Below are 144,179 nucleotides of genomic sequence, written 5' to 3' on the forward strand. Positions count from 1 at the left end.
TTTTGTAGATTTCTTTGGGTAGTTTGGACATCTTGACAATATTAGTTCACCCAATTTGTGAGCACAGTGTATCTTTATATGTGTTTGCATCTTTTTTCAGTTTCTTTCATCAGTGTCTCATGGTTTTTACTGTAAATGTTTTTCATCCCCTTGGTTAAATTTAGTCCCAGACATTCTATTCATTTTGTTGCAGCTGTATGTGAAATTCTTTTTAAATTTTCTATTTTGTTATTAGTGTATGGAAACACCACTGACTTTCCTTCTGTATATTGATTTTGTACCCTGCAAAATTCACTTATTAGTTATAACCACTTTTTGACTGACTCTTTTAAGTTTTAACATACAGTATCATGTCATCTGCAAATAGTGAGTTTTACCACTTCCTTCCTAACTTGGATGCCTCTTTTCTTCATTAATTTGTCTGGATAAGCTTTCCAATACTATATTAAAGTATCAAAAGTGGCATTCTTGCCTTGTTTCTGACCTCAGAGAAAAGGCACTGAGTTTTTCATGGTTGAGTATGAGATATCATTGGTTTTCAGTCTATTTTAGGTTGAAACAACTTAAGTTTGAACACATTCTAAAGCTCGACAGTCTTACTCCCCAATACACATGTTTTCAATGTCACTTTTTACATTTTTAATATTGTGTATCCCTTATTATAATTACATAGATTTTCCCCCATACTCTTCTCTTTTGATCTTTACACTAATGTTATAAATGATAATTTCACTGTCTTTACTATATACTTGTTTGCTAGTGAGATTATATTTTCGTATGTCTTCTTGTTACCACAATTATCACTCTTTTTTCCAGCTTAAAGGAATTCCTTTTTAACACTCCCTGTAAGGCCAGTTTAATAATAATGAATAACTTTAGCTTTTACCTGTCTAGAAACTTTCTCCCTCCTTCAAATTTAAGTACTAATTTTGCTGTGTAGAGTATTCTTCATTGGTTGGCAAAATAGAGTGTTCTTATTTCTTTCAGCATTTTGATGATAGAGTGCCAATTCCTTCTGACCTGCAAAGTTTGTTAGACATTCTGTTGACAGTTATGGGATTCCATTGTATAAAGCATGTTGTCTTTTCCTTGGTGCTTTTAATATCCTCTTCTTGTCTTTAACTTTTAACATTTTATAATTTTTATTAAATAATTTTTTCAAAAATTACCTTTCTCCACTTTATTTATTTAGAGGCGACAGGAGATAATTAGGTTTGTTTGTGTAAGTATGCTTGTATGTATTTTTAATGAAGGTCCCAGTGATTGAGCCCAGGACCTCTTGCATAATAAGCATGCAATCTCCTACTAAGCTATGCCCTCCCCACAGCTTTTGACATTTTAATACCAATGTGTCTTAGTATTGGTCTCTGTGGGCTTCCTTTATTTGGAACTCTCTCTGGATCTTAATGTTTCTTTCCCCTGGCTAGAAAGTTTTTCAGCCAGTATTTCTTTAAACAATTTTTGAGAGTAAGATCAGCAATGTGGCAGGGTGAAAAGCTACTTTTCATAGTATCTTTAAATGTACTACCAGCTAAACATCAATGACTAAACAAATGTCGCTCAGTCTAATGGAATAGGATACTCAAGAATTTGCACATCTATATATCTGAAGATAGATGGACTGATATATATAGAAGTGGTGGTATGAGGGAACAAAAGTCAGTGCTTTCAGTCTTAGCACTCTGATCATGGCTGCAGCAGTCCCATGGCCACAGTACCTGGGCAGAAGCAGGAGTGAGATCTGAGACCCTGTCCAGCGTCTGAGACAGCCACATTCCCTGAACCTGACTCCAACCTGCAGTGGCAGAGCCCACAGACCCTACAATACTAGACATGGAAGAGATGTGTGTGCAACCCTTGCTCCCTGGCCACCATCCTCCTCCCACCATGGTGGTACAGTCTACAACTCAAGATTGCAGACACTAGGGAAAATCCCAGTAACCTGGTAAGAACAGCGTCTCTGGCAGATCCAAAGGAGCAAATGCTCTAGAAGTATGGAAGCAACAATAAAGAAATGGAAACACAGCAGTTAAAGAGACAGTGGAGCCTGGAAAGTGACAACTCTTAAATGGAACTAGAGGCAACCGAGACAAGCACACTAAAAGCTGTTATTGCATGACCTCCCAGAAAAGAACAGAACCGTAACTTCTGATCTGTCATTTAAGTTCAAATACTCCAGCAGAAAAACATTTCATCACACACTGTGAAGCAACACAGTAACACATCACAAAAATAACAGTTCTCTAGCAAACAAACTTAAAATCACAGAAAATTGTGAACTAACTGATATAGAATTCAAAACTCTTTCAAACAGGAGCTCAAGGCACTACAAGAAAAGTCATAAAGGCAGTTCAGGAGGTTCAGAAATAAAATTAATAAATAGGAGAAATACTTTACAACCAAGACTGACACTATAAAAAAAATTTGGGGGGGAGCTGAAGAACTTGACAGAGAAAATGATGACTTAATTAGAAAGCATTAGAAATAGAGCAGATCGTGGAAAAGAAAACAGGTAATTGTAACTCTAGAAACATAGAAATGATTTAAGTAAAAGATGAAAAACAAGTAACATTTTTAAAATGAGAAATTCTACAAGGCTCTCTGTTTTTTAGGAAAGGCAGCATGAAGGTAATTAAAAATACCACATAAGAATACATTTTCCAAAGAAGTTATCCTTCATACAATTCAGTCATGAATGGGAAATACTTGCTGAAACAAAAATAAAGGAGTACATCAAAACTAGATGTGCCTTGAAGGAGATGTTGAAAGATGTTTTTCTACAAGAACAAAATGATAAAAATTCACAAAATTTAAGCATGGAGATAGACAGAACTGGAAATTTGAAATTCTTTATCAGAGTAGGTTTTTAAGCATTTTCATTATAGCATAACAATTAAAGGGAAGAAAAAAGGAGAAAAATAATTATAGAAGTTTCAGTTTGGTAACAAACTATTTACAAAAAAGGGATAATTTTGAGCAACAACAACAAAAAAATAAAAGGACAAATGAATAAAGAAAAAAAAATACCCCACAAAAGGACACAGCCCACACAGGCAAAAGAAGGTAACAGGCTATCAACAGAAAATGGACTATTTTAATCTATGAAATCTTTCATAGAAGATTCAGGGTAACCAAAAAGCATAAACATAGAGCAGAGACAAAAAAAATTAAAAAAGGAAATTGAGAAAACACATCATAGGAAACCACCAAGCCAAAAATGGCAAAGAAAAAAAAAACAAAGAAAAATAAATAATGAAGCTATAGAGGAATCAGAAAACAAAAGAAAAAAAATGGCATACTCATTCCTCATCTGTAAAACAATCACATTAAATGTAAATGTACTGAATTTACCAATCAAAAGACACAGAAGCTGGATGAATTAAAAGGAACAGCAAGTTATATCCTGCCTCCAGGAGACACTCCTCTGCTCCACACACCAATACAAAGGCACAAAGTGAAATGGTGAAGATGGTACTCCAAGCAAATAGCAGCCAAAAGAAAGGAGATGTAGTCATACTTGTAACAGAAAAAACAGACATCAAGCCAAAAAAGGTAGTAAGAGACAAAAATCAAGCAGTATAAAATGATCAAAAGAAAAACTTGATAATGAGGACAAAAAGATGACTTATATGCACCTAACAAAAGACAGCAGTACAATATAACAGTTATTAACAGAATTGAAAGGAGAAATTGACAGCAAAACAGTAAGAGTAGGGGACTTCAATCATCTTTTCTGATGAAATGATATGAATCTAAATATTAATTGTATTTTCTGACCTAATGATAAAACTAAAAATCAACTACAAGAAGAAACCTGGAAAAATCACAAATATGTGGAGACAGAACAATATGCTACTGAACAATTAGTAAGTCAATATAGAAATCAAAGATGTCAAAAATAAACTGAAAATAAATGAAACAGAAAATATAGCACACCAAAATCTGCAGGATATAGTAAAAGTGATTAGAAGAGACTTTTATATAGAGAACTACCTCTAGAAACAAGACAAAACTCAAATAAAAAAGCAAATATACATTACACCTAAATAAAAGTAAAAAAGAAGACAAAAGCTCAAAGTTAGTATAAAAATGGAAATAATGTCAAAGCAGAAATTAACAAGATAGAGACAAAAAAGACAATAGAAGAAAAATCAACAAAGTAAGAGTTGCCTTTGGGATTTTTTAAAACTGACAAACCTTTGGCCAGGCTGACAAAAAAGAGGTTTCAAATAAATAAAATTAGAATAAAAGGAGATGTTACACTAATACTACAGAAATAAAAATACATATAACAGAATATTATAAACAACTTATATGCCAATAAATTGAAAGACATAAAAAGAAATGGACAAATTCTTAAAATCACACAATCTGCCAAGTGAATCATAAAGAAATAACCTGCAGTACAGAGATTAAAACAATAATTAAAAAGTTCCCCCAAAACAAAACTCTGTGTCTAGATAGCTTGATAGGTAAATTCTACCGAACATTCAAATAATCCATATTATCTAAATAAATCTACAGATTCAGTGCAATCCCTATTAAAATCCAGTGACAATTTCCATACAAACAGAACAAAATCTTTATACTGAACCAGAAAAGACCTGGAATAGCTAAAGTAATACTGTGGAAGAAAGAACAAAACTGGAAATACCACACTCCCTAATTTCAAACTCTATCACGAAGCAATATTAGTCAAAACATCAAGGTTTTGGCAGAAAAACAGATACATGGATCAATGAAACAGAAATTGAGAGCCAGAAAGAAACCCACATATATAGGGAGAATGAATTTATGAAGAAAGGAGCTGAAAACATAAAATGGAGGATAATAATAAATGGTGTTGTGAAAATGGGAAGTGCTACAGGAATACATAAGAAAAAAGAACAAAAATCTGAAATAATCTAATGTAGTATCTAAAGGAATTTAAAAAAGAACAAAAAAAGCCCAAGGTACAGAAAGAAACAAATGATGATTAGAGCAGAAATAAGTAACTAGAGACCAAAAAAATAACAGAAAAAGTCAGTATAATGAGGAGTGGACTTCTTGAAAAAATAAAACTTATAAGCAGAGAGAGAAACAGTAGAGAGACAGAACTTAAATAAACAATATAAAATTCAACAGAACAGAAGTTACACTGATACCACAAAATACAAGAGACCTGAGAAGCCAAGATGACTAACAAAAAAGACCCTGAGCACATCTCTTCGCTAGCACACCAGAATCACAACTGTCTGGAAACAACCATTGCTGAAGAAGACTAGGACCCACGAGAAAACATTTCCTGCAACTGAAGACATAAAGAAGTTCAAGGAGATAGGTATGATGGGTGAACTCATGATATAATCAAATCTGATACCTTTTGGTAGGTGACCGACAAACCGGAGACTAATTGTAATGTAGAGATTCTCCTACAGAAGTGAGAGTTCTGTGCCTCATGTTAGGTGCCCCAGCTTGCAGGATCATCACCAGGAAGTTAAGTCTCAGATCATCTGGCTTTGAAAGCCATCGTATCTTAATTTCAGAAGCCCTACAGGACTAGGGGAAATAGAGACTTCACCATTAATGGGGGCACCCAAAATCTCATGACCACTGGGACCAAGGGAAAAGGCACTAATATGGTAAAGGCCTGGGCCAGACCTACCTGCTGGTCTTGGAAAGCCTTCTAAAGATGTTAGGGTAGAGGACGTCTGTGGCTCACCCTAGAGACAAAGACACTGGTGGCATCTTGGCTCATTAGTATCAGGACCTGGCCAAATCCAAGAGCCTATAGGCACCAGTGCTGGTACATTCAGGCTAAACATCTAGCTTGGTGAGAACACAGCCCCATCCATCAGAAGACAGTCTGCTGAAAGATATCCTGAGGCCACAGCTTCCTCCAGAAATGTTCCATGACATGGCCATACCAACAGTGGGTCATACCCAACTCTGCCTACCTGTTGGCAGACCCGGACCCTGCCCTTAAGGAAGCCTGCACTAGGCTCTACAACAGCCTCACCTACCAGAAGGCAGACACCCAGAAGCAATAAAATAATGATCCTGCAGCCTAGGGATCCACTCAAACCATAGCAATCTGGCCACTGAAACCATCTGGACCATGGCCCTGTCCACTAGCATGCAAACACAATCCTCTGCAACATGTTGGAACTCATACCCAATTGTTCCAGAACAAGCCAACTCCTGGTCCCAACAATAATCTCAATTAGCTTCCTGGACCATGCAGCTAGACTTCAGAAACAGGCTCATCCTGCCAGTAGTGTGGTACTAACCATAGGGCCTGGCTCACCCACCAGGAGGTGGCAACAGACATGGAGTCTTCTGGGCTTTGACTCCATTAGTAAGCCTGCAAAAGCCCTGGGACTCCCTAGGGACTCCAAGGGTCCCATGACCAGCAATGCTAAACAGCAGCCAGCAGCATCTACACAAGGCAGGCTTGCTGACAACCAACAAGAACAGGGACCAATCAAGTCTACCACAACATCCACAAAGTCAGCCCACCACAACAGTGGAACCCAAGCAGCTTTCTCAGAAATAAATGAAATAGAGACCAAAACAAAACAACAAAACAAATGAAACTGAAAGCTGGCTCTTTGAAAAAGAAAAAATTGATATACCTTTAGCCAGACTCATCAAGAAAAAAAATGCAGAGAGCCAAAAATCAATAAAATCAGAAATGAAAAAAAGAGAAGTTACAAGCAACACTAACCAAACATAAGTGATCCTAAGAAACTACTCTCAACAACTACACCCAATACAATGGATAACCCTAGAAGAAATGGTTGAATTTTTAGAATTCAATCTCCCAAAAGTGAATTAGGAAGATAAAGAAAGTAGGACGAAACTAATCATCAGAAATGAAATTGAATCAATAATTACAAAATTCCCCACAAAGCAAATTCCAGCATGAGATGGCTTCAGAGGAGAATTCTATCAAACATTTGGAGATGAGTTAACACCTACCCTTCTAAAACTATTCCAAAAGGTTGCAAAGGAGGGAACACTTCAAAACTCATTCTATCAAGCAAGTATCACCTTGATACTAAAACCAGACAAAAATATCACGTGAAAAAAGGAAATTATAGGTAACTATCACTGATGAACACAAATGCAAAAATCCTCAACAGTATCCTAGAAAACTGAGTCCAAAAATGCACTAAAAGGATCATATACCATAATCAAGTGGGACTTATTCCAGGGATATAAGGATTTTCTAACATCCACTAGTCAATCAATGTGATACATCACATTAACAAATTAAAGAATAAAAACCATGTATCATCTCAATAGATGTAGAAAATGCTTTTAATAAAATTCAACATACATTTATGGGGGGAAAAAAACAAAACAAAACACCTCTCCAGAAAGCAGGCACAGAGAGAACATATAAAGGCCATATATGACAAACCCACAGCTAACATCATACGTAACAGGGACAAGTGAAATATTTCTTTAAGATCAGGAACAAGTCAAAGATGACCGCTCTTGTGACTTTTATTCAAAATTGTTTTAGAAGTCCTAGCCAGAGCAGCTAGAGAAGAAAAAGAACTAAAATCCAGATTTAAAGGGAGAAGCATAAATTGTCACTGTTTGCAGGTGACACTATACTGTACATAGAAAATCCTAAAGAAAACTACTAGAGCTCATCAGTGAATTCAGCAAAGTTGCAGGATACAAAATTAATATACAGAAATTGGTTGCATTTTTATACAATAACAGCAAAGTATCAGAAAGAGAAATTAAGAAACAAGTCCATCACATCAAAAAGAATAAACTACATAGAAATAAATCTATCTAAGGAGGCAAAAAGACTTATATTCTGAAAACTAAAGACTTTCATTAAAGGAATTGAAGATGATTGAAACAAGTGAAAATAAACACTGTATCTAGTGTATGGAAAAGTCAGTATTATTAAAATGACTGTATTATTTACAAATTCAATGCAATCCATTTCAAAATACCAATGTCATTTTTTACAAAAATCGAACAAGTAATTTCAAAATTTGCATAGAAACAACAGACTGAATAGCCAAAGCAATCTTGAGAAAGAAGAACAGAGCTGGAGGAATCACACTCCCTGACTTCAGACTATACTCAAAACTACGATAATCAAAACAGTACGGTACTGGCACAAAAACAGACACATATCAATGGAACAGGATAGAAAGTCCAGAAATAAACCCATGCACATTTATGGTCAATTAATCTACAACAAAGAAGGCAAGAATATACAATGGAGAAAATACAGTCTCTTCAGTAAGTGGTGCTGGGAGCATGGGATACCTACTTGAAAAGAATGAAACTAGAAAATTCTCCTAAAATTTACATAAAAATAAACTCAAGATGAATTAAATGCCTAAATACGACTTGATGACACAGTTAAAACTTACTGAGGAAATCAAAGGCAGAACACCCTTTGACATAAATTGCAGCAATATTTTCTTGGCTCTGTCTCCTAAAGTAAAAGAAATAAAAGCAAAGATAACCAAATTGGACCTATCTAAAATTAAAACCTTCTTCATAACTGGGAAATCATCAATAAAATGAAAAGACAATTTGCTGAATGGGAGAATGGAAGATAATATATGCAAATGACATGACAAATGAGAGATTAATATCCAACATATATAAATAGCTCACACAACTGAATATTACATAACTAAAGAAAACCTGATTAAAAATGGGTAGAAAAACTAAATAGACATTTTTGCAATGAGAAAATGCAGATGGCCAACAGACACATGAAAAGATCCTCAGCATCGCCAATTACCAGAGATATGCAAATTAAAATCATAATGAAACATTTCCTCATTTCTGTCAGAGTGGCTATCATTAAAAAGAACACACATAACAAATGCTGGCAAGGATAACAAAGAGAACTCTTGTAAACTGCTGGTGGGAATATAAATTGGTGCTGACACTGTGGAAAACAGTATAGAAATTTGTCAAAAAACTAAAAACATGTCTTCCATACTAGCCAGCAATTGCACTCCTGTGGATATTCCCTCCCCACAAAATTCAAAAATATTCATCGCCCCCAATGTTCATAGTAACACTGTGTACAATAACTGAGATATAGAAATAATCTAAATGTCCATAAACAGATGACTGGATAAACAAAATGTGGTATATTTACACAAGTGGAGTACTACTCACCTCCTCCACCCCGCCTCCTCCACCCCTAAACCAAACTTTTGCCATGTGCAGCAACATGGATGGACTTAAGAGGGCACTAATATGCTAAGTGAGATAAGTCAGAGAAAGACACATACTGTATAGTATCAATTACATGTGTGGAATGTAAAATATACAACAAAGCAGTGAACACAATAAAAAGGCAGACTCAAAGATACAGAGAAAAAACTAGAGGTTATCAGTGAGGAGGTATAAAAGGGGTCTTTAAGTGTGAAAGTGGGAGGTACAAACTACTGGGTGAAAGACAGGCTCAAGGATGTACTGTGCAACACAGGAATACAGTCAATATTTTGTAATTAGTGTAATGGAACATAATCTTTAAAAATTGTACAAATTTTTAAAATGATATATTAAAAAATCATAATAGAATAACTGGAAACCTAAAAGAAATGGATAAATTTCCAGAAAGATACAATTTTCCAAGACTAGATCAGGAAGATATACATAATCTGAAGAGACCAATTACTATGATTGAAATTGAATCAGTAATAAAAAAAAAATTTCAACAAACATCCTGTACTGATGCCTTCACAGAGGAGACCTACAAAATATCAAAGAGTTAATACATATCCTTCCAAACTATTCCAAAAAACTGAAGAGGAAGGAACACACCCAATGAGGCCATCGTTAACTAAAATCAAAACTAGAGAAAGATAGTACAAAAAGAGATGACAGGCCAACATCCTTGATCAATATATATGCAAAAATTCTCAAAAAAAATATTAGCAAATGAAATCTAACAATACAAAAAAAGGATACATGATCACATGGAATTTATTCCAGGAATACAAAGATGTTTCAAAGTTCACAAATCAATCAGTGGGGATCTATCATTTTACTGAAACAATGGATAGAAATCATATGTCATCACAATACATGTAGAAAAAAAGGATTTGACAAAATTCAATACACTTTCATGATTTAAAAACTCTTAAGTTAGTATAGAGGGAAAATATCATACATAATAAAGACCATTTATGACAAATACACAACTAACAGCACACTCAACTGTAAAAAGTTAGAAGCTTTTCCTCTAAAATAAGGAAAAGCAAAGTGATACCCACTGTTGCCATTTCCAATTAACATAGTACTGGAAGTCCTATCTACAGCAGTCAGTCAAGAAAAGAAACAGACAGCATTCTAATTTGAAAAGAATAAATATTACTGTTACTATCTCCAGATGACATGATACCATATACAGGAAACCTTAAAGTCTCCACTACAAAACTATTTGAAATAATAAATGAATCCTGTAATACTGCAGGATCAGAATTAGTATACATAAATTCATTGCTTTTATATACATGAATAATGAACTTTCAGAAAGAGAAAGCAAGGAAACTACTCCATTTATAACTGCAACAAAAAGAATAAAATACCTACGAAGAAACTAAGTCAAGGAGGTAAAAACAATCTATACTCTGAAAACTATAAGACATTGCTAAAGGAAATTTAAGATGATGCAAAGAAACGGAAAGACATCCTGTATTCATGGTTTGCAAGAATTAAAATTGTTAAAAGGTCTAAACTACCCAAAGCAAATTACAAATTGAATGCAATCCCTAACAAATACTGATATAATTTTTCATAGGACTAGAACAAATTTTTTCTCATGTCTGTATAGTAATACAAAACACCTGAAATACCTGAACCAATCTTGAGAACAAAGAACAAAGCTGGAGATATTACACTCTCTAACTTCAGATTAGACTATGAAGCTGCAGTAATCAAACAAGTATGATACTGACACAAAAACAGATATACAGACCAATGGAACAGAATAGAGCCCAAAAGGAAAGTGACATACATATTTTCACTTAATATGTAACACAGTTGGTAAAAAAGAGACAAAGAGGAAAAGACAGTCTCTTCAAAAACTGGTGCTTGGAAACTGGACAGCCATACGTAAGTAGAAATGTGTTGAGTTTACCTTCTCCCACAAGTACACTGAAAACACATCTACCTGTGGAATAATTCTCACAGAATACCCACTGAATACTGTAAGAAGATCTCATACAACAAAAGCTATCAGAAAGACCACCACATATCCAGGTAGGATGAAAAGGAAAAAAAGGACTCACATGGTCCTAACCACTTCATTTCACCTCCCAGCCTGAGATGGACATGTACTGGTGTGCACACCAGCATAATGCTGAAATTTGGGTTTCAGGAAATATACCTGGGGAGAGAAATTGGTTTGGTTGTGTGAACGCAGCTGGAAGGGACTGGAGTGTGTTTAGGGACAACTGGGGTTGTGTGCAGATCTATTCCATGAAGGAGCCCCATCACAAACATGCTCACAAAAAGGGAGGGATGTAGCCCCACCATCATGACCTCATTCTCAGGTCACTTATAATGGGTGTGACTGCCTCTACAAGCTCTGGGAGTTGGTAACCACTGGTAGATTGCCCAAACGAGGGAATGAGGCTGAAATCTGAGCTAATTCCTGGCAGGGTGTAACTTCCACAGATTTACACGGGAGGCAGTTACCTGGAAACATTTCAGCTGACTACTGGTGCTCCTGTGGCTGAGGCAGATCTGGTGCCAGCAGCAACAAGTTTTCAGGGCATGCACACATTGGGGCAGGGCTGAAATCTAAGCCAATTATCAGTGTTCCAACAGCAAAAGTTGGGTGGAGGGCAGTGCCAACAACACTGTACTTTGTCACTAATGGCAGACGTTACAAAAAACATATCCAAGTGGACAGCTCCTGGGAATGAACACACAGTAGCTCCTTTCCTAGTGGGAGTGTTCTAGCCACATGCACCTCAGACCACAGCTTAGAACCAGATCTGGGGGCTTCTACTGAAACCACCTAGGAGAAGACCCTGCAGCTGGCAGTGCTGTGACAATCACAGTGCAAAAAGTAGGCCCTGCTCAACGTTCAGGGTGGGCTCTGGTCACCACGACACCAATTACACCCCCAATTAAGGGTAACAGATAGCACACCTTGAGAACAGACATGGAAGGAATCCATATGAAAAACAGTCCTCACAGCAGAAATATTGTGTTTACATACGCTACACAGGGATGTTTCCACATAAAAACAGCCCTCCAAACCACAGCAGAGAAATACAACTAAAATGAAAAAACAGAGGAACCACTGCCTATTAAAAAAAAAGGAGAGAAATCCCCTGAAAGAACAATGAAACAGACCTCTGCTGTTTACCAGACCCAGAGTTCAAAAAGGAATAAAAATGCTGAAGGAATTAAGAAATTTTATTTATTTTATCTACTTCCTGATAGAAGTGCAACAATAAGGAAGCAGAAAAGATAAAGAGAAGCCAATCAAAATTAGATAACTCAACTGCTGAGATAAAAACGAAACTAAAGCCAAAAGATAGCAACTTAAATACTACAGAACTAAAAAGTACCCTGGAATATTGAATAATGGAAATCACCCAGAGTACCAGACAAAAGACAAAAGACAAAATATATATATATATATGGAAACATATGAGACTTACAGGATAATATAAATGAAACAACATGCAGACATACAGACCATTCTACATATAATAGGGATGGTAGAAAAAGAAGAAAGAGACACATGGTTTGAAAACGTATTGAATGTATTATGGCTAAACACTTCCCAAACCAAAAGAAGGAAACATACCCAGCTATAAGAAGCACACAGAGTCCCAAACAAGATGAGCCCAAAGAGACCAACACGAAGACATGGTATCACAGTGAAAATGGCACAAGTTAAACATAGAGAGAGGATTCTGAAGGCAACAAGAGAAGAACAAAGAGTTATTTATAGGAGAACACCAATAAGCCTATCAACTAATTTCTCTATAGAAACTTTATTGGCCACAAGGGAGTGGCAAAGTACATTCAAAGTCCTAAAAGCTAAAAGTAAAAACCTGTAACCTGTGATCCTCTACTCAGAAATATTATCATTTAGAACAGAAGAGGTAAAGAAATTAACAGAAAAATAAAAACTAAAGGAATACAAGAATATTAAACTTATCTTACAAGAAATAATTGGAAAATATTCTCTAAATAATCAAGAATCTTTAGAGGAGAAAAATCATAATAGGAAAGGCAAATACATAAAAGATGAAAGATCACTTAAATAAACCAGTACATAAATTTAAATATCAAAAAATTTTTAATGAAAGTGATTATAACTATAATGAACAGCAAAAGGATAAACATGAAAGATGTAAAATAGGACATCAAAATCAAATTTGTGGAGGAGAGGAGTAAGAAAATACAGATTTTTTTTAGAATGTGTTTAAGCTTATATGAATACCTGTCTAAAACAAGTAGATATAGTAACTGGTTAACATATTTGAAAACCAGGATAATTACAAATCAAAAACATACAATAGATTAAAAGAGAGAGAGAGAGAGAGAGGGAGAGAACACAAACATACCACAAAAGAAAGCCATCAAACAACAACAGGAAAAACAAAAACAAAAAGAAATGAACAAAGAAGAAATCCAAAGTCAACTGGAAAACAGAGTTTAAAATGGTGATAAATACATAATTCTCAATACTTACCTTAAATGTCAATGGATAAAATGCTCTGATCAAAAGACACAGAGTGGCAAACTGGATAAAAACAAAAAAGAATCTACAAATTGATGCCTATAAGACACTTCAGGCCAAAGACACACATAGACTGAAAGTGACAACATGGAAAGAGACAGTCACACAAGTGGAAATGACAGGAAAATGGGAGTAACAATGCTCATATCAGACAAAATAGGCTTCAAAACAAAGGCCACTAAGAAAAACATGATATAATAATAAAAGGAAAAATACAAGAAGAGGATATTATACTTAATACATATGTACCCTGTATATGAGCACCTAAATATATAAAACAAATACTAACAGACATAATGTAATAGAGAAAAGATCTGACTCTATATTGAATCTGTTCCTTTGGTTTTAGCCACTGTGCCCTTTTTCTGGGTTTATTCATGCTAGCTCTGCACCTTTTGTAAGTGAATGTTGCCTTTAGCCTGTCTGGTAAACAGGAAAGCCTTTCCTCAAGGCTCTGACCTTTAAGGATATTGACACTTCTGCACTTATGTAAAGACAACAAGTTGCAGAATAGAGGGTACCCTTTGTTTTGTTGGAGGATTTGCAGGAGAACCATGACCTGGCCCACTTGGACAGCTGCAGGAACAAAGAATTCCTACACCAAGACATTTGCACCAACCAACCACACCCACTTCCCTATTTTTTTGTATAAAGGGAGCCTGTATTCTGACTGGAGCAGGATGCTTCTCCAAGACATTAGTCTGCCATCCTCTCGATCTACCAGCTTTCCGAATAAAGTCACTATTCCTTGCCCCAACACCTCGTCTCCGATTTACTGGCCTGTTGTGTGGTGAGCTGAATGAGTCTGGACTCGATAACAATAATAGGAGAAACTGATGTGAACACAGTAGCAGTAGGAGATTTTAACACCCCACTGATATCAGTGGACAGATCTTCCAAACAGTAAATCAATAATGCAACAGAGATCCTAAGTGACACAACAAAACAGTTTGAATTAACTGATATCATCAAGACATTACATCCAAAAAACCCACGATACATATACTTTTCAAGTGCACATGGGACACTCTCTAGTATAGACTAAGATAAGGACACAAAACAAATTTCAACAAATTTAAGAAGACAGAAATTATTTCAAGCATCTTTTCTGACCAGAACAGCATGAAAGTAGAAATCAACCACAGGAAGAGATGAGGGGAGAAAAATGGCTGGAAGACTTATCAACATTCTACTGAAAAACCAATGAGTCAATGATGAAATCAAAAACGGAACTTAAAAAAAAAGAAAACCTCAAGGCAAAAGACAATGAAAACAGAACTATACAAAATCCATGGGATGTAGCAAAAGTGGTCTAAGAGGGAAGTTCATAGTGATATAGGTCTTCCTCCCAAAACAAGAGAAATCTCAGATAAAAGACTCAACGTACCTCCCAAGTAATTAAAAAAAAAAAAACGGGAAAAAAGGAAAAAGAAACCAAAAGTAAGCAGAGGTAAGGAAATAATAAAGACTTGAAAAAAATAAATAAAATAGATTAAAAAAATAGATAAATAGATAAATCAATAGTCAATACAATAAAACCCAGAACTGTTTTTTCAGAAAGGATAAATCAAATTGATAAACCTGTGGCCAGGCTCACCAAGAAGAAAAGAGAGAGGACTGAAATAAACAGAATAAGAAGTGAAGGAGGAGAAATAACAACCAATAATGCAAAACCTCAAAATATAAGAGAATATTGTAAATAAGTATATGCCAACAAATTGGACAACTGACAAGAAATGGAAAAGTTTCTAGACACATGCAACCCACCAAAACTGAATCATGAAGAAATAGATTATTTGAACATACCAATTACTGGAAATGAAATGGAATCAGCAATTAAGGAAAACCATCCTACACACAAAAATCCAGGACCAGATGGCTTCCCTGGGGAATTCTACCAATTATACTAATCCTTCTCAAACTCTTCCAAAAGAATGAAAGGAGAGAACACTCCCAAATTATACTAAGAAGCCACGATTACCCTTACACCAAAACCAAAGGCACTAACCCCACCCCCAAAATAAAAAAAAAGGCCAACATTTTTGATGAATATAGATGCTAAATTCTCAACACAATATTTCAAAATGAATCCAACAACAGATACAAAGGATCATACATCATGATCCAGTTGAATTCATCCCTGGTCACAAGGATGGTTCAATATATGCACATCAATAAATATGATACACCATACCAACAAAGGAAAAGATACAAGTCATGTGATCTCAATAGATGCTGAAAAACATTTGATAAAATTCACACCCACTCATTAAAAACTCTTACCAAAGTGGATATAGAGGGACTATATCTGAACATTTTAAAACCTATTTATGAAAAATCCACAGCCAACATAATACTCAAATGTGAAAAGTTGAAAACTTTTCTGCTAAAATCTGTAATAAGACAGGGATGCCCATCCCCACCACTTCTATTCAGTATAATATTGGAATTCCTAGCCGTAGCAGTCACACAAGAAAAAGAAATAAAATGTATGCAACTTGAAAGGAAAGGGGTAAAACTGTAAACATATACAGATGGCACGACACTCTGTATAGAAAAGTGTGAAGTTTTCCTAAACAAAAACTATTAGAACCGAGAAAGAAATTCAGTAAGTTAGTACAAGAGAAGGCTAATGTATAGAAATCTGATTTCTTTGCATTAACAACGAAATATTAGAAACAGAAAGTTAAAAAAATTTAAAATTGTGTTACAAAAAAATACCTAGGAATAAAATTGACAAAATAGTGAATGATTATACAATATAAAATATTGATAGAGGAAATTGAAGATGATTCAACAACCAAAGAAATCTACAGTGCATTCCTTAGCAAATTGCCTATGGCATTTTTCATAGGACTAGAACAAATAATCCTAAAATTAATATGGAATCAGAAAAGACCTAGAATTTCCAAGTCACTCCTGAAGAAAAAGAACAAAGCTGGAGGTAAAACCCTCCCAGACTTCAAAGAATACTACAAAGGTACAGTAATTGAAACAGTGTGGTACTGGCAGAAAAACAGACAAATGGTTCAATGGAACAGAATAGAGCCCAAGGGAAAAACACAAACACACACACCTGCCTATAATCAATCTTTGATAAAGGAGGCAATAATATACAATGTAGTAAAGACAGTCTCTACAGCAAGTGCTGTTAAGGAACCTGGACAGCAGCATGTAAATCAATGAAGTTAGAACATACACTCCATACACAAAAATAAACTCAAAAATGGCTTAAGGACTTAAACATAAGACATGACATTATAAAACTCCTAGAAGAGAACACAGGGTAAATATTCTCTGACATAAATTGTAGCAATGTTTTCTTAGCTTTTGCACAGCAAAGGAAACCATCAACAAAGTAAGAATAGTGATGGAATGGACAAAATATTTGCAAATGATGCAACCAACAAGGGCTTAATTCCCAAAGTATACAAATAGCTCATATAGAACAGTTTAAAGTTTGAAAGCATTTCCTTTAAGATCAGGAATAAGACAAGAATATCCACTCTTGTCACTTTTTTCAACATGGTTCTGAAGTCCTAGTGACAGCAATAAGAGAACATAAAGAAATTTTATGAAATTGAAACTGGAAAGGAAGAAGTAAAACTGTCACTGTTTGCAATTAACATGATCGTATACACAGGAAATTCTGAAGAAGCCACCAGAAAACTACTAGAGCTCATCTATGAATTCAGAAAAGTTTCAGAATTCAAAACTAATATATAGAAACCTGATGCATTTTAATACACTAATAACAAAGTTATCAGAAAGAAATTAAGAAAACAACCCTATTTACTATTGTGTCATAAAGAAAAAAATACCTAGCGATAAACCTACCTAAAGAGGCAAAAAAGACTTGCATTTTGAAAACTATTAGATGCTGATAAAAAAAAAAATTGAAGACAACACAGATAGAAAGGCATACCATGTTTCTGTTTTGGGAGAATCAATATTGTTAAAATGACAATTCTGTCTAAAGCAATCTACCAATTCAATGCAATCCCTGTGTATGGAGTGAGGGAATATTTTAATTTCAATGGCATTTTTCATAAAACTACAACTAGTAATGTTAAAATTTGTACAGAGACACAAATGACCTAGAATAGAAAAAACTGTCTTAAGAAATGAGGGGGAAGAATCACCCTCCTTGACTTCCAACTATACTACAAACCTACAATAATCAAAAAAAATGGCACAAAAAACACAGATGCATACATCAGTGGAACAGGACAGAAAGCCCAGAAGTAAACCCGCACACTTACGATCAATTAACCTATGACAAAAGAGGCAAAAATACACAGTGGAGACAGGACAGTCTCTTCAGTAAGTGGTGCTGGGAAAATAAGACAAATATATGTTAAAGAACAAAATCAGAACATTCTCTAACACCATATACAAAAATAAACTCAAAATGGGTTAAAGATCTAAATATAAAACCTGATACTCTAAAACTCCTAGAGGAAAACACAGGCAGAACAGTCTTTGACATAAATTGCAGTAATATTTTTTTTTGGATTGGTCTCTTAGAGTTAAGGACAATAGAGCAAAAATAAACAAATGGGGTAATTAAAATTAAAAGTTTCTCATCACAAAGGAAGCCATCAAGAAAACAAAAAGATAATCTATGCAATGGGCAAAATATTTGCAAATAATTTGACTGACAAAAGATTAATTTCCAAAATATACAAACAGCTCACAGAATTCACTATCAAAAAGGCAAAAACAGCCCAAGTAAAAGAAAAAAAAAAAACAAATATGCAGAGGACCTATATAAACATGTCTTCCAAGAAGTTGTACAGATAGCCAGAAGACACAAGAGAAGTGGTCAACAATCACTAATTATTAGAGAAACATAAATCAAAATCACAATGAGTTATTACCTCTCATCTGTCAGAATGCCATCCTCCAAAAATCTACAAATAATAAATGCTGGAGAGGGTGTGGAGAAAAGGGACCCTCCTACATTGTTAGAATGTAAATTGGGCAGTTACTATGGAGAAGAGAATGGAAGTTCCTTTAAAAACTACAATAGTGTTTTCATGATCCATATATCCATATATATGATCCAGCAATCCCACCCCTGAGCATGTATCTGGAAAAGACAAAACTCTTAATGGAACAGATGCATGCATCACAATGCTCATAGCAGCACGATTTACAATAGCCAACACATGGAAACAACCTAAGTTGTCCATCAACAGATGACTGGATAAAGAAGTTGTGGGACATTGGTACAATGGAGTAGTATTGAGCCATAAGAAAAATGTAACAATGCAATCTGCAAAAACATGAGTGGACCTAGAGATTATCATATAAGTGAAGACAGAGAAAGATAAATATCATACATACGATATTACTTATACGTGGAATATAAAAAATTGACACAAATGAACTTATTTAGAAAATAGAAATAGACTCTCACAGACATAGAAAACTAAGTTATGGATACCAAAGGGGAACAGTGATAAGGAATAAATTAGGAGTTTTGGGACTAGCAGATAGAAACTACTATATATAAAATAGATACATAACAAGGACCTACTCTACTGTAGAGCACAAGGAACTGTAGTCAATACCTTGTAATGACCTATAACGAAAAAGAATCTGAAAAAGTCTAAATACATATACGTGTATATATACACACACACATATATATGTGTAACTGAGTGAGTTTGCTGTAAACTTGAACTTAACACAACATTGTAAGTCAATTATTCTTCAATTAAAAAGAAAAAAAAGAAACAGTGGCTGAGAACTTTCAAAATCTGAGGAAAGTTACAGACATCCAGTACAGGAAGCTCATTAGTTCCCCAAATGTTTCCATCTAAAAACCATCCTAGACATACTATAACAAAACTGTCTAAAAGTCAAAGACAAAGTGAATTTTTTAAGCAGCAAGAAAAAAAAAACTGTCATATTTAAGGCAGCACCCATGAGACTAGGATAATATATATGAAGTGCTGAAAGAGAAAAATTGCCAAGCAAGAATATTTTTCCCCAGCAAAGTTGTCTCAACTCGTAGAGAGAAGGAACAGATTGGTAGCTGTCAGGGTCTAGTATAAGGAGGAAATTTGATATTGGACAAAGGATAGAAGTGTCCAGTTATAAGATGTAAGAGTAAGTTCGTAGAATCTAATGTACAGCATGATGACTATAATTAACAAAACTATATTGGATACTTGAAAACTGTTAAGAGAGTAAGCCTTAAATGCTCTCACCATAACAACAACTATTATGTGAAGTGATGGATGTATTAATTGATCTTATTCTGCTAATAATTTCAAAATATATATACATTCATGAAATCATCACATTGTACTCTCTACACAATGTTAAATGTCAGTCGTATCTCAATAAAGCTGAAAATTTAAAAAATACTGCCAACTTAGACTACTTTACATGTCAAAGTTGTTCTTCATACATAAAGGAGAAAGATCTTCTCAAATAAAGCCTGAAAGAGTTCTAATCTGCCTTACAAGAAATGCTGAAAAACAGTTCTTCAAGCCAAAACAAAAATTTGCTAATTACTAATGAAAGCATATAAAAATATGAAACACACTGGTAACATAGCCAAATTCAGAATATCTAATACTGCAATATAGTGATATGTCTCTAGTAAGTTGAAAATACAAAAGTATTTCAAATGAACGATAGCTACAATAATTTGTTAGAGGTTATAACACAAAAAATGTAAACTGCGATATCAAAACATAAAATGTTGGAAGGGAAATGAAAATTAGCTAGTATCTTTGTGTGTAATCAAATTAAACTTTATATATTTAAAATACATTACGTAAAACTTACAGTAACCAGAAAGCAATAACCTATAACAGATAGATTTACAAAAACAATGAGAAGGGAATCAAAGTATACCAGTAAAGAAAATCATCAGTTCATAAAGGACAATAGCAAGAGAGGACAAAAGAACAAAACAGCCAGAAGAAAACAAGTTATTACTAGTAAATCCTTACCTATTAATAATTACTTTAAATGTAAATGGATTAAACGCTCATTCTGAAAAGCAAAGAGTGACTAAGGGGGAAAGGAAATAGAAAGAAAGAACACAAACACATTCAAACTACAAATAACTCACTTCATATTTAAGGAAATGCACAGGATCAAAGTGAAGGGATGGGAAAAGACAGAAAAGTGAAAAATGAAAGAAAGCAGAGGTACCTATACTTATATCAGATAAAAAGAATGAAGTCAAAAACCAACATGACACAAACGGTCTTTACATAATTATAAAATTTATCAAGAGGCTACAACTGTAAATATATATCAACACCTAATAATGGAGCACCTAAATATATAAAGCAAATATTAACTGAGAACAATATTCTCTGAAGAGAGTAACAGGCAAGAATTAGAGCAGGGGAACAATACTACGCTTTCAACACTGAATAGACCATCAAGACAAAATTAATGAGGAAATAGTGGACCTTCATAACACTATAAAATACCTGACCTAATGATATATACAGGATATTCTATCCAACAGCCCCAGAATACAAATTTTTCTTAAGTATACAAAGAACATTCTTCAGGAGAGAGTATATGTTGGGTGACAAAGCAAGCCTCAGTAAATTAAAAAAAAAAAAAAAACGGAATCATACCCAATATATTTTCCAACCACAACAATTTAAAACTGGGTATCAATGACAGGAAGAACATTGGCAAAAAAACCCCCACAAATGTATGGAAATTCAACACATACTCTTGAGCAATCAGTGGGTCAAAGAAGAATTCAAAAGGGAAATAATTTCAAATAAGTGTTTTTTCTTTAGATATATACACAAGAGATGAATTTCTGGATCGTACAGTAAGTCTATTTTTAGTTTTTTGGGCAACCTCCATACCGTTTTCCATAGTTGCTGCACAATTTACATTCCCACCAACAGTGCACAATGGTTTCTTTTCTTGAAATTCTTACCGACATTTTTATTTCTAGACTTTTGATGATAGCCGTTGCTAACAGGTGTGAGGTGCTATTTCATTGTGGTTTACATTTGTGCTTCTCTAATATTTAACAACTTGAGTATCTTTTCACGTACTTGTTGGCCTTCTGTAGGTGTCCTTCGGAAAAATATCTATTCAAGTCTTCTGCCCTATTTTAATTGGATAGTTTGTTTTATTAATACTGAGTTATATGAGTTGTTTATATATTTTGAATACTAAGCCCTTGTTGGTCGTATCACTCGCACATGTTCTCTCCCACTCCATGATTTCCTTTGCTGTACAAAAGCCTTGGAGTTTAAACAGGTTTTGCTTTTACATTTTTTTGCCCTGGGAGACTGATCCAGAAAAATACTGTTATGATTTATATCTCAGTGTTCTGCCTACTTTTTATTCTAGGAGCTTTATGGTTTCAGGTCTAACATTTAGGTCCTTCTTGAGTTTGTTTTTCTACATGGTGTAAGAAAATGCTGTAATTCAAAAAGATACATGCACCCCAATGTTCACAGCAGTACTATTTACAATAGCCAATATACAGAAGCAACCAAATTATCCATCAACAGAGGAATGAAAAAAGAAGCTGTAGTAAGATATACAAATATACATACATATACATATATATGTACACAGACATGTGAGTCTTACTGTCATTAAAAATAATGAAAAGATTCTATTTGCAACAACATGGATGGTGTTCAAGGGTATTATGCTAATTGAAGTAAGTCAAATAGAGTAAGTAATATATGATAACAGTTACATGTGGTATCTAAAAAATAAGACAAATGAATACAACAAAATAGATACAGAGTTAGAGAAAAAACCAGTAGTTACCGGCAAGGAGAGGGAAGGGGAGGGGCAATATAGGCATAAGGGATTAAGAGGTACTAACTACTATGTTTAAAGTGTACTAGTCACAACACATATTGTACACCACAGGAATATAGTCAATACTTGATAATAACTTTAAATGATGTATAACCTATTAAAATATAGAATCATGAGTTTAATATTGTAAATCAACTGTATTTAAATTTTAAATAATGCAGAAAAAAGGGAAATCAGAATTTTTTGAGATAACTAAAAATAAAAATACAACACAAACTTATGATGTGAAACAAAAATACTACTTAAGCAGAAAATAGAGATGTGACATTACCAACATGTCAGACAGTAGGTCTCAGACTTCCCTGACAGACATCAACAATTAGACACCTCTCTATAAACAGAAACAGCTCTGGGAGATCTCTGGGTTCCACTTATGATACTTTAGCAAAACAGTGGAACAAAACCTCTGAGAATAATGGCACAAAAAGAGAAGACAGAACAGTCTTATTTTATCTGCACTATCCCATCCCCCAGACAGCACCACATGAGAACCACCCAGCTAGAAAGATATCCCCTTGCCAGGCAAGGGAGACTGGGGTGACCAACCAGTTTCCCAGCTTTTGAGACTACTGCTTGAAGGGCCCACTTTGACTTTACCCAACTCGGGATAGGCAAGGCCGAGGTATATCTGTTCATATAGACACAGCTAGGAACAAGGGAGAAGGGCAGAGGTTAACAGAACCAGCCATGAAGTAGGAGCAACTGAGGATCTCAGTGACCTAATCTGCAGAGGACATCAGCAGCTTCCATCATGAAGAAAAAACAATGCCCAGCACAGCAACTGAACACTTTCTTCAGATTTCATTATTTTTTGTTCAGCATACCTGCACGTGTACAGGTGCTAGTCAACTGAGTTCCTCACAAAGCCGTCCCCACATATTCATTCTAGGATCCGCACCTGGAGCCAACACTGGCCTTGTGGCTGCAGAAGTACAAAACACAAGTCTAGACTCCTGTGTCTGCTCTTCATTATGCTAGCCAGGTGAGCTTCTTCATAATGCTGGTCTCACACATACCACCTGCCTCATGCTAGGTGTGCACTTATGGCAAGACATTGCAACCATGAAAACAAGGCCTACATGGCTGCTTGTGGGCCTGGATATGGCCTGGCATCCTGCCAGTGGGGACATCGCTGTGCTCAGTTGCACCTAGTACCTCCAGCTACGCACCTGCAACCACCAACTCAAGTCCTGACACTGGCCTCCATTCCTGTGGACCCCAGTAGCTTACACAATGAAAAATATACCTTCCAAATCCAGAGATACTAGAAATCTCCACACCAAGCACCCTCATCAGTAGAACTCAGGTCACAGGAAGTTCCAGCACGCTCCCAACCAAAGGTGAAGGTCTTTCCCTAAATAAAAGTTCGTAACATCTGGAAGAAGTTACTGTTTCTTCACATGTGCAGATACCAAAGGAAGGCTACAGGGATCAACAGGAATCAGGAAAATGTAACACCACCAAAATAATATAATAAACTCCCAGTAACCATTTTGAAAAACAGAAATTCACCAATTGCCTGAGAAATAATTCAAAATCCTAAGATACTCAGAGAGCTACAAGTGATTTTAATAAAAATCAGGAAAAACAATGTGCAAAAAAAGTGAGAAGTTCAACAAACACATAAAAAAACATTAAAAATAGAGGTCACATCAGCAAGAAGGACTCCCTGGATGTATCAGTGCTTTTTTCCCCCACAAAAATAAGAAAATAGTAAATCATTACAAACAACAAAAATCTCTATGGGAAAGCTCTGGGCTATAAAGAAGAAATAGTGGATATAATGAGGAGCTCAAAAACAAAGGATGGTCATATAGAGAAGTGTAGAGAACATTTACCCACATTATTTCATTCTCTAGTAGGGAAAGTTCAGTGTCAGTAGGGATCCACTTGGAGGGATTTCACCTCCTAGATAAGAGGAGAGGAAGAAAACCCCAACAAATTTGTGATGAAATGTGTCCACAGGTGCTCCAGTTGCTGCTATGCCTCACACTCCAGGATTCAGGTTCCAGAGCACTTTACCATCTATAGAAACAGAGCTGTTGCTGCACTGCACTGTATCCTCAAGGTCCAGGCCCCAACCCTAAACCTTCATTGCTGGGGCTGTGCTGCCACCTATCTGAGTCTCACCATTCATTCCCAGGTGCATCACTGGCACAGCATTTCTGGGTCTGAACTCCCATTGTTATAAGCCTCCACGCTAGTCCTAGATCATAGCCTGTCTCTATCATTGCCATGGCTGAGCTGCTGCTCTTCTGCCCCCACGTCCTAAGTTACAGCTTTGACCCCCTCATTGCTGCAGCCACACTGCTGCTTCTCTCTAGACTGCACTTCCTAAGCGATGACACAGCTTTAATGGCCTAACCCTCATGACATGCTGCTGCTGTTCTGCAACTGATTCTTGGAGCTAGAGTTGGGGCTTTTACCTCTCATCCCTGGGCCAAGCTGCAATAGCAAGCTTCCCCCCAGGATCTGAGCAACTGTTGCACCCTGTCATCCTAGGGCTTATGTCACTGCTCTGTAACCCCTAATCAGACCCAAATCATTGAAGCTATCCTAAGAAACCCAGAACCCACTTCACAGATTCCTGAACATACCTGTACCACAGTGATTAGTGCCAGAGCAACAGCAGGTGCACATATGCCCCAGTACCTATGCTGTGTGATAGTTCCAAGTGCTTCTGTTCTCAGAACTCCAACTCTGGTGCTTCTCTGAATGCCAGTATGCCAGATCTGTCACCAGAAGAAATCCTCTTGGTTAGAACTTTTCCCCACAGGCAAAAAGTAGGCTGCCATCAATATGTACCTCCATGGGTCTTAAGAGCTAGGACCTCCACAGTTCAGCAGCAAAAGTCCACACAAGTCTTTGTCAATGTTCACCTCAGATGACAGAGATTCATGTAGATTGTACCACCGTGTCCCTCCAGGAATCAGAGATACTGTGCCTTATCCAACAAGTGAGCCTGCAGCCACATTCAGGTGAAAGTTGCCCAGTGAAGCCGAAGAAGATTTTAAAGGTGACTGCTCTCTTAATGTGCAGACATACCACAAAGGGAAAGGCAAGAAGAAGAAAAAAAAAGATTAGAAATCAAAGCAACACAACACCTCTAAAAGAACACAACAGCTTTCCAGTAGCTGGTCTCAAAGAAACAGAGATCTGAAAGTTACCAAACAACAACAAAAAATCAGAATAATTATTTTAAGGAAGCTCAGCAAGCAGCAAGATTCAAAAGACCACAGAGAGAAAATTTAATGAACTTAGGCAATATGTGAATAAAATTAGTGTTCAACACAAAGCCATAAATCATTTTTAAAAATCAAACAAGTTCTGTACCTGAAGAAAATGTCAAATAAAAATAAATTTAAAGGCAACAGAACTTCAACAACAGGGTCAATCAAGTACAAGAAAGAACCTGCAAACTTAAAGACAGATCTCTCGAGATAATTTACCCAGAGGAGAAAAAAGAAATAAAAATGAAAAAGAGTAAAGACAGCCAACATGACTTACATGATATTCCCAAGTAAAACAATATATACACTATAGGAATGTCAGGAGGAGAATAGCAAGAAAAGAAAACAAAAGCTTATTTAAGAAATAATGTTTGTAAAATTCCCCAAACTGGGGAGAGATGTGGCCATCAGGTATATGAAACTCAAAGATGCCCAACCAGAATCAACCCTAATACTTCTTTGCCATGACACAATATAATCAGCTCTCAAAATTAAAGGCAAAGAGAGAATTTTGATACCTTAAAAAGAAGACTCATCAAATACAAGAGAACCCTTACAAAGCTATCAAATTTCTCAGTAGAGGCCTTGCTGGCCAGCACACAGTAGAATTATATATTCTAAGTGCTAGTGTCCTTCAGAAATGGAGAAATAAAGAATTTCCTAGAGAAACAAAATCTGGAGTTTTATCACCATGAAAGTTTCCTGACAAGAATATTAAAGAAAGTTATTAAATCTCAAATAAAAGAATACTAATTATCATGAAAACACACAAAAGTACAGTATTAACTGGTAAAGGTAAATGTAAAGAAATATTTTAAATAATACTAGTGGTGGTGTGTGTAAATCATTTTGAACTCAATCATACTGATTAAAAAACAAAAGAGATTAATACAATTATAGGTACAATATTTTGTTAGTGAAACAATATAAAAGACATAAATTAAGATACCAACAATAAGTAAATGTGGGACAAGAAAATATGCAGAAAAATTTTGTACAATGGAGGTTTAAATACAGTACTTTAACTACAAGATGTATTATGAAAGGGTCAAGGTAATCACAGAGAAAAAACCTAATATTGGAGAGAAAAAGAATCAAAGAAATCTATCACTAAAATAATTCACAAAGAAAGAAACAGCTAGGAAGGAAGAAACAAAGGGACTACAAAAAAATCAGAAATCAATTAACAAAGTAACCATAATAAGTCCTAAAAATCAGTAATTACTCTAAATGTAAATGAATTTATTCAATTAAAAGACATAGACTGCCTGAATGGATTAAAAAAATATATATGCTACCCACAAAATTTTTGTTAGAGCTTCAAGGACAATCATAACTTCAGAGAGAAGGGATATAAGTTATATTCCATGCAAATGGAAAATGAAAATAGACTTGGCTTTATTTTTCTCAGCCAAAGTAGACTTTAAAGCCATAACATGGTACAAAGAAGGTCTATATTTAATGATGAGGGAGATATTAAAATGTAAATATATGTGCACCTGATATTGGAGTAAATATATAGTATATTAAACCATCATTTTTAAATGATCTGTGATAAGACAAGTAAACCTGCCAAGAGTGACAAAAAGAGATGAGGTGAAATGGGACTGAAATCCTACCTGCCTGGCTCCAACTAAAGTAAATACTAACAAACATTTAAGGACAAAGTAGCAATAATACAGTAACTAGTAGGGAACTTTAACACCCACTGACATCAATGAACAGATCGTTTAGAAAGAAATTCAACAGGCAAGGGTGGTCTTAGATGATACATTGCTACATTTGGACTTAACAGATATCCACAGAACATTACATCCAAAAACATCAGAATACACATTCTTTCCAAGTGCACTTGGAAAACTATCCATGAGAAATAATACACTAGCCCACAAAATAAGAGAAAACGTATTTTAAAATATAGTGATTTTTATCAAGCATTTTTTCTGAATAAACAGTAGAAAATTAGACATCAGTTACAGAAAGTGGGAGAAGAACATGTGAATGCTAAGTGATATGCTACTAAGAAGGCTACTGTATCAATAAATAAATCAAAAGACGAAATCAAAACATACCTCAAGACAAATGTCAATGGAAACACCACACTTCAAAATCTATGGGGTATAGTATAAGCGTTCTAAGAGGACAGTTGTTTAGTAATGCAGACCTTCCTCAAGAAAAAAGAAAAACCTCAAATAAACAATCTAATCAACCACCTAAAGGAATTAGAAAAAGAAGAACAGAATGAAGAAATTAATAAAGATCAGAGGGAAGTTAATAAAATAGAAATGAATGAACAATAGACAAGATCAATGAAACCAAGAGCTTGTTTTTGAAAAGATAAACAAAATTGATAAGCCTTTCCCACACTCACCAAGAAGAAAGGAGAGAGGACCCAAATTAACAAGATAAGAAAAGAAAGAGGAGAAGTAACAATCTATACGAGACACTAAAAAAAATTCGTAAGAGAATGCTACAAAAAGCTGTATACCAACCAACTGATCAACCTGGAAGAAATAAACAAATCTCTAGGAACATACAACCTGCCAGTTAAGAACAAACAATTCTAACAGACTGATAATTGCAGTGAAATTGAACTTGTAATTACAAACTTCCAGGAAACCAAAACCCAGCTTCAAGAAGAATTCTACCAAACATATAAAGATGAACAAATACCTGTCATCCCCAAACTATTCAAAAAAGTGAAGAGGAAAGAACATTCCCAAATTTATTCTAGAAGGCCATCATAATCCTGATGTCAAACCAGACAGACACTAAAAAAAAAAAAAAAAAATTCAAACTACATGAATACAGATGCAAAAATCCTTCACAGATGAGAATCCAACAAAGATCACATTATGATTAAGCTGATTATTCTAAGAATTCAAAGACGATTCAGTATTTAGAGATCAATCAATATGGTACACTGCATTAAAAAAAAGGAACGATAAAAACCACATGATGATCTCAATGGATATAGATAAAGCATTTCACAAAATTCAGGATCCATTATGACTGAAGATTCTTAGCCCAGTGGGTACAATGGGAAAATATCTCAACGTAATAAATGCCATTTATGACAAATACACAGCTAGCACTATACTAAATGCTGAAAAACTGAAAGGCTTTTCTATAAATTCAAGAACAAAGACAGATGCCCACTATAGACACTTTTCTTTAAAATATATGAGAAGTCCTAACCATATAAATAACACACACACACACACAAAAAGACATCCAAATTGGAAGGAAAGAACTAAAACTGTCCTTAACTGCAGATGACATATTTTACATAAATAACCCAAAAGTCTCCACCCAGAAAGATTAGAATTAACAAATGAATTTAGCAGGGGTGCAGTAAACAAGATTAATTTACAGAAATATACGGCTTTTGTAAATAACAATTAACTATCAGAAAGAAAAAGTTTTTAAAAATTCCATTCAAAATCACATCAAAAATAATAAAATATCACGGCAAAAACTTAACCAAGGAAGTGAAAAACCCATATTCTGAAATGTATAACATATTGATAAAGAAATTAAAGATAACAAAAAGAAATGAAAATGTATCTTGTGCTCTTGGATTAGAAAAAAAATTGTTAACATGGCCATACTACCCAGATAATCTACAGATTTAGTGCAACCCCTTCAAAATACCCACTGCATTTTTCACAGAACCAGAACAAATAATACTAAAAGCCAAATGGAATTACAAAAGACCCAAAATTTCCATAGAAATCGTTAGAAAAAAGAACAAAGCTTGAGGCATAACCCTCAAAACTTCAGACTATACTACAATGTATGGAATCAAAGTGACATGATGCTTGCACAAAAACAGTCCCATGGTAAGCCCTCCATATTCTCAACCAACCCTAGATCATGGGATACTGAAAATGTTGAGAAAAATCCTCATAAAAGTGGACTCATGTAGTTCAAACATGTGTTGTTCAAGGGTCAACTGTATTTGGAGAATTAGCTAAAATTTCCCAAATTAGAGAAATTAAGATAGAAGTTTTAAAATATCATAGAATTCCAACTAGGGTAAATCTAAGACACCAACAGAGATAGATATTAATCAAACTTTAGATGAAAAGACAGGATCTTAAAGCTGCAAGAGAAAAGCAGCTCTTCACCTACAAGGGAACTACATACATCACATACAAGGAATTACCTGAGGATTTCTCACCAGAAACCTTGCAGTCTAGGGGAAGTGGAATGATAGAAGCGCTGATAGAAAAATGTTGACAACCAAGAACAGTACATCTATCAAAATGTTCTTCAAAATGAAGGAGAAATTAAGATCTTCCCAGATAAACAAAAGCTGGGAGAATCTGTAGTATTTCACATGACTTACAAAATGCTGATGAAAGTCCTTCAAAATGAAATGAGAGAACAATAAAGGGTGAACAAAACTATTCAAATATATATAACTCTCAGGTAAAGATAAACATATGGATAAGTATAGAACCATGTAGTATTTTAATGTATGTGTAACAAATTTTAGTCTCTATAAATTTTAAAAACGAAAGCATGAATTACTAATTGAGATAATAGATCCATAAATAAAAAGAATAATTTGTGTCACCATTAATATAAAGTATAGCAGTCAGAAATATGAAGAGTTCTTATATGCATTTGAAGTTAAATTATTAACAGTTAAAACAGATTATGTTGTAAATTTAAATGTTTCACTTAATTGCTAAAGACTACAGTGAAAAGAAAACGAGAAGCCAAACAAAACATCTCACTCCAAAAGCCAGTGAAACATAAAGCAGAAAGGGAGAATGGAAGGGACAAGAAAGTTTCAAGACAGAAACTAATTAAGAAAATGGCAATAGTAATTCTTCCTATGTGGTATTAGCTTGAATATATATGGATTAATTGCCCTAAGTGAGAGATACACACTGGATAAACAGTTCTTTTTTTAACTATCCAACTATATACTTTTGACAAGAGACACTTTTTTGACCTAAGCAGAAACATAGGCTCCAAGTAAAAGAAAAGATATTCCAAGCACATGGAAGTATAAGGAGAAGGGGAAGCCATATCTTTAGATAAAATATACTATAAGCCAAAATCCATTATTGTGAAAAAACGTTTAAAGTGATAAATTTCATATTATATTTTACCACAATAAATATACAGTGCAGAATGTATTGCTAAAATAAACTGTCCTTAAGATGTCTGAAGTGATTTTTATCCTATTACAGGTAAATCTGATGACTTGTGTACTATGATATTAAATAGTTGGTATAATTACATGATTAATTTCAGACAAAAATTATGAACAAATAAATTCCTTTAATTTGTAAATTAGAATAGTTTAAACCATTCAGATGTATAAATCAGTTTTCCATTTTAACTTTATAAATATGTTTTGAAATATTATTGCCCTTAGTGAAACTTGTTCTTTATGAAAATAATGTGTACTACATGTAATCCACAGGAACCATACTGGAATGAAAACTGATAGAAAAGAGTATAAAATATTCTAGCAGATTTAGAAAATTAAGTATAGTGTAAATAAGTAACATTAAAAGAGATTTCAATCAGTAAATTGTATTCTTTAAAGTGAAAATGTTGATAGAATTTTAATTTTGCATTAATATTTTTAATACATTGTTTCACTCAAACATCAGTAAAATATTTTAATCAATTGAAAGGACCATGAGGCTTCTGCTAAAAGCGGGAAGAGTAGTGCTCAAATTAAGGCCACAGTTTTATGCAATATACTTGTACTGGTTTGGGTTTTCTTTATCTCTTTCCATGTAGTCTCTGTCAATTAAGGATTCTATTCTCTTCTTCAGATCACTAGGCTAAAAAACAAAGTAAATTATTAGGATTAATAAGAATATGTTACAGTATTGATCCACTTATTCTCCCCATAAATACACAAATTATCATATTTTACCTAGATAGTTTTCAGGGAACAATAAATTTCTTCAGTAAAATAATTACTATCATTTAAAACTAGAACTACACAGGACAATAGGTAAATATGAATAAAATTTAATTAACACATAAACAAAAGAAAAACATATCTGAGCTGTATTTTAGGGAAAAAGTCATATTGGTTATTTAGGATAAATCAAACTATAATTTTTTTAATTAATTTTACAGACAATGTGCTGACAAGTCAACTTGAAGTATCTAACAATTATTACGGAAAAAATCTCTTTTTAAAAGATCTATTTTTCTAAAGTACAATTTTGCCAAAAATATGTTAAATAGTGTGTTATATTCTATTTTAGAGTATTTGGAATATTTTAGATTATTTTAAATATGTCTTTTTTTTCTTCTTACCTTTTAAAATTATGTTATATTTATGATTTCTGCTTACAAAATTGATGCAATTTAAAAATTTAAAACACAGCACGGTATATAACACAAAAAAAGTTACAGAAATCATGTATTCAGTCATACTGATATCCACATAAGATATACACATATTTTGATCCATGTAATAGATACTTTATAAACTTACTCTTTGATTTTAAAGTACTCAAAGCTACTGGATTTTTGGTAGGTTTGCTTACCTTTACTGTAAATTTTAGCTGGTTGTATAATTCTGACAGAAGTACACTGTGGCTAAGTGTTTTCCTTATTTTCATAATTCGAACAATTGCGGCATCAATCTGATATTGTCGGTCCTGGAAAACTCTCTCTGTGGTGATGGTTTGTTCCTCTATCTAATGAAAATAATTAAGGTAAAATGAAAATACATAAAATTTCAAAAATACATAAGCTATATGCAATTTGGAGTTTTAAAGGATCAAATTCTTGTAGAAATAAAAAGTAGAGCAAGAAATAAAAAGTAACCCACTTCTGCTGTAAGGAAATCTTTTATATATTATCCATTTTGGTAATCAAAGTTTGTATTACATGTTCCTCCATTTTCAGTCACTCTATTTTCAATTGGAAGAACTAACAGGAAAATACGTAGCCATGATTTGAATTTTCCAGTTCTGTTTAGTTAATTATGTACTTTCTTTGGCCCTGACTAGTTTCATGATAGCATCTTTAAATGTGATATCAAAGGTACAAAATAAATCTTGAACACACTACAAGTATTCCATTGCTAATCTATTCTATTTATTCAAACTAAAGCTGTATGATTTTTACTGTACTTCACACACAAGCATTTATTTTCAGAAACTTCTCTCATTTTAACTCTGGTTGTTATAAGAGAATTTGTAGGATAGCTCATTTAAAATTGCATGCCTACATTTTAAAAACCATTCTAAATTCTAACTTTAAACATTTTTCATCCTTTCTTCTATCCTAAACTGTCAAGAATAAATCTTCCAAGTCACCTGATTTTCCAGTTAGGAAACTATCTTCCTCACTGCCTCCTAGGTTCCAAATTCCAAATAAAGCCCCAACATATTTAGAGTGGCTTAGTTTGGATTTCTCAGTTTATCTGTATTTCTCACTACTTCATGTTTTGTGTGAGCTTTCATCAGTATTATTCCTTAAATGCTCATTACACCCCCTATTTTTCCAGATTATCTCAACCTTTATGTTTCCAGTAAAGCTTTAAATATATTTCTACCCCTAATAATAATAAAAAAAAAAACCCTTCACTTAACCTCATCTTAGTCAGGTAAATGTTTTTAATTGAGATGAAAGTCACAAAACAATTAATGTACAAGGTGATGGCATCTGACATATTTACAGTGTTGTGCAACCACCATTAATCCCCAGTTTCAAAACATATTCACCATCCCAGAAAACATCCTGTACCTGTTAAGTAGTCACTCTCATTCCCCATTCCCCCACACCAGTAACTTGCTTTATCTATGGATTTGCCTACTGCTCGCATATCATATGAAAGAAATCATACAATTTGTGATCTTTTATGTCTGGTTTCTTTCATTTATGTGTAATATTTTCATATGAATAATGTTGTCAAGATTCATTTGCACTGAAACATGTATTAGTACTTTATTACTTTTTATAAATGAATAATATTCCTTTATATGTATGTACTACATTTCTTTATACATGAATTGAATAACCTAGAAGAAACAGATACACTTCAGGATATACACAATCTACAAATTAAATCATGAATAGAAAATACGAACAAAAAATATGTAAGTAGTATGAATCAGTAATCAAAATCCTCAAAGAAAAGCCCAGGACAAATTGATTTTACTGGCAAATTCCACCAAATAAAGAAAAGTTAACACCAGTCCTTTTCAAAGTCTTTTAAAAACTAAAGAAAACGGAACATGCCCAAATTCACTTTCTGAGTCTACATTATATTGACACTGTAGTCTGATAAGAACACTACAAGAAAAGAAAACTAGAGGACAATATTTTTGATGAATACCCATGCAGAAATTCAAAATAAAATACTAGCAAACCCAATTCAGCAACATGTGAAAAAGGATATTCACTATGGTCCAGGGGGACTCAGCCCTGGGATCAAGGACAGTTAGAGAGACAAATCAATAAATGTGATACATTACATTAATATAATGAAAAAAAAACCTATATCATCATTACAGTAAGATGCAGACAAAAGCTTGTGACAAAATTAAATTTCCGTTCATGATAAAAACTCTTAACAAATTAGTTATAAAAGATACTATAACATGACAATGCCACGTATGACAAGCACGCCGCTTACATTATACTCAATAGTGAGTCTAATAGCTTTTCCTTGAGATAAGGAAAATCAAATGCCAGCTCTCACCACCCTTAGTTAACCCAGGAGTGGAAGTTGTAGCTACAGTAATCACACAAGTAAAATAAAATGCATCCAAAGAAAGAAATAAAATTATCTTTACTTGCAGATGATATTATGTAATAGTGACAAAATCCTAAAGACAATCAAAATACTGCTGGAACTAATTAATAAATTAAGCAAAATTTAAGAATATAAAATTAGTGCAGGCATATTTCATTTTATTGGACTTCACTTTACTGCATCTCACAGACATTGCATTTTTTACAATCTCAAGATTCATGTGTGGAGCAAGTCCACTGGTGCCATTTTTTTCCAACAACATTTTCTCACTTCATGTCTGTGTCACATTTTGGTAATTCTCACAATATTTCAAACTTTTTCAGTATAATTTTACTTGTTATGGAGAAAGTGGTCAGTGATTTTTTTAAGAAAATTCCTTATTTTTGCACATTTTAAAGCTTACTTTCCATTTACAACTATTACAAAATATTGGCTATATTCCCTGTGTTATACAGTACATCCTTGAGCCTATTTTACACCCAGTAGTTTTGTACTTCCCTATCCACCTACCCTATAGTGCCCCTTCTGTCTTCCCTCTTCCCACTGGTAATCACTAGTAGTTTGTTCTCTGTGAGTCTTACTTTTGGGTTATATTCATTAGTTTGTTATATTTCTTAGATTCCACATACAAGTGATAAATTTAGTAGTTGTCTTTCCCAGCCTGGTGTATTTCTCTAAGCATAGTGCTTTGCAAATCCAACCATGTCACTGCAAATAGCAAAATTTCATTTTTTATGGGTGGGTAGTACTCTATTGTGTGTGTGTGTGTGTGTGTGCGCGCGCGCGCACGCATGCACGTGCACCTCTGTGTGTCACAACTTCTTTATACAGCCATCTGTTAATGCACACTCAGGTTGACTCCATGTCTTGCATATTGTAAACAGTGCTGCTATGAACACTGGGGTGTATGTATCTTTTTGAATTAGTGTTTTTGTGGTTTTTTAATATATACCCAGAAGTGAAATTGCTAGGTCATATGGTAGTTCTATTTTTAGTTTATTGAAAAACTTCCATACTGTTTTCCACAGTGGCTGCACCAATCCACATTCCCACCAACACTGTACAAGTGTTCCCTTTTCTCCACATTCTCACCAACATTAGTTGTTTGTGTTCTTTTTGATGATAGCTCTTCGGACAGGAATGAGGTGGTATCTTATTGTAGTTCTGATTTGCATTTCTCTGATGATTAGCGATGTTGAACATCTTTTTCATGCGTTTGCTTGACCCTCTGCATTTCCTCTTTGGAAAAATGTCTACTCAGTTCTTACTCCTTTTTCAAACTGGGTTACTTGTATGTTAAGAACGTGAGTTGTTTATATACATTGAATAGTAACACCTTATCGGTCATGTAATTTGCAAATATTTTCTCCCATTCATTAGGCTGTCTTTTCATTTTTTTCAGTGGTTTCCATTGCTCTGCAAAAGTTTTAAAATTTAACAGGTCCCATTTGCTGATTTTTGCTTTTGATACTTTTACTTTAGATGGACCCAAAAACATATTGCCTACTATTGTCTCCAGCTTTATTGTATCCAATCTTACATCTAAGTCATTAATCCATTTTGAGTTCATTTTTGCATACAGTGTTAGAAAATGTTCTAATTTCAGTCTTTTAAAGGTAGCTCTCCGGTTTCTCAAGCACTACTTATTGAAGAGACTGTCTTTCCTGCATTGTATATTGTTGCCTCCTCTGTCGTAGATTAATTGATCATAATTGTCTGGGTTGGCTTCCATGCTTTCTATTCTATTCCATTGCTTTTTGTGTCTGTTTCTGTGCCACTACCACACTGTTTTGGTTACTGTAGCTTTGTAGTATGGTCTGAAGTCTGGGAGCGTGATTCCTCCAGCATTGTTCTTTCTCAGTATTGTTTTGGTTATGGAGGGTCTTTTGTGCATCTATATAAATTTTAGCATTTCTTGTTCTAGTTCTTTGAAAAATTCCATTGGTACTTTGATAGAGATTCATTAAATCTGTAGATTGCTTTGGGCAGTATGGTCATTTTAACACTACAGATTCTCCATAAATCAGATACAGTGTATCTCTTTTGCATCATCTTCAATTTCTTTCGGTCTTTTGCCTCCTTAGGCAGGTTTATTGCTAGGTATTTTACTCTTTTTAATGTGATGGTAAATGGGATTTTTTTCTGTAGTTTTTATTTCTGATACTTCTTTATTAGTGTATAGAAATGCAACTAATTTCTGTATATTAATGTTGTGTCCTCCAACTTCACTGAATTCATTATGATGAATCCTAGCAGTTTTCTAGTAGTGTCTTTAGGATTTCCTATGTACAGTATTATGTCATCTACAGTGACAGTCTGACTTCTTCCTTTCCAATTTAGATTTTTTTTAAATTTTTCTTTCTGATCACTGTGGCCAGGACTTCCAAAAATATGTTGAACAAAAGTGGTGAGAGTGTCCAATTTTGTCTTATTCCTGATCTTAGAGAAAATGTTCTTTACCATTGAGTATGATGTTAGCTGTGGTTTTATCATATGTGGCCTTTATTATTTTGAGATATATTCCCTCTATGCCCATGTTCTTTAGAATTTTTACCATAAATGGATGGTAAATTTTATCAAAAGCATTTTCTGCATCCATTGAGACAATCATATGGTATTTATTTCTCAATATGTTAATGTGGTGTATCACACTGATTGATTTGTGGATACTGAAATATCTTCTCATTCCTTAAATAAATCACACTTGATCCTTTTAATATATTGTTGGATTTGCTATATTTGCTAGTATTTTGCTGAGGGTTTTTTGCATGTGAATTCATCAGTGATGTTAGCCTGCAAATTTCTTTGATTTGTGATAACTCTGCCTAGTTTTGATATGTCTATGATCTTTGATGTTACTATTGCAAAAAGATTACTACTCACTGAAGGGTCAGATGATGGTTAGCATTTTTTAGCAATAAAGTATTTTTGAATTAGGGTACATACATTTGATTTTTTTAGACAATCCTATTCCAAACTAAACTACAGTATAATGTAAATATAGTTTTCACACGCACTGGGAAACCAAAAAACATAGTGTGATTTGCTTTATTCTGATATTCACTTTATGATGATGGTCTGGAATTAAAACGTCAGTGTCTCTGAGGCACGCCTGTATATAAAAAATAATTTTATCGTTCTACACTAACATTTCATACCTAAAATGAAATATAGGAAACAATCTCCTTTAGTGTTGGCATCAAAGATGAACTATTGGGAGGAACACCAAGATGGAGGAGTAGAAGGATGACCTTAGCTCACCCTCTCCCATAAATATACCAAGAGAGACATCCACAGACCCACTCAGAACACTCACTGAAGTTTGACAGAACACTGCCTATTTCAAAAAAACAAAATTCCTCACAAAATCTGGTAGGAGAAAAAAAAAGAAAAAGAAATAGGAAATTAGTGCAGGACATTTCCCATTGGGAGGGAGTGGCAAAGGAGGAATAGCACTGTTACACTGGGATGCAGCCTTCTCCAACAGAGACATCAGTGGGGAAGGAGAGGGAACCTCTGAGGTTCCAAGGAGTGTATAACATCCTCTTAACTGAGAAACTGGCACAAAAGTTCCCTGCGATCCTCAGCCCTAATTAGACGCTAGCTAATTAGACGCTAGCTAATGGGGAGGGGGTCCCCATGAAAAAAAGAGCCACACTGCTGGTGTGCACTGGTGGGATAGGTGCAACATAACTAGGCAATAGCCACTGTCTCCAGAGGCCTGTGACATCACTGGTCCCTTCTCCTGAGAAGAGAAGCATGGCTCAGCCACTAAATTTGGTGGTGCCTGGCTCCCAGGCAGTTGGGGCTGAACCCTGAATCGGTACCCAGGGGCTCTGCAACTTCATAGGTGATACTGAGATTTGTTTACAGCCCCAGGCAGAGGGGAACAATTTGCAACCCAGATGCCTTTGTTGACTCAAGCCTCTAAGACAAATGAGCAAGGAGCAGATTCCTGGAACACAGCAGGGGCCATTGCAGGTGCAGTTTTCAGTGGACCTGCCAACCATATGTAGATATGGTACTGGGGATGGTGCTAATCCAACAGCATGCCACTATCCAGGTGACTAATCCAGATGTCACTGGATCTGTACTGGTAGCTCTTAGGGCAGAGAACCTGGGGGACATGAGAGCAGAGCACTGACAGTCCCACGGCTGAGGTGGGAATGAGGCACTGTCAACAAAGAGTACTTGTACCACTCCCACCCTGTCTACCATGCACCACAGCTCAGAAACCGATCTGGAAGCCTCCATTACAACAAAAGGGAAATAGAACTAGCCCTGGTCAGGGCTGTGACAACCACAGGAAAAAAAAGGAGGCCCTTCTCAACAACCAGCACAGACTCTGATCACAACACTGCAACACTGACAGTCAAAGGGATAACAGCCAACACAGACAGAAGAAAGACATGGCAACCATCCATACTAAAAACAGACCTTGTGACAAAGTTATTAGGGGTGCAGGGTCTACACAGGAACATATTCTCTTAAAAAAAAAAAAAACCCTTTCAAAAACACAAGTTGATAACTGATACTCCTAGATAAATTAACCCAGAGAGATATAAGTAAAATGAAGCAACAGAGGAACAACTCTCACTTAAAAGAACAGGAGAAATCACCTGAAAGAATAATCACTGAAATAGACCTCAAGAGCCTACTAGATCATGATTTCAAAAAGGGGATGATAAAAGCACTGAAGGAAATATGAGACACAATGAACAGACAGAGATTACTTTAAAAAGGAAATTAAAAATATAAAGAGGAGCCTATTAAAAACAGAAGACTCAACGGTTGAGATAAAAGTGGAGCTAAAGACAGTCTAAAGCAGACTACATAATACAGAGGAACAAATAAGTGACTTAAACACAGGATAGCAGAAGTCACCCATTTAGTACAGCAGACATAAAAGCAAGTAAAACACAAATGAAAGCAATATAAGGGAACTATGAGATAATATACAACATGCCAACCTATGCATAATAAGGGTCCCAGAGGAGAAGAAAGAGCAAAGGGGATTGAAAATGTACTTGAAGAAATCATGCCTGAAAACTTCCCAAACCTAAAGAAGGTAACAGATATTCAAGTACAGGGAAGTACAGAGGGTCCCAAGCAAGAAGCCAAACAGAACTACTCCCGAGATACATTATAATCAAGATGGCCAAAATTAAAGTTAAAGAAATGATTCTAAAGGCAGCAGCAAGAGAAAAACAACGAGTTAGTTATAAGGGAACCCCATAAGGCTTTTGGCTGATTTCTCTAGAAGAACACTTCTGCAGGGCAGGAGGGAATGGCAAGATATATGTACAGTCCTGAAAGAAAAAGCTGCAACCTAGGATACTTTATCTGGCAAGATTACCCTTTAGAGTAGAAGGGTAGATAAAGAATTTCACACACAAGCAAAAACTAAAAGAATTCAGCAATTCTAAACCTATGCTAAAAGAAACATTAAAAGGTCTACTTTAAATAAAAAACTAGGAGGATGCTACAGAAATTGCATAACTGGAAATGCAATAACTACAATGAGTTGCAAGAAAATAAACATGATGATGTTAAAAATAAAGGGGGGGCATCAAAATAATAAAAGGTGGGATAGGAAAGAGAAAGAAAATATAGATTTTTTTCTCTATTGCTTTCTTTTTATGATTCTTCTTTTTTCCTCATTCTTTTTAGAATGTGTGTGAGCCTTTATGACTACCAGTCTACAGCAAACATATGTAGCAAGGGGTTAACATACTTGAAAAACAGGGTAACTACAAATCAAAAGCATACGACAGAGTCACAAAAACCAAAAAAAAAAAAAGAAACCAAACTAAAAGAAAAGAAAATTATCAAACCAAAAAGGAAAAACAAAAAGGAAAAGGAACAAAGAAGAAATACCAAATCAACTGGAAAGCAAATTTCAAAATGGCAATAAACATATATCTATCAATAATTTCTATAAATGTCAATGGGCTAAAAGCTCCAATCAAAAGACACAGAGTGGCAGTTTGCTTAATAAAACAAAAGGCTACAATATGCTGCATACAAGAGACCCACCTTAGAGTGAAGGACACACAGAGATTGAAAGTGAGTGGATATAAAAAGATATTTCATGCAAATGGAAATGACAAGAAAGTAGGAGTAGCAATACTCGTATTAGACAAAACAAGATTTTAAAACCAAGGCCATAAAGAAAGATAAAAAAGACAGTACATTAATGATCAAAGAAACAATACAAGATTAGGATATTACACTCGTTAACATATATGCACCCAATATAGGACCACCTAAATATATAAAACAAATACTAACAGACATAAAGGGAGACATTGATGGGATACAAAATTAGGAGACTTTAACATCTAATTAACATCACTGCACAGATCTTCCAGACAGAAAATCAATAAGGCAACAGAGACACTAAATGACACAACAGAACAATTGGACTTGGACATTATATTTTTAGGACATTATATCCCCTCAAAACAGAATACACATGCTTTTCAAGTGCACATGGAACATTCTCTAGGCTAGATCATGTACTCAGGCACAAAAGAAGCCTCAACTAATTTAAGAGGATAGAAATTATCATTTCAAGTACCTTCTCTGATCACAATGGCATAAAACTAGAAATCAACCACTGAAAAACAAATGAGAAAAAAAAAAAGAACAAAACAGCATGGAGATGAACCAACATGCTACTTAAAATCCAATGGGTCAATGATGAAATCAAGTAAGAAATTAAAAAAGAGCTGGAGACAAATGACAATGAAAAGCACAAGCACACAAAATCTATGAGATGCAGCAAAAGCAGTCCTAAGAGGGAAGATCATAGCTGCACAGGCCTTACTAAAAAAAGGGCAACAATCTCAAATAAACAACTGAACCTACCAGCTAAAAGAATTAGAAAAAGAAGAGCAAACAGAACAACGTCAGCAGAAAGGAACGAAATAATAAAGATCACGGAGGAAAGAAAACAGAGATTCAAAAAAAAAAAATGGAAAAAATGAATCAAACCAAGAGCTGGTGTTTTGAAAGTGTAAACAAAATCGACAAATCTTTGGCCAGGCTCACCTAAGAAGAGAGAAAACACAAATAAATAAAATAAGAAAGGAAAATGGGAGAAATTACAACCAGTACCACAGAAATAAAAATTAATTACAAGAGAATATAGGAACAACTATTTGGAAGCAAACTGGGCAACCTAGGAGAAATGGACAAGCTTCTGGAAACAGAGAGTCCAGCAAGACGGAATCAAGAAGAAACAGACCACGTAAACAGATAACCTGAAATGAAACAGAATCAGGAATAAAAAGTCTCCCTGCAGACAAAAGTGCAGGACCAGATGGCTTCACTGGGGAAGAATACACCAAACATACAAAGAACTCACACCATTTCTTCTCAAACTCTTCCAAAACACTGAAAAGGAGGGAGCACTCCCAAACTCATTCTGTGAGGCCACCGTCACCCTGATACCACAACCAGGCAAAGACACTACCAAAAAGACCATTGCAGGCCAATATCACTGATGAATACAGAAGCAGAAATCCTCAACAAAATATCAGCAAACAGAATGCAACAGCACATAAAAAAAGATCATATAATATCATCAAATTGGATTCAACCCAGGGACACAGGGTGGTTCAAAATATGCAAATCAATCAGCGTGATACACCACATCAACAACAGAAAGAGCAAAGAGCACATGATCATCTCAATAGATGCAGAAAAAGCATTTGATAAAATTAAACACCCATTTTTGAGAAAAACTCTCACCAAAGTGAGAGTAGAGCATATGAGGGAGCATATCTCAACATAATAGAAGCTATTTATGAGAAACCTACAGCCAGCATAGTACTCAATGGTGAAAAACTGAAAGCCTTCCCACTAAAATCTGGAATAAGACAAGGCTGCCACTCTCCACTTCTATTCAGCACTGTCTTGGAAGTCCTAGCCACAGAAGTTAGGCAAGAAAAAAGAATAAAATTTATCTAGATTGGAAACAAAGAGGTAAAATTTGTCAATATATGCAGATGACATGAGACCATACATAGAAAACCCTAAGAGCTCCACACAAAAACTGCTAGAGCTGATAAAAGAATTCTGCAAGGTAGGAGGACACAATATTAACATACATAAAAATAAGTTGCATTTCTTTGTACCAATGATGAAATATCAGGAAAAGAAAGTAAACAAATAACCCCTTTTAAAATTGCATCCAAAACAATAAAATACTTAGGAACAAATCTGACCAAAGAGGTGAAAGACTTACACATGGAGAACTACAAAACACTGATTAAGGCAATTAAAGAAGAGTTAAAGAAATGGAAAGATATCCCATGTTTTTGATCGGCAAAATCAATATTTTTTAAATGGAAATACCATCCAAGACAGTCTACAGATTTAATATGTTCCCTACCAAATTAATCAGGACATTTCACACGGAACTAAATAAAGAATCTTAAAATTTATATGGAATCACCAAAGACCCAGAATTGCCAAAACAAAACTGAAGAAAATGAACAAAGCTGGAAGAATAACCCTCCCAAACTTCAGACAACACTAATCAAAACAGGATGGTATTGGCATGATCCAATGACATATGCAACAATATGGAAAAGAACAGACAGCCCAAAAATAAACCCACAGGCCAATGGTGAATTAGTATTAGACAAAGTAGGCAAGAATATACAATGGAGAAAAGACAGTCTCTTCAGCATGTAGTGTTGGGAAAACTGGACAGCAGCAAGTAAATCAGTGAAATTAGAACACTTCATCACTTCACGCACAAATATAAACTCAAAATGACTTAAAGAGTTAAATATAAGACAAGACACTGTAAACCTCCTAGAAGAAAATGCAAGCAAAACATTCTCTGACATAAATGTTCTCCTAGGGCAGTCTACCCAAGCAAAAGAAATAAAAGCAAAAATAAAAAAATGAGACCTAATTAAAATTCTAAGCTTTTGAACAGTAAAGGAAACCATAAATGAAACAAAAAGACAGCCTAAAGAATGGGAGAAAATATTTGAAAATGATGAAACTGACAAAGGATTGATCTCCAGAATACATAAATAGCTCATGCAACATAATAACAAAAAAGCAAACAACCCAATCCAAAAATGGTCAGATTTAAACAAGCATTTCTCCAATAATGACACATGAATAATTAATTGACACATGAATAATTAATTGGCACATGAAAAGATGCTCAATATCACTAATTATTGGAGAAGTGCAAATCAAACTACAATGAGATTATCAACTCATGTCAGAGTGGCCATCACTTAAAAGTCCATGAACGATACGGCAGCATTATTTACAACAGCCAAGATGTGGAAACAACCCAAATGTCCATCAATAGATGAATGGCTAAAGAAGATGTGGTACATATGTATGATGGAATACTACTCAGCCATAAAAATGAATAAAATATCACCATTTGTAGCAATATGGATGTACCTGAAGATTGTCATTCTAAGTGAAGTGTGCTGGAAGAGAGAGAAAAATGCCATATGACATCATATATATGAGGAATCTAAAAAATAGTAACAATAATAATAAGGACACAAATGAACTAATTATTTATAACTAAGATGACTGATTTCTTGAATATGTGCAAGCATATTTGACTGTCCTTTATGATTGGATTACTGCATTCTGTTGATTCTTATTTTGTAGCTGGCTTTATTTCTTTGATAACCATGTAAGTTTAAAAAGCTTAAGCTCTAAACTGTTTTTGAAACAATGATCAGAACACATATGTAAACAAAAAAAACATGTGCAGTGTACAGTATATATGTATTTACATGCAATATAATACGTATGTACAGTTGAACCTAAAAATTCTACCTAATAAAAGAGAAAAAGAAAAAAAAAAGAAAAAAATTTTTAAAAAGTCCATGAATGATAAATGCTGGAGAGGGTGTGGAGAAAAGGGAACCCTCTTACACTGCTGGTGGGAATGTAGTTTGGTGTAGACACTATGGAAAACAGTATGGAGATGCCTTCAAAAAACTAAAACTAGACTTACAATATGATCCAGCAATCCCATCTGTATATCCAGAGAAAACCCTAATGTGAAAAGATACATGCACCCCAATGTTCATAGCAGCAGTATTTACAATAGCCAAGATATGGAAGCAACCAAAATGTCCATCAATAGATGACTGGATAAAGAATGTGGTTTATTTATACAATGGAATACCACTCTGCTGTAAAAATTAATAAAATAATGCCATTTGCAGCAACATGGATGGACCTAGAGATCATTATTCTAAGTGAAGTGAGCCAGAAGGAGAGAGAAAAATACCATATGATATCACTCATATGTGGAATAAAAAAGAGGACACTAATGAACTCATCTACAAAACAGAAACAGACTCACAGACAGAGTAAACAATGTGATGGTTACTAGGGGAAAGGGAGTGGGAAGCAATAAATTTGGGAGTTTCAGATGTGCAAATGTTAGCCATTGTATATAAAAATAGATTTTAAAAAGCAAATTTCCTCTGTATAGCATAGGGAAGTATATTTAATATCTTGTAATAATCTTTAGTAAAAAAGAATGTGAAAGTGAATATTTGTATGTATATCCATGACTGGGACACTGTGCTATATACCAGAAACTGATGCATTATAACTCACTATACTTCAAAAAAAAGACAAAGTATTACAAATAGATTTAATCAAGTAAAACATGTGTACAAAAGTATAAGATTTTAAACAAATAAACTGAAAAGGAGACAAATGGAAAATGTCTCATGTTCACGAATCAGAAAAATTGCTAAAATGTCCACCACAACCAAACCATCTACATAGTCAAAGCAGCCCTACCAAAATTCTAGTGGAGTACTTCAGAGAAATAGAAAAAACAATCCATAAAACTGCATAGATCCTGAAAAGACCCCAAATAACCAAAGAAAATAAAGAGAATAAAGAACAAAGCAACAGCCATCACACATCCTATTTCAAAGAATACCACAAAACTATGGTAATAAAAGCACTGTGGTACTGGCCTAAAAAGAGAAGCAGACAGAGAAAGCAGAATTAAGAACCTAGATAAACACTGACATGTATGGCCAACTAATATTTCACAAGGGATCCAACAACACACAATGGGGAAAAAAAGTGTCTTTCATAAATAATGTAGGGAAAATTAAATAATCACATAAGCTAAATGAAACAGGACCTCTATCTCACAACACTCAAAAAAATTAGCTTGAAATGGATTAAAGACTTAAATTTAAGATCTAAAACTGTAAGATTCCTAGATAAAAATACTGGGAAGACACTCCTTGGTATTGGTCTTGGTGATATTTTTTTTGGATATGAAGGCAAAAGATCAAGAAACAGAAAGTATGGCCAAGATGGCAGAGCAGAAAACCCTGAGCTCACCTGCTCCCACAGGAGCCCCCAAATTACAACTATTTCAAAGAAAATATCTCTGAAAATGACCTGAAGACCAGGTCATTGATGATCTTCTGCCCTAAAAGTTATAAAGAAGAAATCACAATGGGAGAGCAGGAGGGAAGGAAATACAGTATGGTCAAGACCCATATCCCCAGGTAGGCAACCCATAAAGTGGAGGATAAAAACAATTGTAAAGGTTCTCTCCAAAAAGCAGGGGGTCAGAGCCACACATTGTGCTCCCCAACGCAGCAGTCCTGTACCAGGATGGTGAGTGTCCCAGAATGTCTGGCATTGAAGGCCAGCAGGGCTTGCCTGTGGGTGCTGGAAGGCCATAGGAAACAGAAACTCTGTTCTTAAAAGGCATGTGCAAAAGTACACATGCTCAAAGTCCCAGAATAAAGGCAGTAATCTGAAAGAAGCCTGATTCAGACCCATTTGCTGACCTTGGAGAAACTCCTGAAGAGGTAGAAGGCAACTGGGGCACCCCCTAAGCACACAGGGATGAGAATATTGGTGTTGGCAAACACAACTTTGGAGTCCTCCCTTTAGCCTATTAGCACTGTGGGTTAGCACCAGCCTCAAACTACCCCAGATACTGCATCAAGCCAGATGAACTCCAAAAGGTCCAAAACAAGGCACATTTATAATTAAAATGGCAAAAATTAAAGACAAAGAGAAAACATTAACAATAGTGAAAATAAAAGGGCACCCTTGTAAACTATCAGCTGACTTTTAGGAGTAACTTTACAGGCCAGAAGGGTGTGCCATGATATTCAAAGCATTGAAAGAAAAAAGCCTACAACCAAGAATACTCTATATGGTAAAGCTATCATTCAGATTTGAGGAACAAAGATGAAAAAACACAAACCAAAGCAGGTAGGAGAGGCTGCATCATTCTCTCCAAAAATCTCACCCCCAGGATAGCTGACCCAACAACTGGAAGAGAACTCAAAATCCAGAGTTTTTCCCTTAAAAGTGAAGGGCTTGAATCCCACATTACATACAATAAGGCCTGCATCTGACATGAGCCCTCAAAAATCTAGCTTTGAAAACCAACAGGGCTTCAATCTAGGAGACCTTATGAAAGCTATTCAGAGTTCAGAAAACAGGTCTTTAAAGGCTCTATGTTCAATTCATTTGCCCCAGAAGCCAGCACAGAGGCAACCAATTACAAGGCACCCAGACTTTATGTGAAATAGGCTTATCTATTATCTTAAAGGGGCAACCTGAGGGCAGGCATCTAATTTAACACATATCTAGGGAACAGAGGTAAGTAGGCACCACCTCTACTCTCCTTCTGCTTCACTCCACTTTGCTGGTTATCTCCCAGGAAATTGTACCCTCCTCTGATGGCCTAGTTTTTGAAGCTGCTAGCAGATTATACATCTAGATCACTTGGGCTGCCGGCCAGCAAAGTTACACTTGTGGGTTCCACAGGCCTATAACCCAAGGAGAAAGAGTTCTTAAATGACTATTACCCCAGACCACAATAGACAACAGACTCAGGAGTCTAATCTTTTATGACAGCATCAGCTTATCATAAAAGCTACAGCCTAAGGGGCAATGTTTTAGTTAGAAACACATCTAAGGGCTGAGAATAACACCTAGACCTCAGAGGGTGGGCACTACCTTTTATACACTCTCCCTCTGCTGTGCTTCTGCGATCAAGTATCTCTGATAGGATAGCTTACACACACACATACTTGGTACCACATTTTCTTCACTTCCTGTGCCCAGTTGCTATGGTTACCCCTTGATTATCTGACTCTGGTAGCCAAGGGGCTTGTGTTCCTGGGTCCCACTGACTGTAATGATCAGAGAGATAATTTAGGGCGAGCTACCACTCACAGAGCACTGCACAAATAGCAGACTAAAACAAACTCCCTTCTTCTATTAAGGAGAACTATGTCTGGAGTTTTGATTAAAGAAAAGGCATTTAGCAGACTACAGATATGAACTCTGGGAACAGAAGCTAGTGGACACCATTTCTGCACTCTCCCTCTGCCTTGTTTCAAATCACCAGTATCTCATGCAACGATTTGTTCACTTGTCTGGAAACTGGATTTTTGCACCTGCTGACCACAGTACACCTCTAGATTGCCTAGCTCTACTGGCTGGGGGGATTTAAATTTATAGTCTTAGAGAACTTTTTACATGCATTAAAAACTGCTGCCTGAAAGTCTGCTTCCTATCCACCTGCACCCTTTTGGAAACTGAGAGGTCTTGGTTCCCTCTCAACTACTGGAAGCCATTAAAAATTAAAACAGGCTTCTGGAACAACTGCAAATATGTGACAGACAACCAAGATCTGAGGCAGGACTGAAAGATAAGTTTCATTTCCTATGAGAGAACTGAAATATAGGCCTAAACTAAGAAATAGAGAGTGATACAATAATAGTGGGGAACTTTTAATACTCCGATTTCATCAATTTTCCTGACAGAAAATCAATAAAGGAACATCTACCTGACATATTATGCTAAACCAGATGGCCTTAACAGACATATACAAAACATTCTATCCAAAACCATTAGAATATATACCCTTCTTAAGTACATGTGGGACATTCCACAAGGTATGTCATATATTAGGCCACAGAACAAATTCTCAATGAAGTTAAGAGTCTGAAGTTAATCAATCATCTTCTCCAGGCAAAATGGTTTGAAATAACGTATCAATTCCAGTAGAAAGCTACAAAAATCATAAATATGTGGATATTTATTAAAAACATGCTAGGAACAACTAATAGGTCAACTAATAAAACAAAACAAATAAAAAATACATTATGACAAATAATAATAGAAATAGAACATGCCAAAACTAGAGCATACAGTAAAAGAAGTAATAAGAATAAAGATATAGCAATAAATGACTACATGAAGAAACAAAAATTCTCAAATAAACAACCTAATAATAGCAACGGAACTACAAATAGTAGAACAATAGAAGCCTAAAGTTTATAGAGAAAATGGCAAAAATCAGGGCTCCACTTAATGAAACAGAATAATAGGACAACACAAAGATCAATGAAAATAAGAGCTGGTACTTAGGAAAAAAACAAATAATTAGTCAAAATTTTACTAAACGCAACAAACAATACAGAAATAAAATAAAATCAAATGAAAGAGGGAAGCATCTGTTACATCTGGTAACACAAACACACAAAAATTAAGTTTCACAAGAGACTATAATAAACACAGAAATACCAACAAATTTGACAGCCTAGAAGAAATGGATAAATAGAAACATACAAGTTACAAACACTGAATCAGGAAGAAAGAGAAAACAAAAACAGACTGATTACTATGGACATTGTTAAAAAAAACAAAACACAACAAAACCCAAAACTCCCCCAAATCAAAAGTCCAGGACAGGAAGACTTCACGGGTGAATTCTAACCAAATACTTAAAGAAGATTTAATAGCAATTCTCAAACTCACCCAAACAGAAAGGGAAGTAGTACTTCAGTCTCATTTTATGAGGCCAGTATTAGCTGTATGCTTAAACCAAATGACATCACAAGAAATAAAAATTACAGGCTTATATTCCTGATGAACGTAGGTGCAAAATCTTGAATACTAGCAAACCAAATCTAATACATTAAAACGCTCATATGCCATGATCAAGTGGGATTTATACCAGGGAGGCAAGCCAAGACTGGTTCAATAACAAGCTATCAATTACCGTGGTACAACATGTTAACAGTAATGAAGAATGAAACAGTATGATCATCTCATAGATGTCACAGATGCAGAAAAAACACTGGACAAAATCCAAAATACATTTATGATAACAACTCTCAACCAAGGGAGTATAAAGGAAATGTACCTCACCATAGTAAAGGCAGTATATGAGTAGCCCACACTTAATTTAACATCATATTCAATGGTGAAAACCTCAAAGCTTTTCTTCTAAAATCAGGAATGAGACAGGGATGCCCACTGGCAGAATTTTATTCAACGCAGTATTAAAAATTCTAGTGAAAGAGTTATTTCACAAGTAATGGAAATAAATAGCATTCAAATCAAAAAGGAAGAAGCAAATCTGTCACTATTGGCAACTGACAAAATATCATATAGATAAAAAACCTAAGGATTCCATAAGAAATTATCAGTACTATAAAATAAATTCATTAAAAAATCTAAAAGACACAAAATCAATGCATCAAATCTTCTGCAGTTCTATACTCTATAAACACTCAGAAAAAGAAATTAAGAAAATCTCATTTACAATTTCATCAAAAAGAGTAAAATGTCCATGAGTACATATAACGGAGATAAAAGACATTTACACTGAAAACATTAATTAAAGAAATCACAGATACAAAACAAATGGAACGATATTCCATGTTCATGGCTTACAAGAATATTACTAAAGTGTCCATGCTACCTAAAACAGTCTATAGATTCAATGGCATCACTATATATTCCAATGGCATTTTTCACAAAAATAGAGAATCCTAAAATTTGTATGGAATCACAAAGATCCCAAATAGCCAAAACAATATTAAGAAAGAACAAAGTGAGATGAACCATGCTTCCTAATTTCAAATTTTATTACAAGCTATAATAATACAAGCAGTACAGCACTGACATAAAAACAAACACATAGATCAATGGAACAGAATATCAAGGCCAGGAAAAAAAAAACCCATGCATACATGTTTAACTAACGTAGGATAAAGAACTCAAAAATATACAGTTGGGGAAAGAAACTCTTTTCAATAAATGGTGCTTGGAAAATCTTTTCAATAAATAGTGCTTGGAAGACTGGAATGTCAACTGCACAAAATAAAACTGAACCACTATTTCACACTCTACAAAAATATAAATTCCAAATGGATAAAAGTCTACATATAAGATCTGATAACTTAATACTCTTAGGATAAATGCATAGGTGATCAACACCAAGACACAGACCTTGGTGATGATTTTTTGGATTTCATAGCAAAAGTAACAGTAACAAAAGAAAAATGAATACATCAAACTAAAAATTCTGCCCTGCAGAGGAAACCATCAACAAAAAGAAAAGGCAGCCTACAAAATGGTAGAACACATATGCATATCATACATCTTATAAGAGATTAATGTTTAAAATAGAAAGAACTCATACAACTCAAATTTTTAAAATCTTATCTAACAATGGACAGAGGATCAGAATAGACATTTTTCCAAAGAGGACATATGACCACCAGGTTCATTAAAAGATGCTAAACATCACTAATTATCAGGAAAATGCAAATCAAAACTGTAAGATATACCCTCACACCAGTTAGAACAATATTATCAAAAAGAAAAAATACAATTATTTTGGTGAGGATGTGGAGAAAAGTGAACCCTTCTGCACCACTGGTGGGAATATAAATTCACGCAGTCACCGAGGAAAACAATATGAAAAGTTCTCAAAACCATATAATACAGCAATTCTACTTCCAAGTATTTATCCACAGATACACGCACCCTATGTTCATTCCAGAACTATCTGCAATAGCCAAAACATGGAAACAACCTGTCAATGAATAATAAATAAAGAAGATGTGGAACTACCTACAATGAAATATTCAGACAAAAAAACAAAAGAATGAAATCTTGCCATTTGCAACAGCATGGATAAAAGTTGAGGGCATTTTGCTAAATGAAGTAAGTCAGGCAGAGAGAAAGAAGTATCACATGATTTCACCAGTGAATTTTTTAATTAAAAAAAAAAAGAAAGAAACTGAGTTCATGAGTTTTGAAAATAAAATGGTGGTTGCCAGAGGGGGAAGATGGATAGTGGGCAAAATGGCTAAAGAGGATTAAAAAGTACACACTTCCAGTTACAGATTCAGTAAGTCATGGGGACGGAATGTATAGCACAGTGACTATAATTAATATATAGTGTATTGCATATTTGAAAGCTTCTAAGAGAGTAAATCTTTAAAGTTCTTATCCAAAGAAACAAATTTGCAATTATGTGTAATGGCAAATGTTCACTAGACTTAGACAATGGTGATTTCACGACAAATACAACTATCAAATCATATACAGTATACGTGAAACTAATATAATGTTTATATGTTATTATGTCTCAAAAATTAGTCTTTTAAAATGTAATGAAGAATACAAAATTGAAGGCTTTAAAAAGAAAAACAGAGCTAAATTTATATGAAAAGAGACTTTTAAATCAAACACCGTAAGAGACATAAATGCCATTATATAATGAAAAAGAAATCAGTATATCAAGAGGATATAACAAATGTAAATATATGTGTACCCAACCTTGGGGAAGCTAAGTATATTAAACAAACACTAACAAATCTAAAGGCAGAAACACACAACACAGTAACAGCAAGTAGGAGACTTCATTCAATAGCCTACTTTTAGCAACAGATCACTTGGGAAGAAAACAAAGTAAAAATGAACTTAAACCATTCTTTAACAAATGGACCTAACAGACATATAGAACATTGCAACAAAATGTCCACTGAACAGCAGCAGAATACACCTTCTTCACAATTCTACATGGAATATTCAATAGGATACATCATACATTTGTTCATAGTAAAAATGTAATTAAAATAATGAAATGATGCCAAATAGTTTTTTCAAACACATTGCTTCCTGATTTCAAATTATATTACAAATCTGTAACAATCAAAACACTATGAAAATAAAGTCAATAACAGGATATAAAGCTGCAAAATTCACATATGTAGAGAAATTAATAAACAATACAGTCATGAAAAATCAAGGAGCCAAATCAGAAAAAAGGAAAATAAAAATAGCATGAAACAAAAATAGAAACATAAAGTGCCAAAATGTCAAGATGCAGCAAAAGCAGTATTAAGATAGTTTAGCGACAGATGCTTATACCGAAAAAAGGGAAATATCTCAAATAAGCAATCTAACTTGGCACTCCAATGAACTAGAAAAGCAAGAACATATTAAGACCAAAGTTAACAGAGTACGGAGATAAAGATTTTAGAAGAAATAAATAAAACAGAAAATAATACAAACAAAGAGAAGATCAAGAATCTAAGGGCTCAATTTTTTAAAACATAAAATGAACAACCCTTTAAAGCTAAACATACCAAGAAAAAAACAGAGGGTTCAAATAAATAATACTATATATTAAATAAGATATTACAATGGACACCAAAAAACACAAATGACTGTAAGAGACTACGATGAACAATTATGCACCAACAAATTGGAAAACTAGAAGATACTAAACATTCCTAGAAACATACAATCAACCTCAATGAACCAGAAAACCTGAACAAATTAGTAGTAAGGATACCAAGTTAGCAACAGAAAACCTCTCAACACAGAAAGACCAAGATCACAGGGCTTCACTGGTGAAAATTACTGATCATTGAAAGAACTAAGGTCAATTTTCTCACTCTTCCAAAAACTGAAGTGGAGGGAATACGCCCCTATTTTATTTTTAAAAGCCTGTGTTACCATTATATTAAAGGCAGAAGAGGCACCACAAGAAAAGAAAACTACAGGAAAATATCCTTGATGAATGTGCAAAAATTCTCAACCAAATGTTAGCAAAATGTCATACAGTATGCTCTGGCTGTATTAGTCTTGGAACACAAGAATAGGTCAAAATACAGAAATCAATAATTGCCATAGAAAACATTAATAGAATAAAAAATAAAAATTATATAATAATTGCAATAGATTCTGAAAAAGCATCTGATAATATTCAATATCCTTTCATATTTAAAACTCTCAATACTGTGTATACCTGAATGTATAAGGAACAGTTATAACAATCCCACAACATCACAGCTTTCAAGTTTGAAATCTTTTACTCTATGATCAGAACAAGACAAGGATGCCCACGTTTACCATCCTTGTCAACATAATGTTGGAAGTCACAGAGAAATCAGGTAAGAAAAAACTAACAAATGTAATCCAAAGCAGAAATAGGAATAAAACTGTCTTCTTTGCCAATGACCTTCCTTACATGTAGAAAATCCTGAAATCTCCATGAAAACAATTACTAGAACTAGTCAACAAATTCAGTAAAGTTGCAGGATGTAAAATCAAAAACAAAAATTATTACACTCCCATTCACTAAAAAGAATTATTAGAAAAAGAAATAAAAGAAATCACACACTATCAGACCAACCAGAAAAATTAAATGCAAAAATAACTGAAATAGCTGAAGGAAAAGAGAGAAATAGTCTATTTTAAGAAACAATAGTTGAGAACATCCCAAATCTTGGGTAGGGAATGAATGTACAAGTTCATGAAATTAACAGAACATCCTTTTATCTCAATGCACAGAAACTACAGACCAAGAGATAATGGAATAATACACTCAAAGTTTTAAAAGATGAAAATTGCCAGCCAAGAATATTTAATTGGGCAGAGTTATCCTCCAGATAGGAAGGAGAAATAAAGACATCCTCAGAGAAACAAAGCTGAGGGGAGGAGGGCTCAACACCCTCAAGGATGCTGAAAGGAATTCTTTAGGCTGACATGAAAATGCTAGTTACACAAAAACATATGAAAGTTCTTAAAACTCAAGTAAGGTGAAATTAGAATAAAAAAAAACTGTAGTTCTATACTAGAATACTGTGTTAACCACTTAATGACAGCCTAAATGTCAAAGGAAACAGCATTAAAAATACCATAGCTACTATAATTTATTAATGAATTCACAGCATAAAAGAAGTAAATCGTGACATTAATAATATAAAAGCATAAGTGAAAAGGGTAGAACCTTCACAGGCAAATAAAGATAAGCTGCTACAAGCATAAAAAGAACTAGTTTAACTGTAAGATATTTTACATAAGACATGATAACCACAAAAGCAAATATCCGTAATATAGTCATGTAACATAAAAGAGGCAAATGGAACATATCACCAGAAAAAAAAAAAAAAAAACTCCAATTATAAAGTTAGAGACAGAGGGAAAAGAAATAATCAATTAACAACAACCAAAAGACAAACAATAATACGGCAGAAATAAGTATTTACATATCAATAATAACTCTATAAGTAAATGGATTGAATTCACCAACCAGATGGCTCAGAATGGCTAGGTATTAAAAAAAAAACAAACAACCCAGCTATACGTTGCCTACAGGAGACAAATTTCAGCTCTAAAAACACACATGGACCCAAAGTGAAGGGATGGAAGAAAATATTCCATGCAAGTGGAAACTTAAAGCTATATATTTATATTAGACAAAAGAAATTTCAAGCAAAAAACTGTAACAAAAGACAAAGTTCATTATATAATGAAAAAGGTCAGTGCATAAAGAAAATACAACAATCATAAAAATATATGCACTCAACACTGGAGCACTGAAATACATTGAGGACAATAAAACGAGCATAGGAGACTTCAACCTCCTACTTACAGCAATGAACAGGAAATCTAGACAGAACACCAATAAGAAAACATTGGAATTTAACTATAGTTTAGAAGAAATGGATTTAACAGACACACATAGGGTATTCATCCCACAGCAGCGGAATATATGTTCTTTTACAGTGAACAGGAGAGATCCCCAGGAAAGACTGTATGACAGAAAACAAAACAAATGTTTGCAAATTAAGAAAAATTTAAATAATATCAGCTATCTTTTATAATCATCATTGTATAAAATTAGGAATCAAAAATGAGAGAAAAGCTGGAAAACCTACAGATGCGCAGAAAGTAAAAATAAGCTTCTCAACAACCAATGTGTCAAAAGAAATCAAAAGGGAAATTTAAAAATTTTCTCAAAACAAATGTCGTAATTTCTAGGATGCAGCAAAAGCAGTTCTGAGGGGAAAGTTTATAGTGATAGATGCATATATTAAGAAATTAGAAAGATACACAGGCTCATAAAAGAGTACCATGGACAATGACATGCCAACAAATGAAATACTACGGAAGAAAGAAATAAGTCGCTAGAAATACACAGCCTACCCAGACTGAATCAGGAAAGAATAAGGAATCTGAGGAGAACAGTAATGAGTAAAGACACTGAATCAGTAATCAAAAGCTTCTCAACACAGAAAACCCCTGGACCAGACAGCCTGTCCAATACAGTCAAAGAAAATTTAACACCAAACCTTCTCAACACTTGCAGAAAAACTGAGGATGAAGAAACTCTTCGAAACACAGTGTATGAGGCCAGCATTGCACTTACTTTAAAAAAAGCCAGGTAAGAAAACAACAAGACAAACTATAGAGTGATAACCGTGATGAGTACAGATGCAAACGTTCTCAAGAAAATATTAGGAAGCCATGTTCAAAACCACACTAAAGGGATTTTACACCTTGACCAAGTTGGATTTAACTCGAATATGCAAAGACGGTTGACCAGATGATACTCAATGAATGTATTAATAAAATGAAACATAAGAGAGAGATAAAGATGGCGGAGTAAGAGGACATTAACTCCCCTACAACATACCAAATACATATCACATGTGGAACAATTCTGCATGAAAACTGGAAACTGGCAGAAGGACTCCTGCATAACTCAGATTGTAAGAAAAGATATACATGTATTAGTGTATGACAAGAAAAAAATCAGTTTAATCATATGCCCCTAGAGGCAGACTAAGAGAACAAGAGAGTTTGCATGCGTGGACACCTGCCTTGGTGAGTGAGCACGCCAAGCCAATCAATGACTGGAAACATCAGTCCTGGAGCCCTACATGTAAGACACAAGTACCCCTGGCTAGTTGGAAGACCACTGAAACAGACAAAAAGGGAACAGAAGCCTGAACTCTGTGAGGATCATGTGGGTACTAACTTACCTATAGACGGGTAGACAGAGGTCTGACCTGGTGGCTGCCAGATTCCCATAACCACTTTACCTCGCTTATCAGCTCAAGTCAAGTGAATGTCCAAGGCCTGTTTAATCCATGCCACAGTTTGGCAGCAGATCTAGCAGTGTTAGGTCCTGGGAATAGATTTTACCTGGGGATGTTGAGGCAACCCACCTACAGGTGGAGCCTAGACGTGATGGTGGAAGCCATTGTTGGCACTTACTCAAGCAGGACCCCAGAAGCAGCCCAGATCTCTGATGGCAGTGTGGCAACAGGGTTTCCTGTGGCCACCTCACTGTGCACCCACTCACAAGCCTAGTAAACACTTAGCCAAGTTCACTCCATGGTGGAGCACAGCACTAGATCTAGGGCAGACAAGACAAAAGAAATGATGCATTCCATGGTCTTTATCTGAACAGAGCCACAGACACCTACACTGGCAGAACATCATACTCTGCAAGTTCACAAGCTCCATTTGTTTCAGCACTTCCCTTCTTTGGGGCAAAGATCCTGGTGTGAGAGGAAGGAAAAATACACACTTAAAGGAAACAGAGCCAGATCAAGCCTGATCATCAGGGCTTCTGGTCTAGCAACTCGGGGTCAGACCCCAACACTGACAGGGTGGTGATGGCCACTGAACAGGGAGGAAGCCCTGCCCTTACACCCTACACAGGCTTTATGTCTTCCGTCTCCAGCTTCAGCCCCTACAAAGGTGCTAGATGCTAGCATACTTTGAGGAAAGAAGTGACTGGCATTGACATCAAGCCAGCCTTCCCAACAAAGGTATTGGTCACACACAGTCTACATGGTTGCTCCCATATAAGAACACCCCTTTCAAGACCATAACATATAAATGTTTTACCTAAATTCATTAACATGGAGAAAATTAAGTAAACTGAGAAGGCAGAGTAACTAACTGAAAGAGCAAGGAAAAAACCTTGAAAAAATAAACAGAAATTAAAAAAATATGACAATGAATACATGTATCTTCATGTATAACTGAAAAATTGTGCTCTACACTAGAATTTGACACAACATTGCAGATTATTTCTCAAACACTTAAAGAATGCATCAACATTAAATCCACCATACAAGAAATGTTGAAGAGTCTTCTCTAAATGTGAAGGAAGTAAGAATCTCTAGGAAAAGGAAAACCCCAATAGCAAAGGCAGACATACAGTAGGAATTGAAGATCACTAAAATATGCCATTATGTAAATTAAAAGACAAAATATTGTAAAAGCAACTATAACTACAATAAATTAAGGTATAAGCCTGAAGATGTAAAATAGTACATCAAAAACAAAATATTGGGGAGGGAACTAAATACTGTAAATCATTTTAGACTATATCTGAACTTAAATGACTACAGTTATTTAGATATAATTATAGGTAAATGTATACAAACTCCAAGGTAATCACAAATCAAAAATGTACGGTATACAGGAAAGAAAAGTGATAGCCTAAATAGCTATCAACAAAAAGAATACAAATAACACATGTTGGTGAGGATGCGAAGAACTGAGAACTCTTGTACACTATTGATGGGAATGTCAACTGGTGCAGCCTCTATGGAATATAATACAGAGAGTTACCCCCAAAACTAAAAATAGAACTACCATATGATCTATCAATTACACTCCTGGGTATATATCTGGAACAAACAAAAACACTACTTTGAAAAGATACATGCACCTCAATGTTCATACCATAGCTGAGAAAATAGAAGCAACCCAAGTGCCCATTTACAGATAAATGGATAAAGAAAATGTGGAGCTAAGACAGATGAAATGTGGATGAATAGACAAAAAGATGAACAGATGAAGAGACAGATGGACAGACAGACAGGTAGATCTTAGATCTAAATCTGGATGTTTAATGGATTATTACTCAGTCACAAAAAAGAATGAAATTTGAAGCACTGCGGATGGGCCTAGAGAATTTTATGGTAAGGTAAACAAGTCAAAGACCAGTATTTTTTATCACTTATTTATGGTTTCTAAAAACAGCAAAAGTGAATGTATACACAAAACTGAAACAGATTTACAGATATAGAAAACAAACTTATAGTTACCAGAGTGTCTGGAGAAAGAAGGAGGTAGGGACAAAGTAGGGTTATGGGATTAAGAGATATAAACCACTATGTATAAAACAGATAAGCAACAAGGATATATTATATAACAGGGGATTAGAGCCATTACATTGTAATAATACATAATGGAGTGTATTCTGCAAAATAATTAAATAGTACCTCTACTCCTCAAATATATTGTACATACACCACCTCAATAAAAAATAAAATTAAATAAAATTAAACTTTACTTGTTTTCTTAGAGGAAAGTAAAACAAAATAAAAATCTCATGATCATCTGAATATATAGATGAATATATAGAAATATATTTAGAATATATAGAATATATAGGAAAAGCATTTGACAAAACACAACGTTCATTCATGATAAAAACTCTCAATGGAATAGATGTGGAAGGGACACAACTCAAGTTAATTAGGGCAGTATCCAACAAAACCACAGGTAACATAACCCACAATGGAGAAAAACTGAAAACTTTTTCTACGATATCAGAGATAAAACATTGTACATGTACATGAAAACATGCTCCACATCACTAATCATCAGGGGAATATAAATCAAAACCACAATGAGATATCACCTCTTATTGTTAGAAAGGCTATCAACAAAACGCTAACAAATAACAAGTGGTGGTGAAGATGTGCAGAAAAGAACCCTGTGCACTATTTGTGCGTTGCAAACTGGTTCAACCACTATTGAAAACAGTAGAAAGGTTCCCCAAATAATTAAAACTAGAACTACCATATGACCTAGCAATTCTACCTCTGTGTATCTGAAGATGATGAAATCAATAACTTAAAGAGATAACTATACTGCATATTTATTATGACATTATTCTCAATCACCAAGTATTAGACAACCTAATTGGCCACTGACAGATAAACATATAAAGAAAATGAAAAGTATATAAATAAAATGGAATCGTATTCAGCCAAAAAATAAGAGAGGAAATTCTACAATACACAACACGAACCTTGAAGGTGTTATGCTAAGCCATAAGCATAAGTCAGACAGAGAAGGGCAAATAGCATATCATCTCTCTGATATTTAAAATCTGCAAACATCAAACTGATAGAGAAACATGGTGGCCAACAGGGGGTAAAGTAGGCAGGAATGGGTCAATTGTACAAATTTTGTTACTAGATGAGTATAAGATGAAGTATATAGCATAGTGATTATAGTTAGCAGTATCGTACTGTGTACTTGCACACTGCTATGGGAGTGGAGATATATGTTCTAACCACAGCAACAATAATACAATGAATTATGAGGCACTAGTTGTGTTAACTAACCTCACTGTCCTACTGTGGTAAATATTTTACAATATATACACGTATCCAGTTATCACATTGTACCCCTTAAACTGGCAAACTTACATGCCAATTATATCTCAAGCTGGAAAAAATATTTTTAAGTGAAGTATAAAACCCACCTGATCATTTCAACGGTAGAAGAAAAAGCATCTGATGTGAATCAACACACTTTTTTGATTAAAACACACACACACACAAAACAAACTAAGGGGTAGGAGCATACTACTTCAACATAATGGGAGGTCTCATTTTAAAAGCCTAGTAATATTATACTCAATGGCAAAAGACTCAGAAGGTTTTGCTGTAAGATCAGAGAAAGCTACAATTGCACCCCTCACACCACTTCTATTAACACAGTACTGGAAGTCCTAGCCAAAGCAATTAGGGAGAAAATAAATAAAAGGCACCCAAATAAGAAAGGAATAAGGAAAAAGATCTCTGTTCACAATGACATTATATTTCACATAGGAAATCCTGAAAAATACATACAAGAAAACCTGTTAACATTCATCAACTGAATGAAGAAAAATTTCTGCATACAATCAACACACAAAAATCAGCTGCACTGATACATACTAACAATGAACAATTAAGAAGGAAATTAAGAAAATAATCATACCTTCAAAAATACTAGAAAAACAAATTCAACAACACATTAAAAGAAACAAATACCATGACCGGGTAGAATTTATTCATGGGATGAAGGACTTTTCACCACAAACAATCAATGTGATATGCCACATTAACATAATGAAGGATTTAAAAAACATGATTATCCCATGAAATGCACAAAAAAAGCACTGAAAAAAATTAATAACTTTTTGTAGTAAAAACAAAATACTCTAAAAAGATGAAGTCTACGAAGAATATAACCCCACACAATAAAATCCTACAGCTAGCATCTGAAACTTTGCGAGCTTTTCCTCTAATATCTGGATGAAGGCAGGTATGTTCATTCTTACCTCTCCTTTGCAACAAACTAGAAGTCCTAGTTAGAACAATTAGAGGGAGAAAAAATAATAATTAAACATATCTGAATCAGGTAAGAAGAAGCCTATGTCTGTTTGGAGATGGTATCCTATACAAAGAAAATACTAAAAATTTCACACAGAAAAAAATTATTAATGTGAATTCTGTAAAGTTGCAGGTACAAAATCCACCTACAAAGAGTAGTTTCATTTCTAAACATTGTAACAGTAACCTAAACAAGAAGGAAATGAAGAAAACAATTCTATTAAGACATCAAAAAGAATAAAATAGTGACGACTGAACAACTCCCATTTAAAAAAGACTTGTGTACTGAAAACTACAAAATATTGACAAATATATCTGAAAAAAAAAAAAAAACCTAAAAACACCCACAAATGGAAAGACATGCCCTGCCCATGGACTGTAAGGTATAATATTAAGAAGTCCATATTATCCAAAATGATCTTCAGATTCAGATTTTAAAATCTCTAGCAAAATCAAAATGGAATTTTTAAAAGAAACATTTAAAAATTCTTTTAAAAATTTTGGAACCTGGAAAAACACTGAATAGTCAAAACAATAAAGAATAAGATACAAGTATGACTCTCCGTGTCTTCAGAATATATGACAAAATTGTAGTAATCAAAATTGCATGCTACTAGAGTGAAAAAGACATACAGACCAGCAAAACAAGAAGAGACCCCAGATAAGCCAAAGCATCTATGGTCAACTAACCTACAGTAAAGATGTCAAGAATACACAATAAGGAAGAGATAACCTTTTCAATATATGGGTATTGGGCGAGTTAAGTATTCACATACAAAAGAATGAAACTAGACCCTTATCTCATACCATATATAAAATCAACACAAAACAGATTAAAGATTTAAAACCATAAACACTTAAACACTGAAATAAAAATGGGGGATATTCCTCTAGACTTTGATTCTTTGGATATGACAATAAAAGCACAGACAAAAATGGAAAACATAGACACACTGTAAAGGTTATATCAAACTAAAAAGCTTTTGCTCAGAAAAGAAACAGTAAGACAAAAAGGCAGTCTATGAAGTAAGATATCTGCAGATAATATATCTAATTGGAGATTAATATCTTAAATATATAAGGAACTTCCACAACTCACACTAAACAAAAATTAAGCCAATTAAATCACAGGCAGAGAATCTATATGGACATTTCCCAAAGAAGACATTCAAATATCCAAAAGATTTATACAGTTGTTCAACATCACTAATTACCAGGAAAATGCAAACAAAAACATACCTATTAGGATGGCTATTATCAAAAGACAAAAAACAAACCAGAAAACCTACAAAGAACAGTTATGCTTGGGATGTGGATTAAAGGCAATCCTTATACCCTGTTCTTGGGAATGTAAATTGGTGCAGCCACCATGGAAAACTGAAATTTGGATCAAAGAGATGTCTGGACTCTGATGTTTATTACAGCACTATTCGTGATAGCTAATACACAGAAAAACCTAAATGTCCACTGGTGAGTGAATGGAAAACAAAATGTGGTATATACACAGTGATATATCGTGTAGGCTTAATAAAAAGGAAGAAATCCTGTCACTTGTGGAAACATGGATGGGCCTGAAGGACAGCAGGCTAAGTAATATAAGCCAGACACAAAAAGAATTTATACTGAATGAGCTTATTTATATTTGGAATCAAACACACAGAAGCTAGGAATGGAATGGTGGTTGTCAAGGGGCGGGGGAGGAGGATGGAAGGGGTTGGCCAATGGATGAAAAGTTTCAAATATGCAAGATGAATAAACTCCAGATACTGAATATAGAGCAAGGTGAATACATTTAACAGTATGGTGCTGTAAGTTTGAAATCTACTGAGAGTGTAATCTTAAGTGTTCTCAGTAACACCTTCAAAAATGCTAACTATATAAGATGGGATATATCAACTTGCTTTATTATAGCAATTATTTCACAACGCATATTTATAGCAAAACATCAAGCTGTACCTCTTAAATTATAGAATTTTAATTGACAATTATACCTAAGAAAAATGGAGGAAGAAAGAAAAAACTAAACCTTCTCACAGTAGCATCAAGTTTAAAAAACATACTTTGAAGTTAAACTAATAAAGCAGATGAAGGATCTACACTAAAAAAAAAATACTGAAAAACATTTAAAAGACATGAATAAATGGGAAGCCATCCATGCACTAGAAAACATAATATTGTTAAGACACTAATAATACCCAAAGTGATCTACAGATATTATAAAACCCCCAACAAAATCCTAAAATAATTTTTTTACAGAAATACAAAACCATTTTCAAACTAATATGAACCTCAAAATACTTTGAAAACTCATTTTAATATTATATTTAAAAAGGACAGTTAGATGACTCATACTGTAACTTCAAAACATATCATAAAGCTATGGTAAAACAGTGTGGTACTATTATAAATGCAGAGAAATACAGACCATACATAGAAACAGAGGGTCAGGAAAACACCTTGCATATGAGGTCAAATGATTTTCAATAAGGGCTCAAGGACCGCTCAATCTAAAAAAAAACAGTTGCTTCAAAAGTGGCTGGGAAAGTAGACATTACTTGCAAGATAATAAAGGTGGACTTTATCTTAACCTATATATAAAAATTAACTCAACTGGATTAAAAACAAAACTCCAAAACTATGAAACTCTTAGAAGAAAACATAAGGTAAAAGCTTCATGACACTGCATTTAGCAATAAATATTTCTTGACAATGATATCAAAAGCACACGTAAAACAAAATAGACACAAGAGACTACATTAAACTTAAATCTTTTGTGCAACAAAGGATACATAAACAGAGTGAAAAGAAACCCTACTGAGTGGGAAAACATTTGCAAATCATGTACAAATAAGAGGTTAATGTCCCAGAATTTATAAAAATTCCTAGAATCCAACAAACTATAAGCCAAATAACCCAGATTTTAAATGAGTAAAATACCTGAATAAAAGTTTTTGCAAAGATGATATGCAAATGGTCAGTAGCTTTTAAGAGATGCTCAGCATCACTAATCATCACAGAAATGCCTATCAAAATGCCAGTGAGAGAACACTTCACACTAGTTAAATGGCTACTATCCAAAAAAAAAAAAAAAAAAAAAGCAGGAAAGAACAAATCTTGCCAAGAGTATATAGAACAATAGGAATATTTGTGCAATAGTGAAGAAACTATAAAGAAGTAAAACTGCTGTGGAAAAAAGTACGGTACCTTCTTCAAAAAAATAAAAGTTTCCATATGATGTGGCACACCCACTCTAGGCCAAAAGAGCTAAAGCCAGGGTCTCAAAGAAGTACTTGCATACTCAATAATCAAAAGGTGGAAGCAACCCAAATGCTCATTGATGGATGAACTGGTAAACAAAATACATTTTCATATAATGAAATACTTATTCAGCTACAAATGGAAGGGAATCCTGTTACATGCTAAATCCCATATATGAAATTTGAGTTAAGCTAATTTGGAAATAGATCAGTCACAAAAAGACAAACCCATTACAGGTCCGCATATATGAGGTATCTAAATTAATCAAATTTATAGAAACAGAAAGTAGAAATTCTGTTTACCAAGGGTGGGACCAAGAGGAAAAAGAGAAGCTGTTGTTAAAGAAAATAGATATGCTCTTTTTTAAGATGAAAAAGTTCTGATCATCTGTTGCACTACAATGTGGATATATTTAACAGAACTGAACTATACACTTCAAAATAGGATGATAAATTTTACGTCTTCTTACTACAACAACAACAAAAAACACCATTCCAATTACTGCCAATTTCCCCCCAAATAACTTGGTAACAGATGTCAGAAAAGTATAATAGAAATAATAGGATGAAGAAAAAACAAATACCGTTTCTTTCATTTGTATCTGATTGATCTTTATCTTGAAGCATTTGTGTTTGAATTCCTCATTACACAAAAATTTGTCACCATCTTCCACATCTCTGCCCTTCAGATTTTTGATGAGAACTTTAGCTCTGCCACAAGCTAATGACTGTAAGGTTCTTCTCAGTTCTCTATCCTCTGAATGAGAAAAAATATTTAGCATGTTGTTCTATAGCAGATATAAACAATTACAAACAATACTCACCTAGTGCAGTAGTCATCTTAATTTCTTCTAAGCTGAAATGATCTCCTTCATTAAACATCAACAGCACCAACGTTTGGAGAAGAGATACCTGAAGTTCTTTTCTGCCCTGCTAAAAACAATATTGCATTAATTTCTTATAGAAAAAATAATAATCTACTGATGACTCAAGTATGATTTTAGCTACATATAAATACACTTTGTATTTAAGAAATTATTATAATTTGAAACATTAAGTTCAATGGGGATCAAAACGGAGCTAAAAGTGTCAGCTTATCAACATAAAATAGAATTTACTGTTTGCATAGATAAAGAAGTGCACTTTCTACTTTAAACCTGACAACACATTAGATACAAAAGCAAATACAACTTAAGTTTTGTGTAACCATCTACTTATCATCAAGATACTCCCAATAGCAGCTCAAGGTAAACAACTCTCCCAACTGCTTTTCCAGCTACCATTCACAGATAGTAACTTTGAAGAAATAAATACTCCAAACGTTAACCCTACTTTACAATACAGTGGCAGAAATTTACTTGAATTGACTAGACACATTTAAATGTTAGACTTGAGAGAGTAAAGCATGGTCTTGTTGGTCTTGGCAGAACATTTTTGGATATGACATCAAAAAGACAAGAGCAAAAACAAGCAAGTGAGACTATAGCAAACTAAAAATTTCTGCACAACAAAAGAAATTCAACAAAATGAACGGTAACCTTACAAAATGAAAATATTTACAAATTACCTAAATAATAAGGGGTTAATACTCAAAATATATAAAGAACTTAACATCAAACCCCCCCAAAATTCAATTAAAATATCAGCAAAAGACCTGAATATAATATTTTTGCAAAGAAGTTACATAATGGCCAACATTGCCTAAAAAGTTTCTCAATATCACTAATCATTAGGGAAATGGAAATCAGAACCATGACGGAGGCTCATAAAATTAGAACTATAACCATGCGATTGCGTAATTCCACTTTCGGGTATACATCCAAAAGAAACAGACTTATTATGTTGAAGAAATATCCGTATCTCATGTTCACTACAGCATTCACTTAAAGCAAGCAAGACATGGAAACAACTAAGTGTCTATCAGTAGATAAATTGATAAGTAAAATGTGATATTAGAAAGATATACACACAATGCTATATATATATATATAAAATATAAATATATACACATATAAAGATGAAAACACAAATGTATACAATGGAATACTCATTAAAAAGAAAGAAATTCTTTCATTTCTGACAACACTGATGGATACTGAGGGTATTATGCTATGTGAAATAAATTAGACAGAGAAAGACAAATGCTGTATGATCTCATAGTGTTTTCCATAGTACTATAAAACAATTTATATTCCCATCAATCTCAGAGCACAATCAGTGATCTTGTACAAATGCACACACCAAGACCAATTTTACCTGCCTATAGATGCTAACAGCATATACAATCAGTAGCCTAAGCTGAGATGACTGGTGAAGGTCTTGCCCTGCCAATCAAATCCCTAAAGTCTGAGAGAATAAACTCCTTAATCAAATGTACAGATGACTCAAGGAATGAAGGAAAGTAAAGAATTAGGTAAACATTACACCACCCACAGACACTAATAAAGCTCCCCCAAAGAAATAAAGACCTATGAACTATCTAACAAAGAATTTATAATAATTATGCTAAGGAAATCCAGTGAATTACAAGAACATACCGAAGGACAGCTAAAGGAAATTAGGAAAAAAATTGTATAAACAAAGTGAATTCAGAAAAATCAATACATAGAAAAAGATTCTAGAGCTTAAGAATACAGTGACAGAACTGAATAATTCAATAGGGAGCTTCAGGAGCCATCTCAATCAAAGAGGATAAAGAATACATAAATTATAAGATGGGTGTTATGAAATTATCAAGTTAGAAAAGCAAAAAGAAAAAAAAAGAATGAGAAGGAGCGAAAGAAGGATGTAGGAGTCTACAAGATAACCATAATCCATAATAACCCATGATAAGATATATAGATATTTACAACTGAATCATTATGCTGCACACCAGAAACTAACACCATCTTGTAAATCAATCATACTTCAATTAAAAAAAAGTCAAAGATGAAAATTTTTTAAGCAGAAAGAGAAAAGTGACTCATCATATACACATGAGCTACCACAACAAGAGAAGTCAAATTCTCACTAAAACTTTAAAAACTTTACAAAGGAAAGAGTGGAATAATATATTTAAAATAAAGAAAGAAATAAACTGTCAACCAAGAATGCTACCTCCAACAAAATTATTCTTTAGAGATAAAAATAACATAGAGAATTTCCCAAACTAAAAAAGCAGATGAATTTCAACAACAGTAGATCTTCCTCAGAAGAAATGCTAATGGGTATTCTTCAACCTGAAACAAAAGAATGCTAATTAACATTGTAAAAACATACATATTTGTAAAACACACTGGTAATTGAAAGTCCTTAGCCAAAAAGAATTTTCTAACATTGTAATGATAGTGAATAACTGAAAACACTAAATTAAATGTCTAAAACGTAAATATTAAAAATAACGTAAGTACATTAATTTGTTATTGGATACACCGTTTCAAAACAGTAAATTATACCAATAATCTAAAAGTGAGAAGCACTGAAAGTATAAACTTTCTATATGCTACTGAACTTAAGAGTTAACAACTTAAAATTAGGATGTTATAAATATATTTTATCTACGCTTTATGGTAATAAGCAAAGAAAAAACTGTAGTAGATACACAAAAGATTATGATAAGGGAATCAAAGAATATTGCCAAAAGAATTCATTAAATCAGCAAGGACAAAAAAAAAAAATCAGCAAGGACAGTAAGAAGGGAAATAAGGATCAAAACAATCTTAAAAATTGTCAGAAAACAGCAAAATGGCAATAATAACTCCTGTCTATCAATAATTAAAAGGATTAAATTTTCCAATCAAGATGCCTATAATGCCTAGGTAAAAAAATTAGATCCAACCACACACTTCCTACAAAATACTCATTTTAGCTTTTAAGGGCACATTTGGAATGAAAATAAAATGATGGAAAATATGTTTCAAGCTAATGGTAACCAAAAGAAAGTAAGGGGAGCTGTATTTCTACTCAGACAAAATAAACTTTAGGCTAAAATGATAAAGAACACAAGGTAAGATTATATAACAATAAAGGGGTTAGCCAACTCATCAAGAATGTAACAATTCCACATATATATGCAGCCAGTGTCAAAGCACTTGACTACATAGAGCAAGAGCTAACAGAACTAAAAGAAGAAATAAACTGCAACATAATAATAGGAACTTTCAGACATCACTCTCAAAAATGGAGACATAATCTAGACAGAAAATCAATACGGAAACAGCGGATTTAAAAAATGCTATAGACTAAATAGACTTATAAACATATCCATATTTTTCCATTCAACAGTGTAATAAGACTGTACATTCTACTCAAGCACACACAATCTTTTGTTGCACAGATCATATATTATGCCACAAAAAAGAACTTTAAAATCTAATGAGAAAGAAATTATATCAAGTCTCTTCTCTGAACACAATGATATAAAACTTGAAATCAGTAACAGAAAGAAAGCTGGATAATTTGCAAATACTTGGAAATTAAACAACACAATCCCTAAAACTAATGAAGCTAATAAGACAGCAATGGATAATTCACAAATTACTTGAGCCTAACAATAATGTAAACAAACAAAACACAACACAACAAAACAGATGGGTTGTAGCAAAGGCAATGGTTAAAAGGAACTTAACAGCAATAAGTGTATAGGTTAAGAGAAAAGAATTATCTCAAATATATGCAACCTTTAACAACACAAGGAACTAGAGAAAAAAAACCAAGCCAAGTTAGCACAAGATGGTGATAACCAAGAACACAGCTGAAATAATTGAAATGAAGTATAGAAAAATAGGTAACAATGACAAAAGAGAAAACAGAAGAAAGACAAGCAAACTAAACCCAAACTTAGAAAAGATGGATTAAATATTAGAGCAAAAATAATTGAAATAGAACACAGAAAGGCAGAAAATGAACAAAATTAAGAGTTGGAAATCTTTGGAAAGATAAACAAGAATGACAGAAATTTATATAGACTAATCAAGGAACAAGGAGAGAGAACACTAAAATCACAGATGAAAGACATTTCATTACAACAAATACCACAGAAACACAAAGTATCATATGAGACTACTATGAATGATTACACAAAAATTGGACAACCTGAAAGAAATGAATGAATTCTCAGAAATATGTAAGCTACCATCACTGAATCATAAAGAAAGTCTGAACATACCACTAGTAATAAGGAAATTTAATAACCAAAAGTAAAGACTGGGATCTGATGGCTTCAGAAGAGAGAAACTGCTACCTTATACCATGATTTTCTCTAATTTTTTACTCATCAATTTTGTTTTCTTCCTACTTCAGACAGGTGTCCATATCCCTCCAACATTAAACCCTCTACTTCTTATCAATGTTCTCAGTATTCTAGACGTCAATTAATCTGTTCTCTCTTATATATATATTCATATATATATGAATTTATATATATTATATATATTTAGGTTTGGACTTTGGACTGTTAGCAGGCATGGGTCCTGTTTTTGTGGTATCTGAATTTTATGCAACCTAGAAAACCCTCTCCAACCAGAGACAAAATTACAAATACAAAATTATACAGGTCAGTGGATATTTTCTGAGAGTGAGAGAATCAGTTATATTTATAGCTAAAAACATAAACCACTGTTATCATGATTATGACTATGATAATTTATACTCACATGAATTAAATTTCTGTTCTTGTATGTTTGTTTTGTACTGTTACTGGTTTTCTCCAGGAACATGTCCACTATCAGGCTTTCAGGTAATGTTATTTTCTTTCAATGCATTTTAACAGATCACAATAAAGGTGCTAACTTTTTAATAACTATAATTATTCATATTATCCTGAATGAAGATAAATTGCTAGAAACAGGAATATATTATTGCTTCCTATCACTTCTAGCAATAACTGCACCAGTTCCCCTCTGACCAATCCTTGTTCATTCTGGAATGAAGATTTGACAATGTACTGGGGTTCCTGAATAAATATGAAACTTGGAGAAAACAATGAACCTGTGAAGTTACGTACACTCTGTCCTCTTGCTCTACTAATTACAAGAGGGACAAAAACATATACCTTCCAGGGAAAAGAATTTTTCCTAGACAAATGTCTCTAGAAGGACAATTAAGAATCTGAAATCTTGAACTCTGGAATGTCTGTGTTCTCAGGCTAAACTCCCACTTCTGAAATGTTAAGATCACACTTCTAATTAATGCTTTAATGTTTATTCAGGCAATCTTCAGGTTTCGAGGCGTGCTCTTTGACCAGTTGTCAGTAAAATCTGTTTCAAAAGTTCTAACTATGCAAACTCATCTATATTTTCTCCACAGCATTATAACTGAATTTCACCTTCTAGAAAGTAACTCATCTAACACCCTTTAAGTAACTGCGTCTTGGGCATTCCTTTAAGTCTTTCCCAAATTGATTCCAATTCCTACAATATGACATCTCTTTCATGGCTCACTCACTCATTTTGATAGTGAGAGAGGTGAGTAGGCAAGCTTACTGACCTTGGCTGACTATCAATAACGGAAAAGAAAGTGTCAGGCTGTTGAAAAACACTTTTCTCTTATCCTGCAGCTAACTCTTTCATTCTAAAAACACAGCCCTACAACAGGACATTTTATGTCCCACAACTGCTGCATTGATCCCAACGCATACCCCAGTTTCCCAGTGAAGTTTCTGTTTTAGGGCTAAGCTCCATGGGATGAAAGAGCACATAATAGAAGGTGACTGGCAACATCAGAATGAAGATAATGATGGCAGAGCCTTCAATAAAAGACCCTGCTTCCTGACAACGGGGGCTGGAGCTGTCTCCACCAGTTACCTGGCTGATGGCTTCCTGTTCGTGTTTTAATTTTTTTTCCCTTTCCCCCTTCTCTTTCTTTCTGAGCAATAAAGCACCCTTTTACCTTGACCCTCTGCCTCTATTGAGAATTCTTTCTCAATCATCAGGCAAGGACTCATACGTTTGCTGGGCTTTCCAAATTAGGGTCTCTATCTGTTAACAATAAGATGTATTTCCTAAAGTTCCTAGAGAAAGAGCAAACGGGAATTAGATTTGTACGACTTTTTGTGTCTAGCATGTTATAGTTCTACATTTATATTTGAACAATTCTTTTCTTAAGCACAGATATTGTGGCTGAAAATCACTTTCTTTCAGACAATGGAACACATTGTTTCACCACTTCAAAGCTTGTAGTGTTGCTACTGAGAAATCGGACAACTTAACAGCCTCTTGCTGAGACAGGAAGATAAGAGAACAGCCATTTTGGAAAAGGAATGAGAAGATGGTCTTCAACAGTAGGCTTGATAGGCTCCATAAAACAAAGCACCTGAAGACTTGGACTTCTGAGACAGTAACCAGAGACCCACAGGAGTAAAAGATTAGCTGTATCTCTGGTTCCACTGATGTATGTACACGGTTTCTAAAGGACAAAAGTGGGACAGTAAGTCCACCACACAGCAGACTCCTCGAAACTCCAGTTCCCTGAAAGATAAAGTTAAAGGCGTGACACATATTCCTAAGTTGTTTTTGAGGGAAGTGGATTTCCACAGATGAAAACCACTGACTGAAAGAACAGAGACACCACAGCAGTTGATGATACTCAAAACTACCTTAATGCTAACCAATCTGGGAATTGAACACATGCGAATCAGGCACCCTGAGTATCCATCCCCACACACACTGCCTTTAAAACTCTCCCCTGAAAGGGAAGATGGAACTCCTCAGGGAGATGGGACTCCTTTCTGCCTTTTCCCTTGTGCACAAATTTTCCTTTTAATAAAAAGCTTTTCCTTGAAAAAATGCTCATGAGAGTGAAGGATATTCACTTCTATGGTATTCCTGTTCAAGATTCTAAAAAGCCCATTAACACAGCCACGTATCTATCAGTTTCAGGTTCCCTCTCTCTTAAATCTTTAAGAATATTCTCTTTCTCTTCCACAGTCTAAAATTTCATGGATATACTTCTCCAGGGTCTAGTTCATCTTTTCAACCAGGTTACTGGAGGAAGAGTTTTTCAATGCATAAATTCACAATTTGTGGATATTTTTCTAAACTATTTTTGTAATTATTGAAAACCCTTTATTTTTTCTATTCTTATCAAAGTTGTTTCCATAGTCAGAGCTTATGATTTATCATCTCTTTTTCAAAAAGAAAAAGATATTCAATGATACGGAAAATCTGGTTTCCTTTAATAAAGAAAAATGAAAATGTGAAAGGGCATCCTGGAAAATGAAAAAAGAGCTTTTGGAAGTTAACGATAACAGTGAAATGAAAATTTCTATAGGAAATAATAGAAAAAACAAAGCTGATAAAACTGTCTAGAAATAAAAAGAATACTGTTTACTATATTCTAAGGGGGCACTATCTAAATCATGCTAATGAAAAACAGACCTAGAAGTTCTATTTCTAATATTCCTTTTAAAATTCTGCTGTTTATCACTAATATTCTTTCTTTGAGATTTACTCAGGAGAGTGTTAAAGGCCTGCTTACCTTCTAAAGGGCTTTTGTAATTTGATTAACATTACATGAATTTACAAATAAGGAGAGTTAATATTTTCCCATTATTGGAATATGATGTAAAATGCTCTCCAATAAAGAAAAATGTTTCCCTAGTAAAGAGTCCCTTGTATATAACTTGCTAGGACAAAGAAAGTGCATGTTATTTAAATTAATGACAAAAAGTAACTTCAGGAAATATAATGCTTTCAGAAAATTTAAAAGTAAAAATACACATGTCAGAACACAGATGATCTGTAGGGCAGTGAAAATACCCTATATGATATTATAATACTGGATTCATGTTATTATACTCTGTCTAATCCCTCAAAATGTACAACACCAAGAGTCAACCCAAATATAGACTGCGGACTTTGGAATGCAATAATTTGTCTAAGCACATTCATTAACTGTAATACACGTCCCACTCTAATGGGAGATGTTTATAATGGGAGAGACTATGCATGTGTGGAGAGCGAGATATATGGGAAATTTCTACACCTTCAATTCAATTTTGCTGTGACTCTCAAAATGCTGATCAAGGAAAATGCACGTTATATAAATTAGAATTTCTTAATGGAAAAAGTATTTATTTTGAAAATATAACGCATTCTCAAGACTTAAAAACAAAAATATACATATCCAATGAACAAGAAAACAGTTCTTACACACACCAGTCTAGGATGAGCATATTTCAATTGTATTACAAAAAACACTATTCTCTAACATTCAGGCTTCTTTTTTTAATGAAGAAAATTTGGAATATAAGGGAATAATCAAAATAGGGAAGAATTTAAAATGGTATCTCCATATCCTAATTTTTATGGCTGTTCAGGGTGAATACATAAGAAGATTTTTTTTTTTAAAGAGGATCATATGTATACTGCTTAACCTCCAGTTAAATGCACTGCAGTGGCACTGTCACAAAAACACTGCAATTGGATATAAACTTGTTTACTCATTGTGAGTTAACAAGTACCACTCCACACATTTGGTGTCTTGAAACAACATAAATATGTGTATTCTCTTACAGTTCTGGAGGCCAGACATTCAGATCAGTATCACTGGGCAAAAATCAATGTTGGCAGGACTGTATTCTCCCTGAGGGTTCTAGGGGAGAATCCACTTCATGTCTCCTCCAACTTCTAGTGGTTGCTACCACCCTAGGCTTCACTGTATACTCTAACCTTAGATTCCATCTTCATATCAGTTTGTCTTGTGTGTGTGAATGTGAGTGTGTGTGTCTATGTGAAAGAGAGAGAGAGAGAGAGAGAGAGAAAGAACTTCCTGGGCCTTTCACTCATTAGGAAAGTTGTTACGATATTTAGAGCCCACAAATGGAATCCATGATGGTCTCCTCATTTCAGTCTTTCATCACATCTACAAAGACTATTTTCCAAATAAAGAAATATTTAAAGCTCCAGAGATTAGGAAGTTGACTTATCTTCAGGGCCCATTTTTCAACCTACCATAAAATTAACATATTACTCTATTCCACACAATCCAAAGAGCTTTTGTGCTGGCATTTTTTTATATTGAGAGAGAGTGTCAATAAGACACTTCATGCAAACATGGCATTACTCAGCTTCAAAGAGTGATAAGTAAGCTCAGTGTATGCTTCCACCAGCCTTGTTGCAGCAGGGTGATAAATGTTCCAGACTCTGATGATGACTGACAATGATTCTGAGACATCATAGAGCAAAGGCAAGCTCTGGTAACGAAGGGATCCAAATGGAAAAAACTATGCAAGTAATATGCTTTTAAATGTTGACTTATACAAAATGATTCATCTGTCAGTGAAATCAATATTTCCAAACACAGTCCAGACGTTGAAAAAATGAGCTTTCTACATATATCAAAAATAGCATTCTTCAGAGTAAAATAATTTAAAAGTAAAAGTAAAATGCTAGCTTAAAAATTACTTCCTTGCCTTCTTAAATTCAGCTCTAAGGACACAGTGTCCAAGAGTTGACTGTCATTGAAGTTTCCGGCCTCTGTGCTTGCTTAAGTAGAAATTTTTGAAATTTTCCTTAAGTCTTTCCATCTGAAGTAAAGAAATGACAGAAATGTATTACTGATAAACAATCTATCAACAAAAGTTACTATTGCAACCCTAAAGTAGTATTTTAAGAAATAAATGTCATGACCAAGCATGGTTTTCTCCAAGGATATGTAAGGGAGTTCTGCAGAGAAAGGGTTAGGAGAGGGATACGGAGTTCTGAGACAATAAAACTGACCACTGTCAAAGCTTCTGGTTTAATATGATAAATTCAATAATGTACATAAAGTCCCCCTAAAATCTCACTAACACGATGACATAATTATAAAAATTAAATAAATCCACAGAGAATGGAAGTGGAGGTAATAGCTAATGAGTTGCCAAGAGATATTTGTAAAAGACAACCAATAGATGATGAAGGCTTGATTTACCATATAAGAGAAAGTTAAAGCCAAAGAAGCATTCTAACAATGAGTAGAACTTGGAGAGGGTATTCCATGCATAGCAAGCAAGGATGACTAGAGATTGAACGATGTGTTAGTTAATTTTATCATGTGTTTACCTTATATATGAATAATACACTTTATATTGAGACCTAACAATGAAAATATAAGCTAATATAAAACTCACAGTCTAAAAGCAAAAGGAAACCAAAGCAGGTCAACTTTAAATCTATGTTTGACTACATAATCAAAACAGACTACTCACACCATTGGAATTATTCAAATAAGGAATCATTTAGTCTTGCTGTTTTCCTTTCTAAAACTTGGATTACTACATTTCAAAATGGTAAGCATTAGGATGATACTTAAATGAACATAAAGCATAGCATAAAGAGTTATTAAAGATTAAAATATCATATTAAAACCAAAGTGCTGTGTCACACGTTACAGTTTTAAACAATGACTTTCTTACCTCTGGAGGTAACTGTATCTCCTTAGGGACATATGTTGGCCAAAAACTTGTTGTCAGAATGTTCACAGTTAATTCAATGTTTCCTGGTACATTCTGGTTCTGCATGTACTACAAAAAGACAAGTGCACACTGAAATATAATAATTTTATAACTACATGGATACAACCATGTAATAAAAATTTCTAGAAGTAACTAATTAGAATGATAAACTGCTCACTGCAAATATTGCCTGCCTTGAAAAATGATAGAGACATTTTTACCCCAATAAAATGCTAAAAAATAAAAGAACCAAAAACAGGAGGCATAAGGTGCCTCAACTAATTAAACTCAAAACCAATTTTCTACTATATTTTGTAAAATCCATCTTACCTCATAAAGGATCTGAGGCGACTTATGAACAGCTACACTCACAAAAAAAAAAAATTTTTAACAACACTAAATATTGTAGGAAATCAATGGAAAGGCTCTGAATGTCAGGAAATTAAATTGAAAATCGTTGTTCAAAATATATGTCAAGAGTTCTTTAAATTTGGAATAGTAAGTGTCACTGCATTTCTTTTCAAAACATAAAGGAGGAGTTATAATTTAAATATTACTTAATATGTCTCTAACTACAAATCTTCTTGCGATGAATACTATTCCTGGAAAGTCAAAGCATTTATGGTTCTACTCATATTTTAAACCAAAAATCTCCTATACTAGAAATACCTGTTTTAACTGAATCATGATATCTTTGGAAAGTTCCATGTCTTTAAACATTCCTTGAAGTTTACTAGTGAAAGCCATTCCACAGTCTGTAAAATATTTTAAAATAACCAGTTACAGGTTACATCAGTGGAAACCACAGAGCAGGGCATACATGGAGTCCATTTTAGTGAAATAAACCCTGAGAAACCTTGCAAAAACTGTCAGAATCTACCTTAACAGAATTCTGGAATACAGTGATACATTCTCGACAACCAAGTGAACACTTAAAACCAGGACAAAGGCAAATTAAAGATAGTAAATCTTTGTGAGTTTTTATCTTATTCAAATCCTACACCCTTACCTACTATAGGAGCCGTCTTGTAGAAGACAGGATGTGTTTGAGCGTATTTGACTATCAGTTTATAGCAAACAGACATAGTAATGGGTTAAAATACTTGAAAAACAGGGTAACCACAAGTCAAAAGCATACAATAGACTACAAAAACCAAAAGAAACCAAGATAATACAAAATATAGTTATCAGACCACAAAGAGATAAAGAAGAAGAAAGGAACAAAAAGGAAATACCAAGTCAACTAGAAAAATAAGTTCAAAATGGCATTAAATTAAACATACATCTATCCATAATGACCGTAAAAGTCAATGGACCAAATGCTGTGATCAAAAGACATACAGTGGCAGACTGGGTAATGAAACAAGAACCTACAGTATGCAGCCTACGGGAGACTCACTTTAGAAAGAAGGACACACATAGACTGAAAGTGAGAGAAAGTAAAAAGATACTTTATACAAACAACATGAAAGCAGGAGTAGCAATAATGATTTCACAAATAAATACACTTTAAAACAAAGGCTATATAGAAAGTAAAGAAGGACACTATATAATGATTAAAGGAGCAATACAAGATGAGGATATTATACTTATTAACATATATGTACCTAGGAGCACCTAAATACATAAAGCATATACTAACAGATACAAAGGGAGAAATTGATGTGAACGCAATCATACTAAGAGACCTTAACACCTCATTAGTATCACTGAACAGATCTTCCAGTCAGAAAATCAGCAAGGTAACAGAGAAACTAAAAGACACGACAGAACAGTTGGAATGTTGCTGTCTTTACAACATTATATCTTCAAAAAACAGAATGTACATTCTTTTTAAGTGCACATTGAACATTCTCTAGGATAGATCGCAAAAGAAGCCTCAACAAATTTAAAGGATAGAAATTATTTCAAGCATCTTTTCTGACCACAATGCCAGGAAACTAGAAATCAACTACACAAAAACAAAGGAGAAAAAGTGACAGCATGGAGATTAAACAACATGCCATAAAAAAAAACCAATGGGTCAATGATGAAATCAAAGAAGGAATTAAAAAAAAATATGTTGAGGCAAACGACAATGAAAACACAACCACACAAAATCTATGGGATGCAGCAAAAGCAGTCCTATGAGGAAAATTCAGAGCAATATAAGCCTTTCTCAAAAAACAAGAACAATCTCAAATGAACAACCTAATCTATCACCTAAAAGAATTAGAAAAAGAAGAGCAAACAAAATCAGAAGTCAGCAGAAGGAAAGAAAGAATAAAGATCAGTGAGGAAATAATTAAAATAGAAATAAACAAATAGAAAAATCAATCAAACCAAGAGTTAGTTTTTTGAAAGAGTAAACAAAATTGACAAACCTCTGGCCAGGCTCACCAAGAAGAAAAGAAAGAGAACATAAATAAACAAAGGGACAAAGAAAGGAAAATGGAGAAATTACAACCAGTACCACAGAAATAAAAATTAATTACAAGAGAATATAGGAACAACTATTTGGAAGCAAACTGGGCAACCCAGGAGAAATGGACAAGCTTCTGGAAACAGAGAGTCCACCAAGACGGAATCAAGAAGAAACAGACCACGTAAACAGATAACCTGAAATGAAACAGAATCAGGAATAAAAAGTCTCCCTGAAGACAAAAGTGCAGGACCAGATGGCTTCACTGGGGAAGAATACACCAAACATACAAAGAACTCACACCATTTCTTCTCAAACTCTTCCAAAACACTGAAAAGGAGGGAGCACTCCCAAACTCATTCTGTGAGGCCACCGTCACCCTGATACCACAACCAGGCAAAGACACTACCAAAAAGACCATTGCAGGCCAATATCACTGATGAATACAGAAGCAGAAATCCTCAACAAAATATCAGCAAACAGAATGCAACAGCACATAAAAAAAGATCATATAACATCATCAAATTGGATTCAACCCAGGGACACAGGGTGGTTCAACAAATGCAAATCAATCAGTGTGATACATCACATCAACAAGACAGAGGACAAAAACCACATGATCGTCTCAATAGATGCAGAAAAAGCATCTGATAAAATTCAACACCGGTTTATGATAAAAATCCTTACCAAAGTGGGTATTGAGGGAGCATATCTCACATAATAAAAGCTATTTATGACAAACCTATAGCCAGCAAAATATTCAATGGTGAAAAACTGAAAATCTTCCCACTAAAATCTGGGAAAAGGCAAGGTTGCCAACTCTCATCACTTCTATTCAACAGTCTTGGAAGTCCTAGACACAGCAATCAGGCAAGAGAGAGAAATAAGAGGGATCCAAGTTGGAAAAGAAGAGGTAATACTGTCACTATACGCAGATGACATGATACTACACGTAGAAAACCCTAAAAGGTCCACAAAGAATCTACCAGAGTGAATGAAAGAATTTGGCAAAGTATCAGGATACATTATTATACAAAAATGTCAGTTGCATATCCTTACACTAAACAATGAAATAGCAGGAAAAGAAAGTAAAGAAACAATCCTTTTTAAAACTGCCTCCCTAATAATAAAATACTTAGGAATAAATCTGACAAAGGAGATGAAAAACTTATACATGGAGAATTACAAAACACTGATTAAGGAAATTAAAGACGAGTTAAAGAAATGGAAGGATACCCCATGCTCTTGGATTGGAAGAATCAATAGCATTAAAATGGTCATACTGTCCAAGGTAATTTACAGATTTATATGATCCCTATTAAATTACCCAGGACACCTTTTCCAGAACTAGAAAAAAACAATCCTAGAATTTACATGGAATCACAAAACACCCAGAATAAAGCAATATTGAAGAAAAAGAACAAAGGTGGAGGATTAACACTCCCAGACTTCAGATAATACTACAGAGCTACAGTAAATCAAAACAGTGTTGTACTGGCATAAAAACAGACATGTGGATCAATGGACCAGAATAGAGAGCCCAGAAATAAATCTACAGATTGATGGTCAATTAATCTTCAGCAAAGGAGGCAAGAACATACAGTGGAGAAAAGACAGTCTATTCAGCAAGTCGTGTTAGGAAAACTGGACAGCAGTGTGTAAATCAGTGAAGTTATAGCACTCCCTCCCTCCATACAAAAATAAACTAAAAATGGCTTAAAGACTTAAATATAAGACAAGACAAGATCAATCTCCTAGAAGAAAACATAGGCAAAAACATTCTCTAACATAAATCTTAGTAACATTCCCCTAGGGAAGTCCACCCAGGCAATGGAAATAAGAACAAAAATAAACAAATGGAATCTAATGAAAAACATAAGTTTTTGAACAGCAAATAAAACCACAAGCAAAACAAAACGACAACCTACAGAATGGGAGAAAATATTTGCATATGATGTGACTGACTTAATTTCCAGAATATATAAACAGCTCATACAACTTAATAACAACAACAACAACAAAAGAATCCCAGCCCAATACAAAAATGGGCAGAAGACCTAAACAAGCAATTCTCCAGTGAAGTCATATAAATGGCCAATAGGCATATGAAAAAAATGCTCAATATCACTAATTATCAGAGAAATACAGATTAAAACTACAGTGAGGTGTCACCTCATACCAGTCAGAATGGCCATCATTCAAAAGTCTGCAAATGATAAATGCTAGAGAGGGTGTGGAGAAAAGGGAACCCTCCTACACTGCTGGTGGGAATGCAGTTTGGTGCAGCCACTGTAGAAAACAATATGGAGATTCCTCAAAAAAATAAAAATAGAGTTACCAGATGCTCTCAGATGCTCTCACCCAAAGAGCCAAAGAAATCTTGAGAAAGGACAAGGCTAAAGATATTGAGCTTCCTTACTTAACACTATAATACAAAGTTACAGTATTCAACCCAGTATGGTACTGGCACAGAAGCAGTAGATCAATGGAACAGCAGACAGTTTGGAAAGAAACCTATGCACTTATGGTCAGTTAATCTATGACAAAGGAGGCAGGAATATTCAATGGTGAAGAAACAGTCTCTTCAGCAAATGGTGCTGAAAAGCTGGACAGCCTCATGTGAATCAACAATATTAGAGAACTCCCTCACACCACATGCAAAAATAAACCCCAAATGGTCTAAAGACCTAGTATTAGTGCATGATGCCATAGCACAGCTATAAGAAGACATGTGCAAAACATTCTCTAATATAAGCCATAGCAATATTTTCTTGGATAAGTCTCCTGAGACAAATAAATAAAAACATAAAAGGGGATAGGGCTAATTAAATTGAAAGCTTTTGCATAACAAAGAAAACTATAATAAAACAAAAAGACAATCTACAGAATCAGAGAAGATATTTGGAAACAATCTGACAAGAGTTTAATTTCCAAAATATACAAACAGCTCATTCAACTCAGTATCAAAAAAAAAAAAAAAAAACCCATCAAAAAATAAGAAGACCTCAATAAACATTTCTCCAAAGAGGAGATACAGATGGCTAACAGGCACATGAAAAGATGCTCAACATTGCTAATCTTCAGCAATGGAAATGCAAATCAAAATCAAAATTATCCCTGTCAGAACAGCTATCATCAAAAAAAATAAAAAGTAACAACTACTGGCAAGAAAAATGTGGAGAAACAGGGAACTTTAGTACACTGTTGTTGGGACAGTAAATTGGTAAAGCCACTATTGAAAACAATATGGAGACTCCAGAAAAACTAAAAATACCATCTGATCTAGCAATTTCACTTCTGGGTATATGTATGACAAAAAACAAAAACACTATTTCAAAGAGATACATGCACCCCAATGTTCTTCAAAGCAATAGTTAGAACAGCCAAGACATGGGAGCAATCGAAGATGAATGGATAAAGAAGATGTGGTAATTATACACAATGGAAAACTACTCAGCCATAAAAAAGAACAAATTTTGCTATTTGCAACTACACAGATGTTCTTGGAGTGTATTATGCTTAGTGAAATAAGCCAGAAGAGAAAAACAAACACTGTATGATATCACTTAAAATAAAAATCTAAAAAAATAAAACAAATGAATGAATAAAACAAAACAGAAACAGATTCATACACAGAACAAACTAGTGGTTACCAGTGGGGAGTGGAATGTGGAGGGGCAAGACAAGGGTAAGAGACTAAGAGTTAGAAACTACTAGGTATAAAATAAATGACATACAAGGATGTAACATGTACAACACAGGGAATATAACCAATATTTTATAATTACTTTTAATGGAGTATACCTATAAAAATATTGAATCACTATGTTTTAAATCTGAAACTAACATAATATGGCAAATCAACTACACTTCAATAAAAAGAAAAAGTAATCTAAGCATACTACTAAAGAAAGCCTTCAAATCACAAAGGAAGAGAGCAGGAGAAAAATTTAAAAAGAGGAAATATAAAATAGAAAACAATGAACAAAATGGCAGTAAATACATACATACCAATAATATCTTACATGCAAGAGGACATAATTAACAGTCAAAATACACAGAAGGAAAACAAGATCCACTTACATGCTGCCTACAAGAAACTCACCTATAATATAAGGACACACACAAACTGAGTGAAGGGATGGAACAAGCTAATCCATGCAAATGAAAACCAAAAGAAATCTGAGATAAATATATTCATATCAGACAAATAGATTTTAAAAAAAAGACTACCACAAAAGACAAAAAATGCATTGCACACTGGCAAATGGGTCAATTCAACAAGAGTATATAACATCTGGAAACATTTCATTCACCAAACATAGGAGTATCTAAATACATAAAACAAGTGTTACAAGAATAGAAGAAATAGGGAGGAGGGTATAGAGTCATACAGCACTTGCCTGGCATGCATGAGGTCCTAGGTTTAATCCCCAGTACCTCCATATGGATTAATAGATAAATAAACCTAATTACCTGCCCCCACCAAAAGAAAAAAAAAAGAATAGAAGAAATAAATTAACAGTGACACACAAAAAAATGAGAATACCTCACTTACATGAATGGACAGATCATTCAACCAGAAAATCAAAAGGAAACAGAGGCCTTAAATGACACATTAAACCAGATGAATGTAACAGATATACACAGACACTGTCCATAAGCAAGAGAATACAAATTCCTCTCAAGAGCACGAAAAACATTTTCCAGGAGAGATCCTGTTAGGCCACAAAACAAGTCAGAGCAAATTTCATAAAATTAAAGTCTCATCAAGATTCTTTTCTGACCATAATGGTATGAAAAGAGAAAACAATTACAAGAAGAAAAAACAAAAATTTATAAACATGTGGAGATTAAACCCAGTGCTAATAAGCAACAATGCATTAACAAAGATATCAAAAGCAAAATCAAAACAACCTTGAGACAAATGAAAATGGAAACACAACATATTAAAACCACGGGCTGAAGCAAAAGCAGTTCTGAGAGGGATGCTGACAGAGATAAACAACTACACCTCAAGAAACAAGAAAAATCTCAGAAAAACAACCTAAGTTGACACCTCAAGAAACTAGAAAAATAAGAAAAAAGAGACTAAAAAGACGAAAGATCAATGAAACCAAGATCAGTTTCTTTTAAAATCAGTAAAACTAACAAATTTTTGCTATACTCACTTAAAAAGGAAATGGAGGAAATAAATATAACTTAGAAACCAAAAAGGACAAATGAAAGAGCTGGTTCCATAGAAACAATTATAACAGATTACTATGAAAATGTATGATAGAACACTGGACAAGTTAAAAGAAATGGATAAATTCCTACAAATTTATAATCTACCAAGACTGAATCATGAAGAAATAGAAAATATCAAGAGACTAATACTATAGGTTAAATCAGTATTATTGAAATTCTCAGAAAATAAATGTCTGGAACCAACCAGCTTCACCTGAATTCTACCAAATATTCAAAGAACAGCAATCCTTCCCAAACTTCACCAAAAAATGGAAGAGCGGTCATACTTCCAAATCCATTTTTGAAGGCCAGCATTTTGGAGGCCTGAGATACCAAAAGCAGACAGTGACAACCAGAAGGAAAATTATAGGCTGATATTCTCGATGAATATGAATTTTAAATCCTCAACAGAATATCAGCAAACCAAATTCAACAACACATTTAAAGGATCAGACGCCATTGAATGGTATTTATTCAGAAATACAAAGATGGTTCAATATTCATAGATCAAGGTGACTTCTCACATTAAGAAAATGAAGTCTAAAAATCTATGATTAAGTGAAGAGTAGAAAAGGCAGAGTAGAAAGACTCTGAGCTCACCTCCTCTCAGGAGCACACGAAAATCACAACTATCAACGTAAAAACTGAAAACTCCCAGAAAAGATCTCCCATAAATTAAGACAACACAGGAACCCAATGAGACAGGTAGAAGAGGTGAATTTAACAACACAGCCAAATCCCATATTCCCCACAAACTAACAAGTAATTATAATGCAGAGGATCTCCCACAGGAGTGAGAGTTCTGACCTCATGTCAGGTTCCCCAGCCCAGGGTCCTACACCAGGAAGATGAACCCCTAGAGCATTTAAAATGCAGAAGGGATTAATTTCAGCAGCTCCACAGGACTGGGGGAAATAGACACACCACTGTTAAATGGGGGTACAGAAAATCTCACATGAACTGGGACCCAGGGCAAAAGCAGCGATTTCAAAGAGGCCAAGTCCAGACCAAGTTGCTAGTCTTGGACAGTCTCTAAGAGAGAATCAGAGGAGTGGCTACGGCTCACTCTTGGGAAGTCAATATTGATAGCACCATATTTTGAAATATTCTACCTAAGGAACACTGCTGCTGGCAGCTGCCATCTTGGGATCACCCTCTAGCTCATTAGCACCATGACCTGGCCCCTTCCAACAGCCTATGGGCACTTGTTCTAAGAAGTTTTAGGCCCCATGACTAACTAGGCAGGGACACAGGGCCTCTAGACATGGCCCTGCCCAGCAGAGGGCCAAGACCCACTGGGCAGGCAATGGCTTGGCCTTCCAAGAAGTCTGTACTAGACTCTAGACAAGCCTTTACTACCAGGAGGTAGGCACCAGACACAAGAACTATGAGCCCACAGTCTTCTGACCCAGCCCACCCACAGCAGGCCAGAATATACCCCAAGACCAGGTGGCCCTGTTCACTAGCAGACCAATGTGAGCTTCCGGACACCCCAGACTGCATACTCAGCCAAGTCAGGAACAAGCTACCCGCAACCACAATCCGAAATGAGTTCTGAGATTCCCTGGGCCTTGCAGCTAGACTCCAGAAACACTTTGACCTGTCAGCAGTCCAGCACTATCCCGAGGGCCTGGCTTCACTTGCAAGTGGGAGGACAACAGCCCCAGGTCTTCAAGACTCTTACTCCATCCAACAGGGAGTCAGCACTAGTCCCAGGGCTCCTTAAGGATCTTCAGTCAGCCACCTCAGGACCAGCCTTGCTAAGCATCAGACAACAGCATCCACAGAAGGCAAGGCCTGGCAACCAACCAGGATAGGGGCCAACCAAGCCTAACAGACTAACCACAAACAACTTACCAGTACGGAAGGACCCACACAACTACTCAAGGGGCACTAACAGAGCAGACAGCTTGTGTGACGAGATAGGAGTGCACTGCCGCAACACCTAAGACATCTACAGAAAAGCATTTCTCCAAGTTCAGGAAATGTAACTAATCTACCACACATATAAACAGTAACTTAGACATAATGACACAGCAGAGGAACATGTCCCAGATGAAGGAATAAGATAAAACTCTAGAATAAGAACTAAGTGATGCAGAAATAGTCAGTTTACCAAAGAAAGAGTTCAGAATAAGGATTGTAAAGATGCTCAGAGAACTTAGAGAATGGATGCATAGTGCAAGAATTTAGAAGTTCTTAACAAAGAGGTAGGAGAATGTCATTCTAAGTGAAGTAAGCCAGAAAGAGAAAGAAAAATACCATATGAGATCGCTCATATGTGGAATGTAAAACAAACAAACAAAAACAAACCATAAATACAAAACAGAAACAGACTCATAGACTTAGAATACAAACTTGTGGTTGCCAAGGGGGTTGGGGGTGGAAAGGGATAGACTGGGATTTCAAAATGCAGAATAGATAAACAAGATTATACTGTACAGCACAGGGAAATATACACAAGATCTTGTGGTAGCTGACAGAAAAAAGAAAGTGACAATGAATATATGTTGGTTCATGCATAACTGAAAAATTGTGCTCTACACTGGAATTTGACACAACATTCAAAATGATTATAAATCAATAAACAATGTTAAAAACAAAAAACAAACAAACAAAAACCCAAAGAGGTAGAAAACATAAAGAGCAACCAAGGAGAGATAAGGAATAAGTAAAGTGAAAAATGCTACAAGGAATCATAGTAGACTAAATGATGTGGAAGAACAGATCAGCAACTTGGAAGACAGAGTAGTGGAAGTCACTGCTGCCAAACAGAAAAAAGAAAATAAAAACTAATTAGTACAGTTAAGAGACCTCTAGGACAACATCAAGTGCACTAATATTCAAATTATAGGGGTCCCAGAAGCAGAAGAGAGAAAGGGCCTGAGAAAATATTTGAAGACATAATAGTGGAACACTTCCCTACCCTGGGAACGAAACAATCACCCATGTCCAGAAAGCAGAGAAAGACCCATACAAGATTAACCCAAAGAAAAGCACAGTAAGACATATTATCATTAAAATGACAAAAAAGGTAAATAGAGAATGAGAAGCAGCAAGGGAGAAACAACCAATAACTTACAAGGGAATTCCCATAAGACTATCAGCTCAGTTTTCAGTAGAAGCTATGCAGATAAGAAGGGAGTGTCACATTACATACAGTGATGAAAGGAAAAAAACTAAAACCAAGAATAATCTACACAGCAACGTCCTAGTTTAGATTTGATGGAGAAGTTAAAAGCTTTATAGACAAGCAAGAACTAAGAGAGTTCAGGACCAAACCAGTTTTACAACAAAAGCTAAGAGAACTTCTCACTCTTGAGATAGAAGAAAGAAGCTGGAGGAATCATGTTCTATGACTTTACAACATATTACAAAGCTACAGTAAACACAATAGCCCCGAAATAGACAAATATATCAATAAAAAAAATAGAAACACACATTAATAAAACAGGAAAAAGAGCCCAGAAACACACACATTTATGGTCAATTAATCTATGACAAAGAAGGCAAGAATATACAGTGGAGAAAAGACAGTCTCTTCAATTAGTGGTGATGGGAAAAATGGACAGCTACATGTGAAAAAAAATGAAATTAGAACATTCTCTAACACCATATACAAAAATAAACTCAAAAAGGATTAAATACCTAAGCGTAAGTTTAGACTATAACCCCCCCCCCCCCGGAAAACGGAGGCAGAACACTCTTTGACATAAGTTGCAGCAATTTGTTTTTCGTATGTCTCTTACAGCAAAATAAACAAAAGTAAAAATAAATAAATGAAACCTAATTAAACACTTTTCTCACAGCAAAGGAAACCATTAAAGAAAAAAAAAAAAACCCTACAGGATGGGAGAAAATATTTGCATGTGATATTACCTAAGATAGACATTTCTGCAAAGAAGACATACAGATGGCCAACAGGCACGTGAAAACATGCTCAATATCACTAATTCTTAGAAAAATGCAAATCAGAACTATAACGAGGTATCACCTCATACTGGTCAGACTGGCCATCATCAAAAATCTTACAAATAATAAGTGCTGGACAGGGTATGGAGAAAAGGGAAGAACCCTTCTACATTGTTGGTGGGACTGTAATCTGGTGCAGCAATTATGGAGAACAGCACGGAGATTCCTCAAAAAACAAACAAACAAACAAACAAACAAAAATAGACTTGCCATATGATCCAGTAACCCCATTCCTGTATCTGGCATATATCTGGAGAAAATTATAATTTGAAAAAACATATGCACCCCTGATGTTCATAGCAGCACAACTTATCATAGTCAAGACAAAGAAGCAACCTAAATGTCCAGTAACAGATGACTGGATAAAGAAGATGCAGTACACACACACACACACACACATACATGAAGTCATAAAAAAAATGAAATAGCCATTTGTAACAACATGGATGGACTTGGTGGGCATTATGTTAAGTGAAGTAAGTCAGACAGAGAAAGACAAATACTGTATGATACTACTTTTATGTGGAATCTAAAATATACAACAAACTGGTAAAAATCACAAGAAAGAAGCAAAGTTGCAGATACAGAGAACAAACTAGTGGTTACTAATGGAGTGGGGAGGCAAAACGGGGTGGGGGGAAGTGGGAGGTATAAACCACCAGATGTTAAGCAGGTTAGGGATATACTGTACCACATGGGGAATTTAGCCAATATTTTTTAGTATCTTTAAATGGATTGTTACCTTAGGAAATAATTTTTTTAATTAAAAAATGTTCATTAAAAACCTCTGATCATCTCAGTACATGAATAAAAAAATCTGATAAAATTAAATTTCCATATTTGATTCAGAGTTCCCAACAAAGTGACTACAGAGGGAGCAAACCTCAACATAATAAAGGTTACATATGACAAAGCCGAGAGCTAACATTACTAGCAATGACAATAATCTGAAATACTTTCCCCTAAGATCAGGAACAGTGCAAGGATATCCACTCTAGCCACTTTTATTCAACATAGTATTGGAGGCCCTAGATACAGTAAATAGACAAGAAAAGAAATAAAAGGCATCCAATTGAAAGGAAGAAGTAAAACTCATTATTTCTAGGTGATGTGATATTAAATATAGAAAAGCCTCAAGGCTCCACAAAAAACACTGTTAGGAATAAAAAACAGAACTCACAAAAGTTACAGGATACAAAATCAACAGATAGAAATATGCTGTGTGTGTACACATCACTGACAAACCATCAGAAAGAGAAATTAAGAAAAATTCCATTTACAACTGCACCAAAAAGAATAAACACTTAGGAGTAAATTTAACCAATTTGGTGAAAGGCCTGACACCTACAACTATAAGACACTGATGAAAGAAACTGAAGAAGACATAGCAAATAAAAGGGAATCCAAGCTCATAAACTGGAAGAATCAATACCGTTTAAATGTCCATACTACCCCAAATATCTAAAGAGTCAGTACAATCCTTGGAAAAATTCCAATGGCATTTTCCTCAGAAATAGAACAAACAATCCTAAAATTTGTATGCAACCACAAGAGATCCTAAACAGCCAAAGCAGTCTTCAGAAAGAACCACAAACCTGGAGAAATCCCACCCCGAGACTTGAAAGTATACCATGGAGCTACAGTAATCTAAGCAGTATGTTATTAGCATAAAAAAAGACACACAGCTCAATGAAACATTACAGAGTCCAGAAGTAAACTCATGTATGTCTGGTCAATTAACTTCCAACAAAGAAGCCAAAACTGTGCAGTAAAAAAAGAACAATCTCCTCAGTAAATGGTTTTGGGAAAACTGGATTTCCACATGCAGATAAAACTGGATCACTGCTTTACACCACATACAAAACTTAATTCAGAGTGGTCCGACTTGAATGTAACACTTGAAACTACAAGACTCCTTAGAAGAAACACAGGCTATAAGCTCTTCAACATCAGTCTTTGAAGGATTTTCTGAATTTCACATCAAAACCAGAGGCAACAAAAGAAAAATATTCACATGTGAGACTGCATCAAATCAGTAAGCTTCTGTACAGAAAAAAGAGACAGAGAGAGAGAGAAAAAAAAACCCATCAACAAAATAACAATCAACCTAATGAATGGGAGGAAATACCTAAAACCATATACCTGATAAGGGGTAATATCCAAAATACAGAAAGAATTCATACAACTCAAATAGGAAAAACAACCCCACCCCAAACCAAACCAAACAAACAAAACAAACAGACAAAAAACAAGCAGTCTCATGAAAAATGAGAAAAGAATCTGAATAAACATTTTGCTGAAGACATACAGAAGGCCAACAGGTACATGAAAAGATGTTCAACATCATTAATGATCAGTCAAATGCAGTCGAAACCACAATGACATACCACCTCACTCCTTTAGAATGGCTATATAAATACTAGAAACAACAAGCACTGGAGAGGATGCAAAGAAAAGGGAAACCTAATGCACTATTGGTGGCAATGAAAAATAGTGCAGCCACCTTCAGAAACACCAGAGAGGTTTCTCAAAAAATTAAAAGTAGAACTACTATATGATACAGTGATTTCACTTCTGGGTGTTTAACTGAAGAAAAAAGTAACTAATTAAATTAAATACGTATCTCCATGTTTATTACAGCACTATTTACAACAGTCAAGGTATGGATGCAAAACTGACAATGAATGGATAAGGAATCCTTGGTGCGTATCCACAATGGAATACTATTCAGCCATAAAAAGAACGAAATCTAGCCATTTTCATCAACATGAATAGACCTTGTGGGCATTATCCTTAGTGAATTAAGTCAGAAAATAAAAGACAAATATTGTAATGGCCTCACTTACATAATCATATGCTCACAGACACGGAGAACAGACTGATCTTTGCCATAAGTGAGATTTGGGGGTGGGCAAAATGGGTGAATCAACTTAAAAGTTATAAATTTCCAGTTATACAGTAAGTCATGGGGATGTAATGTACAACATGGCAACTAGTTAATAATACTCTACTGAATATTTGAAACTGCATAAAATATTCACACAATTAAATTTCAGTGAAAAAGAATTAAAACAACTCATCAACAAAATAACATCCCAATTTAAAAATAGGTAAAAACATGAGTAAACAATTACCCAAAGAAAATATACAAATGTCAAATGGCACATGAAAATATTATCAGCAAGATTAGCCATTATGGAAATCAAGCCATAAGTAGTGAATAAACAAACATTAAAAGAGAATATAACATGCCAGTATAATATAATACAAATAATATAAAAGGTATTGGCAAGGATGTGCTGAAACTGACATTCTTATACATTGCTGGTGGGAATTTAAAAAGCTACACTGTGATGAATAGGTTTGGTGGCTGTTGACAGAGCTAAACACATGCCTTAGGAGTTATGCTCACATTTACACACACTAAAGAATTAAAACCAAGTATGCAAACAATACTCTACCTGAACGTTCACAGCAGCATTCTTAAAAAGCCAAACGTTAGAAACAACCCAAATGTTTAAAAACAGACAAATGGATAAATAAAATGTATATGTACATTTGTAGCAGTATATATAGGCATAAAAAGGAATGAAATACATGGATGAATACTGAAAATATTATGGTGAAAGAATTCAGATACAAAAGGCCACATACTGTCTGATTCCATTTCTATAACATCTATAGTAGGTAATTCTATAAAAGTAAAAAGAAAAGTAGAGGTTGTCAGAGCCTGAGGAACAGGAGTGACGTCTTCAAGGGAAAAGGGTTCCGCCTTTCATGGTGATGAACTAAACAGCAGTGATAGTTTCACAATATTATAAGTGTGAAATACCACAGAACTGAACAGTTTAACAGGGTGATTAATTTTGCTGTGTAAACTTTCCCTCAAAAATGTAGCAATACATTTCTCTGAAATATCTTCTATGTAATATTGGTTTAATTGAAACTTTTTGGAACTGCACATTATTTATCTTGACATGATGATTCATATTCTAATATAAAAATACTTAACATTCTTTCAATATTCTTGTATAATATATTCTCTTAAAAACGTAAAGATAATCTCGAAAACTTAAAAAATTCAAGATTTCTAGGATTAATATTTGCACCTGCTTCCATGATATCTAACATATTGGTTTTATCTTAGAAAAGCTGTAAAAGACTTATTATGAATCAGAATTCATTTAAGGTCGAGTATTTAACCTCGCTATAACCATATGAGTAAAAGTACACCAGCTCTGTAGGTTTCATCTTCTCGTCTCAGAAGTTGAGGCAACTTCTTATGTCACTTCCATATCACCAGTTTTCTTACGTTGCCAATGTTAGTAACCCTCTTCCTACTCACATCCTCCTCATACCTCAAAAAACTTCAGTAGGACTCTGTACCCATGAATTTATTGAAAAAGTATGGTTAACCATGCCCCTGAATTAAGAAATTGTGACATATGTATGACTAGATATATCAAAAGGTTGAAGCATTGACACTGTTCTTATAAATTCATTCTTGTGTACCTTACCTAACCTCTCTCTGTCTATTCTCAGTCTCTCGGCTGGCTCTTCACTTATCTGGCCATTAATTACAGGGACGTTTTAAGGCTATATTCTAGCCTTCTTGCACTTACATCTGATTTGTTTATTCTAGGTATTCTTATTCAGACCCACAGCTCCAATCATAACTGTAGGTAGATAATTTGCAGATTTCCATCACCAAGTCTATCACTTCTGATGACTACATTCAACTACCAATTTCTGTCTTCACTTGGATGTCTCAAATCTACGTCAAACTGAAAACATTCAAAGTTTCATTTGTATCCTCTACTTCAAGCAAGGTTTAGTGTTCCATATCTACAAAAAATAGCTTTTAAGATAGCCCCTGTAATCCACTTCTGGTGTTCACACTTTTGTATTATTCACAACCCTCGGGTGAAGTAAGGAAGTGGTGATTTGCTTTGATCATCCAGAACACACACACAAAAATGATGGAATAGTAATTATAAGAGTCTGGGAATTTGTCTTGTTCATCCTCTCTAATTATCCCAGATAATATGAGTTCTCTCTATGGAAAAATCCATGAGGCAAAGAACTGAGACTATCCTCTGGAAAATAACCATTGAGAAACTGAAGCTCTCCATCCGAAAGCCTGTCAACAACAAAGTGAGCAATCCTGGAAGCAAATGCTCCAGCACTCAAATCTTGTGATTACTTTAGTTACCACTGACACTTGACTGCAGCCTTTTGTGAGATCCTCACCTGAAAATCCGTTTATTCCATCCTCAGATTTCTGATGCATAAGAAATGGTAAGTTTAAATACAGATTTGTTATTTTTAAGCTGTTAACACATCAGTAAAATCCTATCTATATAATGAAAGCTGACAGGCCCTTTGGCGATTTCTCTCCTTCCGTGTCCACTTTCACAATTCCCAAAGCATGCTAGATCGTACCTTCCAGGCATCTGAATGAATCACTGTCATTCTCCTGAATGAATGATGAACACTATTTTTCTTACCATCTAGGGAGTCTGCATGCAAACTACAATCCATTCTAGAGCCATGATGTGTACCTCTGATCTTGTTTAAAATCCTTTACACTATTGCTTTTAGATAATAGAAGAGTATTGCAAGAAAAGTATCCAAGGTCAAGTAAAATCTGATTCCTACTACCTTCACTCATCTTTTAGCACCGACTGCTTTTTCCTCCCCGTGTACTCCGACTTCTCAACTTTTCAAATTCCTTCTTGCCTGGCATATACTTCTGCTATCATCACCAGAATTTCTATGTACCATCATATGTCATTTCAATCATGGCTTCTTAGAGAAATCTTCCTTGATTTCCTGACTTGGATTAATTGACTTTTTATAAGCCTTGAGGCTTCTCCTTCATAGAACTAATCAGAGAGGCAAATTTTTCTATTTTTAGCATTACTATTATGTTGTAACCTATAATAATAGCCAGAGAGTTACTTATACCTGCTAATGATCCTGCCTTATGCATAGGGAGTAATACTAAATTTAACCAATATTATAAATTTATAAATGCAATAATTAAAATAACTTGCCTACAGGAACACATGAAGATGGTAGTACTGTAAGACGTGTGCACATATTTTTGGACGACCATATTAGATAAGTAAGTCTCCAAGAACTAAGTAAACTGAATATATAAGATAAATTGATAAGAAAATGAGAGGATAACATTAAAATCAAGTCATGAAGTCACTGTTCTCCACCAAGATTCATAAAAAACAGATACTACAAAATGACTGAACCAACTAATATACTGGGCCAGGCACATACCTTGTTTAAGTTTAAATAGCATAGACTTTTCTGCATCAATTGAAGCACTCTTACCAAGTAAGAGACGTTTTGCTAAATCTTTTTTGTAGAAGGCTTCAAAAATATCTTTCCCTGCATTATTTAAAAAAAAAAAACTAAATGTCAGTTTAAACATTTAAAAAATCACTAATACCATATGTCAACTAGAGGATATTTACATCCAATAATACTTGAAAATCATGTAAATAGCAACATTATTTACAAAAGCAAAAGAAGAAAACAACCAAAGTACCCCACTGACAGATGAATAGATACACAAAACATAATACTGTTGTCATAAAAAGAAATTATGTTCTGATACATGGATGATCCTTGAAAACATTTTGCTAAGTAAAATAAGGCATACACAAAAGGTCACATATTTTCTCACTCTCTATATATAAGATGCCCAGAATAGGCAAATCCATAGGGAGAAAAACCAGATAACTGGTTGTCAGAAGCTGAAGGCAAGAAGGGAACAGGGAATGACTGGGTAATGTGTATGGAGTTCATATTTGGGGTGATGAAAATGTTCTGTAATTAGATAATGATTATGGCTGCCCAATAATGTGAATGTAATTAATGCCAATGAACGTCAAACTTTTAAACAATAAATTTTAAGTTATCAGTATTTTACTACAATAAGAAATTATTTGGATTCAACTTATAACAGGATATGCCCATAAATTCTTTAGATTGTCCTATATACTTTATTTTTAAACTTTTAAATAGACATTAAAGCAAATACCCACCATAAATGAATCTAAATAAAATCATGATTTTATCTAGCAACTCTTCTAGTTCTTCATCTGTAGCTTCTTTGTTACCTGCCCGAAGTTTTGAATCCACATACTTTGCTAAAATGTAAAAACATAATTTATTAAGTAATATTTTCAAATACATATCACAGGCAAAACTTCTTTCCTCAAACATGTACTTTCCAAAAATATAGGTACTGACTTTCATAAAACAGAAAATTAATGAAAGAGTTGATGAACAGATGAATGAAAGGGCAAATAAAAGATAAAATATTTATATTAAGTGGTTTTAATATTTCCATAACACTACAATGGAATCATTTCCTCACTACCAATGTCCCAAATCTATTTAAAAAAAGAAAAACTGACGGTATTATTCAAAGTTTAAATTCATTATGTAAACAGCAAAATCTTAAGGACTTATTAAAGGTATATACTGATTGCATTCACTTTAAATAACAAAAGAATGTCAATTTGATAGATTTTTTAATTTAAATTTTATAATACTATATCAAAAGAGAAATGCTTTAAAACCTAAAATCATTAAGTTTTGTGGCAAAAAGAAAAGCTTTCACTTTATAAAAAGAACTAGAAAAGGAAGTGAGACTAAAAATTTCTGAGCCTTGTCTACTCATTAAAGACTCTGCTTACTTTATAATAGTCTAAAAGCACAGAACTTTCCAACGTCCCATGTTACCACTACTTAAACAACGGGATGTTTTGTGAAAAAAGATTTTAAGAGAAATACTTCCTTACGGTCCTTGATTATCAATCTTGCAATATGATGATAAATTATGATTTTGAGTCAAATCATTGTCCCATAACTTAAAAATGAATTAGAAACAAAATTTTTAATAAAGAGTAAATATTCCATAAAACTGGGAGCCATACCTAGAAGCTCAGCTGGCTTGTTAGGTCTTTTGTTAATAAACGTTTCAAAAGCTTCTTTCATAGCAACAATAAATTTTTCATTCTTCAGAAAAGAGGTCTCAATGATAAAATCAATCTTATCTTTAAAATCCAGAAGTTCTTGCACCATTGTCTTATCCTTTATAGGATTAGTAACTATGCTGCTACCAAATTCCTGAAAATAAAATTGTCTGAGATTATTATTATTATAATACAAATAAAATCTCCACAAATTTAACAGAGATCTTATTTTCAGATCACACAATATCAATTACACACTAAGCCTCAAAAGAAAAACATATTGCTGTATTGCTGGATAAAGTCAAAGTACTGTGGAACTGAAGCAAGAAAGAGAAATGTAAGCCAACTGGTTATCCTAGTGGTGATTTAGAAATGAACAACTGAGACAATCACACCTGGCAGAAATATTAGGGATAACTAAATAAACCTACAAGTAGAAAGATAAGTTAATTTTTAATATGAGAAGAAATTCAAGAGGAAAAATTCAAAAAGTTATCCCATGGTACTGCAACGACTATTATTTACATATTCATAACAAAATAAAGAATTGTCCTTCATTCAAGAATTAAGATGAGAAAATTATGACAAAAGGAAGGCCAGACAATCAAATCTATGATATCCAAAAAATAAATAAAAAAAGGAACATAAGCATATTACATTCATAGAGATAAGTAAGAGAAGAAAATACCTGAGAAAGAGAAAGCTGAAGAGTCTTACCAAAAATGGCAAGAAGGGAAGCCTAAAATTCCATTCCTTTAAATCACTGCATTAAAGCAATGATTAAGCTGTCAAAAATTGTCAATCAATTTTTTTGAATTCTAGAATCCAATCAGAAACTTGCAAAGACCGGATTAATAATTAGAGACACTATAAAATTAAAATAAAACATCATGAGTTTTTAACTTTCTTTACACGTTCTCACCATCAATAGCTCAAATAGTATTTAAAGCAGTAAGTCACAATCATTCTCACTAACATTAAAAGCTGTTAGAAAGCATGAGAGTCAAAGGTAATAGGATAACATTTAAAATTTTGCAGGAAAAATTATACTCAAAATTCTATATCCATCAAAATCATGCTCCTAAAGTAAAGGAAAATAAAGAAATTACCAGATAAACAAACACCGAGGGAGTTCTTCACTAGGATACCTGCCCTAGAAGATATACTAAAGGGATTCCTGGGGTTTAAATGAAAGGACAAAGGCAATATGAAATCTGAAGCTGTACGGAAAAAGGCAAAGGACTGGTAAAGATCAGTTTATTTTCTTTGCAGTTTATAACTCCTTTTATCATATATGACTTAAGAAATGATGCATTAAAGCAACAAACATAAATCTATGTGAAAGGACACATTTATAAAGGTGTAATGTATGACAAAAATACAAAAGAAGAGAAATGGAACTGCAAAGCAGCAGAGCTTTTGTACACTATCAAACCTAGCTTGCTATTAATTCATACTACATTTTTACAAATTGAGAAATTAATTGCCATCTCAAATTTAACCACTAAGAAAATAATTCTAAAATGTACAGAAAATGAAATGATATGGGAACCTAAGGAATAGAGAAGAAAATGAATCACAAAAGAAGACAGTAATGAAGAAGACACTGAGGAACAATAAACATATGAGACATACAAAAAATAAACAGTAAAATGACAGATCTTGTCAATAATTACTCTAAGTTTACATGGAATAAACTATCCAATTATAAGCCAGAGATTGGTAGAATAAATGTGAAAAGCACAATTCACCTCTTTGGATTCACTTTTGATTCAGTGACACAAATAGTAACCTAAAGAGAACTGCAGTGGCTACAACTACTATCAGACAAACTAGCCTTTGTTACAATAGAAAAAGAAAAGCATTACATATTGAAAAGGGTCAATTCACCGTGAAGATTTAACAACTATAAACCAGACTGCCTAAGCATAGAACCTTAAAATATATGAAGCAAAAATTAACAAAAATGAGAAGAGAATGAAACAGTCCTCTAATAATTATTTGGATATTTCAATAGTCTAGTTTAAATAATCAATATAACAAGACCTAAATAAGAAAATATGGGACTTGAAAAACACTGTAAACTAACTAGACCTAATAGACATTTATAAACACTTCACTTAGCAGTATTAGAATATATATTTCCTTAAATGTCCTTGGAACAGTCTCAGGATGGAGTATATTTTAGGCCACAAAATTAGTCTTAATAAAATTTAAAAGACTAAAATGACACAATGTACATTATCTGAGCAAAACGGAATGAACCAGAAAGATTTTCTGAAAAACACCTGGAAAATCACAAATGTGTAAAAATTAAACAACACAATCTCAAACAAGCAATGCGTCAAAGAAAAGAAAAAAAAACACATAAGAGATTTAAAAATACATTGACAAAAATGAACGTGAAAATACAATATACCAAAACTTACAAGATAACAAGAAAAAGGCCCAATGGGGAATTTTTAGTTCTACAGCAAGTCTCAAATCAAAAATCTACCTTTACAACTTTAAAAGAAAAGAAGAAATAGTAAAGATTAGAGAAGAAACACACAAAAAACAGAGAACGGAAAAATCAAATGAATCAACGAAACCAACTGTGTCACAGATCAACAAAACTGACAGATAATAGTGATACTAGCAAGACTATGGAATAAGTGGTTCAAGCCCCTAGTATCCACAATCAAAAATATGGATTAGTGACTATCCATAGATAAGAATGCCTTTGTGAAAACCCTAGAACCCATGAGGTGATGTTGAAGCATCCCCTTCTCGTGAAAAACTGAGAAAAGTCCCATTAGAATGCTAAAACAAGAAATTTCACACTCACTGCATCACCTGTCCCCCAGGACTACAGGGCACCAACTGAAAGGGTCACATGGGCCTACAGCTTTCTACAGTGGAAGAAAAGAGAGCCTAAAGACAGACACCTCGCTTTTCCAATGTTTCAGTGTGTCCTCAGGAAGGTAACTTCTCTCTGTCACTTCACAAGGAACACTGGGGGAACTGGCAGGGCTGGACCACCTGCGCTAAGGTAAACACAAAGAAGGGAGTAGGGCTCACAGCGAACAACAGACAGATCATGTCAGCAACACTGCATCCCTGTCAACAACTCTGCTCAATCAGGGACCCAGCCAGCACTTTCTCCCAATCCTAGAAACAAGCTAGTGGCTCCAGCTGAGGATGTACAGAACAGGGAATCCTTGTGCACTTTTGGTAGAAGTAAACTAACAGAGCTACATAAATGAAAAATAGTATGGTGGTACCTTAAAAATTAAAAACAGAGCTACTATGTAATCCAGCATTCTCACAACCACCTATATACATCCAAAGGAAATAAAATCACTATCAAAGAGATATATGCACACCCACATTAATTACATCTTTCACAGTAACTGAAATACGGAAAACAACTTAACTGTCAACCAGTGTGTAGATTTTAAGAAACCTGTTATATACTGAGACAACGGGACATTACGCCACCTTAGAAAAGAATGAAATCCTGCCATTTGCAACAGCATGGATAAACCTGAAGGGCAATATGCTAAGTGAAATAATAAGGCAGACACATAAAGACAAACACTTTTTGGTATCACATACATACGGAATCTAAAAATAGTTGAACTCATAGAAACAGATTAGAATGGTAGTCTCTGTAGGTTGAGGAAATGGGAAGATGCTGGTCAAAACAATGAGCAACTATACACCAGCAATTAGATAACTTAGATAATAAGAATCCATTTCAAGAAATACAGAATCTATCAATCTATAACATGTAAAAGAGACTGAATCAGTTATGCAAGACCTCCAAGCAAAGAAAAGCACAGAACCAGATGGCTTCACCAATATAACCCACTGAAAATCTAAAGAAAAGTTAACACGATTTCTTTTCAAACTATTACAATAAATAGAAAAAGGGGAACATAGTGCTGGTGGAAATAAAATATGGTACAGTTATTTGGAAAACAGTGAGACGGATGCTCAATTACAATATGACACAGCTCGGTCCACTAATCTTTGACAAAGGAGACAAGAACATGCAATGGAATAAAGACAGTCTCTTCAGCAAATGGTGCTGAGAAAACTGGACAGAAGCATGTAAATCAATGAAGCTACAACACTCCCTTACACCATACACAGAAATAAACTCAAAATGGATCGAAGACTTAAACATAAGACAAGACACTATAAACCTCCTAGAAGAAAATACAGGCAAAACATTATCTGACATACATCTCAGAAATGTTCTCCTAGGACAGTCTACCCAAGCAACAGAAATAAAAGCAAGAATAAACAAATGGAAATCTATTGAAACTTACAAGCTTCTGCACAGCAAAGTAAGCCAGAAGTAAAACAAAAAGACAACCTACAGAATGGGAGAAAATATTTGCAAATGAAACTGACAAAGGCTTGATCTCCAGAATATATAAGCAGCTTGTATGACTTAATAACAAAAAAAACCAAAAGACCCAATTCAAAAATGGGCAGAAGACCTAAACAAGCAATTCTCCAGTAAAGACATAGAAATGGCCAATAGGCACATGAAAAAATGCTCAAGACCACTAGTTATCAGAGAAATGCAAATCAAAACTACAATGAGGTATCTATCACCTCACACCAGTCAGAATGGCCATCATTCAAAAGTCCACAAACAATAAATGCTGCAGAGGGTGTGGAGAAAAGGGAACCCTCCTACACTGCTGGTGGGAATGCAGTGTGGTGCAGCCACTGTGGAAAACAGTATGGAGATTCCTCAAAAAATAAGACTTACCCTATGATCCAGCAATCCCACTCCTGGGCATACAACTGGAGGGAACCCTAATTTGAAAACATACCTGCACCCCAATGTTCATAGCAGCACTATTTTCAATAGCCAAGACATGGAAACAGCCTAAATGTCGATCAACATATGACTGGGTAAAGAAGCTGTGGTATATTTATACAGTGGAATACTGCTCAACCACAAAAGTGATAAAATAATTCCATTTGCAGCAACATTGATGTCCCTGGAGATTGCCATTCTAAGTGAAGTAAGTCAGAAAGAGAAAGAAAAATACCATATGGTATCACTCATATGTGGAATCTTAAAAAAAAAAAAAAAGGAGATGACAAACGGACCTAAATATAAAGCAGAAACAACTCACAGACATAGAATACAAATCTGTGGTTGACAGCGGGAAAAGGGGTGGGAAGAGATATTTGTAAATAATGACAGGTAAATATATAAAAGATAAAGCAGTTTATGCTGTATAGCACAGGGAAATATATTCGGGATCTTGTAGTAGCTCCCAGTGAAAAATAGTATGAAAATAAATATATTATGTTCATGTATGACTCAAAAATTGTGCTGTAAACAGAAATTGATGAAACATTTAAACTCACAACAACTCAATTTAAAAAAATATATGACACAGCAATTTTACCACTTTAGAACATGACAAAGCAATTCAATTTCTGGGTGTTACCCAGAAGAACTGAAAACAGGCATTCAAACAAAAACTTACATACTAATAGTTAACAGAACTGTTCATAATACCCAAAAGAAAAGGTGAGAACCAAAAGGTAGGAACAATCTAAGTATGCAGCTATTGACAATCTTGTAAACAAATGTGGCAGATACACAGAATGAAATATTTGCCACTAAAAAGAATGAAAGATTGTCACACTGATGAAAGATCAATGTGAAGGAATTCAGAAACAAAAGGCCATGCAATGTATGATTCCATTTATACAAATTCCCACAACAGACAAACCAGCACACAGAAAAAGACTTAGTAGTTGTCAGGAGCTCCAAGAAGTTAAAGGGAATGGGTACTGGATTTGTTAGGGGATGATTAAGATATTCAGGGCTAAACAGTGATGATGGGTGTGTAACCCAGTAAACATTAACCAGTCTACCTTTGTCTTGTCCTCTCAGCTCACAGCATCCACTAATCTACTGTCTTGTGTCTGTCTGCCTGTTTGTATGTATACATGTACCAAATACCAATGAATTGCACATTATGAAATAGTTAAAATGATAAATTTTACATTATGTGTATTTACCACTTAGAAATGAATTAACTGGTTAATTAGTGACTGAAAAATTTTGAACTGAGGGCTGATAAAGACTCCCTACTCATCTTTCTCAGTGTGAGAAGTCTCCCCTCCTCTCTGTTTCTTTAAGACAGTTTGTCTTTGACAGTGTCTAAGCATCTAAATTCTTGTGGTTAATCAAGTTAATAAAAATGTGAGATGGGAAATGAAATGTGAGGTGGGAAAAAAGAAAATATTACCCAAATAAATAATGTCCTCATCCTTCTTGCCCTAAAAGCAAGTATTATTTGGAGGAAAAAGACTGTAGACATAGAGAAGAAAAATGAGTTGAAAAAAAGGTTTGGAATATAGATACTTCATGAATTGTAAGTCAATAGTTCTTAAACAAGAAAATAGGAATTTCAAAGAGAAAATACATCATATATTGTTAAAGGGAATAAAACATAAATAATCAAAATTGATTTTTAGTGACTATTTTCTAAATTAATACCTTTATATAATCAATCCAATGTTGGAGAAGAACCTGAACTCCACATTTTACCCTGCTAAACAGTTGGTAGAGCAGAGACAAATCCTCAGTTCTGTTTTCATCAAGAAGACAGCTGAAGCCTGAATGTAAGAAACATGAAAGCAAAATTAGCAGTACAAATATCTAACTCAAGACATTGTTAAAAATTCGTTATTCTGAAATATTACATTAAGAATTTTACCACGGATTAAAAACAGTAAATAAAGGCCTAAAGTTTATAAATGTGAGTAATATCAACAAATTTTTTAAAGACAAATTTGGTTGATACTTCAAAAAAAGGTAATGTGTACTTCTGGACTATTTGATTTTCTAATCTACAGCTGTTCTCTTGTATGCCACTGCACATTTCAAATTATTACTTTGAAAATATGTAATATAATATTAATTACAATATAGTGACTGAATTTGTAAGGTAACTATTAGTGTAATGAAAAAAATGCCTAGATTGGAAATAGTAAATAACAGGTACTTTTATATGAGAGCAAAACTATGAAAGATAAACAAGCCCAAAAAGGATGCTATACAGTATGTTCAAATCTATGGGTAAATCTAATCATTCAATAAAAAAATAAACATAAAACCATTAGAATGCAAAAGGGTATATATAAATACATCTTTAAGCCATTTGGTCAACATCAGGTTACATGAGAGAAATATTTTACCTCTAATTCACAGTTTTTAAAAAAAGAAAGTCTAAGGATTTTTTAAGAGAAAAATTTTAAAGAACTGTTTTATTGCTTTGACCTATATAAAGAAGTTAAATGAAAGAACTACTTTTTATATGTAAAAACATAAAAATAAAAAGTTTCACTCCTGTTTTCCAACTGTCCCCTGTCTAAAGTGTCTTTAACACTCAAGGAAGAAAAAAAATCCCAAATCATTAAAAACTTTCAACTATAAAAACTTTCTAACATATATAATTTCTAAATACTTTCAACATATTTAAGTATAAATATAAGCACTAGTACTCATGCTGTTAAGAACAAAGTTACTGGCAAGATCAAGCAATTATTCCTGCTGTGTAGATTATAATCAAAACAGAATTTTCAATTCAAATAATTATTTTATTTTTAAAATAATAATATAGAAAATAATAATCAATGAATAGTCTTTAAAAATATTTAAACTTTATAAAAAGCAAAGGTGACACCAAAAAAAATAAACAAGGAAAAAGGTAGTTATTTAAGATAAATTATGTAGTTACACACCATATATGAAGACATGAGCTCCATTAAAGTACTAGGTCATACTGCTTTCTTAGCTGTGTCAATTTTGTTAGAGATATCTGTATTCATTTTCCACTGCTATCATAACAAGTTACCACAAATCCAGTGGCTTAAAACAACACAAATTTATTATTATATAGCTCTGGAACTCTAAAATCAAGTTTTCAGTAGAGCTGCATTCCTCTAGAGGCTCTAGGAAATAACTTTTTTCCTTGTCTATTCCAGCTTCAAGAAGTTATCTGTATTCTATGCATTTACATGGTCTCTTCTGCATATTTTAGGCTAGAAGCACAGACTCTTTAGCTGTCAATCTCTCTCTGACTTCGGCTACCAATTATGACACCTCCTCTGAATCTGACCTTCCTCTCATTATAAAAAGCCGGGTGATTTTATTGTACCCACCTAAATATTTATAATAGTCTTCTTATCCTTCATTTAACCACATCTGCAAGATCCTTGTGCCATATTAGCAAACATGTTTAAATGTTTCACAAAATAGGACTTGGACAACATATTATTCCATCTGCTATATAGTACACCTTCTGACCCCCAAGGATTCATATTATCCTAGAGACAAAATAAATTCACCCAATACCAACCTCTACAAGAATCTCAACCCATTACAGCATTAAGTCTAAAAATCTCATCTCAAAAGTTCTAAGTATCATAATCAAATCACCTAATGATTTAATGAGAGCAAGACCCATCATAGGACAAAATTCTTCTGTATCCGTGGATCTGTGAAACTAGAAAACAAGTTATCTCCTTCCAGTTACAATGATGGGACTGGACCAATACATAAGCCATAGACATTCCTGTTCTAAAAAATAGAAATCAAAGAATAAAAAAGGATTAACCAGTTCCCCAAACGTCAAGATCCAGCAGGCCAACTCCATTAGTATTTTAAGTCTTGGAAAAAGCTCTGGTTCCCTGAGTTCAAGCCTCTAACTTCTGCCCGGTGGCTGCATCCTTTTTACCCATAGCTTTGCCTTTTGCATAATCCTTTTTCTGGGAGGGCAGCACTTATTTGCAACTGGATAGTTATATTAGCCTATTTCCCACTTATAGATATTTAGGAGTCAGAAAACATTCCTTATTTTCATCCTTTTGTTTACTTTCAGTGAAAACTGGCAGTGATACAACATTTAAGAAGCCTGCAGATCTCCTGTGCATGTCTTGGGAATTCATTACATTAGAAAACTGCAGATCTTTCTTAAATTATCCCATATCTATTCCTAGATTCCTGTGACATGGCTGAGAAAGGCCATAGGCCACATATTTTATCTCCTCAGAGATCCCTCTATTTGACTGAATATTAAAATATTTTGATCATTCCAACACACAAGAAAGATCTAGCCATGCCAGTGATATTCTCTCCAATGAATGTTTTCTTGGAAGTGAATCTCCTTTACTTTCTTTGCAAACTGAATAGGCTGAGAATTTCCCAAGTTATCAAGTACTGGTCTCATTTTCCTTACTGGGTTTTTTTGGTCAATCTTTCTCTTTCCTGTCGTATTTTAATATAAATAGCAAAGACAAAACAGTCTACATCCTCAAAATTTTCCTTGGAAATCTCCTCAGTTAAATGTACAGGTTTACTGCCTACAATTCTCTGTTTTCCATATAGCAATTAGATACAAGCTTTCTGTTTCTATATAACAAGGAACACCCCTTTCTCCAATGTACAATAACATACTCCTAATTTCCTCTTCTTCAGCCACACCACTTATTAATGGCCATATTTTTATGAATCAATTTATAATGATTTAGATACTTTTGATGACAAATAAATTTTTCCACCCACTCTTCAAAATTCTTCCCCAAAAGTTCATTCCCAAGTCATTTCCATATCTGTAGTTATTATAACAGAACCCTGCTTTCAGGAAACAAAATCTGAGTTCATTTTCCATTCCTTCTGTAGCAAATTACTATAAGCTTGTTGGCTGAAATAATCCAAATTTATCATCTTTAAGTTTTAGAGAACACAGATATTAAAACCAAAGAATTTGCAGAGCTACATTCCTTCTGGAATCTTTAGGGAAGAACAGAATGTTTCCTTCCCTTTTTCAGTTCCAGAGGTTGCCTGCATTCTTTGGCTCTAGGCTCCCTTCATCTTTAAGGTCAGCAGTATATCATCTTTAAATCTGTGTACTTGTGCCTCACTCTTTCTTTTTCATATGTCATTCCATCTCCTTCTCTGACTCTAAATGCCTTGCCTCCCTCTTATATGGACCCTGTGACTACAGCGGGCTCACTAAGATAACACAGGATACTGCTCCCATCTCAAGATATTTACTCAGCTCTGCAGAGTTATTTTTGCAATGAAAAGGAACATACTTACAGATCCCAAGGATTAGGACTTAAATATTTTACCCTACTAATCACACTGTAGTCTAATGAATGAAGCATGTGCCCCACCCCTACAAAATCTACTAAGCTTTTTCTCAAAGTAGAAAATTGAAAAACACTTGGGAAAAACAGATTCAAAAATAGTATTACAGTCTCACTAAATTTTATCAAAATAGCCTTTGATGAATTAGAACTAAACAAACTTTAAGTAAGTTAAAAAATGACTTAAAATATAGCTTTAATAAAATTAAAATAAAATTCTAAAATAAAGCTTAAAATCTGTATTAAAATTTTACTGTGAATCCATATTATTATTAATAGAAGAACTTCAAGGTATTACCATTATACTGTAAGGGTATTTTAGATTTATTTTGAATGTGAACCACAACTAGGTAACACGGAGGGCTAACAGACATTGAGAAAAGTAGATATAGGGCAAAAGTTTTATTTTGTTAGTTTACCTAATCTTCATATCTCCATGAAGTAGGTACTGTCTGTTGGTAAAAAAAAACAGCAGTGCAAAAGCAGAAAAATTTTTCTTCCCTTTCCACAGATAAATAAAAAGTTCACAAATATAATTCAATGCATGTTTATCTTCCTGTACTCCAACAAAAACACACACTAAGATCTTTCCTTACTCTTACTGAAAATCCTTAATTCAGACTAAAAGTATTGTTACAATTTTGGTATTAAAATATTCTCCAGTTGCTTCACGAACTGTAAGGGAAAACCTTTGATTTTATACAATTTTAATACATGGAATAGATGTTGGAATAGAAACAACAGTGTAACAGTCCATTTATAGACTGGTTTTCAAATACAAATGCATCTTAAACCTATAGACACCATCTCAAGATGGTTCCATGAAGAGTGAGAATGTCCAAAGCCAAACATGGAGCTTACAGTGTGTTCATCTATACTGCTATCAAGGTTAAAAAAGCAATTATTTTATCTAATTGTATTGTGTTATTTTGCAGTAAGGGGTAATCTTGCCTAAAGGAAAACTGTCCCTTGCATAGCTCCTGTGAGGTAATGTGTAAGCCCTTAGAGTATCATGCAGTATAAGATTTTTGTTCATCTGGGGGGACCTCCATGCATCATACTAGATAGTTAATGCCAACAAACATAATGCTAAAACATTTTGGTGAGTCCTCCCATGTTTACATAATGAACTCATCAATAAAGGCACTGCACACAAACATTTGAGTGAGCCTTCCTGACTGGCAATAATATGTAGACATTGTCACTCATCATTTCTGGGAGAATTAAGCTCTGTCCACGTAACTCCATTGGGAGAAAGCAACTGGACTGTCCTCTGTTCTTCCCTTTGCTGATTTTAGTCCACATTTTCCATCGTAATAAGTGATAAACCTGAATATAACAACTTTTCTGAATCCTTTGATGTCTTCTGGAACCCAGGGATCATGATCGTGGGGAGGTCCCAAACTGAAATCATGTTCCAGATAAAAATTAATAAATGTCATTAGTATTTAAAGATTAAGTTTTCTTCTGACTCCATTTCATTTTAGTTTTGAAGATTTGAATACAGATATGAATGAATGTCCTTTTAATACAGAAAGAAAATCAGTATTTGTGTTTTCACTACTGTATTTTATACTTCTCTTGTCACAAAAGTAGTTATATTTTAGTTTACATATTCATTTTACAGGTCACTTGATTAAATAAGGCAGGAAAGATAATAAGCAAATGTATACTGTAGATAGGAGTAAAACTTTATAGGAACATTCTGGATCAACAAATGAATGAAGTCTTTGCCCAACAGTAAAACTAGCTTGATTAGATACAGCCATTTCTTCTCTCACAGGCTAGGCTAGAAGAACTCTCTCTCTCACAAAAATTACTACAACATTCTCCTACATGATCTTTTTCCCTTCAACTTTTTTCTGTTCAGATTTCAGTCATACCTAAAATAAAATCCAATTGTTCAAAAGGTGTGAGACCAAATACATCTATTATCCCAGTTTAAAACATTCAGCATTCTCCAAAATCTTATCCAATATATTTCAGCAACATCAGCTCTTCCTTTTTTCTCTGAGTATATACAAACTAAAACTTGGCAGCTGCCATCTGCCTCTACAAGGATGAAGTCACTGGCCACTGCAGTCACTGACCTCCAACATATCCTGAAAGGAGTTCAGGGTGGAAGTCAGAATGAGAAACTCTGTGCTCTGGGAAAAAATATCAGAACAGGCCCTCAGACAGATATTTTCAGGAGAAGATTTCATGAACCTAATTTCTTGTGTCTCCTCATATCTAAAAAAACACCAGAATCATGAACAGTGACATCTGCTTCTCGTGATTAGCAGCAACCTTCTACCAAAATGTGTGCTTAATTGCACATATCCCCCAACACTAGAACCAGATATATACTGATCTCCCCACATCTTTTTGGAGCAGCTCCTCAGAGCAGTTTAAGAGGCTGTCTCCAGGGCTATGGTCCTCATTTTGCTCAAAATTAAGCTTAACTCATAACTCTCATGCTGTGCATTTTTTTTCAGGTAACATATGCCAAATTTTTTTCTTGTGAGAAAAACACCAGACCCAGACTCTCCTTTCAATGATTTGCCTCTCTTCAACTTTAGGTTTTTGTTTATATTTCACACTTAATAAGGCTTTCTAAAGTAGTATTCACCTTTGTCTAAGTACCAAATTCACTTACTGTTCATGGCAAAGAAGAAAAAGCACAACAGTTATTTGCTAAGCAAATGTTGAACATATGTGAAGAAAATAGGAAAAAAATAGAAAAGCAACATTGTGCTCGAGTCCTGACTTACACTCTAAAATTTTAAAACACCAGAGAAATGGACTAATACTACTTTGTAATTATCCAGCCAAAAACAGTCTTTCCACATTACTATTTTAGATGTGTATAAACCTCATATATAAAGTTCTTAACTTTAAGAAACAGACTGATGACTATTCTTAAATGACACAAACTATTTTTACAAATAAGAAAAAGAATTTCATTTTATATATCAATTTTAAAAAGACCTATGACAAATACAGCATTTTACTATTAATTTTTCACAATAACAGTCTTTTTAAAAACGTGTTTTCTTATTTACCTTTCTGAACAATTGCTGATAAATGTTCATCTAGAAGCTCCTTTTCTACAATTTCAATTAATAGCTTCCTGTTTAAAAAAAAGTTTTAAATTACAAAACATTTCTCATACTAGAGAGTTAAACTGCTTTCCAAAATGTCTGTCATCAAGCCTGCCCTTTTGTTTTACATTCTTCCTCAACTATCACCAACATAAAATTGCTATTTTGGTTTTCAGAATATCAAATTTTATTGAATAAACTTCTTTAGTTTCAATGACAGATTATAGTTATCATTTAACTGAAGGTTAACTTGGTAACAAGAAGACATCTGCTTTACATCAAAAATATTACTGTATCTTTACTTCAACACAACAGAGATCGACAACAGATTTTTCTAAACTTAACTTCTTACTTTGGCTCATAAGAAAAATGTTGAACAATAAACTTAGGAAGAAATATTTATACCTGGCTTTTCCTCCCCATCTATTTACTTTGATGAAAATGAAGACAGAAGAGAGGGAGAAAAAACAACAAAAAGGGAAACAAATTTACTGTTGCATCCTACGATATGAACAAATACCGACCTATTTAAAAAATGAGGGAATTCAAAGGGTAAACAAATATTTAATTCTTACTGTGTGTTCAGGCGTAGGTAGGTTTTAACTCTATCAACTTCTTCTTCTAGGAGCTTCTTAATATGGTAAAGACACCCAGGAATCTAAAAATAAAATTTTAACCATCCTGTTTTATCAGAATCAGAGGACTTCAAGTGTAAAAATTAAATGCAAAACAGGAAAGCAAACCAAACATTCCTCTCTTAGATCAATTTAGTTTCATATCCTTGAAAGACATACCTGTATGGTCATTTCTATTTAGTTAGAGTACCAAAATTTATAAACTGAGTTAAATCTGTAACTGAAAAATCTGTGGTTTAAAAATTTAATACAACCACAACAAATTGTGAAATATATGATGCAAAGGTGATCAGAAACAAGGAGAGAAACTTGTAATCCAACAATATAATAGCTAGAGACTTCATAATCCTATGGATACATATCTATGATATATGTACATATAGATGATATATTTTATATACATACAGGATTATATTATTTATAAAGGACAGAATACCCATACTAAAAATCAGCAAAGAAACAGAATTGAGTAACGCTAAAATCAGCAAGAGCTAACAGACATAGAACACTCCATCCAGCAACAACAGAAAATACTTCTTCACAAGTGAACATCGAATATTCTAAAGGAAGACTACATAAGGCCACAAAACAAGTCAATAATTTTTAAAGGAGTGAAATCTCACAAAGTGTCTTGTCTTATCAGACTGCATAAAAAAGGGAAAAAATAAGAAACTTGGGAAATTCACAATTGTGTTCACAAAACAACACATTTCTAAATAAATGTGTCAAAAGTGAAATTATGAAAACTAAAAAGTACTTTAATATGAATAAAAATGAATACATAACATCAAAATTTAAGGGATGCAGCTAACAGAGTACTTACTGGAAATTTACAGTTGCAAAAACTTATAATAAAAAAAGAAAGACCTCAAAACAATAACCTAACCTCCCACCTGAAAACACTGGAAAAATAGCAGACTAACTCTAAAGCAAATGAAGGAAATAATGTTTATTATAGAATTTAATGAAACAGAACTAAGAGAGACAGCAGTAAATAATCTGCAATAGCAAAAGTTGGTTGGTTGGAAAAATCAACAAAATTGACAAACCTTTAGAAAAACTGACAAAGGAAAAAAAATTACTATGAACATGTAAAGTATGTCAAAATACATACAGGAAATATAAACAGGGTACTTAATGATGGACTCTGTAGATCATGAAAGGATTTATAATTGTCATCTTAATTTCAAGTACGTCGCTCTTTTGCATTAGTTTCCTTCCCTCTGCTGCATAGAACCTGCTTGTTTCTTCTAAGAATTTATTCTCAAAAAACTCTTCATAAATCTAAGATGTAACATATAAAAGAAACTCAGTTAAAATGTGGCTTTAAAATATCAGATTACAAATTAGTTTCAATTTACTGAAAGTTAGTAACTCACCTGCAAATCATAAAGCATTGCTAAAAGCCTTTGAATCAAACAGCAATCAACCATTTCACCATTTCTTTCTTTTTCAATCAAAAGAAGAATTCCATCTATAGTCTTGCTCTGGACCTTCTGATCACAAATTATATGTAATTTAAATAATTCAAGCCCCATGTCCCTAAAACAAACAAAAACTTTCTAAATAAGTGGTATTTTAAAATCTTACACTTCTTAGCTATTTTTCTATCAATTATACTTTTATGTGTATAATGTATAACCCACAGGCAAAACAAAATAAACTCATTCTATTCAAGGTTGGTTAAAGTTTTCTACTTTGTTTTTTGACAGTCTGTAATCAATTAAACAAGAATTCTGAACAAATAAAATGTACTGGATAATACATAAAGTTCAGGAAGTTTTAAGCTAATATTTGGAATAACTTTAAAGCTTCTAAACTTGCCTAATTTTAGATTTCACAGATGTTTTTAGCCTTAATAAGCTCAATTTAATATCAATTTAGTGACTTTCTAGCTTCTTTTATAATAAAACATGTGAAATGTGATTCATTATTCTAGAATGAATCCTAGAACTAGCATATTTCCTAAATATTATAGTTGAAGAACACTGAAGTAAAAGTACGTATTAACAACTAGCACTGTGCCACCAACTGCTCAAACATAATTTTAAAACATATTTTTAAATTTATGACATACACAGAGAAATATGGATTGTGAAAAGTATTTTCTCCTTGCTATAATTTCTTCCATTTAGGACAGATAAAACATATGAACAACATGTTCTAACAGTCATCTTAAAGTAATTATTGACATCCTTACCAAATGGAAGATGACACTGAAACTTGAAAAACGTAAGTTCTATCTAGGAACAGAAAAATGTTCCTAATTAGGATCTGTGAGAAATAAAGCAAAGATAAGACATTATTTATAATTTTTAGTTGTTACTAATTTTTAAGAAATGTACATTATTTATGCATGTAAATATTACCATTAACCTGGTAAATGGAACATAGTTAATAATATATTTATCTTGGAAAGATAACCCTTCAGATTTTTCATTTTCTACCCTGTTAGTTCTAACTACATTCCTCCTTAAATAATAAGAATTGCTGAAGATGTATGAAGAAAATTTTGTACATTAAGGTTAAGTAAAAACTGCTGCAATATGAACATCAAGAAATCTTTGAAAAAACTGAGTACATTAGAAGACTGAAAATACAAGAAAACTAGAGGTACAGATGATAAAATGAAAAGAAATATGAAGAGTAAACATCAATTACTACCAATGCAACATAATGTACAAATATGAGATCTTATCACTTTTATTTGAAGACATAACATAGTAACAGAAACAATTCTTTATTATGAATATTATTTATTATTATCTAAATTAATTGCAATATAACATATGTTTGAACAGCGATTTTCAAACACTGTCATCTTAGCCTTTTTATAATTTTGAAAATTATTGATAAAACCAAAGAACTTCCATTTAGTGGGTTATACCTACTTATGCCCACTGTATTAGAAAATTAAACAAAAAAATTATTTATTCAAGTTGTAATAATTTATGAATAAAATATTTTAATAATTTTAATTTTTAAGTAGTTACACTGACCACAGGATGCAAACTTTCAGTTACAAGGTGAATAAATTGTGGAGATTAGATGTACAGAGTAGCGATTATAATTAATAATACTGTATTAATTACTCAAGAGTTTCTAGGAGATTAAATCTTAATGTTCTCACAATAAAAAGAAATGGTAATTATTGACATGAAAGAGTTTTTCACTAATGCTACTACTGGTAATAATTTTTCAATATGTAAATGTATCAAATCATAACAGGGTACAGTTTAAGCTTACACAGTGCTATTTCTCAATTACATCTCAAAATCAATTTTAAAGTATTAATAATCTAAAAAAGGGAACAAAATAATTAAACATACTTTTTAAGTGCTAAAATAGAAACATGCTCAAACACCTGGGGAAAGCGAAAAGACAGAGAAGACGAAACAATACTGAATGTAAAGATGTTCACAGTTTAGACATCTAGAGAGAAGTGACAATCTAGTGAGTACGAATTTTCCAGTCTGCCTGTTTAAACAATACATGGAGGAATAAACATATATTGCATGCTTGTTTCACCTGATACATCATCCTTTAAACCGGACAAAACACTCATAAAGAGAACCTCAATATGGCCTCATAGACTTTTAATTTTGTGACAAATTCATCTTCACTATAAATGATGTTATGAGGTTTATAAAATTTTAAAATGTGTTTGTGCAGTCTCAACACTGTGTAATCACTATGTTTATTAATAATGTTTTCAGAAAAGGTATACTTTTTTGCTTCTATCATAAAATATTTATGGCACCTCTGTGCCAATTTCCCTAGGAATTCTGTACAGAGCATTTGGAAGAGTTATATGGAGGAGTAATTATGCTGCCCAAGAAATTGTTAGGGAACAGAGTTGTGGGAGATTATAGATGTGATAGTTGCAGGGTTCACAGTCTTGATTGTAAGACAAGACTTACTAACACTTTTTAAAGTAAGTTATGAAAACTAGAAAATTGTGATGTGATAGCTGTCTATTATTAGAGAGGACACTTCTAATTGGAAATAAGTGAGGATGGAACTCAGCAACTCCAAAAACCAAACGTGAAAGACAACTAATTAAAACAAATAATCACTTAAATACTTTCCTATTATAATTGACGTGGTGCCCTATCATTTATATTTTGTATTTTATAAAATATAAACTACTCAGTTTAACTATTTCAAAGAATATTAATAGTTTAACCTCTATTTTAGCTTAAGTCTCTAAGAAACTGAGAAAAATACTTCCTATTAATGTTGAATTTTGAATTCAGAGCATTTTTTGTTTTATATATTAAACAAGGTTTAAAAAGTTATATTGATACTATTAATGCATCAAGTTATTTTTATGCTTTAATAACCAAAAAGGAAAAGCAGACACAATTTGCATCATATTGCCCCAACAGACATATTTTCTATTGGAATACTTAAAACACCTTATTTACCTAATATAGTATAATTTTCATTGTTATGGCTCCAATTTTTTCTCAACACATTCCCTTATATACTCAAACCTTAGACCATAACTTACTGATTTCATATACTATTGAATAAGACTAAATTGTATAATTGTAAAATTATAAGAAAATATGTATTTTGTCCCTTCTTGTTAGGCTCAAATTAATAAACACAGCTAAAGCTAAAATATAATCATCTATTAAGAAACACCAAGTTTTCAAATTGTAAGTGAACCAATAAATTAAAATCTGAATTGTAAAGAACTAAGAATGAATTTCTACCATAAAAATTTCCAAATATGTCTTTTTTTAAAAGTATGCATTAACTGATTTTGATTTTTCTTACATATAACCATTTAACACATTCCATAATAGTATTTTCAATTAAAAACTGATATAATTTTATAATAATTTACCATTTGTCTGCCATGGTTTTGCCAACATGTATCCATTTTCTTTAGAAAAATATCACCATCCAGAAATCCAAGAGAGAATGTTAAGAAAAAATTTACATTCTAAAACTACCACATATTCTGCAAACAGAAGATAGGACTTATAAAAGACAACTGTTAGTAGAACTCTAAGTGATAATGAGAAGCCAAAGCATCTCTAAGTCTTAATAGAATATAAAGGTATAAAAAGTAAAGTTGATCAAACATATACAATCAAATGAATTATTCCACTCAACAGAATATGACCTGAAAATTCTGACCAAAAAGGAAAAGCAACTAAAAGGGCGAAAAAAGGTTATTTTAATCCCATAGAGAAACACTGAACATCCCAAATGAGGCAAACTTTCTCTTTTTTCTGCCAGACAAAGAAACTATGAAATATACATTGTTAAAGATAAACTGAAAGAAAGGAAAAGAATTTAAAGTCTCTGGTTTCAAAAATGGATACTCTCTGAATTGGTGAATTTGTGCTTTGATGTGGTCTTCACAAAGCTGCTTCAAGCGTTCATATAAATTCACAGATAAATTGTAGGAGCAAAGGTTTTCAACACTCAGAAAAATTAAAAACATATGTAATGAAAAATTAAAAATGTGTAATTACTAAAATTAAAGTTGAACAAATAAAATATAGTTCAAGTTATTTTCATTTATTTATTTATTAATAATATTGAAGGTTGATTATCAATTTATGTGGATTAGTGAATCAACAGAAATGTTATCAGTATACTAGTAATATGAGTATCAAATGGTAAAAACATATTTCAAAATCTGCAATATTTTAAAGCCTAAGAAAATGTATTATAATTCTTCCATCCAAATTAATGTATACAAACCAATGTATGCAAACTTAATAAGTCCAATTACATTTAGAATTACTTCTTAAGGGCTTAGAACCCAGATACATGCACTTCAATCAAAATTTTAATTAAAAGTCGTTCCTTGAAATTATGCATAAACTCATGTCTTGCCTTTTAGAATGTTTAAGAGAATTTATAATCTTTTTTTAAAAATTTAAGTGAAAAAGAATTAAAGACAATGTGTACAATAATTAGAAACCTACACAATTTTGTAAAATGTTGCTTAAGTTGCTTATAATGAATAATAAAAACAAATTATTTTGTTTATATTAAAATATGCTCCACTGACCACTGAGGCATGATGTCAGTATAAAAATGGTGAGGCAGGATATTTCAAAACTAGATCTCTCCACTAAATGAACAATTACCCTGGCAATACTCATTAGAATCAACTTTTTCAGAGCTCTGGAATCTAACCAAAAACTTATAATTAAAAAAACATTTAATGAAGAAGCTGCTACATTTCTAACAGAGCCTGTGGTAGTAACTTACCCACCTACTTTGGTGGCAGTAAATCTAGTTCTGGTGCATCTTGCTGGTGACACTAAGGGAAAAAGGGAAACCTTTTTCTCAATGAACCTGTGTTTTGATTCTCTACGCCTCCTGCCATTACAGTTTCCTTGAGATGGGAGGAGCTCTCTGGGAGACTTTGTCAAAAAAATTGAAGGCAAATATACTAAAATATACTAGACTTAGCCATGTGGGGCAAAAGACAAAACCAAAAATCAGGATAAGCAATGCACAGACTGAAAGTGTGGAAAGGAATAGGGGTTGGGAAGATATATGTGAAAAAATAAGGGCTTTGAAAAGCTCATGTGTATACAAGGAAATCAAGAAGGTTACATACATGCCCAGTGCAAGACACAATCTCAGAAAAGAGCAGAAGAAATCCTAATTTTAACTCAGGCTTACCTTCAGGCTATGCTCAAGCAAAGTGGGGTAAAGCAAAGACAGAGTTGGAAATAGCATGGCTAAATAATGATTGAATGCCCAAAGACAATCTAAATCTTCAAAATAAAAGTTCTTTCGTGTTGGCTGATGTTTATGCAAATCTCATTAGCTAAGCACTAAGTTAATGGAAAAGGGATATGCAAGACCACACATGGATTGAGATTATCCAGTCTGAGAAGAAAAGAGAAAAAAGAATGTAGGAAGAAGAATTAAGCCTAGGCCATAGCAATCAAAACATTATGGTTTTGAAATAAGGGTGGATATACAGACCAATGGAACAAAGTTGGGAGCCTAAACATACAAACTTACATCTATGGTTCCACTGATATTTGACCAGGATGTCAAGACCATTTAATGGGGAAAGAAGAATCTTTTAGACAAATTGATATCCACCCATAAAGCTGAACCCTTTCCTATAATGTATTAAAAAATTAATTCAAAATGGATCAAAGAGCTAATTGTAAGAACAAAAACTATAAAATCTTACAAGAAAATGTAAGGCAAAATCTGCATGATTCTATATTTGCCAATTGTTTTGTGTACACAGAGACATTTTGAAAAGATTTAAATAGATATTTTCCAAGAAGACACACAAATGACCAACAAGCACATAAAAACTCTTCAACATCAGCAAAATTAGACACTGGGGAAATATAAATCTAAACCTCAATGAGGAGGGAGATCAAGAAAGCAAAAATAAGAAGATGCCTCACCTATTCCCTGGGAAACATCAAAATAATAACTACATGTGGAACAATTCTCACAGAAAATTAACTGGGAAGCATCAGAAAAAATGCAAAATAACCATGGCTGTACGAAAGATATACACACCTAGGTAGGACAGGAAGAAAATAAATCAAATCAGGACATGTGAAACTGGGAAAGGGCTCAGAGAAAAGGGATAATGTATGGGTGGACAATTACCCTGGGGACTGAGTAGGAAGAGTAACAATTCTGGGATCCTAGGAGGGCAAACTACCTCCTTGGTTTGGAGAGCAGTTGTGACTAAAAGGAGGGCAATGAGAAGCTTGGACTCTGCTCCTGAGGAGCAAGCATGTGCATGTTGCTTGCCCCTGAAGCAGGGTAGAGAGATGTCTGCTCTATAAGCTGCCAGGTGTGCAATGGCCATCTTGATGCATTCCTTAGGCTGAGATGAGTGAACACTCCAGAACCACTAACTTCACATGGGTCATACAAATGAATGTCATAGTAATGACAAATCAGAAACCCACAAAAGAAAAGAAACATAAGCATATTGTTAAAAAAGGATCACAGTAAGGGTAAAAACAAAAAGGGAGGAAATAAACATACAAAAAATACAAAAAAATCATAAAACCATTATAAAATGACAATAAACACACATCATTAATTACTTTAAAAGGCAATGGACTAAACACTCTGATCAAAAGATTTGAGGTGGCTGACTGGATAAAAAAATAAGACAGTTCAATATGCTAACCACAAGTGACTCCCTCAAGGTGAAAAATATACACAGACTGAAAGTGAAGGAATGGAAGAAGATACTTTCATGCAAATGAAAATGACGAGAGTGGGGGTAGCATTACTCAGACCAAACAAGACAGACTTTAAAACAAGGGCTATAGTGGGCTATCGGCCAAGATGGCAAAGTAGAAGGACGATCGTAACTCACCTTCTCCCACAAGTACACCAAAATGCACATCCACGGACCCACCCAACAAACCAGAGCACCAGCTGAACTCCAAAGGAACATTTCCCTATTCAAAAGACAAATATGCCACAAATCTGTTAGGAGAAAAAATAAGAAAGAAGAAAAAGCAAAACAGTGCGGGACTGGTCCTGTGGGGAGGAAGTGACATAGGAGGAATAGCACTCATTCGGTGGGTCTCCCCTCTCTTCAACAGAGAGGTCAGTGGGACAGAGGGGGAGCCTACAAGGCTCAGACCTGTATGGAGCAGCCCTTGACCAACAAAACTAAGTTAAATGGGCACAGATGGTGTCAGCAGCCCCAAGCCCGAGAGGCAAAGTGGCAGGTGGGGGATGGGACAGGCTGCCTGAGCTGGGCAGAAGACCGAGGAAGGCTGCACACAGGCAACTCCAGTGGAATGCAGGATGTTGTATGCTGTGGATTAGTGGGTACACAGCACAAAACAAACTGTGCCCTGCGTAAAATACAAAAATAGAAAACAAAAACAAAAAACCCACAGCTGATGTGCCCTGGAGGGAAAGGATGCTATACCCCTCATCTTGAAAAACCTGCAGAAGGTTTTTGGGAGAAGAGAGGTGGGGTTCAGCCACAGCTGCCATATCCTTGGTGCTCAGCACGCACGCAGGGGTGGGGCTGAAACCTGAATCCATACCTAAGGGCTTAGCAGCCTCTAAGGCCAGATGCAGACTTGTTTACAGCACAAGACAGATAGGACTGTTCTGCCCTGGTACCTCCTAGAACCCTTGCCTCCAATACAAATGAACAAGGAGCTGAGTTCTGGCAAGGAGCAGGGGCGGAGTTGTTCTGCCCTCTTCCCTAAGCCCACCTACGGAACTCGGATCTGAGGCAGCGTGCGCAGCTGCACAGAGCAGGGAATCCACCAGTGCTGGGAAAGGGCAGGTGGCCACCCGCCTTCCTGGCAGGGTGCAGCACCTGATTGTGGTGGTGGGATGGTGTATGACCTGCCCACCCACCATGTTGTATGCAACATTACCTGACCACAGTGTTGGGAGAGGGTACAATCTGCTTGCTGACCTGCACTGGGAGGAGCACATACCAGGGGTGCCAATGGAGGGCCTCTGGAAACAGCGAGTTGAGTTTGCAAAACAGAGCGAGGACAGAAAGACCTCTTGACAAAATCATTAAGAGCGCACAGTATTTAAGAGAATACAGCCCCTTTTTTTCTCATTTCCTTTTTTAATCTGTTATATTTTTTATTACCTATTTAATTTTTACATTTTAAACAACTGTATATCTCCCATTTTAATCCCATTTAAATTTTCCTTTAAAATATTTTTATTATTATTGTTTTTTTAAATCCACCTCATTTCATTTTTATTTCTCTTGCTTTTGATCTATTATTGCTTATACTCAGGTTTCAAATTTTTTTTTGTTCTTTTCTACATTTCTTAAGGTTTTTAAAAGCTGTCTCAAATCCATTGCTATTTTGCTTCAACTTGTTCTTCTGTTATTGATTATACACTGTTATCAAACTGTTTTTTCCATCCCTTCTTTTAAAATCCTTTTTTAAAAGTTTTAATCCTGCATAGCCTTTAGAAAGATAAATAAATAAACTCCTTAAGAAACATAATAGATAACTGATACTCCATAAGCTACAGTGCCAGAGAGATATGAGCAAGATGAAGAAGCAGAGGAACCACTTCCAATTCAAAGAGCAAGAGAAATCCCCTGAAAGGACGATCAATGAAATAGACATTGTTAGCCTACTAGATAAAGATTTCAGAAAAGGAGTGATCAAAGTACTGAAGGAACTAAAAGAGATAGTGTTTAGAGATATAAAATATGTCAAAAATGAAATGGAAGCTATAAAGAAGAGCCAAGTAGAACTGGTAAACTCATTGGCTGAGATGAGAGCTGACCTAAAGGCTGTACAAAGCAGGCAGATAATGCAGAGGAACAAATAAGTGACCTAGAAGACAGGATAACAGAAATCACCTATGAGAAAAACAAATAAAAACAAATGAAAATAGCATAAGAGACCTATGGGGTAATATAAAGTATGCTAATCTTTGCATAATAGGGGGCCCAGAAAGGGAAGAAAGATCAAAAGGGATTGAAAAGGTTTTTGAAGAAATCATGACTGAAAAATTCCCAAAACTGAAGAAGGAATCAAGTAAAGGAAGCTCAGAAGGTCCCAAATAGGAAGAACCCAAACAGATTTATCATAATCAAGATGGCCAGAGTCAAGGATAAACAAAGGATCCTAAAGGCAGCAAGAGAAAAATAAAGAGTGAGTTACAAGGGAACCCCCATAAGGCTCTCAGCTGATTTCTCTACAAAAACACTATAGGCCAGAAGGGAGTGGAAAGATATATTCAAAGTCCTGAATGAAAAAAAGATGCAGCCTAGGATACTTTATCCAGCAAGGCTATCCTTTAGAATAGAAGGAGAGATAAAGAATTTCACAGACAAGCAAAAACTAGAAGAGTTTAGCAACACTAAATCCATAGGAAAAGAAATATTGAAAATTCTACTCTAAATAGAAAAGAAGCAGGATGCTACAGAAATGAGAAACTCATAACTGGAAAGCTGATAACTACCATGAATAACAAATAGAATAAACATGAAATTGTAAAAGAAGACATCTAAATCATTGAGAGCGGGAGAGGGAAGCAGAAAATATAGAGGGTTTTTTTTTTCTTTCATTTTAAAAATTTTTGATCTCGATATGATGGATTTGAGATTATATTACTTTCTGTTTAATATAAACAGTTATAGTAATGGGCTAACAGGCTTACAAAAAAGGGTAACCCGAAGCCAAAAACTTACAAGGGAGTCACAAAAATTAAATAAAATCCATGATAACACAAAGGAAAATCACCAAACCACAAAAGGAAGAAGAAAGGAACAAAAAGGAAATACCAAATCACCTGCAAAGTTCAAAATGGCAATAAACACACATCTATCATTAATTACTGTAAATGTTAATGGACTAAATGCTACAATCAAAAGACACAGAGTTGCAGACTGAATAATAAAGTAAAAAGCTTCATTACGCTGCATATGAGACAAACTTTAGGGAAAAGGACATACAGATTGGTAGTGAAAGGATGGAAAAGGATATTCCATGCAAATGGAAAAGCCAAAAAAGCAGATGTTACAGTACTGATTTCAGACAAAATAGACTTTAAAACAAAGGCCATAAAGAAAGATGAAGAAGGACATTTTATAATGATTAAAGGAGTGATACAAGATCAGGATATTACATTCATTAATATACATGCACCCAATATAGCAACACCTAAGTGCATAAAACAATTACTAAAAGAGATAAACGGGGATATTGATAGGAATACAATCATAGTAGGAGATTTTAACACTGCATTAACATCACTAGACAGACTTCCAGACATAAAATAAATAAGGCAGAGAGAAATTAAATAATAAAACAGGAAAAATAGATTTGGTGGCTATTTTCAGGACGTTACACCTCCCCAAAAAGGATATACATTATTTTCAGGTGCACATGGAACATTTTCCAAGACTGATCATGTACTTGGGCACAAAAGGAACCTCAACAAGTTTAAGAAGATAGAAATTATCTCAAGCATCTTTACTGACCATAATGCCATGAAGCTAGAAATCAACAACAGAGAAACAAGGGAGGACAAAAGGAAAGCATGGAGATTAAACAATATGTTATTAAAAAAAACCAATGGGTCAATGAGGAAATCAAAGCTGAAATTAAAAAATACCTTGAGACAAATGACAACGAAAGCACAACCACACAAAATTTATGGGACGCAGCAAAGGCAGTGCTAAGAGGGAAGTTTATAGTGATACAGGCCGTCTTCAAAAAAGAAGAACAAGCTCACATAAATGATTTAACCCACCTGCTGAATGAACTAGGAAAAGAAGAACAAAAAAACCCAAAAGGCAGCAGAAGGAAGGAAATTATAAAGATCAGGGAGGAAATAAATAAAATAGAGATAACAAGACCATAGAAAAAATCTACCAAACCAAAAGCTGTTTTTCTGAAAAAGTAAGTAAAATTGACAAACCTCTGGCCAAACTCAAAAAGAAGAAAAGAGAGAGAGCACAAATTAGCAAAATAAGAAAGGAAAATGGAGAAATTACAACAAATAAAATAGAAATACAGAATATCATACGAGAATATTATGAAAAAATATATGGTCCAAACTGGATAACCTAGAGGAGATGGACAAGTTTCTGGAAACATACAGTCCACCAAGACTGAGTCAAGAAGAAACTGAACACTTGAACAAACCGATCACTAGAAATGAAATCAAATTAGCAATAAAAAACCTCCCTACAAATAAAAGTCCAGGACAGGACGGCTTCACCGGGGAACTCTACCAAACAAAGAAGAACTCCTTCTAGTTCTCCTCAAACTCTTCCAGAAGATTGAAAATGAGGGAATACTCCCAAACTCATTCTATGAAGCCACCATCACCCCGATACCAAAATCAGGCAAAGACACCACCAAAAAAGAAAACTATAGGCCGACATCAGTGATGAACACAGAAGCCAAAATCCTCACCAAAATGGTAGCAAATAGAATCCAAAACACATAAAAAAAGATTATGCATCATGACCAAGTGGGGTTCATCCCAGGGACACAAGGGTGGTTCAATATATGCAATTCAATCAATGTAATATATCACATCAACAAGAGAAAGGACCAAAACCACATGATCATCGCAATAGATGCAGAAAAAGCATTTGATAAAATTCAACACTCATTTATGATAAAAACTCTCACCAAAGTGAGAACATAGAGGGAACATATCTCAACATCTTAAAAGCTATATATGACAAACCTACAGCCAGCATAGTACTCAATGGTGAAAAACTCAAAAGCTTCCCACTAAAATCTGGGACAAGACAAGGATGCCCACTATCACCACTCCCATTCAACATAGTCTTGGAAGTCCTAGCCATAGCAGTCAGGCAAGAGAAAGAAATAAAAGGGATCCAAATTGGAAAAGAAGAGGTAAAAGTATCACTATATGCCAACGATATGTTACTTTATATAGAAAACCCAAAAGGTCCACACAAAAACTACTAGAGCTGATCGAAGAATTCAGCAAGGTGGCAGGTTACAAGATTAATGTTCAAAAATCAATTGCATTTCTTTACACTAATGATGAATCAACAGAAAAAGAAAGTAAAGAAACAATCCCCTTTAAAATAGCACCCAAAGTAATAAAATACCTAGGAATAAATCTAACCAAGGAAGTGAAAGAAGTCTACACAGAAAACTATAGACCATTGATGAAGGAAATTAAAGAAGACTTTAAAAAATGGAAAGATAGCCCATGCTGCTGGATTGGAAGAACCAATATTGTTAAAATGGTCACACTGTCCAAGGCAATCTGCAGATTTAATGCAATCCCTATCAAATTACCCAGGACATATTTTACAGAAGTAGAACAAATCATAATAAAATTTATATGGAACCATCAGAGACCTAGAATTGCCACAGCATTACTGAAGAGAAAGAAACAGGCTGGAGGAATAACCCTCCCAGACTTCAGATAATACTATAGAGCTACAGTCATCAAGACAGCATGGTACTGGTACAAAAACAGACCTGTAGACCAATGGAACAGAACAGAGAGCCCAGAAATGAACCCACAAACTTTTGGTCAATTAATCTTCGACAAAGGAGGCAAGAATATACAATGGAAAAAAGACAATCTCTTCAGCAAATGGTGTTGGGAAAACTGGACAGCAGCATGTAAATTAATGAAGCTAGAACACTCCCTTACACCATACACAAAAATAAACTCAAAATGGATCAAAGACTTAAACATAAGACAAGATGAAATAACCCTCCTAGAGGAAAATATAGGCAAAATATTATCTGACTACGTCTCGAAAATTTTCTCCTACAACTCTCTACTTAAGCAAAGAAATAAAAGCAAGAATAAACAAATGGAAATCTATTGAAACTTACAAGCTTCTGCACAGCAAAGGAAATCATAAGTAAAACAAAAATACAACCTATGGAATGGGAAAAAATTTTTGCAAATGAAACTGACAAAAGTGTGATCTCCAGAATATATAAGCAGCTCATATGACTCAATAAGAAAAAAATAAACACCCCAATCTAAAAATGGGCAGAAGACCTAAACAAGCAATTCTCCAAGGAAGACATACGAATGATCAATAGGCACATGAAAAAATGCTCAAGATCACTGATTATCAGAGAAATGCAAATCAAAACTACAATGAGGTATCACTTCACACCAGTCAGAATGGCCATCATTCAAAAATCCACAAATGACAAATGCTGGAGACACTGTGGAGAAAAGGGAACCCTCCTACACTGCTGGTGGGAATGCAGTGTGTTGCGGCCACTGTGGAAAACAGTATGGAGATACTTCAAAAGACTAGGATTAGACTTAACGTATGACCCAGGAATCCCGCTCCTGGGAATATACTCAGAAGGAAGCCTACTTCAGGATAACACCCACACCACAATGTTCATAGCAGCACTATTTACAATAGCCAAGACATGGAAACAGCCTAAATGTCCATCGACAGATGACTGGATAAAGAAGAGGTGGTATATTTATACAATGGAATACTATTCAGCCATAAAAACCGACAACAAAATGCCATTTGCAGTAACATGGATGCTCCTGGAGAATGTCATTCTAAATGAAGTAAGCCAGAAAGAGAAAGAAAAATACCATATGAGATTGCCGATATGTGGAATGTAAAACAAAAACAAAAACAAAAAACAAACAAAAACAAACAAAGCATAAATACAAAACAAAAATAGACTCACAGACATAGAGTACAAACTTGTGGTTGCCAAGGGCACAGGGGGGTGAGAAGAGTTAGACTGGGATTTCAAAATTGTAGAACAGATAAACAAGATTATACTGTATAGCACAGGGAAATATATACAAGTTCTTATGGTAGCTCACAGAGAAAAAAAAGTGACAGTGAGTATATATATGTTCATGTATGGCTGAAAAATTGAGCTCTACACTGGAATTTGACACCACATTGTAAAATGATTCTCAATCAATAAAAAATGTTAAAAAAAAAAAAAAAAGAACTTAAAGTGGCCGTCACATGTCTCTTGGTAAAACAGAGACTATTGAGTGTTCAGTTTGTCACACCATTGGTGGGTTGCCTGCATTTACCCCATGCCAGATGCCCAGGCATCTGCAAGGTGTTGAATCTCCCAGGCTTAGAGTGTGTGAGGCTTAATGAAACCTTAAAGTGAGAGCTGACAGTTTAAGGGGCATGGCATCCTATCTAAAGGAGGGTTTACAGTAGCAATAAGAGCAAGGGTAACTCAGGGCAGTCCTGGTTAAGATACCTGGGGTCATCCCATCTTAGGCAGTGGCAGGCTGGTACTGTTGACCATGGTGCACTGCCCACTGTAGCATCATCCTCTTTGGTCTCCCGTGGCAACCCACTAGTAAGAGTTGCACCAGTGTGGGGATGTTATGTCACCTCCAGTTTACAGTGGAGGCCACCTCAGCCAGGCTGTGTCCTTGCCCAGGTGCTCTGCAGTGAACCCTGCAAGTTCACGGTCCACCTTGCTGTCCAGTGGCCCAGGTGGCTCTGAAATCGAAATTCAGTGCACACACGGGTGAGAGGTTGGCGTCTGCCCCACACACAAGCATCCTTCTGATGACCGCTCTGTGGCTTTCTGACACCCACGAGCTTTCACCCGGACCTCACTCAGGTGTCTGACGGAACTTCTCGTAAGTCACTATATTACAAATAATGTCAAACAGAAGATCACTTTTTTCCTAGAGAAGGCTGGTCTTCAACTAGAACAATTTGTGTTTATTAATCTTTTTCAAAGTGGTCAAGGAATAAAGATGCTATCAGCACATAATTAAATATTTGCAATGGATACAGTTAAAGGAGGTCCCCCCAAAAGCTCTATGCCTTCATCTTGCTGACTTTAATCTACACATTTTAGAGTCTGCAGGCACCATAGAAACCATCTGGCTTTGCACTGTCCAGTAGAAATAGAATGCAAGCCACGAATGTAATTTAAACTCTTCTAGTAGCCACAGTAAGAAAAAGTAAAAAGAAACCATGAAATTAATATTGCAGTATGTATCCAAATGCTCATTAGGTTAATATTATTTGCAAAACATATTTTAATATATAATAATTCAATATCTCTAATTAACTCTGTATATCCAGAATACTATTATTTCAACAAATGATCCATATTAAAGAAGTTTTCCAAGAGACATTTTATGGTCTTTCCTTTTTCAGACCAGGTCTGCAAAATCCAGTGTCCCATTTTCACCTACAGCACATCTCCATTTGGACTCAGCATATTGGTCAGTCCAACCTGAGACCCCAAACTCCAATATCTACCAAAAATTGTGAAAATAAACTCATATTATGAAAAATAATTTTCAAACACTATTTTTAGGAAGGAAGAGTTTTACACTTGGGCAGTTTGTGGTTTTTAATCTATTTGGAATTGGGTGAGAAGAAGGATGTTGTAGGGACATCATTTAAAAATTTGCACATAGACCAATTAAAGAAGAGTCATGTGGCCTAGAGAGTCCTGGTACCCTTCCATCCTGCAGACCACAGGCAAAGGGTTTTAGCTGCTGAAGACTTCCTCGTAGCCATGCTGACCTTGTGCTGCCCAGGAAGGTGGCTGCTAGCCACATGGAGCTGTGGAGTACCCCAGTGTGGCTAGGGTCACACTGGGGAACAGACGTGAGAACTGTATTTGCTTTTAATTGACTTGAATTTAAACATAGGTCCTCGATTCAGCTTTTGGAAAAGTTTTATGTTGAGAACCCCATGAGTATGTGAGTTTGCGTTTTCAGTGTACATTTTCTGAACTGTAATAGAAGTCATGTATTTCCAGTGAAAATTTAGTTTCCTGATTGAAATGTGCTACAAGTGGAAAGTACATAAACTTTTGGGGATTTTGGAGATTTTGTAGGAAAAAGGAATACAGAAGATCTCAGTAATTTTTTATTTTAGTACAGAGTACAGTTGAAATGATACTATTTGGGAAATAAGGGTTAAATTTAAATAAATAGTGAAAATTCATTTCACCGGTCTCTGTTTATATTTTTAATTTTTTTAGTCTTAATGTCAGCTGGCCTGACATTTCCTTTGGACTATGCAGATCTCAATCTGAGTTCTCACATAACAAAGGAGGGAAGCAATGCTTGAAATTCCAAGCTGTTGGATGGTGATAAAATCCCAGCCTGAACATGGGGTCCTGCTTTCACTCTCGCCCTCGGAAGAGCATTCCGTACACTCGAGTGAGTCAGGCTGACGATTTGTTTGGCTCACCGTGAGGCATGTTCGTGTGTGGCTACCCACCTCCCCTGTGCTGATCCCCTCTTTGGATGTGTCAGTTGTTGGCCACGAGCAGGTAGGGCTCACTTAGAAGGGAGCAGGTCCTTGGTCTACGCTGTTTTTCTTACTGCTCGGCGTCTCCCTGAGATAAAGATGGGTATTCCCAGTGTTCACTTAAGGGACAAAGTCTCAAACAGACTGACTAATTTGATGGTGACTGTGGAAAGTAGTAAGGGTACAGAGCCAGGAGTTACACCCAGGGCAGCCTCCAGCTGATGCCTCCTCTGATGAAGGGGATTTTTTTCAAGTTTTGTTTATGTGGTGAAACACCCCAGGGCATGCCAGAGAATTAAAACTGGTTCAAAAACACACTGAATACTTAGGTTTCTGACCAGGAAATCATTTGTAGCTGTAGTTTTATTTCTTTACTCCCTCTTCCCTGTTGATGAATCTGTGTTGTATGAGGTTAGTTAGCATGTTTTAACCTTTCTAGAAGGTAGGTTGGAATTCAGAAGGTGAGTCATTCAAGTCAGCTGGTGGCCTAAGATGTAACTCTCTTTAACTTTGGGGGGTGGGGTGAGGGACCTCTTTCTCCCTGCAGCACTGCCTCACAATGGAGGCTCCAACATTCTGTCGTACCTCATGTGTGGAATGGCTGCTATAGCTCCTGCCATCACATCACATCCCCATTCCAGTCCCTGAGAAGGACTGAGGAGGGGGACTTCATTGCCTTTACAAGCACAGTTGTGAAGGTTCATATTTGAGTTCTGCTCGTAGCCATTGGCCTGTGACCCATGGAAAGCTTATCCTTTGGAGAAGGGTGTGTGTGCCCATGTACCCAAGTAAAATCCATGTGTCCTATTTTCAAAGGGTGAAGAGGGGAAGTGGATAATAATAATCTAGGTGACTCACCCTTGACCCTGCCCTCACTCTGGTGGGAAAGTGACATTACTAAAATAATACACATTAGATGCAGAATTGTAGACTGTGGGACAGTGTTGTATATGATGTGACAAGAGCTTCTGCAGAGAGCATCGCTGTCCCATCTTTGGAAGCGCAGCTTTGAGTACCTCCTGCCTCTCACCCACCGCTTACTCTGAGTTGTAGCCAGGTGACCAGATTTCTTTGTGGACGACGTGGGAGTGTGATCTACCCTGTGTCACAAGGACTGAATGGAGTGATGGAGATGAAAGGGGAGCATCTTTGTTGCCTTTCTCATCTCGGGTGGGAGATGCTCTGATGCAGTGCTGGGAGCTGTCTCTTGGCACAACATGTGCTGTTTATAACGCAAGCTTCTTGTACAGGAGGGACTTGTCTTCTGTCTCCAGGACCCTTCCCACTGCATAGCATGTCATATACTGTCTGCACATGTGAAGCTCTCAATGAACAGAGATGTTCTTCTGTCTCTTGCAGTCACTCTGTCTCTTAGAGGAACACGGTCCCCCAGCCATGAATGTTTACTGAGCACCTAGTGCATGTGTCAGGAACTCTTGTAGCTGCAGGGAAAATAGCGGTGAACAAAGCAGACAAAAAATCTCAAATTCTAGTGGGTAAAAATACCTGTTCACTATGGCATGTTGGGTGTTTGGTGCCAAAAATGAGAGCGTGTGAAGTCACTTTGATATTTGCATTTATCTTATACTTCATAAGTTTCAAAGACGGGCAGTATTTACCAAAGCGCAGATACTAGCAATTGTAGACACTCCCCCACCCACCAAAGAAGAATCCAGCAGAAATGTTGAGTATTGATTGAATGCTTTTAAATGTTATTATGGTGTGTTTGAATTACTTGTTGATAATTATCAGCCATGTAATTAGAAAATTAAAGTTCATATAAGTTCTTTTTGTGTTTCCAACAAATATGTAAAACACCACCTTCTTTCATATAATAGCACTTGATTGGGAAAAAAACCCAACACTCTGTAGTGTATCTTTGCCAATTAGAAAGATTATAAAGAAAAGTGGGTTCCTCCTGGGGTTTGTGGAGAAATGAGCAGATGTAATGATTTTCCCTGGGCGTGATCTCATTTAAACTACTGAGAAGTTTATAGCCATGCAGGTTGAATGGGGTTATTAGTGATTCAGGGGAGAACTGAACTGATGAGTAAGTAGCCCCTGATTTTGTTTTAATAAGATATTCTGACCCAATAAGGTAAATTCAGACTGTATTTTCTTACAGTGGCAGTGCTGTTACAATTTATGCAAATGGAACATTTTTATTGTTACTAAGCCTTTCATAGTATTTTGCTTTCCAGGGAGCTTTGTAAATCATTATAATTATTTTTACACAGCACATCGATTCTAAATGCTCCTCTTGACCTGCCAGCGTGAATTTCCATTTGGTGAGGATCACACTGTTAAGTGGAAGTCTGTGCCCTGTGGAAATCAGGGAGAGGGCAGTGCATACCCAGGCGTTGGAGGCTGCAACGTGTGGCAGAGCGCTTCCTCACGTGTACGGCGGACTTTTACCCCCAAGGTGCCAGTGGGAGCAGCACCATTTACGAGGCGTGCTTAAATGTGGACTTGGGCCGTCTGACACCACCTGACTAATTGAGCCATTAAAATCCAGTAGGAATAGTGCGATGGGGGATGAACAGCTACAAGACACCATATGTTTTATTTGACTGATTAGTTTTGGGCTGAACTGGCTAGATTTTTGGTGTGTGGCAGGCACTGCTTTCCGTGGCAGGCATTCTGATGAAACAGTATTTATGATGATGGTCTACTGCGTTTATGTAGATACCTTGTAAATTCTTATCCCATTTATGTACGTCTGATCAGTTTGGTCTTCTCCCCCTCTCTTCCTCCATCCCTCCATCCCTCCGCAGAGCCTGCCCTGATCGTGCACGTGGGGTCTCTGGTGCGAACGGTGTAGGACCATGAAATCACCCTAAAGGTAATCGCCTGCCATTGCATTTGAGCTTGACCTGAAATCTGTTTGGAACTGCATTTTGCCAAAACTGGACACCTTCTGTTTTAGAATGATTTTTTCAGGAGGAAGTTGAGGTCTTTCTCCTTGCTCTAGTTCAAGGTAGTGGATGGAGCATCATTAAATCGAGACAGATGATAGAGTCGATGCCTCAGGATGAACTGGCCTTTTATTTTATTGTCTTCTGAGAGTTTTGGATACTGAACTAGCTGTTACACACTTTTCTGGGTCTTAACCACGAGCAGATGACACCTTCTAAAATCAAGCCCTCTTGTCAGCATTGTGAATTCAAATTCGGCTGCAAAATTAGTTTAATTAGGCACATGAGTCAGCTCTTACTTGATGTCTATATCTTAATTCTATGCTTTATTAGCTTCTTAATGTGATTTGTGTCTTATCTGCCCACTGATTTACTACTTAACCTTGAAACTTATTAGAAAAACACATAGCTTACTCTTTAGAGATCTAGTGAGATGATAAAGTCACCAGAAGAGCAGAGCAAACAATTGCAGATGCACTGGCGTTGAGACTTGAAACACATCCCAAACTGCAGGTGAGGGCCCCCTCCCCCACCCAGAAAAGTGCTGTTATCTTTGGGTAGACAGCATAAGATTGTTTTGGCTTTCTTTCAACCATTTAAAAATGCAAAAGCCACTGACAGTTCACAGGCCTTCCAGAATGAAGCCATGGGTGGGAACTGGCCCATGGGCCACAGCGGGCCCACCTTGACCTAGACAAATGCACTTGTTTTCTTTCTGCCTCCTCTGGTGGCAGCCCTGTGCTGGAGAACCTCTGGTGGCACTGCTCTGTGAGGCCCAGGATGTGCTGAAGATGTGGTCCCAGCTCTGGTTCCTTAGCAGAGGCCCCGCAGATGTCCAGGGAATCCTGCAGGACTAAGGGCCCTCCTGCCGTGATTAGGGTGGCTCTGCATTGATGGAGCTGCCCTCACTCAGGGATTGTCCGTCTGAGGCAACTCCCGCCCCTTCCCAGGGGACGTGTGGTCATGTCTGGAGACATTTTTCAGGGAGAGGAGTAGTGCGCTCATCCAGTGGGTGGAGACCAGGGACACAATCAATGTCCTGCAGTGCACAGGACAGCCCACTGCAGAGATTTCTGGGGACCCAAATGTCCAGAGAGCTGAGGTGGACGAGCCCTGCTCACTCCTGCCGTCACTATGTTGTTTTGTATTTTGAGCTGATCAGTCTTGTGGCTGCAGAAATTTAAGCTGCTGAGCATTTGATTATAACACTGAGTTCCTGTGCTTGTGGACATAAAACAGGAGGCTCACTGGACTCTCATCGAACACTCGGGTTTATGATGCTATGAGAGTTTTAATTAAAAAATATTTTTCTTCATTAAAATCGAAATGTGAAAAATGATAGAACACCAAGGTTTTTGAGACACAGGCTACCCTGTGGGTGAGGCATTGCCTGCCTTTGTATCTACAAAGAAACCCATAGGATTTATTTCCCAAAACTCTGGAGGACACACTGTGTGTAGAAAACCTTGCTTATGACTCCACCTACCGCAGAACACGTGATCATTGAGGCCAAAACAAATCCTGCATGTGTGGGTGAAAATCACAGTGTCTTAGAGGTTTCATACCACCCTGTGTGGATTTCTGACACTTGTCTGAAGGCCTAGTACACATGATGGAGAATCTGATTCCAGTCTCTCAGTCTTAGAGGTGATTAAAATCTGTAAGTCAGTTTACAAATTAATCAGAAGCACTAGCTTACAGACCCAAGTCATTAGGAAAACAGGGCACACTGCTCTTATGTGGAAACTAGCGTTCTCCCAGCACAGTCTGCTTTCAATCTTCAGGACACAAACGTGCATTTCACTGTGTAGAGGGAAGATGTGTAAGGATAACTGTGCTGTTTGTCTTAGGTACGTGGTCTGACTCTCTGATGCAGCCTTTCCTAGCAGTGGTTTGCTGTTACCAGGTTGAACATTTTTAGGGAGGCTTCCTTCTGGATTGGCCTCCCATCAGGCAGAGAAGTGTGGGGCAGACAGGGTTTGCAGTTCAGAAGTTGTGAGAAGGACCTGGTGGCCCCTCCGGATGCATGCAGATGGTCTTGGATGCAACCCCAGGACGGGACATCTTTCCCATCACATCAGCATTCTTCATGGCTGTGCGCAGGGGGTTTGGATGAAGGCCCCAGCCCCCGGGCCAGCCATTAATTAACCCAGAAGGGCAGCCAGGTGAAGAGGAGACCCTTTCTGAATGCCTCACCCTGGGGATGCTTTTGATTCTGTGAAGGGCCACATTATTTTTCTGACCCAAGAAGGCCCCTTCCTCTGTCCTCTCTCAGCCCTCCCTCTTGATTTCCTACTTAGCCAAGTTCCTCTCATACTGATTATTTCTGAAGACACTGCCAAATTTTAATCACATTTTAATGAGTATGAAAATGGTTCATAGTCATAGGAGAAACTTTGGAAAATACAGAAAGGCACACACACATGCAGATAAAAGACCAGCATAATCCCACCCCTGAGAGACAGGTGTAAGAACATTTTAGAGGGGATCTTTTATTTGTGTGTGCACAAGACGAAATTTAGGAGTGCACATTCCATCTTGGGCCCTGTTGTTTTCACATGGCATTGTATCATGGACACTTCCCCCAGTCATGGGGAACATTATTCTAGGAGAACGTAGACATAGACAAGACTGGGTGGGGAACATGAAACTACTAACAATGGTTTCATCTTGGGTTTTCTTTTTTCATAGACCTAGTAGCTTCATTTACCAATGAGTATATGCATATTACTTCACAGTTAGAAAAAATTTCCCCAAAGGTAACATTTTTCACTAATTTTACAGTTATATTTATATACTTGGGAATCAAATGGTCCAAAACTATAAGTATAATCAAAGAACTATTATTTTATTACCAGAGTTCACATGCCTAGTAGCAGCACTGCCATTTAAATATGGAAATAAACTTATTTCTATATCTGTTCTCCTATAATTGGGGTCCAGCTATAAATGTCATAGTTTACCAAATCACAGTCATGCTGCCTCCGCACCACAGAGTGTTTCAGTAGCTGCATCACTGGACTCATGCAGGAGCAGGCATGACCATGATGAAGCAAGCCTACGTCACCTCCATGCTCAGCTGGCCCCCAGCGGATTGTGGGAAAGGATTTATGTATCAGTGTTAAATTTTTCATTGTAAACTGACCATTGACAGGGAGAGAAAAATAAACTCGGTCCACTTTGGAAGAGAGAAAAACACAGTGGGGAAAGCAAACTAGGAGGTTCCAGTCAACAGAGACTTTGTGAAACGCAGGGGGAATAGTGCCTTTTTACGATGAGCAGACTTGGAGCAGATTTCCGGCTGCTCTGGCCCACGGTCCCCAGTCTGCATGGAGTTGAGTCCCAAAGCCCAGAGCCATGTCCAGAAGATGACTTTAAGAAGTGGATCCTTCCAGTGGGCAGGCCAGATTAATAGCAGAAACAGGACGTAAGGTAAGCTCTCTTCTGTCCCTGGAGAGACAGAGGGCTGCTTTAAAGGGTGTTAAGAGAACGTCTCACAGTGGGGCAGATTGTTAAAGGAGAAACTTGTGCCACACATGGTATCAGCTCCCTCCTTTAATCAGCGTGTGCTTATTACTTCACTGTTTCCGAACCCACTCACCTCCTCTTGGCAAGAAACTCACTTGCCCTTTCTGGCTTTAACCACCAGTGCCAAGTCTCAAGTAGCTCTCTCCTGATTATATCCCTTAAGATAATTAAACAGCAATTGTGATTCTGTTGTTTGGGGGTGGCTGAGAGAGTGTGACAGTGAGCACACGCACACACTCTCAGTGAGACGAAACCCTCAGACGCCTCCTCTCTTCTTCTAACTGATTTCGAACTGATTTCATTTTGCAAACGGAACCGTGATGAATAGGAGCTTTTGCCACCTTGAAATTAAGTTGTAAAAAGGAGAAATACTATAAATAATCTTCCCTTCAGCTGCCTGACGGAATTAACCCCAAATTATTATTTATGTTGGAATTCTTATCTTCAGCAGGGAAACTCCAGAGATGTTGTCAGCCTGCAGTGATTTTTTTCTTCTTCTTAAGCAGCACAGTGAGGGCATGTTGTGGCTGTACCTCGTGGAGGAAGGCGGGTCTGTCCCTTTGCTCAATCACAGCTCCCCAAGACCTCGAATCCACCCAATTGGAGGTGCCTCAGATCAAAACTGGGTCAGCCCAGAAAATGAACACAGTTGCGCTAATTAAGAACCCTTTGATTTATTTTTTCATCCTATTGGAGGCTGAGGGGTATTTACTGGTGCTGAGAAAGCTCTTTTATTCCAGAACTGGGGAGGTCTGAAGGCATCCATTGGGTTCTCAGAACGCGAGCTGGACGGGGATGCCACCCGGAAACCAGCTAGGTGTCAGAGGGCAAGCTGTGTCGCCAGCTCACCAGTTAGGGAGGGAAGGCCCGGCCGAGCCCCTGGGGAAGCTGGTTTTTCCCTCCAGGCCACTTTCAGGTTTGCAAATCACCAGTTAACTATCCAGAGGACACCAGCTCTGAGTCGACTTTGGCGAGGGTGGTGTGTCCCTCTGGCCCTTTCAGGGGCTCTGCGCTTTGGGGATGCTCTTGGGTGCCTGGGTAGGAGTGGTACCACATCCTGGGTCTCTCCTGTGAGTGGCGCCCTGCTCCAGGAGCCCGTATGAAAGCATTTACCCGCACCACCTCTCCCATTGTCGCGTCCCTCACTGTCCCCGGTTCGGAGAAGGGAATGCTGAGCCAGCCACATGGCTTGCCATAGATGCGGAGCTCCAGAGGGATGGAGGTACAATTGGGAATCAGGCTGCCTGCCTCTGAGCCACAAGGCCCCCAATCCCACATTTTCCACTCTCCTCTGTGTCTCTCAGGACATTGTTCACCTTACCTCTAGCCAGTCAGTCAGTCATTCCGTGGCCATTGGGACCACCGCCCTGGTGTGCCCTGACTTTACTGCAGCCAGCATCAGCATGGCGAGCTCTACATCACGTGCCCACAAAAGTCGTTCTTGGCAGAGAGGACCCAGGCTGGCTTCTCCCCGCGCAAAAGACATGATGGCACAGAGGCAGGCTTCCCGCCCTGGGTCCCTGGGAGCGTTTGGTTCATTGTTGTAAAAGGTCAGAGTCATTCTTAGACAGCCCCGCGAACACACACGCACACGCACACGCACACGCACCCCCCTCCTTCCTTTTCTGCTTTCTCACGCTGCTCCCCCAGAGCTGGTGTCCCTCAGTCAAGAATTCACCTTCTCCCTCTTCCAAACCTTACCCTCTTCCCTGACTTAGCCTTCCCCGGAGCTCTGCCGCCCCTTGTGGTACCTTGGGGTATAGAGGAGGGGCTTAACTTGGAGCTTTTCATCATTTCTGTAGACGTCTTACTAAACGAGTTCCTGGCAAGGAGCGTGTGTGTGTGTGTGTGTGTGTGTGTGTGTGTGTGTGTGTGTGTGAATTTGTTCGATCCCTTGTATTGCCATCACCATGCCTTGAATAGAGTAGGTCCTTGGGGATTTTTTCTATCAATGCCTCGGACCTCATTTTCCGTAAGTGCAGAAGAAGTAGGGCAAATACGTCTTTCTTTGCAGCAGGATGATGGCAAAGACGAGACTAGGATCCACACACCTATCTCATGCCAGGAGCTGGTTCTTCTCACTGCTGAGGGCAGGGAGGGTATAGCTCAGTGGCAGTGTGTGTGCTTAGCATGCAAGGGGTACTGGGTTCAATCCCCAGTACCTCCATTTTTTAAAAAAAGAAATTCTCACTGTGGGGGCTTCCGGTCTCTGCACTGAGCTGTCTTTCTTAAAAGGTGTTTGTAGGGAATCGTGGGGGCACCGATGGTCAGTAAAGCCCAGGGCACGAGTTGGCGCTGTGGTGCTGTCTGCCATCCGAGAGCACCCCCAGCTGAGGGGAGCCAGCTTCCCATCTCAAGGATGGAACCCCTCCTCTCCTTTCACATTCAGACAGAAAGCAGCTGGAAGAGGGCTTTCCAGGGGTAGGGAGGGGTGATGAGGACCTCTTGTCCAGTGGGGCAGTTTGGGGTGATGAGACAGTTCTGCAGATGGGTTGATGGCTGCACCCCAGTATGAATGTCCTTAATGCCACCGGATGGATTGTGCACTGGAGAATGGTCATGATGGTAAATTATGTTATCTGTATTTTACCACAATTTAAAAACAAAATTCAAAGCAGACCTGGGAGGTGAGCCATTCCCATAGGTGTAACTTTTGTCTGGAGTCTGGAGTCAAGAGGCCTGGCTCCCCATCCTGGGGTAGAAACTGCGAGAACGTGGAGAGCCCTCTTGGAGGGGGAGGGGGATGTGTGCCTCGCGGCCTCGCCTTCTGGGATTTCCCATCTGCATGTCCGTTGTCAAGAGCTGTTTCATCTGTAAACAGAGGCAGAGGGGAGTGGCTGGAGGAGCAGTGTTACTCCAGTGGGAATCTGATCTTGAAGGGATTACTGCCTGGCCTTTCTAAGGAGGAGGACAAGGACACCCTCCCTTCCTTTGGCCTGGGCTTCTGGGCGACCTCCGAGCTCTGGCCCACGTGGGCAGGTGCCGGGAGCCGTGTGAGAGGTCCTCACTGCCCTTCCCACCCGCAGCTGCACTGGGGGTGACACTAGCCACTAGGCTGAGGTCTTCCTGCACCAGCAGAAATTTGAACAGCACTGGGACACCAGTGCATTTATTTACAGGAACTTATACAGCAAATCCCTGGTTCAAGAAATTTATAATTTGTGTCAAACACCTCTCTGTGGAAATTTAGCTCTTGTCTTGGAGAAAAGAGGATTGGTACCTTTATTTCCTAACCTTGTGGGTAGATTGTGGCCTGATTCGTCTAAAACAGTCATTTCTGCCAAGTGAGGAACAACTGTTTTACTCTTTTCAGCCAAAAATGCAATGCTGACCCAGTAAAACGACAACCACTACCTTCCAGCACCTTGCTCACAGGACTCACAACTAGACCGTTAATCGTTGGTGTCTCTTGGTTTCAGTGTAATCACACCTAGAGTTGAAGTGGGTTGAATGTTGCTCTGGTTTCTGGTCCATCCAAAGAGTGTTCTCGTGTGTGTATTGACTAGTCTAAGAACACATGTGCACATTTCAGTTCACGTCACTATAAATCCTTTTTTTTGAACTAATTAGGTTTTAAAAGGAATAGTCATTGAAGAAGCTCAAGTCATTTAAGTCATTTAAATTAAGGTGTTTTATTGGTGGTGGAGGCTTTGATCCAATTATTAGATCAGTTTTTAAAAATTAAGGGGGAGCTTATAGCTCAGTGGTAGAGCACATGGCTTAGCATGCATGAGGTCCTGCGTTCGATCCCCAGTCCCTCCATTAAAAAACTTATAGAAATTTTTAAATAATAAATAAATCTAACCCCCACACACACACACAAAAAGAAACATTAAAACATGTGCAGGCACACCTCATACGTACCTCGTGGACATATGTGCCTCATATGTGTACATACCTGTTCCTCATATATGTCACATGGGCTTCACAGACATAGCGGGCTTTCTGACAGATTGAAGGTTTATGGCAGCTCTGCATCGAGCAAGTCTCCCAGTGCCGTTTTTCCAATAGCATTGGCTTGCTTTGTGTCTCTGTGTCACGTTAGCGCAGTTCTTGTTATATTTCAAGCTTTTTCATTGTTATTATATCTTCTGTGGTGATCTGTCATCAGTGACTATTGATGTTACTGTGGCAAAAAGATTACAAATCACTAAAGGCTCGAAGGATGGTTAGCAATTTTTTGGTAATGAAGTATTTTTTATGTAAGATATATAGTTTTTTGATGTAATGATATTGCACACTTGATAGACAACAGTGTAGTAAAAACCTGTTACATGCACTGGAAACCAAAAGTTTCCTGTGACTTGCAGCATTGGGGTGGGGTGGTATGGGACTGAGCCCACACTGCCTCCAGGCATGTCTGTACAGAGGTGGACCAGTCAGTAGGGACACCTGACCCTCTGTGGACCAGGTGACATTGCATCCCCGGTTCCATTGCAGTGATGGGTTTTGTTTTCTTTGCTGCTTACAAATGAAAAATCCTTTAAGAAGTTAACGCTGTATTGGGGAAAGATTGTAACCCTTGCATCCTAACTTAAAATTTTAGAAAGGAAGTGAATCTGTGATCAGAAAGCAGAGAGCTGAAGCTTAAGCAGAAGTTTTCCTAGTTGGAGAAAAGGGTGGTGCTCAAAGGAAAACTAGACACCAGACCAACAGGTTGTCCGTGATTCCCCATCTCTTGAGGATCTCATATCCTAATGCTCCAAGTTCTGTCCTGACCCTGGGCAGGCACCTCTGCTCATTCCAAACACTTGTGGGCAGCGGGTGGGGTGTGAACCAGGCTCTGGGAACAAGCACGTTGTCTGTGTGTATCTGGGTACCTTCTCGTTAGAAAACAAGAAAGATCTGGATGCTGGAAGATAAAAATCACTGATGAAAACACTGATAATTTTGTAGGAGGATTTTACACGGACTCTTTGGGAAAGCCAACCCCTTGTGCATTTTGAATCAGCCTTTTTAGTAGTGTGGCCATTTTGTTAAGTGATGTCTATGAGCCAGCTCCACGTTGCGTTATAACCTTATAAATGGAGTTTATTGCAAACACACAAGGCTTGTCCCTCCTCTCTAGCTGTTGTTCTCAGCCAGCAGCAGTTGTGCAATTGGGAACATCTGGCACTGTCTGGGAAGGTTGTGCTGAGAAGAGGTCAGGGGTGCTGCTAAGCATCCTACAGTGTGCGGGGCCGCCTCGTGACAGAGTCACCTGGCCCCACGTGGCAAAAGCAATGAGGCTGAGAGACCGTTAGATTAGGTACAGTTTCACTGTGGCCAAGCACCCAACGTGGCAGAATAAAAGAGAAAGGGGTTAGGGGTGGTGCCTGAGTCTGTTCAGGCTGCTGTAACACAACACACCATAGACTGGAAGGCATAAACAGCAAACACTGATTTCTCACAGTCCGGAGGCTGGAGGTGCAGGATGAAGGCAGCAGCAGATCTGGTATCTGGCGAGGATGGCCGTCTCCTCCCTGTGTTCTCACATGACAGGAAGAGGTAGAGATGCCCTGGGGTCCTTCCATAAGGGCACAAATCCCAATCATGTGGGTTCCACCGTCAGGACCTCACCACCTCCCCGTGGCCCCACATTGACCATAGAGAGACCCTAACACTGTGAATTCCTCACCGTGTTGGAGTCATCATTACTGCATCAAAAGTGTGTTTAGAGCTATGCTATTCTGCAGTATGCTTTTCTGTTGTTGTTTACTTTCTTTCCCTGAAATAATGTTTTAGTTCTTCATTTAGGTAGGCTCTGATTTCATAACTTTTTAGTCTCCTGTATTTTCCTAATGCTGTCTTATGTGTGAACTCCACAGAGCTCAAGCAGACATCTCAGGACAGATCTGTATTTTGACTGTCGACCTTTCTCTGTAGTGTCTACAGAAGTACAGAAATATCACCTAATTAAGTGAAGAAGACAAGTATTTCTGCACAGCAGAATTCTGGTAACTGCCAAATAAAATCTTGGTAGGATGACAGAGTGAGAACTGGAATGACCCGGGAGGGCGCTGTGTTGGTTATCCACTGCCGCGTGACCAACCACCACAGACTCAGCGTCTGGAGATGGCATGTTTATGACCTTGGCGTTTCCAGGGCCCGGGAGCTGGGCCCGGCTTCACAGGCTCCTCTGCTCAGGGGCTGATGAGGCTGCAGCAGGGTGGTGGCTGGGCTGCATCCCCACTCAGGGCTGTGAGAGCGACTTGTCTTCCAAGTTCACGTGGTTGGCAGAGCTCTGTCCCTCGTGATTGGGGAGGGGGGGTGGCACAGCTTCCTGGAGGCTGCCCCCGGTTCTCGTGAAGGCTGCCTTTGTCTCCATCTTCGAGGCTTGTGGTGGTGGGGGGGTCTTCCTCCAGGCCCGTGGGAAACCCCCACGGTGTAACATGACAGTTACAGGAGTGATGTCTGGTCACCTTGCCTTCTGACCCAGCCGAGGGCATGGCCTCCGTCTCCTCTGACAGACCCCACAGGGGCGGGAGCCAGTCCCGCCCACTCCAGATGGGAGGGGATTGTAACAGATGGGACTCACAGAGGGAGGTGGGCATCTTGTGTGCATCCTTCCAACAGCTTTTAATTCAAATCTCCCCAACTTGAATGTGCGCTTTTGTCTTTTTCTAAACAAACCAAAACTTAGTGGTCATTCAGTAATGAAAGATTTGCCACCATGAAGGTGCCTGGAAATGTGTGGTGTGGGCTCTGAGGACAGTTCCTAAACAGCCTCACATGTTTGCTGTCGGGGACATCATTGAAACACGTTGCCTTTCTTGCCTGCTGCTGTTTGGAGTAGATTCTCTTGTCGATGTTTGAGGTCTGCTTTGTCCACGGACGGAAGATCCTACTGTTTGATTGACTTCTGTCCTGTGTAGACTGGGTGGTTGCTCATCCACCTGACTTAGAATCATGGTGCAGAAAACCAGGCTCGCTCTTCTCATCTGCTGCAGACACACAGGCTCCCCAAGTTCCCACTGCCCCCTAGGTTTTCACCTGCTCTCCATGTACCGCAGGGCTTGGGCAGACCGACGCAGTGAGCTCTGTGGCAAAATACACAGGTTCTCTGCCTGGGACCTGGCTTCTTTATGGAAGTGACATCAAGGTGACGTTGGGGCCATGTACAGCCTATGGATACAGTGACCATCATGTTCATCAGTAAACTTTTGTGAGTGGCAGGAGTTATGACTAATCATTGCTCCAGAAGTGCAGGTGTGACAGGACCATGTGGTCCCCCTGCTGAGGGGTGTCGACATGACTGCTGGTCCACTCGGTTCTCTTCCCCCCATCCAAGGGAGTGCTGGCCTCTAAGCCAGCTGCGTTTGTCCCAGTGCGTGTCAGGACTCCTCCAAACTCCGTATGCCCTGTGCTGTGTTCATAACACACACAGGATGCATATCAAATAAGAAGTTGGTGTTTGTTCTCATTTTCTGCTGTGTTTTGCGGTGTTTCATGGATGACTCCTTCCCAGCATTAGAAAATACACCAGCTCCTCCTTTTTTGAAAAATTTTCACCCGTGTGTATGTTTATTTATATACATAATTATGAAATTTTTACATAATAACAAAATATAACACGAATCAGCCAGAAATTACCTCCATGTGTAGAACAAACTGAGTGTTGTTTTTTTTTTTCAATTGTCTCAAAGAATACAGTAAGGGAGGGGAGGGTACAGCTCAGTGGTAGAGCACATGCTTAGCATGCACGAGGTCCTGGGTTCAATCCCCAATACTCCTCTGCAAATAAATAAACCAAATACCTTCCCCCACCAAAAAAAAAATTTAAATAAAATGATAAAAAGAATACAGTAAGAAAAAAAATACAGGCAGTGTTTCAAAATCCTCTTTCCGCTTTTCCCTCTCACCTTTCTCACAGAGGGTGGCTCCCGCTTCGTAAAGACCTCATCGCGGCGAGGTGAGGCTAAGATGAGCATAACCAGTGACGAGGTGAACTTCCTGGTGTATCGGTATCTGCAGGAGTCAGGTAAGGGGTCGGCTTACGGGCTGGTGTATACATATGGTGTGTATGTGTGAACCTCTTAGATCTAGGACCACGATTTATTGAGCTCCCACCCCACCCCCAGCCCCACCAGAGTGGATCCTATGAAATGTTCTAAAACACAGCAGTTGTTTGAGTTTCTTCCAACACTTTTGATTATGAGCAAGGCATTGCCTTGTGGTGCATAAGGATCAGACTAAACACATGTTCCCTGGGAAGGAGCTGAAGGTGCGCTGAGCCCAAGCCTGGGTCTGGCCTGGCTTCGTCCCAGACAATTGGGGCCTACACAGACTGACGGGCCTCAGGTGAGTCGGTTAGGGTGGTGGGGCCCTGGTGTCCCCATTATACACCATCGGGGCCGCCCCAGCTGTGCAGCTTAAACCCAGCTTAGAGGACTGCTGGTGGGTGCGCTTTAAGATTCTTAAGAGTCTCAATTCTTTCAACATCATTCATTTTTTAAAATTCGTTTCTAAAACAAATACTTTTTTACAATCTTCAAAATACCCAGTCTAAGATGTGCAAAGGGACAATAATGCAGAAACACCTTGTGCCCACCGTCCCACCCAACTGAAGAGATGCTGCGTTTCTAATGCGTTGGGGACCCTGTGTCTGCCGCTGGTGCACCCCCCTCTCAGTGGCAACTGCTCTCCTGAATTTGGTGTTTTCACCCCCTGTGTGTTTACTGCACAGGGATGTTTTTCTCGGTCATGGAAGGTACTGGTGTGTTTCCTTCCCACTGGGGCTGCCAGCTCACTGTTCTGAAGGACAGTGGTCTGAAACCTAGGCATCAGCGGGGTGGTTTCTTCTGAAGGCTGAGAGGGTCTGCCCCTGCCTCTCCCAGCAGGTGTTGGCACTCCGTGGCTTGTCACCGCAGCATCCCTCAATATCTGCCTTCATCCTCTTCATCTCGGCGTTCTCCCTGTGTGCCTGTACCTCTGTGTCCAAGTTTGTCAGGCTTCTCCTTTCTGTAAAGACATGGTCATACTGAATGAGGGGCTCACCGTAATCCTGTCCAACCTCTTCTTAACTCATTACGTCTGCAGCGACCCTCTTTCCAAATAAAGTCACATTCTGAGGTGTACCGTGTGGTGGGTAGGGCTTCAACATAAGAATTTCTGTGGGACACTGTTAAACCCAAAACAGTGGGTTCTGCACATATTTAAGCTTTATGCACTTGGTATCATGTTGTATCCATCCTGCAACTTGGCTTTTCAAGAAGGAAGGCGGTTCTCAGGTCCCGCCTCTCAGAGACCCATGTACTAGGACTGACGGTGAACCAGCTGTGAGCCCCTCGGTCCCGGCTCTTCCAGGATCAGCCCAGAAGGGTGAGATCAGCAGGCCTTGCAGGCAGACCAAGTGGCTTGATTCTGATCCTTGAACAGATTATTTAGCCCATTGGAGCCTCCCTTCCCTACAAAAAATGGTTATCCTGGGCAAAGAAGATGGAATACATCCTGCACGTTACAAAGAAACAGCTCTTCCCCCTCCGAACCTGGATGTCTGTCCTTTGCGACCTCAGCTAGCATTATTCACAGATAGTGCACATACTTTCTACATAGATGGTAGATCATTTGGATCGGCTGTTGCCAGAACGTAGTATAAAAGATGGATACACAAAACAAAATACGCACCGCCACACTCCCGTCAGTCAAGGAGGTCGCAGCCACTGCCCTGACACATGAGCCTCGGAACTTAACCAGGGAATCCCTCACGGGATTACAGGTGTTCTCCTAGCACAGAGCTGAGGGGTCCCCAGGGATGTCTGCACGTGAAGATTCTGTGTAGCAAACCCTTCTTTCCTGATGGCCTCCAGCCCTGAATTCTTCGAGCATAGAGATTCTTTCTTGTTAGAAATACCTCCACACAGAGAGAGGATGAAGGCGAAAGTACGGTCAGAATGTGTGAACAAAGCACAGGCTGGAGCTGCCGTGCCTCTGTATGTGAACGTCAGGATGAACAAAGGGTGTGAAAGAAAACTTCCATGCACCCCAGGGAGGGAGTTCTCCCGGTGGCGGGGTCCCTCGGGCCTGGGCTGGAGCGGGGCCGGCCTCTGTGAATAAACACAGAAATCTCCATCCCTCCCCCAGAGGGGCCAGACTCCCTTTTTAGTGTTTGTTTACGTTTGTCTCACTTTGGTTGATAGTTTCTGTAACCAGGCAACTGAGAATGAGACTTGGGAGGCAACAACGTGTAGGATTTCACCGGCGCCGATTGGGTGTAACGTCCGCTGGGCTGCTGTCCTAACTTGTCAGGGTCCTTAGCGTGAAACCCCACACCTGAGTGTGAAGTTGAGAAGAGATTACCGAGCGTCTCTCTCATGACTGTGTGTCTCCTGGAGTTGACCCGAGTGCTCAAAAGAAGAAGGGAAAGAAGAAATGCCTTAGGTGTAGGGGTTCACTCTGGGCTGTTTTACGTGTTTATCTCAAAACCTCAAGTTCCAGTTAAGCAGAGATTTATTTACTGAGGGCCCACCGTGCACAAAGAGCACCTTCTTCTCGGCCTGTTACTGTCTCCTTTCCAGCTTTAAAAACAGAAGGAAAGAAAGAACGCCGTCTCTTGCGCTCTCTCCGTTACCACCGTCAGGTGCGTTAACAGTCAGCCCTGTATCACGACAAGTGATTGGTTCCTCGCCGCCACCCAGTGTGCTTTCCCCACTCGAGGCTGCAAGGTCTGTGTTGCCAAGCCTTCAGTTGTCGTCGTCCTTGG

The 144,179-nt window shown here is 35.9% G+C and overlaps 1 protein-coding gene across 1 annotated transcript; it reads right to left on the reverse strand.

Moving 5' to 3' along the window:
* Window positions 1-31,538: 31,538 nt before the first annotated feature.
* Window positions 31,539-114,779, reverse strand: LOC135320327 (cullin-4B-like). Its single transcript, XM_064483430.1, is given in 18 exon segments — window positions 31,539-31,634; window positions 32,355-32,507; window positions 64,991-65,163; window positions 65,231-65,336; window positions 74,797-74,910; window positions 75,781-75,888; window positions 76,489-76,574; window positions 93,716-93,826; window positions 94,486-94,590; window positions 95,383-95,575; window positions 101,945-102,063; window positions 108,645-108,712; window positions 109,259-109,341; window positions 110,513-110,602; window positions 110,698-110,860; window positions 111,519-111,592; window positions 114,174-114,242; window positions 114,657-114,779. Coding segments are annotated over 18 exon segments (2,034 nt in total).
* Window positions 114,780-144,179: the final 29,400 nt, after the last annotated feature.

This window comes from Camelus dromedarius, chromosome Y (assembly GCF_036321535.1).
Source record: "Camelus dromedarius isolate mCamDro1 chromosome Y, mCamDro1.pat, whole genome shotgun sequence".
Taxonomy (NCBI): Eukaryota; Metazoa; Chordata; class Mammalia; order Artiodactyla; family Camelidae; genus Camelus; species Camelus dromedarius.